Source organism: Amphibalanus amphitrite, unplaced genomic scaffold, assembly GCF_019059575.1.
Source record: "Amphibalanus amphitrite isolate SeventyFive unplaced genomic scaffold, NRLGWU_Aamphi_draft 000111F_arrow, whole genome shotgun sequence".
Classification (NCBI taxonomy): Eukaryota; Metazoa; Arthropoda; class Thecostraca; order Balanomorpha; family Balanidae; genus Amphibalanus; species Amphibalanus amphitrite.
Window position 1 is genome coordinate 333344 of NW_024881606.1, and position 140212 is coordinate 473555.

General features: G+C 50.7%; 10 protein-coding genes and 2 non-coding genes across 19 annotated transcripts; 6 read left to right on the forward strand and 6 right to left on the reverse strand.

Moving 5' to 3' along the window:
• Positions 1-3739: 3739 nt before the first annotated feature.
• Positions 3740-7773, forward strand: LOC122380992 (uncharacterized protein K02A2.6-like). The gene is made up of 3 exons (XM_043364643.1): positions 3740-4115; positions 4950-7519; positions 7753-7773. Exons 1-3 carry the CDS (start codon positions 3740-3742, stop codon positions 7771-7773), a joined length of 2967 nt encoding a protein of 988 aa, XP_043220578.1.
• Positions 7774-20893: 13120 nt separating this feature from the next.
• LOC122381013 (L-xylulose reductase-like) lies at positions 20894-23372 on the reverse strand. Its single transcript, XM_043364690.1, has 2 exons — positions 23166-23372; positions 20894-22735 (listed from the first exon to the last, which is right to left on the reverse strand). Exon 2 carries the CDS (start codon positions 22667-22669, stop codon positions 21935-21937), a length of 735 nt encoding a protein of 244 aa, XP_043220625.1. The 5' UTR covers positions 22670-22735; positions 23166-23372; the 3' UTR covers positions 20894-21934.
• Positions 23373-23536: 164 nt separating this feature from the next.
• Positions 23537-56245, forward strand: LOC122381015 (L-xylulose reductase-like). 3 transcript variants are annotated; one of them, XM_043364694.1, is made up of 2 exons: positions 23537-23647; positions 54891-56245. In XM_043364694.1, the coding sequence occupies exon 2, from the start codon at positions 54957-54959 to the stop codon at positions 55689-55691; it is 735 nt and encodes a 244-aa protein (XP_043220629.1). In that variant the 5' UTR covers positions 23537-23647; positions 54891-54956; the 3' UTR covers positions 55692-56245. The 3 variants fall into 3 exon arrangements, with proteins under 3 accessions (XP_043220629.1, XP_043220630.1, XP_043220628.1); XM_043364695.1 differs by lacking the exon at positions 23537-23647 and adding an exon at positions 42410-42429 and having other exon boundaries at positions 54933-56245; XM_043364693.1 differs by lacking the exon at positions 23537-23647 and adding an exon at positions 54082-54482.
• Positions 27908-32739, reverse strand: LOC122380993. Its single transcript, XM_043364644.1, has one exon. It carries the CDS (start codon positions 32737-32739, stop codon positions 28246-28248), a length of 4494 nt encoding a protein of 1497 aa, XP_043220579.1. The 3' UTR covers positions 27908-28245.
• Positions 39488-43732, forward strand: LOC122381014 (L-xylulose reductase-like). 2 transcript variants are annotated; one of them, XM_043364692.1, is made up of 2 exons: positions 39488-39788; positions 42389-43732. In XM_043364692.1, exon 2 carries the CDS (start codon positions 42454-42456, stop codon positions 43186-43188), a length of 735 nt encoding a protein of 244 aa, XP_043220627.1. In that variant the 5' UTR covers positions 39488-39788; positions 42389-42453; the 3' UTR covers positions 43189-43732. The 2 variants fall into 2 exon arrangements, with proteins under 2 accessions (XP_043220627.1, XP_043220626.1); XM_043364691.1 differs by lacking the exon at positions 39488-39788 and adding an exon at positions 40244-40331.
• Positions 56246-66913: 10668 nt separating the features above from the next.
• On the forward strand, positions 66914-81847 carry LOC122381018 (aquaporin-9-like). 2 transcript variants are annotated; one of them, XM_043364702.1, is made up of 7 exons: positions 66914-67191; positions 68561-68664; positions 68993-69113; positions 69729-69866; positions 73423-73526; positions 80224-80438; positions 80976-81847. In XM_043364702.1, the coding sequence occupies exons 1-7, from the start codon at positions 67044-67046 to the stop codon at positions 81181-81183; spliced, it is 1038 nt and encodes a 345-aa protein (XP_043220637.1). In that variant the 5' UTR covers positions 66914-67043; the 3' UTR covers positions 81184-81847. The 2 variants fall into 2 exon arrangements, with proteins under 2 accessions (XP_043220637.1, XP_043220638.1); XM_043364703.1 differs by having other exon boundaries at positions 66914-67155.
• A 4-nt stretch (positions 81848-81851) lies between these two features.
• On the reverse strand, positions 81852-84179 carry LOC122381017 (ceramide transfer protein-like). The gene has a single exon (XM_043364701.1). It carries the CDS (start codon positions 83793-83795, stop codon positions 82023-82025), a length of 1773 nt encoding a protein of 590 aa, XP_043220636.1. The 5' UTR covers positions 83796-84179; the 3' UTR covers positions 81852-82022.
• A 289-nt stretch (positions 84180-84468) lies between these two features.
• On the reverse strand, positions 84469-90308 carry LOC122381016. 4 transcript variants are annotated; one of them, XM_043364698.1, is made up of 9 exons: positions 90114-90308; positions 89229-89717; positions 88922-89019; positions 88229-88377; positions 87749-87890; positions 86319-86478; positions 85820-85976; positions 85403-85559; positions 84469-85129 (listed from the first exon to the last, which is right to left on the reverse strand). In XM_043364698.1, exons 1-9 carry the CDS (start codon positions 90132-90134, stop codon positions 84796-84798), a joined length of 1707 nt encoding a protein of 568 aa, XP_043220633.1. In that variant the 5' UTR covers positions 90135-90308; the 3' UTR covers positions 84469-84795. The 4 variants fall into 4 exon arrangements, with proteins under 4 accessions (XP_043220633.1, XP_043220632.1, XP_043220635.1 ...); XM_043364697.1 differs by having other exon boundaries at positions 89229-89732; positions 90114-90164; XM_043364700.1 differs by having other exon boundaries at positions 89880-90160.
• A 1700-nt stretch (positions 90309-92008) lies between these two features.
• Positions 92009-112073, reverse strand: LOC122381019 (protein fantom-like). The gene is made up of 16 exons (XM_043364704.1): positions 112030-112073; positions 111025-111232; positions 110690-110825; positions 110305-110452; positions 108112-108233; positions 107103-107292; positions 106481-106568; positions 105899-106060; positions 105269-105393; positions 104782-104892; positions 98812-99039; positions 96484-98602; positions 95696-96078; positions 95041-95266; positions 94466-94625; positions 92009-94096 (listed from the first exon to the last, which is right to left on the reverse strand). Exons 2-16 carry the CDS (start codon positions 111107-111109, stop codon positions 93934-93936), a joined length of 4446 nt encoding a protein of 1481 aa, XP_043220639.1. The 5' UTR covers positions 111110-111232; positions 112030-112073; the 3' UTR covers positions 92009-93933.
• Positions 106657-106729, forward strand: Trnaa-agc. The gene has a single exon. It is a non-coding gene; the product is annotated as a tRNA-Ala (tRNA).
• Positions 107686-107758, reverse strand: Trnaa-agc. The gene has a single exon. It is a non-coding gene; the product is annotated as a tRNA-Ala (tRNA).
• Positions 112074-112586: 513 nt separating the features above from the next.
• LOC122381020 (myosin regulatory light chain sqh) lies at positions 112587-117445 on the forward strand. The gene is made up of 4 exons (XM_043364705.1): positions 112587-112978; positions 115717-115914; positions 116196-116425; positions 116998-117445. The coding sequence occupies exons 2-4, from the start codon at positions 115725-115727 to the stop codon at positions 117100-117102; spliced, it is 525 nt and encodes a 174-aa protein (XP_043220640.1). The 5' UTR covers positions 112587-112978; positions 115717-115724; the 3' UTR covers positions 117103-117445.
• The last annotated feature ends 22767 nt before the right edge of the window (positions 117446-140212 follow it).

Below are 140212 nucleotides of genomic sequence, written 5' to 3' on the forward strand. Positions count from 1 at the left end.
GGTCAATAAAAGCCGTTTTTAGATCAAGAGGACGCGCCAAGAGTAAGCTGACCATGCCTCCTAAAAAGAGGCAGCGAGCATCACCTACCTATTCGATTTCTGGTTCAAGGAGCAATCATAGTAAGTTTAACTCTGGCATTTTGCAGTCTTCTTAAAATTTTAAATGTATGTAGACTAGAGATGTCAATCGGATACCAACTTTTTGGTATACCGATACCAAACTGATACCAACTTGGTATTTGGTATTTTGATCCTAATGTTGTTGGTATTTTGTTGGTATTACGAATCCGGCTAATGTATAAGAGGATACGAATTCGGTAAAAAGTTGGTATTTCCCTCATGTTCCCAAGTTGGTTTGGTTTCGGTATTTTCCTGGTTTTGGTTGGCATTTGGTTTGGTATCGGTATCCTGATTTTCCGTTATTGATATCACTAATGTAAACAATAGGCATACCTATAAGGTGAAATACACACGAAATACCATATCACACACGACAAACGTTAAACTATAAATGGCACAGTTGGTTGACTGTGAAAGTGACATAGGCCTTAACCCGCCCCCCCCCCCCCCAGTTGCAGGTGAAAATGGTTGCACCCCAAAACAAGTGACTGGATCTGCCCTTGGGCAGGGGAGCGGCGAAAAATTTTGCCCACCCAGTGAAAAATCCTTAGAGGAGGCCCTGAGCAGGCCTCGGCGGTTTAGGTCGTTATGGCACCGCGCAAAGCTTCGGTGAGCCACAAAAAAAGAAACTGTCACATGGCAGCATCCCACGTAATTGCCACACAAAACTGTGACGAGTGACAGTCGCTGCTGTCATCATACCTATATCACTCGGAAATGTCACTGTCAAGTGCAACACTCCACTGCTACTGATGCCACTGTCCCATGACTATCACTGTCACGTGCCACTGTCACGTATAACAGCCACATCACAGGTTCTGACGTCAGAGCGGTATGACGGTCATCACACCGGCGGCGTTGACAGGCACGTCACCTGACAACTGTCACTCGACACTCGGGCCGTCATTGCGACGCCACCGTGACAGATGGCGGCGGGATGACGTGATAAATGGCGGCGGGATGACGCCATGGCGTGGCGTGCTAATTATGACTGTCATATACAATGGAGGACGCTGCAGGCGGAGTATTTAGGGCTTAGATGTATATGTAATGGGGCGTTTGACCGCATTGGTGTGATGCTGCTGTATTTGTATTTGGTTTGCTATTTGGTTGGATATTTCAGAAATCGTCGATTGGTATTGTCGGGCTAGAAGATCTCTTTTTTATTAAGATAACAGAACCTAAGAGTCGAACTTTTAAGACGACCGTCTGAATTCGACTACCTTTTGATGAACTCGTATTCTACGCTCACCTTGCTTCTGTGTGGTTTTAAGCTTTTTTACGACGCCGCAATGTGCGTCTTAGATAAGAAGCTGTTTTCACTACAAAGTTCGATTTCAAAATCGTCTTCCCAGCTCGTTCTCTTTCAGTATCGGCGGATGCAGAAAAAACGCCTAATTGCACGGCTCACTGCCTATGGCCTGAATTCGACTGCCCTGCTGGCGCGCTGAGAGGGCAGATAACCTGAATTCCTCCAGGAAAGCTATGCAAAAGTCCCGGACAATGTAAGTGATTTAACAGTGCAGGGCATCAGTATACTTCCATTATGTAAGCATATCACGTTTACGCTGCTATCTCGGTTTCTATATGGCTTCAGTGTAAGCGAATTCACTTCCTAGTTAAGCAAAATGTAATGTCGATGTGACTGATTTTTGCAACAAATTTTGTAATTGAAGCAACAATTCAAATAAAGAACTACTCATCCCCAGAATACAAGTATCTACTGCAAGTTATCGTTAGCCGATATTTCAGTTAGATGCCTAATGATGCTGCCCAATAGGTACTTAGCATGGGTGAAACTTTGACATCACCATTGGGGTCCCAAACGTCCAAGGGGGCCTCCATTTAGTGGGGGCCTCCAAGCAATTAGGGGCCTCCAATTGCGGAAGCGGTAATTTACGAACCACGCCAGGGCCTCCTCTAAGAAATTTTCACTGGGGGACCAGAGGCTCAGAAGCCAAACCTAGGGTACCCCCAAATCCAGTTTTCTCATTGGATTTAGGCCACTTATTTTTCGTCACAGCCCGGATGCCATGATTTTTTTTAAATATTTATAAAGAAAGGGTAGGTCACCTGACCTTACTCATGGATCCAGGCCAGCAGGATGACATTGTATGTAAATATCCCCCGCGTCGACCGAAATCGACGAAAATTTCTGGCTTTTTCACTTTCGACAATAAAACAAAAAGCCTTTATTATAAAAAAGAATTTAACGGCACAGCATTGCGCAAGGAATCTAACCGACCACAGAAAGTGTGAGGGCTAACCCTCGCCCGCACCTGGGGGGAGGGTTGCCACCCCAAGTTAGTTTTTTGCTCTACACTGATCATTTTTTAAGCTAGAAATCTGATTTTTGGATAGCTGCTTTTCTATCTTTTCTCAGCGTCCATTGAAAATTTCAAGTTTCTGTGGCTTTTGGGCTTGGAGATATGATCTTGTTCTTCAGGTCATGTCATGACCTAAATGACGGATACCCAATATCCTGCGTTTGCTATGGGCCTTGTAAGCTTTTGACACCTTGATGTCGTTTTTTTGCCAATCTTACCTCCCACCTATCATTGAACATGTTGTTCTGCCGTCTGCGATGTACAGATGTCAGGGTCAGGGTACATCAGTACATACACAGACATACACAGACATACAAACACATATCATTGACCTTGACCTAACTTGACGTGAAATGACCACAGCCAGCAAATTAGTCGGATAGTGTGACAAAGAGCTGTTCTAGCTGGCTTGGCACCAATACGGCAGCGTCATCGGTATATGATGGGTTGGCCCGCTGCTTGTGTAGGCATTTTATTCGACATCACCACAATTTATTCAAGCAAAATTTTAAGCTTCGCAGTCAAGAGCAACATATTTTTTGGGAAGAGACGAATCCAATGATACCAAATTTTACCTCATCAGGCAGTCATTGACCTTCCAGGTCAGGTCAAACTAAAGAACGTTGCTGTTTGGGGTCACCGTTGCCCGTTGGAATATCACGTGCGCTGCTCATCATATACCGATGACGCTGCCGTATTGTGGTACCAAGCCAGCTAGAACCTCTTTGTCACACTATCCGACTAGGTTTTTGCTGGCTGTGGTCATTTCAGGTCAAGTAAGGTCAAGGTCAATGATATGTGTTTGTATGTCTGTGTGTGTCTGTGTGTATACTTGTTGGAGTTTGTTTGTGCGCCGAATATGTCTCAGGCGCGCCGAAGTTGTATTTATTTATTACTCTGTTTAGTGCTGGATTTCTGTGACTGTATTACGTATATTTAGTTTCTTGTTGAAGAAGCGATCCTATATCTGTAATGTCGGATCGAGTTCGTTGGGTCTCCGTAGATTTAACGTCGAGCCCTCATAAGAGACTAAGGTGTAGTAGTTGTAGTTTACGCGGTCAGTGATGGCGAGTGAGGAGGACCCCCATCACTACAGTTTGATTCTCTTCCGGAAACGTGGTATTGGGAAAATGTAAACAATCGGTTCTGTTGTGCTCTCTTGGCTTTTCCGCAATAAACCCGCACTCTGGGGTCTCCCGGGCGTGTGACGAGGTTGACAGAAGCGGGGGACACAACAAGTGGCGACGAGTATCCGAACCGTGAGTTTTTCCGCGTCATAGTCGTGTGGCGCGATGGATTTCACGGCCGCCCCGGCACCGTTTCTGCCGATCGCCGGCGCTGAGCCGACGGTTCCGTGGCCTCGCTGGATCCGTATGTTCGAACATTTTTTGTGTGCCGTTGGAGGGGATGCGTTCGCTCCGGCACGCCGCCAGGCAGTGCTTCTGACGTGCCTTGGAGCGGAGGGCCAGCGGGTCTACGAGTCCCTGCCGCCCTGTGTTAAGGAGGAGGGGGAGGACGACTTTGCTTTCACCCGTCGTCGTCTGGAGGGGCACTTTGCCCCCAGGCAGAACGTGTGCGTCGAGCGCTACCGTTTCCGTAGCCGAGCCCAGCACCAGGGAGAGACAACGGTCCAGTGGGTCTCCGTACTGCGCCAGCTGGCCAGTACCTGTGAGTACGGGGCCCACACTGATGAGTTCATAAGGGACCAGGTGATTGAAAAGACGATCTCACCTAAGTTACGACAGAGACTGCTAATGGAGGGGTCTGAGCTGTCCTTGGAAAAGACTCTGACGATTGCAGACACCCTCGAGTCTGCAGAGCGGGAGGCACGGGTGATGGAGGCTCCTGCTGCACCGGTCCCGGTGCAGGCCCTGCAGCAGCAGCGGCCTCAGCGTGGTGGGGCCAGGAGCCGCCGCTCAGGCGGGGCCCCTGCCCTGCAGCAACGCCAGCAGCCTCCACCAGGACGCCAGCAGCCTTCACCCCAGCAGCAGCGCCAGCAGCAGCAGCCACACCAGGCTGCGGGTTCCAGCCGGTGTTGGGGGTGTGGGCGTGTGGGACACCGCAGAGGTGACCAGTCGTGCCCCGCCTACAACAGGACCTGTTCCAAGTGTGGGAAGCTACACCACTTTGCCCTGCACTGTGGTGCCACTCGTGTAGTGTCCAGTGTACAAGTGCTCGCTGTCAGTGCCTCACCTTTGATAGTTGATGCTCAGGTGGAGGGACAGGAGGTGACCTTCACCGTCGACTCAGGGTCGCCTGTGTCGATCCTTCCCAGGAGTGTGGTGGGAGGGGACCTGACAGCAACTGATCAGCGCCTGTGTGCCTATGGGGGGAGTGTATTGGATGTTTTAGGGGTTAAAAGTGTACGTGTATCATGTAAGGGGAAAACTGCCAGTGTCACTGTGTATGTCGTGCCTCATGGCCGTGCATTGATGGGCCTGGACATGATGGAGGCGTTTGATGTGTGTATCGTGGGTAACCGTGTGTGTGCTGTTTCCACAGCCTCTTCCTCCCACGCTACTCCGGAACCTGCTGAGCCTCCCAGCCACCCTGCGGAGCCTGCCGACCCACCTGCCTCACCGTCCGGGATCCAGCCTGCCATCCTTGGCTACCAACACCGTGTCACCGTCAGTCCTGAGGTGGCACCTGTGCGGCAGCCTCTTCGCCGGCTGCCCCTGGCAGTGGTTGATGAGGTGAGTGCCAGACTGAAGGAGCTCGAGAGCCAGGGGGTGATCGAGAAGGTGAGTGCGTCCCCCTGGGTCTCACCCCTGGTGGTCGGAAGGAAGCGAGATGGGTCCATCCGCCTATGTGTTGATATGAGGCGGGTAAACAAGGCGGTCATCACTGATGGGTACCCTCTCCCCAGGATCGAGGATGTACTTGACCGTCTGAGTGGCTCTCAGGTGTTCTCCAGGCTAGACCTGAAGGACGCTTATCACCAGCTGGAGCTCCACCCGGACAGCCGTGACCTGACAACGTTCGTCAGTCACCTGGGGTTGTTCCGCTTTACCCGGGTGAACTTCGGGCTCGCCAGCGCTGGACCTTGTTTCCAGAAGGTGATGGCCTCCATGCTGGAGGGGATCCCAGGAGTCGAGGTGTACTTGGATGACATCCTGGTCCACGCTCGCTCTCAGGCCGGGCACGACGCTCGGCTGAAGGCTGTGCTCCAGTGTTTCGATGCCCACAGGGTTCGTGTGAACTGGAGCAAGAGCGTCACCAACCAGAGAGAGATCGGTTTTCTCGGGTACCAGATCTCCGGTGACGGTGTCCGTATCGACCCGGAGCGGCTCCGGCCTCTGCTGGACGCGCCCGAGCCCCGGGACGAGAAGAGCCTCCGCGCCTTCCTCGGAGCCGTGGGCTATCATGCCCGGTTCCTTCCGAGGTTCTCTGATGAGGTCGAGCCTCTGCGCGCTGCGCTCAGGGCAGACGCCTTTGAGTGGACGGCCGCGCTGTCGAGCGCGGTCCGCCGCGTCAAGGACGCGATCAGGCAGGCACCCGCGCTGGGGATGTTTGACGTTTCTCTCCCCACGGTGCTCTCCACCGACGCTAGTGACGTCGGCTGCGGTGCCTGCATCACGCAGGTTGACGCCTCGGGGGTGCCGAGGGTCATCACCTACGCCTCCAAGACCTTCACAGCAGCCGAGCGGAACTACTCTGTGGTAGAGAAGGAAGCTCTGGCCTGCGTGTGGGCGACGGAGAAGTTTCGGCACTACCTGTGGGGGCGCCGGTTCACCCTGCGCACCGATCACCAGGCGCTCTGCACAATCTTCGGGCCGAAGGGCTCCAACCGCGTCGGCCGGCGAGTCGCGCGGTGGGAGGCCCGCCTGCTGGAGTTCGCCTTTGATGTGGAGTATGTGCGGTCCGAGCACAACGGGGTGGCGGACGGCCTGTCCCGCCTCCCAGTAACGGACACCTGGTGGCCGGACGACGATACCATTCAGATCGCCTCGCTCGGAGTGGCGGCGGCGGCCGTCACAGAGGCAGAGTTCCGTGCTGCCTCGGACGCGGACGAGACCCTGCGAGCCGTCCGCGGGTTCGTGGCTGGGCAGTGGCCCCGCCGGAAGGAGATCGACCCGTCGTTGGCTGGTTTCTACCAGGTGCGGGAGGAGCTGTCCCAGCACGGCCAGCTGCTATTCCGCGGTGAGCGTCTCGTCGTGCCGGAGACGCTCCGTGAGCGCGTCCTCAGGAACGCCCATGAGGGCCACCAAGGGGTGGTCCGCACCAAACAGCGCCTGCGCGCGCAGTTTTGGTGGCCTCGGCTGGACCGAGAGGTGCGAGAGCAGCTGAGGGGCTGTCAGGTGTGCTCCCAGCATGACGAGCATGTTCGCAGGGAGAAGCCACCTCTGCAGCCCATTCCCCTGCCAGAGGGCCCGTGGGAGAGGCTGATGGTGGACATCATCGGGCCGATGCACGGTCCGCCGACCGAGAGGTACGGCATCGTGCTCTGCGACCTCTACAGCCGGTGGCCAGAGGTCGCGCTCTGCTCTGACGCGACGGCGAGCACGATCATCCAGTTCTTGGAGACGCTATTCGCTCGCGAGGGGCTCCCGCTCGAGCTCATTTCTGACAACGGCCCAGCGTTCAGATCGGCAGAGCTCCGAGCATTTCTGACGAAATGTGGTGTGCGGCAGACGTTTAGCTCGCCGTACTCGCCGCAGACGTGCGGACTGGTCGAGCGGTTGAACCGCACGATAAAAGGGGCCATTCAGTCGGCTCGGCTGGCGCGGGAGCCGCGCTCACCCTACCTGCGTCGGTTCCTGGGTGAGTACCGCGCCACTCCGCACCCCGCCACCGGGGAGACGCCGTTCCGCTTGATGAGGGGGCGGGAGGCGCGCACGACCCTGGACGTGCTGAAGCGGGACGCGCCCACCGGAAACAGCCGGAAACGCGCGGTACGCCGGCGGCACCGCCGCTATCAGTCGGCGTACAAGAGGAGGTACGATCGCACCGCGACCGCCGCCCCCAGGTGGGAGGCAGGAGACTGGGTACGGGTTCGTAAGCCAGTCAGCGGTCGGGTCGAAGGCCAGCCGGCGGTCCAGATCCGGGAGAGGACCGGCCCTGTGAGCTACAGGGTAAGCACGGGGGACAGAGTGCACGCCAGGCGTCTCGTGCCTGGGCGTGCCACAGAGGAGCCGGTAGTGGAGGAGCTACCGGCCAGCCTTATTCCGGATTCCTCGGTCCCATCTGGGAGCGCTGAGGGCGCTGTCAGTCCGCCCAGAGTTCGCCCTGTGTCACACGCCGCCGGGGAGCTATCCGTGCCTCGGGCGGATCCTCAGACCTCTCCTGTTTCTCCGCGCCGTGGCAGTCGCCGGCGCCGGGCTCCTGACCGGTTCACGCCGGACCGGTACCAGTAGGTAGGTCGAGGGGGCTGTCCCGAGTAGAGTGTGTTCCCTCAAAGGGAAGGGTGGTGTTGGAGTTTGTTTGTGCGCCGAATATGTCTCAGGCGCGCCGAAGTTGTATTTATTTATTACTCTTTTTTTTTGCTGGATTTCTGTGACTGTATTACGTATATTTAGTTTCTTGTTGAAGAAGCGATCCTATATCTGTAATGTCGGATCGAGTTCGTTGGGTCTCCGTAGATTTAACGTCGAGCGAGCCCTCATAAGAGACTAAGGTGTAGTAGTTGTAGTTTACGCGGTCAGTGATGGCGAGTGAGGAGGACCCCCATCACTACAGTTTGATTCTCTTCCGGAAACGTGGTATTGGGAAAATGTAAACAATCGGTTCTGTTGTGCTCTCTTGGCTTTTCCGCAATAAACCCGCACTCTGGGGTCTCCCGGGCGTGTGACGAGGTTGACAGAAGCGGGGGACACAACAATACTGATGTGTGCACCGATTATAATGTGTCCCTATAGCATGAGATCATGAACTGAGAAGCTTTTACCAAATATACAGTCAAAGAAACTTCACGAAAGTAAATTCAGCTCGCCTAAAACGCAAAATTTTTAGATGACCGAGGCTGACCTTGGCCCTGACCCTAGCGTCTCTACATCATCGAACAACATGTTCCATGATAGGTGGGAGGTAAGACTGGCAAAAAAGGCCGAAATCAAGGTGTCAAAAGCTCATAAGACCCATAGCCAACGCAAGATATTGGGTATTTGTCACTTGGGTTATGACATCACCTGAAGAATAAGGTCATATCTCCGAAACCAAAGCCACAGAAACTTGGAATTTTCAATGGACGCTAAGAAAGGATAGAGAAGCAGCTATAGCTATACCAGTGGTCGGCAGGTCATTCGGGGTCGTGCCCCCTTTTTGGGCGCCAGGCAGGGCCATTACCCTCACCTACCAGACCCCATTGCTGACACAACTATGTTTACTGAAATTCCATACTGTGCTGGAACTCTTTGGGTATTTGTGCATTTCCAATGCATCAAATTTAAAACATGACACTTCCTCCACAAAACATTTAATGCCTATATCCCAGTAGCGGCGGAACACCTTCAATTAAGGGGGAGGGGGGAGCACTGCCGACTTTTGGTCCCATTCTTTCCATGCAACGCCCATAGGGCTAATGTTAAAATACAAAAATCAAAGGGTGCACGGTTGGTGCACGGTGCCCCGGTGCCCTCCCCGTTACGCCGCCTATGCTATATCCCATTTAACCCTTGTATGTACGTATAGGGGCGGCGGGTGGTTTTTCGTTAAAAGCTCACGTAAAAGGCATTGGATCACGACCAAATTGTACCCTCGAGCCCATCATTTTTTTTTTCACCAGCCCGGAAAATATCATGACCTGAGACCAGTTTTACCAACAGAAAAATAACCGCCTGCCGGAATTTTTGCCTCAAGACCGCTTCACATACGGAGCGTAAACGCGATGGGCTCGTAAGCGGATGGGGCTTTACCGTTTACGCTCCATATGTGAAACGATCTTTAGGCAAAAATTCCGGCAGGCGGCTATTTTCTGTTGGTAAAACTGGCCTCTGGACCCATAATGACCGTTGGCTTATGAGCTTTTTCTTGAGATCATCTTGAGCCATAAAATCTCACTTCAAGAAGTTATAGCGGGTCCCGATTTTCTCGACACTTATCATTGCCCTCTTGAATGAGACGGAATGACCAAGGACCTTAAAAATGGGCAGCAGCGGCTTCCTATGGTCACGGGTAGCACGCTCGTCTTTTTTATGCACAGCTCCATATCAGAGTCCGAGAGGCCGCGGGGGTCCGATCGACTCCTCCCCCTTACGTTAGCGGCTGTTGAAACGCCAACAGACGGGCGACGGTTAAAAGTTGCAGCTGCTTTTGAACGACTGTACGGAGGGGTGAGATCTGAGATGGTGAGGCGAGCAGGTACGTGAAAATTGGTATCTAATCAATAGTGTGCTGTGCCTTTGTCCTGGGCTAATCTTTGAACCCTGGGATGCAACAGTCACGATGGCTCCATCAATGGAGCTACAAACTCTAAAAAGATAGGCTTTCTCAGAATCCCTCATTACCCCCACCGAAAGGGCTCCATTACCCCCAAAGGGGGCATGCCCCACCATTTGCCGACCCCTGAGCTATACGAAACATCCGGCTTCTAGCAATCAAAATGTTGAGTGCAGAGCAGAAAAAAAACCTGGGGGGGGGGGGGGGTGGCAACCACTACCCTCCATGTCCGGGCGAGGATTAAATAATTTGAATATCAGGAAAACAATTTATTCAAACAGGTATTCCAACAGAGTCCCGCTTTTTTATAGGTGACCTCCGATTTGTGTACCTAGCCTCTAAGTTGCCCAGGGGGCCTCTTATTTGTAGGTACATACAGTACAGAGAGCCTCCTACTTCGACTACTTGCACAGAGAGCCTCCTTTTTGTACATACAGCTAAGCTTCTACAGGTCGAGCGCCGGCCCCCTATTTGTACGTACAGAGAGCCTCCTACTGTTACAGAGGGTCTCCTATTTGTCTAGGGGGCCTCCTATAGGTTAATGGCGCCTCCTATTTGTCCAAGTGGCCTCCTATTCGTCTAGGGGGCCTCATATTTGTCCAGGAGGCCTCCTGTTTGTCCAGAAGGTCCCTATTTATCCAGGGGGCTTCTATTTTCCAGGGGACCTCCTCTTTATCCAGGGGGCCTCCTACGTGTTCAGGGGCCTCCTATTTGTCCAGGGGCCCTCCTATTTATCCAGGGGTCTTCTATTCGACCAGGGGTCTCATAATTGTGCAGGGGCCTCTTATTTGTCCAGAGGTCTCCTACTTGGGCCTCCTTTTTTGAAGGGCCTCCTTTTTGTTAAGAGAACCTTCTAATTGTTCAGGGGCCTCCTATTCGTACAGAGGGCCTCTAGCTCCTACTTGTCCATGGGGGCTCCTATTTGTTCAAGAGGCCCCTTATTTGTACAGGGGGCCTCCTATTTGTCCAGGGGGCCTCCTATTTGTCCAAGCGGCTGTTATTTTCCTAGGGGGCCTCCTATTTGCCCAAGAGCCCTCCTATTTGTCCAGCGGGCCTCCTACTTGTTCAGGGGGCCTCCTATTTGTCCAGGGGGCCTCCTATTGGTTAAAGTAGCCTCCTATTTATCCAGAGGGCTCCTATTTTTAGGGGGCCTCCTCTTTATCCAGGGGGCCTCCTTCTTGTTCAGAGGGCCTCCTATTTATCCAGGGGCCTTCTATTCGTCCAGGGGGCCTCCTATTTGTCCAGGGGGCCTCCTAATTGTCCAGGGGGCCTCCTTTTGTGAAAGGGGCCTCCTGTTTGTCCAGGGGGCTCCTAATTGGCCAGGGGGCCTCCTTTTGTGAAAGGGGCCTCCTGTTTGTCTAGGTCTAGGGCCTCTATTTGTCCAGGCCCAGGGGGCCTCCTATTCGTACAGAGGGGGCCTCCTATGTCCAATACTTGTCCATGGGGCCTCCTACTTGTTTAGGGGGCCTCCTTCTTGCTCAGGGGGCCTCCTATTTGTCCAGGGAGCCTCCCATTTGTCCAACAGGGCCTCCGAATTGTCCAAGGGCCCTCCTATTTATACAGAGAACCTTCTATATGAACATCGGACCTCCGTTTGTAAAGTAGCTGGTGCGTCTCGGGGGCCTCCACTATTGGGGTCCCAAAATGACAATTGGGGTCCCAAATGTTCGCACTGGGGTCCCACATGGGACCTCGAAAGTATACAAAGTTACACCCATGGTACTCAGATAGTTTCACTAAGCTGTTAACAGTACGACATATGCCAAATTTTCTGGGCGTATTCAGCATACTGTTTACAAGTCTAGGGTTGGCGTCTCCCCAATAGTGAAACCTGACCAGGACCAGACCCTCAGCGTGTCATGCGGAGCCGCCTGCTGCGGTGACCATACCAGCCTAGCACCCCAGACCCGGGACCAGAGCTCGGGCGCTGGTGTGCGGCGTCTGGCAGTTCTGCGTCGGGGCCTGGCACCACGCGGCCCCGTCCACCAGAGAAGCCGCGTCACCCGCCTGGCTGCCTGCGTCGGGGCCGTGACCAGGCCGGAGCAAGGGCCGGAGCACGGGTCCCGCAGAGCGCGGCCGTCCGCTCCGAGCCCGTCCTGCACGCGCTGCTCTATCGGGACGCTGCTGGGCCGGTCGGCGGCTCGGACAGCCTGTTTATTTGTGGTCATGCGGCCGCCGCCCACGGCACCGGCGCTGCACACTGTCAACTGCCGGCCGCCGAGTGACGAGTCGCCAGCGACCTCGCATTCAAGATGGCCACCGTGCACAGGACGCGGCGATGGCAGCGCCGCCGAGTGGACGTCTGCAGAGTTATTTTGGCATCCCGTCTGTAACAGCCATCACCTATAGGCACTGTTAGAGGGAGATGTCAGTAATTTAAAAATATTCTGTTTATCAAAGGTCATCAAATGTCATCAAAGGTCACTAAATGTCGCACTTCACAAGTTAAGCATTTTTTGTCGCGTGCATTTGGCGACCATTAGGTATTTCGTGATCTAATAAAGATGATAATGCAAAGGAGGCATTTGATGGCCATCGCTTCAGTCCTATAGCTGTGGGAGAGACATCTGTTTTCGGTTTTGAAAATAAGCTATAGTCAGGCATGATTGCTCCTTTACACAGGCATTTGTTTTCATGGTGAAATACATGGGCGTAGGAACGGCTGGAACATTGCGGGTGCATGGTGCAGAAATCCAGCTCCATGGCCGGTGAAGCGGGGGGGGGGGGGGTAGGGAGCGGCTCCCGAGCGGAGGCTCATTGCGAGCTTTGAGGGTGTAGAACTAGAGTAGAAGGTCCAGATAAGTGCATTTGGAAGCATGGATAATGTCAATATTGGACTACCGCATAAAGTAAAAGCGACTTTCTTAGTCATTTTTGAAGATATCGGGATAAAACTTTTGCCAGTTGGTCATCAGTAGGTATGTATTCAATCACATGTGCTTCATTTCTTCTTTTTTAACCTGAGCACAAATGTAAGTTTTGAAGACTATCACAGTAGCAAATGCTTCTAAAAATGGATAGTGGGCAAAATATCCTGAATTTGTAGTGCTGCATGGGAAGTAGTGTTGAGAAAAGGAGTTTTTGTTCCAGATTATTGCGGGTGCAGATTACATTGTCTGCACCCACTGGAAAATTATCATGGGTGCAACTGCACCCACTGCACCCATGGTTCCTACGCTTATGGTGAAATATGGACTTACATGTAGTGCATGCTTACTACCCCGCGCCGGGCCGGGGGGGGGGAGGTGTTTGAACACCCCCCCTGCGGTTTTTCGCAGATATCTTAAGAACTCGTGCGCCTCTTTTCCGCACATGTTGTTAAAATTTCAGACCCAGGTCGCCTTAGGTCAGGTCACCAGGTCACGCCAAGTTACCTCACCTCAGAAAAAATAAGAATGCTCGTCATAGCTACACCGATTGATCGATTGCCTTGAAACTTTCAGTGATTAATTAGAGTAACATTATCTATAAAATATATATATCTCGGAATTTTGATATCGGTGACCTAAGGTCAGGTAAATTTTGCGGCCTCTCCATTATAAGTCAATGGGAGAAAATTGAAAAGCGTCTGTTTTGCACGAACGCATAAGATGAACGCATGGCGGATGCTATTTTAGACCCGTGCGACAAAAATACAGAATGAGCTGCAGACGTTAACATGACATTTTTCGTGTTTTACAGCTTATTTCACCATGTTTTACAGTTCCGTTTACGGCGCTACCACGCTCGGATGCCGGACAGCGGGACCTAAAACGAACACGACTCGATGCTGTTACGGCAGACGTGATCTGGCAACCGCCGGTCTCATAGTGAGAGAGACTCGCTCTATCCAACAGAATGCGACGGTGACACCAGCTTGCCAGTAACCGAATGGAAAAGGAGCGTCCTTTTACATAAAACTAGTAGGAACCGACATCTCATCATTTTATTATCTGCATGCCTAAGGTTATTTTATTTAGAACGTGTTTCATGCAAATTGTGTAAGAAATCGCGTTTAAACCAGTGTAAGGCTGTTCATAAGGCAGTATTGAACCCTCTTTAGGTGTTATGTATACCTATATCCATAACAACATGTCCATTTTTACGCTTTTACTCTTCCAGAATAATCAACGCCTATCAACAGACCTAAACTCTTCGACGTTGAGCGTCTCAAACATAACCAGCTCGTAAGCTTTTTGCAAGTGGCATGCAATGGACAGGAGGTGGATTATTTGTAGCTATTCGCGAGAATTTTCGAAATTCGAGACTATTTCTCGTCTTCCGCACCATGTTTGCGTTAATTTTCATCAGCATTTCGTCTTGTTGCACGGTTGGTGTCGACCAAGGAATTCAATAGTGACAGCTGTGTTAAACACTGCTGGTTTGACCGATATGGCACTCGGACCGAGGCACGCTGTTACTCTGCAATGTGTCTGGCGATAAAATATATACGCAGGAGTGGCTGAAGGGGGTGTCACACAGCCTCAGTGCGGTGTGTGATTTATTTACAACATGTGATGAACCGTTAAACGGTAAAGTGAGAGCTCTGTTTTCGCCATACAGCTATGCTTGAACCTGTCAACATTTACATGCCTTGTAAACACATATCTAGGGTTGCAATCCAGAGTTCCAGTTAGAGGGCAGGGATGACCCCTCCCGCGCCCAGGCAGGAGTAACCCTTCCCACTTCCAGGCAGCGGTGGCTCCTCCTACTCCTGGCAGGGACAACCCATTCTGCTCCTCTCAAAACATCACGTGGGCCCTCTGGGTCCTCTAGGCATCCAACTATAGGTTCTCTTATAGGCGTCCAGTAGCGGCGGAACACCTTCAATTAGGGGGGGGGGGGGCACTGCCGACTTTTGGTCCCATTCTTTCTATGCAACGCCCATAGGGCTAATGTTAAAATGCTAAAATCAAGGGGGCACGGTGCCCCGCTGCCCCCCCCCCCCCCGTTCCGCCGCCTATGTAGGCATCCTACCAAAGTCATATACGGTATGCCTCGCCTTGCTAGCGTGCATCTGAGCGGAGTGTAAAAAGCGCTGTGGGCACTGGGCAATGGGCATCCTCTAGAGGCCCACCCCGCAGGGCGGGCGTCCAGTGCACAATGGGACCGGAGCGAAAATTAGCGCGACATCGGTACTTTTTCGTATTTCGTGCCCGCTTTTCACATGAAAAGGATGGTAGAATCATAAAAATGGTAATCGGTGTACTTTCTAAGCAATTTCTGATTAATTTAATTAATTAATCATTAATTAATTCATTAATTAATTGATTAATTAATCGATTGACCTGCCCTGACCTCGACTCCGCTCGGTCACGTGATAAGACGGCAGCACCTGTCAGGCCAGGTCATGACGGCACCGGAAATTCCGATAAGCAAATAATGTAGCCACCAAAACCGTGAAGATGGGAATCTGATGGCCTACATGACTATATAACAAATTTATTACGGGTCAGAAAGGTGTATCAGAAACTCCGATAGAAGGTACGGATATGTCCGGACAAAACTTTAATATAGTTGGTACTTGGCAACCATGTTCGATTCCTGAGGTTCTGTTACTCGCGGCTCCCGGCCGCGGCGACCTGGGCCTCGTTTCATAAAGCGGGTCCGTAATTTACGCCGTTTTTTTAGGCTTGTATTGCAAGCGCATGTGAAGTGATAAATTTATTTCCCCTTCTCCCTTCTGTTCTTGCTTGCAAGATAAATGAATTCAACGATTCAAACTATCGTCATCGCTTCACATGCGCTTGCAATACAAGACCAAAAACCGCCGTAAGTTACGGACTCGCTTTATGAAACGAGGCCCTGGAGTAAAAAAATGCCCCTCATTTTCGCTGCCGCAGGCTGACGCAGCTAAATTATACCTACATTTTCTGAAAGGCAATTGATTGGTAAACACCATATTGATAAAAGAACAGCGGGACCTAGCGGGACTTTTTATATCGGCATTCCAGAATATCTATAACAGTAAAATTAACTCACAATTTTTAAAGCACCAAAAAAATTTAACATTTGAAGCGTATTTTACCTATATTTATATATTCCGCTTTGAGTTTTTTCTTCCATCGTGTAGCCCATGGTCTAAACTATCAGGTTAGACGTCGAAAATATTGATAAAGCCGTCTAATAGATATATTTTTTACCTACATTAGCTGCTATTTTTCTCCGTACGAAAACGGGTCTACGATGCTTGGCACAAAACTTTGTGTTTGGGCTGATGTGGCGCGGACGCTGTACACTATGGACGAAAAATATTTGCAGATTCGTGGTCCATGGACATTTCTGAACTACGTGACACAGTTTAACTCAATTTGGGAAAGGTCGCCAAATCCACCAATGTCGCGCTAATTCCGGCCGCGGTCCTATCGTGCAGTGGACCGGTCAGTTACTCCGCGAGCCTACCGCCATCTGACGGCACGACTGTCAACCCACGGCTAGTTCCGTAGTCCGCCGCTAGGCGACTGCCAGTACGGTGCACTGCACAGTGGGGCCCGATGCGGGAAGAGGTTTGTACTATAACCTCCAATCTACTAAATGCGGTAACTACCACTGTACTCGTAGGAGCTACCACTGCATCCGTCATGAATTGATGGATGCGGAATGCGGGTTGACCGAGAGAAAGCTATGCGACTCTCTCTCTCTCTCTCTCTCTCTCTCTCTCTCTCTCTCTCTCTCTCTCTCTCTCTCTCTCTCTCTCTCTCTCTCTCTCTCTCTCTCTCTCTCTCTCTCTCTCTCTCTCTCTCTCTCTCTCTCTCTCTCTCTCTCTCTTCCCGTCACCAGTCCAGTCTACCTGCTCTCTCCGGCCAGAACATGCATAGGCGGCGGAACGGGGGGGGGCACCGGGGCACCGTGCCCCCCCTTGAATTCTGCAAGGGGGGCACCAATAGCAAGGTGCCCCCCCTTAAATTTGATGTATTAGTACCAGGGGCGGATTCGGGAAAACTCCAAGGGGAGGGTCATGAATCGAAGTGGTGCCCCTACCTATACCCAAAATTAAAACCTCAACGGATTTCGGCCACTTAATTTTGGTGGTGCCCTATTTTCATTTTTTATTTTCTTTATTTTTGGTTAGTCGTGTGATGACTGGTGCCCCTGCTAGGCCGCTGGTGCCCCTGGAAAGACTGTGGTACCTACCTACCCTGCCCCCTGACAAGCCTACGGTGGGCCCTGACATGACTTAGGTGCCCATGGGCCCTGACAGGCCCGTGGTGCCCCTGACAGGCCTGTGGTGTCCTTGCTAGGCCTGTGGTGTCCTTGCTAGGCCTGTGGTGTCCCTGGGCCTTGGCAGGTCTGTGGTGCCCCTGGCGAGCCCGTGGTGCCCTTGTTAGAACGCAGGTGCCCTTGACAGGTTTGTGGTGCCCCTGACAATCCTAAAGTGCCAGCGACAGGCTTGTGGTGCCCTTGACAGGCCCATGGTGCCCTTGCGAGGCCGGTGGTTCCCCTGCGAAGCAGATAGTGCCCCTGGCAGGCCTCTGGTGCCACTGGCAGGTCTGTGGTGCCCCTGGAAGACCTGTAGTGCTTTTGCTAGGCCGATGGTGCTCCTGACAGGCCTGTGGTGCCACTGAAAGGCCCGTGGTGCCCCTGCTAGGCCTGTGGTACCCCTGGCGGGCCTGTGGTTCCCCTTTCGGCTGTCAGGCCTGTGGTGCTCCTGGCAGGCATGTGGTGACCCCAGGCCCTAAGTCATGACCCATGTGACCTCCCCCCTGGGATTCGCCACTGATTAGTACTGCGATGGCTTCTTGGGAATTTGATACATGTAGGATAAATGGAATTTATCAAACGACAATAAGGAAGAGACAAACACATAGGTACTTGAGGAGGATCAGCTTAAAGTTAACCACACATAGCAAGGGTGTAATTTTCCTAAAATGATTGTGGGTGCCCAGCTGTAGGGGCGCCCGGCGCCAGGCCGGTTTGGGACGCGATGGATATTCTTCATGTGGGAGCCTAAATTAACACCGAATTTGATAACATTGCTAGCCGAAGGGCGCTTCAAGTGACGTGTCTGACTAAACAAATACACGCTTAAAAGTGGAAACTGACCGGAAGGACGTAAAAAAAAGATGTAGAGAGGCGCCATCCAGTAGGAGGGGCACCAAATGTGGAGGCGCCAGACGTTTCCGAGGGCGCCGTGAGACGATGAAAAGGGCGTCATTCTCTTAGGAGGGCGCCGAGTGATTGAAAACGCTATGAGGTCCAGGGGCGCTAAGAGGCCAGAAGGGCGCCGCACAGTCAGTAGTGCTACGTTGGTGGGGACGTGGGGGCGCCAGATGGTTACGAGGGCGCCATGAGATCATGAAAAGGGCGCCATTCTCGTAAAAGGGCGCCGAGCGATTGAAAACGCTATGTGGTTCAGGGGCGCTGAGAGGCCAGAAGGGCGCCGAACAGTCGAGGGATGCACGGTGAACAGAAACCTAAGGACGCGAGACGGTCAGGAGGGCGCCGTTAGACCATGAGAATGGCGCGGTGCTGTCAAAAGTGCGCCATTCTCCCAGAAGGGCGCCGAGTGATTAAAAACGCTATATTATCCAAGAACGCGAGACGGTCAGGAGGACGCCGTTAGAGCATGCGAAGGGCACCGTGCTCTCGAAAGGACGCTTGCAGCCTTGTAAGAGACTTGTGGGTGCATTTTCATCATTGTGGGGGCATAATTCAGGATTGTGGGTGCATATGCCCCCACAAAGAGATATAAAATTACACCCCTGCATACGGGGGTGAACTGCCGTTTTCGTTTAGTAAAAAAAGTAGATAAAATCATCGTGTCAGGGCTGTGACGAAAAATAAGTGGCCTAAATCCGATGAGAAAACAGGATTTGGGGGTACCCTAGGTTTGGCTCCTTGAGACATGGTGCCCCCCCTTGTCTCAAATCGTTCCGCCGCCTGAACATGTGCCTGTTGTGAGTTCTGTATTGAGAGCACTGTAGAAATAAAATAACACGCTATATATAGGCACTGGAGGGGACAGTAGCGGGCACAGAATGTGAACGTACGTACACACTGGCGGATCCAGGGGGGGGGGGCATTAGGGGCATATGCCCCCTCCGTCAGGAGCCTGGGGAGGGCATTCAGTGCAAGTATGCCCCCCCCCGTTCAGACTTACACTTCTTACGCCTATAACGAGGAACTAAATAAAAATGGATTAGGAAGCCTTCCTAGTAACTACTTTTGTGATCCGAGACGTTTTAGTAACCTCAATTTGGTTGTCATTGCTTTATTTTGTCTAAAAATATGTTGCTTCTTAGTTCTTACCACAGGGGAGTCATGCCGCTTCAACCCTTTTAACCGTTGTCTAACGATGGCACTCATATTGCGCAAACCAGGAATCGGCCGCCGCCTATGCTTGGGAATAGGGACGGTTAGAATATGGTTTAGCTGTATGGCCGCAGCCAGTGCAGCGTAACCGGTGGGGGGGGGGGGGGGCACAAGGGGTGCGTGCCGCCTCATTAGATGCATGGTGCCCTATGGGCCCGAGAGGCCCTGCAGTGCCAATTGGCCGCTCAGGTTCCAAGCGTGCCTTATTTCGACTGAGATAAGACCCGCAGGACTCGTGAGAGCACCCCACGGAGTCACGGGCTCCTGAGTCGCCACACATCACACATCTCCATAAGGGCCCCACTCCGGCTTCTGAGGGCCCTGTGCTGGCCTCTGAGTGACCTTGCTAACCTATTAAGCGTCAGCGCTAATTATGGTCCTTGCTCATACCCGCATGGAACGGCTCCACACTAGTGTCTCTGAGGGCCCATAACGGCGTCTGTGAGCCGTGAGGGTCTCACACCGGCGCCTTTGAGGGCCCAACACCGCCAATCTGAGGGACTAACACCAATGTTTCTTAAGGTCCTACATCGGCGGCGGCTCTGAGGGCCCCACACTGGCGCCTCTGAAGGTCTTACACAAGCGCATCTGACGGCTACCTACCTGCAACTCTGTGGGCCCCACACTGGTGACTCTGAGGGCTCCCAGCGACGCCTGAGAGTACCACGCCGGTCTCCAGGATCCCACAGTGCTCCTGAAGGCCTCCATCCACCCCTCGCTGGCCTCTCGAAGACCCTTTGCCCCCATGCCTGTGTCTCTGAGAAGTAAAGACTCCCACAACGATGCCTTTGAAAGTCTTCACCGGCGACTGTGAGGGCACCACACAGACACGTCTGAGGGCCCTACACCGCCACCTCTGAGACACCAGTGTCTCCTGAGGCCCCACATCGGCGACTCTGAGCGTCCCACACCGGCGCCTCTGGGGCCCCACACCAGTGTCTCTGGCAGCCAGCCACCGGTAACTCTGTAGGTCCTACACCGGTGACTCCGAGGGCCCCACCGGCGTCTGAGAGTACCATGCCGATCTCTAAGGACTCCACAGGGCTCCTGAAGATACTGCAGGCCCTCACTTGCCGGCCTGTGAAGGCCCATTGTTGGCATCATACGGCCCGTCACCGGCCTCTGAGGGCCCTTTGTCGGTCTCTGAGAGGCCCTACTGGGTTATTAAGCATTCGCATTTCGCACCAACAACTCCAAGGGCCCCACACACAGCCATCTGTGAATGGTGTGGGCTTAGCGCCACACCAGTGTCTGAGGCACCACAACGGCGTCCATGTGAGGGCCTCACACCAGCACCTAAGAGGGCCCACACCGGCTCCTTTGTGGTTTCTGCACCAGTGCCTCTGAGGGCCCCACACCACTGCCTCTGGGGAACCCACACCGATACCTTTGATGGTCCCACGCCAGTACCTCTTAAGGTTCCACACCAGCGGCCCTTGGGTCGGCTCTACACACCAGTCATTCTGAGGGCCCCACCGGCCCCACCAATTCTCGTCGATTTCTGGCGCTGCCCGGGTTTTTGTCCCAAAAGCCTCCTCCTCCTGGATCTGCCAATGGGGTCAGGTGTCCTACTATTTTTTTTTTTAAGAAAAAACTCGTGTCAGGGCTATGACGAAAAATAATTGGCCTAAATCCGATGAGAAAACAGGATTTGGGGGTACCCTAGGTTTGGCTCCGTGACCTGGTATGCCCCCCCCCCGCGCTGAAACCCTGGATCCGCCAGTGTACGTACAATGTACATTCACAGAGTGGCACAGAGATGGAGGAAAGGAGAGATCGGTTGATGGATTTTTCAGTCTATATAGTTATACGGCTGAGCGGTACCTATCTGTCGAGCAAAGTGAAAATGATCGTCACTTCGTTTCAGCTCGCCTATTTCATGTTGATGCCATGATTTAGATTTATTCACTTATAGAGGTGACTTTAACACCGTCGAACTCCAAACCTTCGCAGAATAAAACATACCAGCCATAAAGGCTACTTGTCACTGTACTTCAATTATACCATGTTTCTAAAAAAAAAACACACACACAAATCCGCTTAAACTGTACGCGTTCTTTTAGGTAAATACCTACAATATTTATTTTTATTGAATATCACACGTCTAATAACGCATGCAAACCACGGAGCATTACCGTGATGGAAAACTACGTACAAATCTTACTATATTTAATATAGTTCTCACTTCTTCTCAGCGTGCATACCAACAGTTACTCGTAAATTCAACAAATGCTGGTCAGTATACCCTGACCTTGCTGAAGCGATTTCGCTCTAGGGCATCAGTTACTGTCATCCAGTTATGTTCAGAACAAGTTCGGAAGTCTACTTTTTAGAGCCCTGCCACTGTTCATACGCTGTGCTCATACTGCCCGGTCACAAAATGTTGGCACGCCGATACATCAGCCTTGCAAAGATCCGAGTCTTATTTCAACATCACGTGTCAGAGAGACTTCGCATCCGTAAAGCTTCATTATTCAAAATCAACAAATCCAATAGATCGCCTTATGTCAGCGATCTATTGGAACATATCCGAAGGAAGTCCATAGTAGTTACATGCACCGAAACCTCGCCACTCTGTAAATCCGTACTGCACACGATTTCCCATACGAGATACAATGTTGGGATGCACCTTCTCAGTTTCCATAAAATAAGAACAAGTGCAAATATCTGAAAGACGTAATGCAACCTGTTCAACCTTTATACCTACTACTCAGTGTTTACGTTGTAGGTAGTCTGATACACCTGAAAATCGATTATGAGTCAATCAGCACTCTCAGGAGTCACCGATTACCTCTGAGATCACCCAGCAAGATCACGCTCATTTAGCGGGCGTACGCTCCTCCGTCCACGGGCAGCGACACCCCGCTGATGTGAGCAGCATTCTCACTGAGCAGGAACAAGGTCGCGTTCACCACATCCTCTATGGTGGCCAACCGCCCCATGGGGACCGCAGCCACCGCGGCCTCCGCTCTGGCCGGGTCCGACCACACGAACTTTGTCATGTCCGTCTCCACCAGTGCCGGACTGACACAGTTGACGCGAATCCCCTTGGGTCCCAGCTCGAGCGTCATGACGCGCGTCAGGTGATCCAGCGCCGCCTTCGAGGAGCAGTAGAAGGCGAATCCCGGCCTCGTCGTTTTGCCCAGCTGGGAAGACATGTTGATGATGACGCCTCCCTGGCCACGAGCTACCATTCCGCGCGCGATCACCTGCGATACGTTAAAAGTGGCTTTCAAGTTCACGTCGAAAATGATGTCGAAACTTTCCTTACGAGCCTCAAGAAAAGGTTCAACGACCATTATTCCGGCGTTGTTGACGAGACAGTCGACGGGTCCCAGAGCCTCAACTGCCGATCGCGTCGCCTCCCAGTCGCTGAGGTCGCAGGCCACCGTCTCCACCGAGGGACACTCGGCCTTCAGGGTGTCCAGGTGCTCCTGGGTCCGGGACAGGGCGATCGCGTGACCCCCGCAGGCGACCACACGGATCGCCAAGGCTCGGCCGATCCCTCGGCCGGCGCCGGTGATCAGAACACGCTTCCCAGACAGCGAGATCTCCATTGTTCAGACTGGTTTCTGTTACGATGAACGATGGTTAGACGTAGCAAGCGGGTGCTACGTATAACCCTGGAATATGGATGGATTTGTTAGAGATTTATCTTCATCATCTCCCGCACATGGGATTCTGCCAGACGAGAACAGGGTATATTGAGTTAGGGAAGAGAACGCATCAATATTTAGTAACATTTGCGCACCACAGTGGGTGTAATTGTGATTAATCTACAAGGCAAAAGAAACGCAGTTATCTACAATGTAAGCCAACGTACAAGTAAATGATCCTGAAACACTAAAGATAAAAATACTAAAGTAAATTCGGCTAATTGCACCTGGCGACTGTGAAGCAGATGGTCCAAAGCTCTTTGTGTACCTAATTAAGGAATATGATTATGCATGCATGCCATGAAGAGAAAAAAATGTCACGCATGCCAATATTAACCTAATATCACAATTTGATGATTTGATAAAATCACAATGACCAGCAATTATCATCACTTACCTGGTGTGAAGCGGATCGAGACTTTCACCGACACCAAGCGAGCGGTGGGGAGGCAGAACGCCAACTGACTTCGACAGTGAAAGCGACAGGCCAGAGTCATGCCCGGAAATCGACCTTGAATGTGCCACAGCAGTCTACCGGCTGGTTAACAGGTTTGCCGCATGGTCCGGTGAGTTCACTAACACTAATGCATGTGAAACGGGTGGGCCTTGCAGCGGTTAATGTATTATGTACATCTTATGTACATAACGATGCAGTGCAAGGCCTAATATGTCGCTTGGTACAAGTGAAAACCTCATGGAGGGTCAGTCAGATATTGAAATGCCGGACTGCCATGCAGCGGCCATAGCCCATGCACCGATTGCAGCGGTGAGTGTGGGGGCCCAGAGGACGGTCCAGACGTAGAAGTGGTGGCACAGACGGCACAGTGCGCTGGCTGGTCCCGCTCACAGGCGGTGGAACCTGTGTTGGACGGCAGAGAGGTAGGACGATTTTGATGAGGATATCTGAATCTGTCTGTAATAGTTTCTTGGGTAACTTAGAAAAACGAGGGGACCAGAATGCTTTCAAATTGAGTGAAAATGCGTTTAACAACTGAAAAATATGACTTTTTAGTAGGGTCGATGGTAATGCCTTTGATCATAAAAATATCACATGTAAAGGTTACGGTGTAAAACAACGACCTAGGTCTGAGCTGAGCCCGTTATTGGTAAGAACAGGGGGGCGACACGGCTATTCGCGCAATGTATTAATTTATGGGCCGCGCGGGGCCTCGCGATGACGCGGCTGGAGGCAACTGCTCAGCGCGCTAGGATACTTCTGGCGGGGCGGGGCGCTGAACGGTGTGCAATGAATGGGTTATGGTCGGGCCGACAGAGATGAGGTATTGAATTTGAATTGACATCAGCAATCGGGTGGGGAAGGAGAACGTTCCTAATCGAGCTTGGGTTGGGGAAAGCCGAAAATATCGCGATCGGCTCATAGCTCAGACAGGGCCGGGTGCCGTACCATGTGTTGTATACATATTTAGGCGGGCAGACAGAGATGAGTTATTGGATTTAAATTCACCTTACCATCGGTTTCTGGTGGGGTTTGAAAATGGTTTTAGTCAAGCTCGGAGTGGGGCAACCCACTGGCGGATCCAGGGGAAGGCATTTGGGGCAAATGTCTTCCCCCACATTGGCAGCGCCCGAAATCGCTTTTCGAGAATCAAAGAAAACTTCACAACTTTTCTGAGGAAATGTTGGTTTATCACACTGCACAGCAGTGCGCAAGGAATCGAAATCAGAGTTTTTTTTAATTAATTCCGAGAAACCTTTTTAGGGTAAGCCCCCGCAGTGTCCAAGACCGCTTCCTGGATCCGCCAGTTGTGAATAAGTCACGGTCGATACCGAGCTTCGGCGGGACCAGGCGCTGTATACGTTGTTCTTTCAATGAAGAGGTGGACAGACACCTAGCCCCACATCCTACTGCTATGCCCGTGCTTCTGTGGGTGAAGCACTAAAGCATCAAGGAATCCCACAGGACCTGCGAGTCGACGAGGTGGGCCGCTTTGGCCGCCGGGTACTGCAGCTCCCTGGAGTTGCCTGGGACCGATGGCAAAACAACAGCTCCGGCGGTGCCCCTATGGGCCGTAGTAATTAGCGAATTCCTGTAATGTAGAGATCATATCCTCAATAATCTCCATTACCATTTTATATTCCTAAACAGTATGACAGAACAATTATGCTTGCCTACGTTCAGGCATTACCTCTGATGGTCATACGTCCAGTACAACATGTGTTGTCTGTCAAACAACAATCGACGACGGGATCTCTTCTCATTATCTCTTAAGCCATCGGTTGTCAATTCACCCACCCCGTTTCCCTAAAAATAGACGGTCAGATTCGGCCTGGGTCCTTACGACCCCTCTAGATTCGCCAGAGACGGGATCGGATCGCCGTTATTGCACCCGTCTTAGTGTCTTTAATACTATGACAGCTTCGACCACGGACTTCGGACGGGGTGATCGTTCCACGAATGTACGAACCATCCAGGCCTAGAGTGCATCGAGGTTTAAAAGAATGCAGTCTGTAGATCAATAAACATAACAATGGTGGTATACAACCACATTAAAATATCTCCCCGGCTCCCGCAACGTTCCAACGCCCCTCCGTTATGCATTCGCCTTGTGTGTCCGCCGAGCCGGCTTGCCTCCAATGACGTCATCGGCCGGCCGGCGGCGTTCAAGGTCAAACGGCTGGTGTCCTTACCTGGAGTTCTATAGCCTTGGGTAAGAAGACATTGTTTCAAGTCCACAAACGACAAAACAGTGCAATTCAAATCTTTATATCTATATTTCGCATGTGAAATATAGATATTGCGAAATATAGATATAAAGATTTGAATTGCACTGTTTTGTCGTTTGTGGACTTGAAACTGAGCCCGTTAAAATTACCATACATTATTGTTCCACAACAACGATCTAGCCATCTCTGCATTTTAGGCAACTTGTTCTTAGACTTGGACAGCTTAAACAAATTAGACTTAGATAACTTATGCAACTTAGTCAACTTGAGGGAAAAATGCCTGGACATTAAGAGCTATCGATTATTTTTCGCGACATGCTCATCACAAGCTTTTGCAATTTTTTATCGTGTCTGTGATAACAATTTGACCTTCGAGATGACTTCTAGTGATCTACAGACTTTAATACAAACCAACTGTTGTGTCTGCAACATTAAACAAAAGTGCCGGATCTTTCTCATCAAGAAAAAACGGAAACGCAAGCAAACATTTTCATTCATTCGTCGAGCCAAAGCAATAACAATACCACAATGAACCAAGTTTTGAGCCAAATTTCAAATTCCTTTTTTTCCCGTTATCATTTTCTTCACATTCTTCATCAGTGTAACACATTTCATTTTTCATGCGCCTTTTGTCTCGCGCCATCGTTCTAATATGGACTTTGTTCGGACAGAACATCCTCCCCCCTCCACGAGCACGCGCGCGTGAGACGCCGGTATCACTGGACACCGTCAGCAGTTATCTCGCCTCCTCGAGAAGGCATATCTTGGTGGCCGGTCGGTGCACTGTACCACCACGAGCGCGCAGACGAGCTGACCTCACCCGGCCGTCAGGGACGGGCATCACTTCGATCACTCTGCCGAGGGGCCACTGACCCTGCGGCACGTTATCTTCTGCGATCAAAACCAGGTCGCCGGGCGCCAAGTTCCGCATGTCTCTTGTCCACTTGCGGCGACAGGTCAGGCTGGGGACATATTCCTTCAGCCATCTGGTCCAGAACTGGTCTGTCAGAGCTTGTGTTTGTCGCCAGATCCTCCTGCTCGCAGACTCGCCGTTGTCGAAGACGCCAGGTGGCAGACAAGTTACCCGTCGGCCGAGCAGAAGATGGTTCGGCGTAATCGCCTCCAAATCATCCACTTCTGTGGACACATGGGTCAGAGGTCGACCGTTGACCACCGCCTCAACTTCTGTCAGCACGGTCTGTAGCGCTTCGTCCGTGACAGTCAGCTGGCTCAGCACTGCTCTCAGAGCACGCTTAACGGAGGATATTAGCCGCTCCCAGGCGCCTCCCATGTGACACGCACCTGGCGGGTTAAAATGCCACTTAATGCCATCTTGTGCGAGGCGGTCACTGATGGCGTGGACGTTCCATGCTTGGATCTGCCGACGCATCTCCCTCTCTCCTGCTCGCAGATTCGTCCCGTTATCAGAGAACACCTCTTTCGGTCTGCCTCGCCTTGAGACGAATCTGCGGAACGCCATGAGGAAGCTGTCGGTGCTGAGCGAGTGGCACAGCTCGAGGTGCACTGCCCGGGTGGCGAGGCACGTCACCAACAGTCCGTACCTCTTCTCATGCCGTCCTCCCGTCTTGACGAGCATAGGACCAAAAAAATCGAGACCGACGCTGCTGAACACGTGCCGCGTGTCGAACCGCGCCTGGGGCAGATCTGCCATCTTCGGCTGGCACGGTTTTGCGCGGCGCCGGCGACACACCGGACAGCTGTGCAGGACTCTCCTCACCATTGCTCTCCCTCTGGGTATCCAGAACAGCTGTCGCAGATCGTTCAGTGTCTGCTCGACTCCGGCGTGCAGTAGCTTCTGGTGGACGTCCTTCACGATCAGAGCTGTCACGCGGCTGTCCCGCGGCAGGATGACCGGATGGCGGGCGGACTCAGGCAGAGGGGCGTTCACCAGCCGCCCACCGACTCGAAGCAGGCCGTCTTCATCAAGAACTGGAGAGAGCATAAGTAGACAGCTACTCGTGCTGATGGACCTTCCGCTTCTCAGCGCTGCAAGCTCTTGAGTGAACGCCCCACGCTGCACCTCCCGAATGACAAGATTCTGCGCGTCTTGCAGCTCATCAGCCGACAGTGGACCACTTCTCAAGTCGTTCTGGCGATCTTCGAACGAGTGAGATGCCACGAAGTTGATCAGGAATCGCTGCGTCCAGCCGACTACACGCCTGTAGCGCAGCCAGCTTGAGAATCGCTCTGGGTCAGGAATGACCGCGGTTGTCTCTCTGGCTTTGTGTTGAGTAGCTAACACCACTCTAACTTCAGGATCCTCATCAGGTAGCTTATGCTGCTCACTACCAGCCGGCCAGCAGGTTTCTGGCCTCCACAGGAAATCGGGCCCACGGATCCAACGGCTGTCCTTAGTGAGCGCAGAGGCCGTTAGCCCGCGAGAGCAGTCATCAGCTGGGTTGACCTCACCAGGAACGTGTCGCCACTGGCTGGGTGTTGTGTTTCGGTCGGTTCGAATGAAAGAGTTGTATCTAATGAGTTAAACGAGATTTATTCCGAGAACTCTTTCCTGAGTCGTTACGTTAATCACGAAGTAAACAAAACGTAATGGCGTGCGTCGTCTCTGCCTATCCGCGCCAGTCTTGTCGACCGGCGGGCCCAATCAGCTGGCGGCGGCACAGGCGCACTCAGCTACGGACCGGGGCGGGCGGCGGCGGCACGGGCGCACTCAGGACTCGGGCACGAGCCGGGGCGGCGGCACGGGTGCGCTCGTGCGCCAGAAACACACGACAACACACCATCTCCCCCCAAGACGACTGCGGTCGTCTTCACTACGGAGAATAGGTCACACCACCCCAGCGCACGGACAAGCGATCGGGGGGCTGGCGCGCACGGCTGCTCCGGCGCAGCGGGGGCGGCCGCGGTGCGGCTGCTCCGACGGTGGCGGGGACGGACTCGCCGGGCGTTGCGCCATCTGCGGCCGCGCGGGGCGGCTCAGCGGCGGGTGGCCCTCCAGTCTCAAGCAGTGGCCGGTAGGGACGGAGGAATCGCCGATTCCGCCAGAGGACTCTTCCGCTTCCCGTCTTCACCAGGTAGGTGCGGCGCTGCCCGACACCGACCACTACACCGGGGCGGTCCCAGCGGCCGGTGTCACTGTTTTGGATGTCCACACGGCTGCCGATGCGCATCTGGGACAGGGGACGGGCCGTCCCGTCATGGCGGCTCGTCGCCGCCTCCCGGTTCACAGCGGCCTTCAGCTCACACTCAGCAGCAGCGCGCTGCCACTCGGGCGCGAACGCACGGTGGTGGGTCGGCACACACGACCGGATCGGGTGTCCGAACAGCACCTGCGCCGGAGAACGTCCGTCCGCGCGCGGCGTGTTCCTTAGCTCCAGCAGTCCCCGGCTCAGCTGCTCGTCATCCAGCCGGCCGCCAGTGGACGCCGTGATGATGAGCTTTTTCACTGTTTTTACGGCCGCCTCGGCGTGGCCGTTAGACCTCGGGTAGTGTGGGGACGATATTTCGTGTCGCACCTCCCAGCGGCCCAGGAAGCGGCGCAGAGTTCCAGACGTGAACTGCGGTCCGCCGTCCGTGCGCAGAACTGTTGGTACTCCAGTCTGGGCGAACAGCGCGCGCAGCTCGCGGGTCAGATGCTCTGCCGATGCAGTCCGTGGGCAGATGGTCACGTACGGCCAGCCGGACAGTCGGTCTGCATACACCAGATACGTCCGGCCGGCGACATGAAAATAGTCCGCCGAGACCGACTCGAACACACGGCTCGGCTGGTCGTCTTCTCGCCACAGCGGCTCGTTGGCGTGGCTCGGCACCAGCTGCCGGCAGCGCGGGCAGGATGACACCACGTTGGTGACATCACGGTCGATACCCGGCCAGTACACGCAGAGGCGGGCGCGGCGCTTTGTTCTCTCGATGCCCTGGTGCGACTGGTGCAGGCGGTCGAGGATGTCTCGTCGGAGGCGGGCAGGGATCACCAGCCGGGGGCCGTACACGATCAGGCCACCGTCCAGCGCCAGCATGCCCCGCACACCCCAGTACGGTCGAACGGCGGGGGGCACCTCGTGCCGGTGCTCTGGGAATCCGTGCAGAATTGTCTCTCGCAGGGACTCGTACTCGGGGTCGCGGTCGGCGGCGGCTCGGATCCTCTCCAGGCTGGGATCTACGAGCGGCGCCAGGCGCGCACCGTCCTCGATCTGCTGCTCGGCGTGCAGGACTGCGATCACAGCCGCGTGGAGCGTGTCCTCTGCTTCCTCTGAGGCCTCGTCATCGGCGGTCGGGTCACTGGTTGGAGCGCGTGACAGCGCGTCTGGTATCTGGTGCTCGGATCCTTTCTGCCAGCTGGCAGTGAAGGAGTATGGCGTCAGCTTCTCACGCATCCTTTGCAGGCGAGGATTTTCGATCTCACTCAGCTGCTTCTGGTTCAGAATCGGTACCAGCGGCCGATGATCGACGATCAGTGTGAAGTGCGGCAGGCCGGCGAGGTAGATGTGACATTTCCGGCACGCCCACAGCACGGCGGCCAGCTCGATCTCCACCACGGCGTATCGTGACTCGGTGTCCGTGAGGAACCGGGAGCCGCAGTGCACGAGCCGCCAGTCGTCGCCGTGTCGCTGAAGCAGCGCGAAACCGAGTCCTTTGGTCCGGGCGGCGTCCGTCTGCAGCATAGTTGGCAGGCTCGGATCGAAGAACGCCATCACGGGTGGCGCGGCCAGCACTGCTTTGACTTGCAGAAAGGCCGCCTCGTGCTGAGCCGTCCAGCTCCAGAGATGGCGCGCCTTCAGTAGGTCTCGAAGCGGCTGGGCGGCGTGTGCGAGCTCCGATGACAGGCCACCGAGCTGGTTCGTCAGACCCATGAACGATCGCAGATCGGTCACGTTCTCGGGCCTCGGGAAGTCGGCGATGGCTCGAAGCTTCTCCCCATCTGAGGTGTATCCGTCCGGCGTGATACGGTAGCCGCAGTAGTTCACCTCGTGCCTGGCGAACACGAATTTCTTGGGGTTCAGAGTGATACCGCGTTCGTCACAGCGCTGCACCACGGCGATGACGTGCGCCAGATGGTCCCGGTAGGTGGCGTCGTACGCCAGCAGGTCGTCCACCACCTTCACCGTGTTCGGAATATCGCCGAGGGCCGTGTCACCGCGCCGGTTGTATTCATCCCCGGCGGACACGCACCCCTGTGGCGCTCGCAGGAATTTCATACGGCCCCAGGGCGTGATGAAACACGTCAAGTCTTGAGACGGCTCGGCGAGCGGTACCTGGAAGTACCCCATGGCAGCGTCCAGTGTCGTCATCCAGCGGCTGCCGGCCGGGATGTCGGCCACAGCGTCGTGCGGAGGCCGTACTGGGTAGGTAGGCCGCTTTACGAACCGGTTCAGCCGGGTCAGATCGACACACAGTCGCACTCCGGACGGCCGCTTGGCGACAGCGACCATCGGGTGGCACCACTCGGTGGCGTAGTCCACTGGTGCAATGACACCACGGGCCTGCAGTTCGTCCAGCTGGGCCTTGATATCCGCTCTCCAGGCGTACGGCACTGGACGGGCGGCGGTGACGGCCGTTGGAGTGGCATCTTCACGCAGCTCGATTACCATCGATCCGCCGTCCATCTCCCGCAGCGGACCGTCCGAGCTGAATACCCGGGGGTAGTGGGTCACGATCGCGGCTGCATGGGCGGCTATTATCTCGTCAGACGGGTCGCCGTCCTCCTCCCATGTCGGCAAGCACGTTGCCGGCGACGGCGCGGCGTTGCCGGCGGCAACCGCCACGGGCGCCACCGTCGGCGTGTCGGTTATCGTAGATGTCGCTACCTGTCGACCATCTGTTTTGTGCTGCGTCGCGTTCGGGATCTGGGCAGGGAAGTCCGCCGGCAGGATCCCCAGGGCGACCGAATCGAACCAGCTGAGCAGTGTCCCCGTCAGTCCGCTGATGACGTAGACGGTAGCGTCAGCGGAGCGGTCACCCAGCCTCAGCGCTGCGCCGAACGCTCCGAGACAGTCGAGCGGGCGCTGTCCAACGGCGGTGAAATTGGCCCGGTGGTCGGTCTGCAGCCGGGAGAGATCGATGCCGATCGACCGAGCCACGGCGTCGCCCATGACCGTTGCTTCAGCTCCTGTGTCCGGCGTGCATTTCAGCGTGCTGCTCCCGGCCTGGTGCATCAGCTGAATCTCGACTGTAGGCGCGGGACGAGTACAGACTCCGCTGATATGTATGTCCGCGATGACTCGCTGGATATCTCGCCCGTGCGGCCCTCGCCGGCCGCTGTGCGCCGGCGGGCCGCGGGCGGGGCCCGGCGGGGTGCCACCGGCTGGAGCAGCGACGGTGTGGTCCGACGGCACCGGGCGGCAGACCGCTGCAAAGTGTCCCAGTTCGCCGCACGCTCGACAGATGGCGCTAGCGGCGCGGCACGTGTCTGGGTCGGCGTGTGGCCGGCGGCCGCACGTCGGGCAGCGCTGGGCCGACCGCTGCCGGTCGGAGGTCGCGGCGGCGGCAGGGGCGGCACGTAGCCGGCTGCGACCCCGCCTGTAAGCTGACAGGCGCGCCACTGAGTAGCCCTCGCTGCCGCGCAGGTCTTCACATGTGCTCCGTGAATTTTCACTCGCGCGACAAATGTCCACTGCGCGTTTCAGCGTTAGCTCGGGCTCCTCAAGCATACGCCTCACAGCGTCTTCGTCACGCGCACCACAGACAATGCGATCACGAATCTGTGAGTCACTGCAATGCTCGCAGAGGTCACAAAATGAAGCGAGCTCCTTTATTTCGTACAGGAACTCGTCGAAGCGTTCGCCTGGCTCCTGCACGCGCCCGTAGAACTCTCTGCGGTCCACCAGCACATTTCTTTGCTTCCGCAGGTGACCCTCCATGGCGTTCATGACGGTGTCCGGGGTCGCGTCCTCAGTCAGGTCGAGCCCGAAACGGATTACTCGGTGCCAGTCTTCGTCTAGCAAGCTTAGCAGCGCGGCGCGCTGGCCTTTCACGTGTAGTTCACCGGCTCCGGTCAGCAGAAAATAGCCCTTCACCTTCTCCGTCCATACGGTGAACTCACGCAGTGAGGCTGAAGAGGTCAGGTACGGGGCCGGGGTCGCCGAAGCCGGCAGGCGGACGGCTGGGCGGGCGGTGGTGGAACGGCCGTCAGCGCCTCGCTCAGCCCCCGCCGCGTCGGTAGTCGTGTCCGTTCCCATCCCCGTGGAGAGCTCCCTGGACATCAGGCTCTCCATCATGCTCGTCAGGCGCTCCTCACGCTGGGCTGATAGCTCGGCCTGCCTCCGCAGCAGGGCCGATAGTGTCTGCACCTCACTCTCATTCTCACTCATGTCTATATACTTTAAAACTCAATCACTTAATAATTAAAATACCGACCGCGCCATGTTGTGTTTCGGTCGGTTCGAATGAAAGAGTTGTATCTAATGAGTTAAACGAGATTTATTCCGAGAACTCTTTCCTGAGTCGTTACGTTAATCACGAAGTAAACAAAACGTAATGGCGTGCGTCGTCTCTGCCTATCCGCGCCAGTCTTGTCGACCGGCGGGCCCAATCAGCTGGCGGCGGCACAGGCGCACTCAGCTACGGACCGGGGCGGGCGGCGGCGGCACGGGCGCACTCGGGACTCGGGCACGAGCCGGGGCGGCGGCACGGGTGCGCTCGTGCGCCAGAAACACACGACAACACACCACTGGGCTCGGTCAAGTCACGGATTTCAGCAATCCGGTTTGCCACAAATGTGTGGAATCTCTTGCTGTCGTTGGCTATGTAGCTCAAAACCACCTGGCTGTCACTCCAAAACACCACCCGGTGCACCTCTTCAGTGAGCTCTTGGACAACCGACGCTGCCAGACGCACAGCCAGCACGGCTGCCTGAGTTTCCAGGCGTACGATAGATAGTTTCTTGAGCGGTGCGACTCTGCACTTGCCCATGACAAACGCACAGTGAATGGTTCCGTCTGAGTACTCGTGACGCAGGTACGCCACGGCTCCAAAAGCCTTTTCAGATCCGTCACAGAAGACGTGGAGATCTCTTCTCAGAGGGGCTTCTTCCTGAACGCCATACCATCGTGGCAGCTTGGTGTCACTCAGCCGGGGCAGCTCCTCCATCCATGCCGCCCATCGATCAGATTCCTCTGTGGTGAGTGGGTCATCCCAGCCCTGCTGGCAAGACCAGAGTGCTTGCAGCTGCAGTTTGGCTAGAAGCACAAACGGCGAGGTGAATCCGAGTGGGTCAAAAATAGACGCCACGACGCGCAGTATTTCTCGCTTCGTTGCCGGCTGCCGCACATAAGCCAGCTCACTGGGCGCCGTGCTGCTAAGCTCATCCTGCTCGGCATCCCAGGTGACACCCAACACCTTCTCAGTTGGCAGTGTCTTCTCTAAGTCAGCTGTACTGGGAGCCCGCTCCTGCACAGGAATTCCGACGAGGACAGACTTATCATTGCTGAGCCATTTTCGCAGCCGGAACCCGCCTCTTGAAATCAGCTTTGTCACCTCGATTACGATAGTTTTCGCCTGGGCGGGGCTGTTGACTGAAGTTACCATGTCGTCCATGTACTGAAGTCTTCTACCACGATGGCTGCTGCTTTACGACCCTCGGGAGTGTCTTCAGCCCTCTCTTCTGCGGTCTTCTTCAATACGAAACTCGCTGAGGCGGGTGACGAGCGAGCTCCGAAGATGACCCGGTCCATTTGATAGGTGCTCGGGGGTCTGTCTGTCTCTAGATCCCGCCACAGGAACCGGAGTGCCGGCTGATCCTCTTCTCGGACCGCCACCTGCAGGAACATCTGCTCAATATCGGCGATAAGAGCCACTGGCTGCTGGCGGAAGCGAAGCAGCACTCCTGGGATTTGTTTCAGCAGGTCTGGGCCTGTTAGCAAATTCTCGTTGAGAGATGTGCCTGCAAACTTCGCCGCTGCGTCAAACACCACCCGGAATTTACCAGGTTTGCTCGCGCTGGTTACCGCGTGGTGCGGCAAATACCAGCACCTCTGATGATGCTTCTGTAGTTCCTCTTCGGTCAGCAGACGGGCGTAGCCTTTATCCAGATACTCTCTCATAGTGTCGCGGTAAGCTGCAGCCTTTTCTGGTGCTCGTCGGAGCGCCTTCTCCGTAGATTCGAGGCGGCGCAGGGCCATGCTACGGTCATTGGGCAGGGGGGCGCAATCAGGTTTCCACAGAAGGCCGGTTTCATACCTGTCACCTCTCCACTTGGTGGTGGACTCCATCATCTCTTCCGCCAGTCGATCTTCATGAGAGCGAGGCTGCTTCATATTGTACCTTGTTCCAAAAGCCTCGGTAGACCAGAAGTCTCTCACTAGAGCTTGCAGCTTCTCTTCGCCTTCACAGCGGTGGGCCAAATGCAGCACTTCTCGGGAGCCGACCGGTAGAAGCTGTGCCACGCTGCCCGTCAGACACCACCCAAAATACGTCCGGATGGCTGCCGGCTGGCCTGGCCCACCTACTCGGGCCTCCCGCTGGAGAATCGCCTCCAGCACATTAGCACCTAAGAGTAATTCGATCTTCCGTCCGTTGGTGTCTGGAATCGAGATGCCTTCCAGGTGTTTCCACTGAGCCCTTCTTGACCAATCGACTCTCTGCGGCCGGATATTGAGCTGGGGAACGGAGAAGACTTCGGGCACCTTTACAGGCTCACATTGCCCGTCTGCCGACAGCGGAGCCACCTGCAGTGACACCTTCATTGTAGGCCGGGTCATGCCGGTACCCTCAACGTTACCGAGCGTGAGCTTCTCCGTCGACCCAGTCACCGACAGATCCCGAAGCACGCTCTCAATGCATAATGATGTGCCCGCTCCCGAGTCGAGCAGCGCGTGCGTGTCGACGAACTTCCCAGCTGGGCCGAGTACTCTCACGGGAACCACTTGCAGCAGTGCTTTACGTGGCCCGCTCGTTGCATCCAAGGCTGTCGCCATCACACTTCTCGGCTGGTCAGCAGCTAGTGCTGGAGCATCCTGCTCCTCTGAGCGCCGACTCGAGCGATCGGGCACATGCAGCAGTGGGTGATGTTTCCCACGACAGCCGTTCTCTCCACAGATCAACTTCTTTCGACACCGGCTGGCCCAGTGTGACTCGCCGAGACAGCGATAACAGCGTCTGTTGTCACGCGCGAGCTGCAGGCGGTCGACTGGCGCCATGGCTTTGAAAACTGGACAGCAATCCAGATTGTGCGCCTCTCCATCGCAGGCCGGACATGGAGCGGGCTCTGTTGCCGTCGCTGTAGCCAGAGTGGTGCGCTGGCTGCTGCCTCTCCGTCGACCGGCTGGCTCTGCCGGAGCCACCCGCTGCGTTCTGGGCATCATCACCTCCCGCTGTCTAGAGACACTGAGCGCGCGGCGACCAGCCAGCACCAGCGGTCTCAGCCACTGGTCAACGTCTCCCAGCGTGGGACGACGTGGTGCCATCTTCAGCTCCACCTGGCCCCACTGCCAAGCCAGTGACCTTGGCAGCTTTTCTAGGACCTGGTCCAGGTTTGTTACTGCAGCGAGGTCAGCTTCGAAACCTCTGGCGGACAGAACACTGACGGCGGCGTGGAGGGCGCGAGAGAACCGCATCAGGCTCTCGACATCATTTTCCTTTATGGAGTGATGCTTGAGGACACCATCAAGGGTAGCTGTTACAACCGCGCGAGGGTCCCCAAATTGCATATCCAGCTCTTTCAGTGCCTCTTCATACATGTTGCCGTCACATAAGAGCCCACGCACTGCTTCTCTCGCTTCGCCTGTCAGACAAGACTGCAGGTAGGTCAAACGTTCGGTGTCTGAGAGAGCGCCGTTATCATGCACCAGAGCCCGGAAAAGTCCGCTCCACCGTGGCCATTCGAGTGGAGAGCCATCAAACTCGTCCAGCGTTATCTTGGGCAGTGATGAGGTCCGGCGCTGGCCGTCACCGCACGGCAGCTCACTCAGCCAGCGCTCCGTGCGCTCCCGGGCGTCAGCATTTGCATTTTGTTCAGGCAGGTGAGCTCGCTGGGGCCCTGCAGCGGACTGAGATCGTATCTGATTCACATCGGTTAACTGCTGCATCTGACCGTGTCTTGATATGACACCGGAGGGCGGCCTAGGGTCTGCCGGCGCTCCATTTCCCTCTCTGTCTCTATCTTCAAATACCAAATCGTTCGGGGACTGGGACTTCAAATCGTCGTCTTCCATGAGCCGCAATTCTAAAGCATCGATTTCGGCGGCGTCAGCAGCCCTCTGAGCCTCTGCCCGGGCCTCCTGTATCACGAGTTGGGCCTCAGCCTCAGCAGCGGCGGCGGCAGCGGTGGCCGCCCGTCTTCGTGACTCCAGCGCTCGTTCAGCTTCATCAGCCGCTCGTCTGGCCTGGAGCGCCTTCAACTGGGACACCTGAGCCTTCCTGCGCTTGGCACTGGCTGTTGAGGTGCTGGTTCCAGCCTCACTCCTCGTCTTCAGGCTGGCCTCCGACGTACTCGTATCTCCGCTCATTTTTACGTTACGAAAATATGAAACTCGTTAAAAGTCCTCAAACCTTAAAATAATAGTTCTGCATTGGTTACGTTAGTTCGTTACAGTGTTATGCGCATATGTTTCAAAATCTAAATACTGATGCAAGTTCTGAGTTCAAATGCTTAAGTGCGTTACGTTAATTCTGAATCCGGCCCGGAGGACCATAATGTTGTGTCTGCAACATTAAACAAAAGTGCCGGATCTTTCTCATCAAGAAAAAACGGAAACGCAAGCAAACATTTTCATTCATTCGTCGAGCCAAAGCAATAACAATACCACAATGAACCAAGTTTTGAGCCAAATTTCAAATTCCTTTTTTTCCCGTTATCATTTTCTTCACATTCTTCATCAGTGTAAAGCCTAAGCTACACTAGCATGAATTCCGACGTTTTTTCGGTTTCTGCGGGATTTCGGTTCGCGTCGTCAAGTTCGCCTCATAGCGAATGCATTGCGCAAGCTACACTGCCAGTCTGGCGTCCCGTGGAACGAAAACCCGCAAAAACCGACGAGTCGGAACCGAAAAAAAGTTCAGAGCTGTGAACTTTTTTTCGGTTTCTGCGGGATTTCGTTTTAGTGATGAATGATTAGAAGTGATTGTTGCTAATAATAGTGTGACGATGGAACAGTTTCAACTGTAAATAATGAAAATGGTGTAATTCATGATTAAAGAAGACAAGATGTGTTTCAAAACTCATCATTCTACTTCAAATATGATAATTGTAATTAAGCTGACAAATGATTATGATCGAAAATATATTCTTGTTAGTTGTAAAATCTTTAAAACAATTATTTAATTATGATTTTGTTAAAACACGACAACATTTAACATGAATAATTAATTAATTTGATCACTTATCCATCACTATGCTATAAACAACACCGTCCACGCGGCGGCCGCCCGGAACGAAAAAACGCAGAAACCGTAAAAACGCGAAAACCGAAATCACGCAGAAACCGAAAAAACGCTGATAGTGTAGCCTGAGCTTAACACATTTCATTTTTCATGCGCCTTTTGTCTCGCGCCATCGTTCTAATATGGACTTTGTTCGGACAGAACACCAACCATGCACATTGTAAAATCATTATTGCGGCCAAATCGGCTTGCCGCTTTGAGGCCCAGGAGTCGAGCTGTACTCAATTACCCATGCACGATGTACATTGCACATACATAGTACGTTTACGTGTGCACAAAGCAACATTAACCTCATTTCAGAGAACTAGCGCCACCGCAGCCCCACAAACATCCATTTTCAATATCATTGTCCACATATCCTGTCCACACCCCGCACACTCCTCTCGTCCCTTAGCGGCGAAAATTCGACGTTCAATTCAATTCCACCGGTCGCACGTCACTGCCAGTGACATTTCGCTCAGCGCCAAAAACCAGAACACCAGAGTCCCATCTCGCTACCGTGACCCTGAATGCGTCGGCGGCGGTCCCGACTGGATGTAGAACTCTTCCGTTATTTGTGAACACGGCGGAGAGATTCGGGGACTGTCCGCGACCGTCAGTATCGCGTTTACATCTCCCCCGCGGGCATGTAAAACAAGTACACACGTCGAGGGCTGGGGTAACTCAGAACGCCGAATAACATCAAACTCAATAAGGTGATGCTCAGTGCTCACCGTGCTGCTAAAAGTACGGCGTTAATATACCTGTCTGTCGAGCTTTTTGTCTGAATCGAAAAAAAAAATGTCATAACAGCACTCAGCAGCGCCAATATCCCTGCGCCTGAACCGCCAGTTCTGGGCCACCTCGCATCCTTTACCTCGCCTCGAGCAATACAGGACAGCGAGCGACTGGCTGGCGGATTTCCCCGTCCCCTGACCACTACCGTCTCATCCCTCCCCTCATCTAGCACCCCCCCCCCCCGTTGGCAATGTCGGACGCGACAGCCCTCGGGCGTCGCCGTGAGCGATCGGGCGCCCGAGCCGCCTCCGACCCCGCCGACAGCGTCCATCGGAATGGGACTCAGCGTCGGCACACCCCGGGGCCTTGTGTTGGAAAAGGGAGGGTGAGACGGACCGCTCTGATGAGACACAAGTCCAGTTGGAAGAGATGGTTTGATGGACTAGCGGGAAATCTGACGTGATTATCACTGGCTTTGAATCCGGGGAGAGACATCGCCAGGGTATTTTGCGTGGCGATCATATGCGTTTTGGATATACATAGGTAAGTATAGATTGTTGAATCTCTCTCTCTCTCTCTCTCTCTCTCTCTCTCTCTCTCTCTCTCTCTCTCTCTCTCTCTCTCTCTCTCTCTCTCTCTCTCTCTCTCTCTCTCTCTCTCTCTCTCTCTCTCTCTCTCTCTCTCTCTCTCTCTCTCTCTCTCTCTCTCTCTCTCTCTCTCTCTCTCTCTCTCTCTCTCTCTCTCTCTCTCTCTCTCTCTCTCTCTCTCTCTCTCTCTCTCTACTACCTTTACCCTCTCTCTCTCTCTCTCTCTCTCTCTCTCTCTCTCTCTACTACCTTTACCCTCTCTCTCTCTCTCTCTCTCTCTCTCTCTCTCTCTCTCTCTCTCTCTCTCTCTCTCTCTCTCTCTCTCTCTCTCTCTCTCTCTCTCTCTCTCTCTCCCTCTCATCCAATGAGCATCGAGACAGCCAATCTTTGTGTGAACACTAGACAGCCTTGTCTATCTCAGCCATTACTGCCATGCTCTTTTGGTTTATAAAACATCTAAAAATAAAATAAACTGTCCACGGTCCACCATAAACACCCGAGGTCATATGGGTCATGACAGAGACATGTGAAGGACAAACTACATAGTACTGCCACTATACGAGCTCTAGGCATGTACGCTTGAACTTTTAAGACAGAACCAGTGCGGCCGGACACTGCGCACGTTCCACGTTCTTGCCGAAGATTGGGAGAAACAAGACGCCAGATCGTGCATAAAGGTAGGTAATCCATTACTGAAATTGAAATATCTTTATTCATAAAATAACGATCGTTATCAATTATATTGATGAATAATATTAATTGTTAGACGTTAGTTTGTCGTTAATCGTTAATTGATCGTTAATGAATAGCGAATAAACAACACTGTACGTACTGTTTTAGTAACATCTATTTCTGGTCTACAATGTGCAATGTTACCTGCGCAACCGTAGCATAGCCCCTTAGCATATATATGGAGTGACGACTTTGTATGATGCGCTTGTAGTGCGTTTAGTTTGTGACCGACCACACGGCTCCGCGAGCCGCACCGGCCGGCGCGGCGGCTAGTGAGATCATGACCTGGCCTTGTGTTGGGAAATGTACCTGCGGCATTCGGGCGGCGGAGGACATTCTCTTTCTATACTCTCGTTCCACTCTCTTTGGGCGACTCTCTCTCTCTCTAGACGTTCGGCTCAGGGCTTCAGTGTATCGGTGGTGCGCGCGGGAAGCTGCCGCGTCGCGGCAGACGAGAGTGAACGGTGTGTTTTCTCGTCACTCAACATGTAAGGACCTTAGTTTCACATTTAGCCTTCGCCGGATCTCTTACAGGATTGGCAGCATTATGCCTAGTCGCTATCGGTCACTCAGACGAGAAAGTGAGAGGGTGTTGGCAGCCTTTCTGGTTTAAGACTCCATTTCAGTTGAATCACTGGACGAGGGCGCTTACCCCCACAACATTCCACAGTACACATGCATGCATAATCATATTGCATAAGGCTGCAGCACGGTATTTGCCTGCGTGGTTCGATTGTTTGTCTCGGCTTACTTGCATGGATTCGAATCAATCTGTTTTTGGCACTTTTGGACGTTTTGATATCATGAGCCTGTTTCGGAATGACTATTTCGGTGTTATTATTTCGCTTTTTAGTATGTTTTGCATAAATCATTTTGGCTGATTGTCTTGCTTTGCTTTAGCAAACCTCCTATATGGTGGCATTGTTCAATTCTACTCTTTGGCTTGATTTGCTTCTCTCTGGCATTGATCATTTCGGCCTTCTTTTATTTACAATACCTATATTCGGGTCATCTCTTCGAAGTTAGTTATTTCTTGTAGTTGGGACTCGTTAAAGGACAGGGAGAAGGACGTGAGGAAGTAAGCTATACATATACCCCTAGACAAAGGATATCAGTTGATGAAGACAGATAATCCCTAGACAAACGACATAGATAGGTGGATCTCCAATTAGCCCGCGCGGGGCTGGGGGGGGGGGTAAATTTTACCCCCCCTCGCGAATTTTTGCGATATCTCAAAAACGGCGGCGCGCAGCGCCGCCAAACTTTCAGTACCTTTTCTTACATCAATTTGACACGTTCCCTGCAAATTTGAGCGAAATCCGTCGGAAAATTTTTGAGAAATTGACGTTTTAGTGACGTCATGTTCGCCATTTTCGCCTCAAAAACGGCAAAAGTTCAAACGCCGCTAACATCTTCATTTTTAAAGGAATCAAGACGTAACAAAAATGTTATACGTAATTTTACTTTGTCTATCAAATGGCTATCTCGGTTTTTTGAAAATTTTGGATTTTGGCCTAATTTTTTCAAAAAACTGACTTTTTTTGGGAAAATCATTATAAAATCCAAAATTTTGAGTCTATCGAAAAAACCGGAATATATGTCAGAGAAGTGGTCTATGTGCACCTACATACCAAATTTTAGAAGAATCGGTTCAAAAATGTGGGAGTTATTCACAATTTTATGACGTCACGACACACAAAATTTTTGAAAAATGTCTTTTTTGGAAGTTCTAGACCTCGTACGGAAACAAAAATAGCACCATTCGATTCGCCGTGAAAAACTGCATCAGATAGACACATTTTTAGGCCTTAACAACCAACTTCAAAATTTGACCTCACTTGACCTGACCTTGACCTGACCTCGACCTGAAATTCATCCAGAGGTGGTCCATATCACTTATTGAGTGTGCCTGTTGAATTCTATGAGTAAAATGACCCATAAAACATGTGTCGCACATGCCCTTTTCTATATTTTGTTTTTTGGTGACCTGACCTGACCTGACCTGACCTGACCTTGACCTTGACCTCTGAATGATATTGTATGCAACGAATATTGTCTTGGTAGCCTAAGAACACGTTTTGGGCGATCAGTCTCAGTCCATGACTCCATTCTTCGGCAACTACGGTGCAAGGCCGATACTGTAGAAACTTGCAATTTGTACCCTTGACCTGACCTTGACCTTGACCTCAAACTTTAAATTAAGTACATGTTTTTAGTAGTTCGTGATGAGAGCTTTCGATTGGCGTTTGAATTTTCCAAATCGGACCATTAGTTCGGGAGATAACAGGGGGGTAAAATTTACCCCCCCCCCAGCCCCGCGCGTTCGGCTGGAGACCCCAGCCCCGCGCGGGTTAACGATACTAACGCACATCGACCAGGATATGGAGATTCCCCATTCCTGATCCCGATCACTCGCCTCATTTACATCATCCTTGCCAGCACGATATCCCCACCTTCTCCAACTATCCTTTTCCTTTCCCCACCCTAACACAAAACAAGCCCCATTGAATTTACATATCTGACAGACTTTGTTATTCTTCCGCAGCGTTGCAAAACAACCTAGACGCTACATCAAACCGGCACTCATCACAGCAGCAGTCAAACTGAGCAATGGAGATCTCGCTGTCTGGGAAGCGTGTTCTGATCACCGGCGCCGGCCGAGGGATCGGCCGAGCCTTGGCGATCCGTGTGGTCGCCTGCGGGGGTCACGCGATCGCCCTGTCCCGGACCCAGGAGCACTTGGACACCCTGAAGGCCGAGTGTCCCTCGGTGGAGACGGTAACCTGCGACCTCAGCGACTGGGAGGCGACGCGCGAAGCGGTCGAGGCTCTGGGACCCGTCGACTGTCTCGTCAACAACGCTGGTGCTTTCATTTTTGAACCATTTCTGGAGGCTCGTAAGGAAAGTCTGGACACCATATTCAACGTCAACTTCAAAGGGGCCTTCAACGTTGCACAGGTGATCGCTCGAGGAATGGTTGAGCGTGGCAAGGGAGGCGTCATCATCAACATGTCTTCGGAGCTGGGACTAAGGACAATTCAGGGCGGCGCTATCTACTGCTCCTCGAAGGCGGCGCTGGACCACCTGACGCGCGTCATGACGCTCGAGCTGGGACCCAAGGGGATCCGCGTCAACTGCGTCAACCCGACGCTGGTTGAGACGGACATGTCGAGAGCTGTATGGGAGAATCCGGACACTGCCGAGTGGATTCGCACCCGGATCCCGATGGGTCAGTTCGCTTCGCTTGATGACGTGGTGAGCGCCACACTGTTCCTGCTCAGCGACCACGCCGCTATGATCAGCGGAGTAGCGCTGCCCGTGGACGGAGGAGCCACTGCGCGCTGAGAATTCCGCCACTGCGCGCTGAGAATGAGCCACTGCGCGCTGAGCATGAGCCACTGCGGCGCCGAGAAGAGCTGAGGGAGCCACTGGAGCCAAAGGCCCATCTTCAAGCAAGACGTGCATCGGCGCACAGGCCAAGAAAAGCTCATAAATGTTTTCAGGAGACTGTGGCAAGCGTCTGTGGCAAGATCACGTGCCAGGCAACTCAGCTGACCGAAATTTAATAAAAAAATATGTTGGGAATGCCTCGTCGAAGCGAGGCGCTGTTCATGTTCCGGCCTCTAGGAGCTCACGACGCATGCCAGGTCAGTGTGGGCTAGGTTCAAGCCGGCCACGCTGCAAAACATGGCGGCTGGCATGGCGCAGCGTGTATCCGTGTGTTTGCCAATGAAATGAGTAGCACATTGAGTGGTCAAAAATATATCAAAACGCAAGTACTCCGTTTTACATGCAAATACAATGTAAGAACGAACTTATGGGACGCCCTGTACATAGTGTCGACTGTGTAAATTGTGCTTTTGGATCAAGAATAAAAATAGATATCGAAGCATGCTCGCGATCCGCAAACACTTAAGTCACATACTGTACATCAATCAGGAATAGGCATAGGGGCTAAAAATAATTTCGATTGAGCGTTGATGAACGCTAAGAAAAATACAAAAAAGGAGCGGCCGACTGGCCGGACAGCCAGGCTCCTCTCCCACCTCAACCCCCTTCCCCGCCCCTAAAAGAGAAAAGTTGACTGATATGATTGATGAGATAGCAATTGTGGATGATGACTCATTGCAATGAGTGTTAAGACATGTCTTCCTTCACATCACATCATGAAAAGCTGAGCAGCAGAATGAAAACAGCACTCTTTTTTTACGAGCGAGCGAGCGCAGCGAGCGAAGTGAGTCTTTTCAATATAACGGAAAAATCTCAGTATGAGCGGCCCGGCCCGGCCCGGCCCGGCCTGGCCTGTAACGCTTTTGAGAGGCTTATATCTCAGCAACCGCTGGACCGATTGGCCTGCGGTCTTTTTTGTTGGGTAGCCCCATCCCTTCTACCCCGTAATTGACTACTTTTGATACATCTCAGTGACCGTGTGGCACGTGCCACGTGAAAAGTCAAGGGTGTTCAAGCTGTTTTGCAAAAGTAGTGATTTTGAGAGGCTCATATCTCAGCAGCCGCTTGGGCGATTGACTTGCGGTGATTTTTGTAGGGTAGCAGCATCCCTTCTACCCAAAATAGGATACTCTCGATGTATGTGGGTCACCCCCAGTGCACGTGCAAAATACAACAATAAGAGGTGCCAAATTTGTTCCCATTTCAGTAACTCGGTAATTACTGGAGCGATTTCGCTGAAACTTGGCATACAGGTAGGCACCCACCAGGCAATGCATTCCCATGTGTTGCGGTTAGGGTGCTACTGCACGTGCGCACGTGCAGGGGGCGTTTCCAGATCTCGAGAACGGCTGGGCCGATTGCGCTCAAATTTGGTACACGGTTGGGGACCAGTTAGTAGGGTGCCGTGCAAAAGTCATTTTGGACCCCGTTTGCACGTGTGCACGTGCAGAATGCCGCTTCCAGATCTCAGGAACGGCTGGGCCGATTGCGTTCAAATTTGGCACACCGCTGGCGACCGGTTAGAAGGGTGCTTTGCACAAGCCCGTTGGAAGCACCCTCTCGCCCTTCCGCACGTGCAGGGCTCACTATCTCGCTCGCTCGTTCTTCGCCCAAAAGGCGTTTTACTGGTAATAATACGTATGGCTACCAGTTACCACCCACATTTAGGTAGGTACGTCAATTCCCAATTTCCGCTAAATATACATGTGTGTGTTCGCTAAGCAAAAAAAAAAAAAAATAGCGGAGGGCCCAGTTCCCCCTTCCACCACCACCACCAACACCACCAACAACACCACCAACACCACCACCAATACCACCCACACCGACACCAACACCAACACCACCATTACCAGCGACAGCAGCAGCTTTCAGTCAATGACGAGTTATTGCAGTCAGCCCACATTAACACCACTATTTCGTGTAACCACCCATCCCCCTGTAGCATTCGTTTAGCTCTATTATATGCTATGCATATAGCAGCAAAGACACACAAATATGGCATCCTATCATCAGTTCCAGCATCCACCTGTTGACATTCAAAATTCCCTATTCGACAGTTCCCGGTAATATCAACGGCCGTTCCGGCCTGTTTCGCTCGGAAGACGGTGAATTGATCTTGAGTCAATTGAAGTGGATTCGCATGAGAAAAGAGCCGGTCAGCTGGACGTTATTACAGTTCCGATCACAGGAAACGATTTAATGGTACTCGCAAATTATGGGTATTGCACAGGATGGGCATTGGACATCAAACAATCCTATACATAGACTGAAAAAACGTATGTTTGATAAAGAACGTAGAGCGAAATTCGCTCGAACTGGCCTGTCTTATCTCTGCCAAGACATAGCAAGAATAGCCATAAGGAGGACGCAGCACCCTCAGCCGATCTCCGCGCCACTACGTCACATGAGAAGGTTAATGGGGGTTCTCAGAACACAGGAGGCATTTGACTTTGATTTCGACAGCAGCATCGGCAGTAGGTACTGCATAATCCCTTGATAGCCCTTTCGTACTGTCAGCTGCTACTGACCATTAACTAATGCTGGTAGTAGAATAGCTCACGCTTCGCCAATCACTAGAACCAAGTCCTCAGAGGTAGCTATTGATTACTGGTAAGTTACCTAGCACATGGTCTACACCTTTTTAGGCGCAAATTAATCTAACTGAAGACGAAATTAAAACAAGTGAAATCCAATTTAAGACAAGTGAAGCCCATATTAAAACAGTTGAGATCCAAATTAATCTTTGTGAAATGCATTTTAAAACAATTGAAATGCAATTTAAAACAGTTGATGAGTTTAACATTATTGGATGTGTTGAACATTTACCTATGTGGCGATTGTTGAAGCTATGATACCTTAACCTATGCCTATGCAGGTGGGTGCACTGATGTGCCTAACGGAGGTTTACTAAAACAAGGTGCATGGTTTTGCACAGTAAAATTGCACGTGAAAAAAAAAACTAATTTTACTGACATTTTTTCTGAGCTGAAGACGACGGCTCCTTTGAGTCCTGCTTATTTCACTCACTTGAAGTAGATTGGTGTGAAAAGTTGGCTTTATAGTCTATGTAATATTCATTTCTTCTGTAAATACCAATAACTTCTGTACCATACAATTGCATTGCATCATGGAGGGTGACCTTCAGGTCTTAGAAGACACGGATCAGGAAGTTGACCAACCAGCGCCGGCAAACACGCCGAATCGACGTGGAGTCAAACCAGGAACCCGGCGTGGGCACTACGTCCGAGTCCTACGTGATGCTCGGAAGCGGATTATAGACTGCTTCAAAGCTGGCGGCGACTGGAAGCAGGCCGCCACTGCCAATGGAGTTGCCGTGAAGACTGCCTACGGCTACATTCGGCGAGGCGAGGGTGACGGTGACGGGCCACCAAGGAAGCGAGGTGGCGCAACGGTCTGCAAGGTGGACGCGGCAATGATTGACACTTTAGTGGGCTATGTGGAAGCTAGCCCTCAGCTCACTCTGAAGGAGATCGCGAACAAACTGCGCGAGGAGACTGGTGTGCAGCTGTCCACCAACACTGTTCACAAGCACCTGAGTGGTCGCATGTACACGGTTAAGAAGGTCCTGCCCGAGCCGGTAACAATGAACAGTGCGACAAATAAAGACAGAAGAGCCACCTTTGTGCGAAAGGTAATGGAAGCCACTGGTGCTGGCAAGACGATCCTGTACATGGACGAAACAAATGTAAATTTGTTTCTCCGACGTTCAGAGGGACGGTCCCGCCGCGGCCAACGGTGCTGCGTGAAGGTCGCCACAGGTAAGGGCGACAACATCCATGTCATCGGCGCCATAAGCCAAACGGGCATGGTGTACTGGGAGCGGCGGCGCGGATCGTTCCGCAAGGAGGACTGCTGCGAATGGCTCCGGCGAGCTCTTCGACACTGTCCAGAGCCGATGGAGAATGTCGTGGTGGTGTGCGACAACGCGCCAGCCCACACCGACCTGGAGGCCATCCAAGCGGAGCCAGAGTTTGAGGGCGTCCAAATCCTCCGCACCGCCCCCTACAGCGCACCCCTTAACCCCATTGAGGAGTGCTGGTCGGCGATGAAGGCGGCGATGAAGAACAGCATGACAGCCAGCTTTCAGGAGATGATGACGCCAGAGACGGGGATCTCACAGACCGAGCACCGGCTTCGATATCTCGAGCGCAACATTGATGCCGCCATGCCTCGCATCACACCCATCATGTGCATGCACGCTTGCAATCACGTCCAAAAGCACTTCGCTGGGTGTCTGGCACTCATGGACTTGGCGATGGGCGTGTGAGCGCTACACTCGTAGTGCAATGATTATCGGATTGCATGGAACGAGAACTACCGGGTGCGGCCGGGGGAGGCGGTCACGGTGCCAGGTTTTCCGCGGCCGCTCCAATGTGCCGCACCGGGGGCCAGCATCGCCCATGAATTACCGTAAGAATGTAAACAGCGCACTTGTTGTCAATGAATTACACCGACATTTATTGGTATTGAGCATGATCATTGATGTTTGTACCGTACCAATATACGATGGCATTGGACATTGGTTTCCCACAGCGATATTACCTCCTGCCCGGTCAGGATTTTTGTCTTCGTCCTGGAAAGAATACAAATAAAGACGATGTCATTTGGTATTTGATTTTACATTTTCTTCTTGAAATCATAAGCAAATTGATCACTCATTGGCAATCATTTGCGACACCAATAGCTTTCTGCAGTTCGTATATTCTGCGGTCTTTCAAGCGTTTTAAACTGCATTTCAATTGTTTTTAAATGCATTTCACAAAGATTAATTTGGATCTCAACTGTTTTAATATGGGCTTCACTTGTCTTAAATTGGATTTCACTTGTTTTAATTTGGTCTTCAGTTAGATTAATTTGCGCCTAAAAAGGTGTAGTTGAGCCTGTCTCATTTGTGGTAAGAAACGCATGGAAACTGCAACAACCCAGGAGGATTCACGATGCTGTAAATCCATTGCAATCATCAATATACGCAAAGCAATAGAGTACGTTCGTCGCCCACAACACTTCATATTGGCGGCCAATGCATTTTCAGGAGTATCTGGTTGCAGCTAATGTGAAGCTTCAAATAACGGAACTTAACTGATAACAAACGTTCGTGACTTAATCACAGTATGTTCGTTATTCATACCTATAGGTACGGATTATATACTTCCCGTAATCCATATCTATTCCTATTGAGCGCACGATTCCAATCTAAATGCTATTAACGACTCCACGGTGCCGCCACCGCCAAAGGGCACGAACATGCTTGTGGTTATTCGGTATGCATGAGCTTGTCGGATACATGCCACGCTATGCGTGGATCAATGTACTCGATGCTGACGATTCTTGTTATGTCGTATCTTAATATTTCAGGGCTCTAGGCTCCTGACAAAAACAGTTATGTTTCTTTCATTTTGCAATAACCGTATTATGGTGCTGGTGCATATTGTTCAATGCAGAATGCTCACATAGGTATGTGTAGTGTTTTCTGTAACGCTGCCCAAAGTAGACCAATTGAGAGATCCAAAACAAGACCATTTTGTGTCAGTGCATCGTAATTCACATTGAAACCTCGCCTTGTAACCCAAATCATTAACAGATAGCCACGCCACCAGGTGTTAGACTCAGCCCGCCATCACGCCCCGACATTGGAGGCTGCAACGCCCAAAACGTGGCTATTGAAGTCTGTTCAGCGGCACTTCGCCCATGTGTAAATGGTGCAGGCAACGCCAACAAAGTCGCATACCTTACGTTACATGATTTGTACGTATTTTCTCAATAAGTTGCCCAGCAGACGTCAGGGCAGCTGAATGATAATCATGACACAATCCACAGTTCACAGTCGAGGTCAAATTTGAATGGTTTTAATTTATCCGTCAAGCCAACGCTTGCACCAATTAAAAAAAGGTGTTGGCTGAGTTTTAAAGGGAGAATATGGCCTTTCTTATTTCGGTTAACCCTCGCCCGCACATGCCATTTTCCCATCCATGGAGGCCATCACGCACATGGGGGGACCCCCCACGCGCCATTTCATTCCTGTTGGAGATAGAGCTTCGCGGTAAGACCAAAAAGATTCTTTGGGAAGAGACGAATCCAATGATACCCAGTTTTACCTTCTCAGGTCAGTCATTGACCTTCCAGGTCAGGTCAAACTAAAAAAAATGTTGCTGTTTTGGGTCACCGTTGGATATCAAGTGCGCTGCTCATCATATACCGATGATGATGCCGTTTTGTGGTGCCAAGCCAGCTAGAACCTCTTTGTCACACTATCCGACAAGGTTTTTACTGCTGAGGTCATTTCAGGTCAAGTTAGGTCAAGGTCAAGGACCTGTGTTTATATGTCTGTGTGTGTCTGTGTGCATACTGATGTGTGCACCGATTGCTTATGTGTCCACATTACATGAGATCATGGAATGAGAAGGTTTTACCAAAATACAGTCAAAGAAACCTCACAAAAAGTGAATTCAGCTAGCCTAAAACGCAATGATTTTAGATGACCTAGGTTGACCTTAACCCTGACCTTGACAAATGACATCTGTACATCGTCGAACAGCATGTTCCATGATAGGTGGGAGGTATGACTGGTAAAAAAGGCCGAAATCAAGGTGTCAAAAGCTCACAAGACCCATAGCCAACGCAAGATATTGAGTATTAGGTAAGTAAGTAAGCGATGTGAGTAAAATTGTTTTAATTTACATTTTAATTTCTTGTTTTCTTTCCAAAAATGATCCTAAATCAGATTTTTGGTAATATTACTAAGTGCTCGAGCGAGGAACATATTGAATATAATTAGATAAATAAAAAAAGTTGACCTTTTCCTCGACATCAAAAATGTAAAAAGCCGAATAATATATTTTAAAAAACGGTGAGCTTTCGGCCACTGGCCTTTATCAAACCAACGTGATAACAATGTTAAAAGACGATCCTGTGAATAATCTGTCTGCCATTTTTCAAAAACCGAAGATCGTGATATTTTAGGAAAGGCGCTACTCATAAGGGCAACCTATTTGATAGACCGATTGTCTACATAGTGTCCGATGTACGTAACATACATAATATACAATTGTACACGTAGCTGTCAAACACACATCGTATGGAAGGTATGTACACTAACGCCGATGTACATCACACACATAACAAAATAATATACACATACACATATTAATCGATTGAGTTGAAAAGGCTACACGCTCACAAGATACACATGATACAGGCGCTTACATGATTGGCCACGACGAAAGATTTGAGTTTATGTGCGGGCGGTTTGCTTTTATAAGTAGGGATTCTGCGATTTTTCTGTCCGGGTGGTCTTTGGAGCGATAAAGGACGCGAACCTGAAGAGGAAGGGATGATTTGTTTAGCGGCGCGCCGGGGTGGTGCTCACGGAAGTGGTCTCCCATCGGGGTCCCTTCGGATGCGCTCAAGGCGTCTCGTAAATGTTCGTTAAATCTTAGTCGAACAGGTCGTTTTGTCTCGCCAATATATGTGCCGTCGTCACCCTTTCCTTCACACAACTTACAATTTAGCCTGTAGACGACGTTCTTCTGTGTACAATCACCTGAAAAATCTGATTTACACATGTTGCATCGTGGGCCTCCAGGGCAGATAGGTTTAGATAGTGATGATCTAACCAGTTTGTTTCGTAGCTTTTGGGGGTTCCTCCATGCTATCCTGACAGCTAAGCCAGATTTCCTAACTTTACTTTGAATTTTGCATAGCAGTTCTTCATCTATGTACGGTAAACATAAGAAGCCATCTTCGCCCTTGTCTCGACTAACTTTACCCATCCTGGATCTGGACCCTTGCTGTTTGACCTCCCACAAGAGCCTTCTAAGAACTTTCTCTGGGTACCCATTTTGAACCAACAATGTCCAAATCTTGTCTATACTCGCCCTCTCTTTAGCACTGCTCGAAGAGTTCCTGATCGCTCGCCGAAACTGACTACGGACTATGTTTTGTTTAGTAGACTTCGGGTGGGCTGATTTATAGTGCAGGATGATCCCTGAGTTCGTAGGTTTTATGTAAAGTTCCGTTTCAATCTTCGTAACCTGGCCCTGGGTCACTACTGTCACTAAGGTATCTAGGAAGGCCACACCCGACTTTGTACCGGAATGCTCCATGGTAAAGCGGAGTGTCGGATGAAGCGAGTTTAAATGCGACAGAAAATCTACTAAAGCCTGCTCTCCATAGGTCCACACGCCTGCGTAATCGTCAATGTACCGAACCAAAAAGGACGGTTTCTGATCCAGGTTTTCTAACGCTTTGCGCTCAAAACGATCCAGAAAGAGAATGGCTATGGGAGGGGCACATGGATTGCCCATAGCGATCCCTAGTGTTTGTCGGTAAAATTTATCATCAAACCTAAATACGTTCTTGGTGAGACAATGCTGAAGGAGATGTTTAATATCATCCTGGGAGAGACCGAAGGTATCCACCTCATCCTGGTGAGCCTCTAACTTCTCCATCACCGCATCGATAGCCTCAGGGATGGGGATGCTTCCATACAAATTCACAACATCTATGCTGAAGAATATAGATCCCTCGGCGAGCCCCTGTCCCTCTGAGTGAGCTGCTAACCGCTTTAGGAAATCACTAGTGTCCCACAAGTGCGTTTCCACAAAGTTCAATAGCTGCTTTCAAAACTTTCCTGTAGACGTCGTCTACAGGCTAAATTGTAAGTTGTGTGAAGGAAAGGGTGACGACGGCACATATATTGGCGAGACAAAACGACCTGTTCGACTAAGATTTAACGAACATTTACGAGACGCCTTGAGCGCATCCGAAGGGACCCCGATGGGAGACCACTTCCGTGAGCACCACCCCGGCGCGCCGCTAAACAAATCATCCCTTCCTCTTCAGGTTCGCGTCCTTTATCGCTCCAAAGACCACCCGGACAGAAAAATCGCAGAATCCCTACTTATAAAAGCAAACCGCCCGCACATAAACTCAAATCTTTCGTCGTGGCCAATCATGTAAGCGCCTGTATCATGTGTATCTTGTGAGCGTGTAGCCTTTTCAACTCAATCGATTAATATGTGTATGTGTATATTATTTTGTTATGTGTGTGATGTACATCGGCGTTAGTGTACATACCTTCCATACGATGTGTGTTTGACAGCTACGTGTACAATTGTATATTATGTATGTTACGTACATCGGACACTATGTAGACAATCGGTCTATCAAATAGTTTGCCCTTATGAGTAGCGCCTTTCCTAAAATATCACGATCTTCGGTTTTTGAAAAATGGCAGACAGATTATTCACAGGATCGTCTTTTAACATTGTTATCACGTTGGTTTGATAAAGGCCAGTGGCCGAAAGCTCACCGTTTTTTAAAATATATTATTCGGCTTTTTACATTTTTGATGTCGAGGAAAAGGTCAACTTTTTTTATTTTTTTATTTATCTAATTATATTAAATCAGATTTTGTGGGAAAAGGTTATGTTCGTCCTTTAAGCACACATATTCTGTGTTCTCATAATTGATCTGATGACAGAGAAAAGTCACGACCATGTTATGTCAACGGAATTTGTCTTCTTTAACCCTCGCATGTGTAGGGGGCCCATGGTTTTTCGCAAATAACTCGCGTAAAAAGCGACTGATCACGATGAAACTTTCAGTACCCTCGCATTGATCAATTTTACACCTACCCTGAAAATTTCATGACCCTGACCCAAACGATCTTTGACCTGTGACCTCTTTTCCGAGACCATGTTTGGCCGGAATCGCGATTCCGCGTATGTCGGCTCGCATTAGCCGCGCGTTTGCAAGCTTTTCGTGGTTTCAAACGTTCAAACATGTGATTTGATGTTGCTCCCATGCATAAGGGTGGATATCAAGGTCACCTGAAGGTCAGGTCAGGTCACTGACCTTTGACCTCGGTCAGTGACCTCGGTTCACTTTTCGAGTTTTACCTGTTTCTAGGCTAGTTTTTTAGCTGAATTCGAATTTAGCAACCATTTGAACATTTACGAAGCAGTTTTGGTGACTTCGTAACATGTTACGAAGCTGTCAGAGGCGGTTGACACGTACTACGAATACCCATCACGACGCTTACTGGTTGACCTGACGTGACCTGACCCGACCTAGTCTAAATACTTAAAGACATCATCTGTGATCAAAATTAACACGACATTCGTGATCAGCACCCCGAAAACCCCTTAACAGCCACACTTTACGACTTTCTAACAGGTCCCGATTTTCCCGACTTTGGGTCATTGACCTGACCTGGAAGGTCAACCAATGACCTAGGACCTTAAAATTGGATATCATCGGCTTCCTCTCGTCACGCGCAACACGCTCGTTTTTTTCCGCGAAGCTCTAGCTCGATCAGGGGCCAAGCGGCAAGGGGGGTCCAACCGACCCCCCCCCCTACACATTAGAAGCTGGCAAACGCCGCACACATGCGAGGGTTAATAGCTAGGATTGTGTAAATATTGAAGTAAATCACTCTGTTCATCAGTGACGGCGGAACACCTTCAATTAAGGGGGGGGGGGGGGCACTGGCGACTTTTGGTCCCATTCTTTCCATGCAACGCCATAGGGCTAATGTTAAAATGCCAAAATCAAAGGGATGCACGGTGCCCCGGTGCCCCCCCCCCCTCGTTCCACCGCCTATGCTGTTCATCGTTTCTTTTTTTGCTGTTGAGCCTAAGTAAGAATAAATAAGTGACTGGATTTTTGTGACATTGGCGTCAACCAAGTTCATTTGGATTCAAGTGATGCTTTTTCATATAGCTTGTCATACAATAAAGGCAGACTACCTAATCTATCGTCTGGGCATCGCCCAGGCGCCTGGGCCTGGTTACCGTCCTCTTCCCCCACCCTTGCCGTCTGCGTTGTGGGGAACAAGGGATTGGACACTCAAGGCAACACATTTCAATAAAGCTATCGCAATTTTATACTGAAAAAGGTTTAAATTACATATTACGTTTAGTTATCACTAGCCAGGAATATGATTAGGAGATCAATCAGAGTTCGGTATCAAACTGTAATTGCATGCCATGTTACGCTTGTTCGATACAGTACTGCGATGCACGGGCGTGGATACCGAATGGGCGGTGAAGCGATCGACCTCCTGGGTATAAAAGCGCATACCTGTGTCCAGGACACCGACATTGACCATCAGACGGCCGACCTTAGCGCACAGCACCTGCGATCGTCTTTCGCTACTGAACCATCATGTAAGTTCCGGCATCGACTGTTCATTGTTCGAGGCCGTAACCCAGCAGATTTCCTGATACAGGCACAAGCCGGAACATAGCTGTCCCTGTTCTTCTTTATTTTGTCTGATGATAAGAGCATTGGGTTTTTGACAACGCATCGAACAAGGAACATCACTTCATTATTTCGTTTCATTCAGTATTATTTCACTTGCCGTGTAGCGTGTTGTCAGTATACTAAAGAATAGTGTTTTAACTATTGACAACAAACCTTCGGTTATCTTATTTCAAAGGAGCGTCTTTCAAGTATGCTTCGGAACGCAAAACGGAGAGCTTGTATCAGCATAGCAGCTTCTTAGAAACATAAAGAGCTTGTGTTCAGGTGGGATTTACGATTGATATCTGAGTCTCTTTTATTTTTCTTCTCAGAACTATTGAGCTATCAAAACACTGCATTAAACAGCTCTGCACTCACAGCAACAGTCAGCCTAAGCAATGGAGATCTCGCTGTCTGGGAAGCGCGTTCTGATCACCGGCGCCGGCCGAGGGATCGGCCGAGCCTTGGCGATCCGTGTGGTCGCCTGCGGGGGTCACGTTATCGCCCTGTCCCGGACCGAAGAACACCTGGACACCCTGAAAGATGAGTGCCCCTCGGTGGAGACGGTAACCTGTGACCTCAGTGACTGGGAGGCGACGCGCGAAGCGGTCGAGGCTATCGAGCCCGTGGACTGTCTCGTCAACAACGCGGGCATTCTTATCCTGGAGCCCTTTCTGGAGGCTACAAAGGAAGCTCTGGACACCATGTTTGACGTGAACGTGAAAGGGGCCTTCAACGTTGCACAGGTGATCGCTCGAGGAATGGTTGAGCGTGGCCAGGGAGGCGTCATCATCAACATGTCTTCTGAGCTGGGACTAAGGACAGTTCAGGGCGGCTCTCTCTACTGCGCCTCGAAGGCGGCGCTGGACCACCTGACGCGCGTCATGACGCTCGAGCTGGGACCCAAGGGGATCCGCGTCAACTGCGTCAACCCGACAGTGGTGGAGACGGACATGACGAAGTCCGTGCGGGAAGACCAGGCCATGGCCGACTGGATCCTCACCCGGATTCCGATGGGTCGGTTCGCCACCACAGAAGACGTGGTGAGCGCCACAATGTTCCTGCTCAGCGACCACGCCGCCCTAATCACTGGCGCCTCACTGCCCGTGGACGGAGGCGCCCTGGCGCGCTGAGAAGAGATGCAGAGGAAACTAATCGAGAAGAGCTTCTGCGCCGGCTGAGCAAAGGTGGATGGGAGGGACACTGGATTCAGTTCAGAGGAGCTAACGCAAGCTGAGCCGAGGAGTAGTCACCCATCATGACGGCTGAGGATGATGGCTAGCGTTGTAAAAATATAATTGTGTTCTACAAACATTCATGCTTTGCCCTTTCAGTTCCCAGTGAACGTGGTAGAAATGATGATTTGAGACATGTTTGTGTTATCTATAGCACGTAGACTTTTACATGTCACTAAAGGACCCGCACTTACCCATCTGCTCGTCCTTAGTCCAAGTGAAAAAATTACGTGTGTCAGAATGGTGCCTGTTACTGGAATTCTATAAATAAAAAAAAATGTAATACGCTCGCAAGCATCGACTGGCGACCGCCCTTTCCCCAGCCCGCCCCCCCCCCCCCTGGCTGTAGCTGTGGCGGCCTGCGCCGTGTATTCACCCGGTCTGGTGCACACAACATTCCTGTGGCATGTCCTTTTTTGTGAAAAAGTGGAAATATACAATATACATGCTCCTATTTGTACCTACCACTGAGGAAAGACCACGCCCGAATATATAACTGTTTTTTTCTTTAATTTTCATGGATATCAGCGAGAAGCTATTCTCGTCCTTTTAATAATCTTATTAACCAGTATAGCGCCTTATGGGGCGACTAACGGAGCGAGCGAGAGGGTGGGCCTTGCACGTGCGAAATTGCGAGGGGGTACCTCCAACTGACTTGTGCACGGCACCCTACTAACCGGTCTCTAGCGATGTGCCGAATTTGAGCACAATCGGCCCAGCCGTTCTCGTGATCTGGAAGCGGCACCCTGCACGTGCGCACGTGCAAAATGGGTCCCAACTGACTTGTGCACGGCACCCTACTAACTGCTCCGTAACCGTGTACCAAATTTGAGCGCAATCGGTCCAGCCGTTCTCGAGATCTGGAATCGACCCCTGCACGTGCGCACGTGCAGCAGCACCCCAACTCTGGCACATGGATATGCATTGCCTAGTGGCTGCCTACCTACATGCCAACTTTCAGCGCAATCGGCCAAGTAGTTACCAAGATATTGCAACAATTACAAAAGTGACACCTCTTCGTTTTGCACGTGGCACGTGCATAAGGGGTCACCTACATGCATCGGGAATAGTCCAATACTTGGTAGAAGGAATGAAGCTACCCTACAAAAAGTACCGCGTGTAAATCGGTCAAGTGGTTGCTGAGATATAAGCGTCGCAAAACCGTGACCACGGCCGGCCGGCCGGCCGCTCATACTCAGAAATTTCCGTTAATCTAAGGAAAGACTCCGCTCGCTTCGCTCGCTCCGTAACAATGCCCCACAAAACGTATAAATAGTTACCTAATAAAAGCAGGCACCTTTTGTGTTTTCCACCTTCATTTAACACTGAGCCTGAATAAATATTGGTAATGCGTGTGATTTATCTAGTAACTGAGCATCTGTCAAAAATAACAACGAAGTAAGACATCCGTCAATATTATAACTACTCAGAGCACGCACACTTGCTATATTCGTCCAGAAAATACACCCACATCTAATCATCATTCCGTAACACGTATCCTATCGATGCTATTCACATTCAGTGCCACCTCTCGCACCCTGTGGCAGTGCTTTATTTTAGATCCAATTATGCGAAATTATGGAACGTTAATGTAATTATGCGTTTCAATCCCACGCCACTTGCGGAGAGCTCTATCCTCTATCGTTTACCAGCTCTCAAAACTTCTCTCTCTCTCTCTCTCTCTCTCTCTCTCTCTCTCTCTCTCTCTCTCTCTCTCTCTCTCTCTCTCTCTCTCTCTCTCTCTCTCTCTCTCTCTCTCTCTCTCTCTCTCTCTCTCTCTCTCTCTCTCCCTCTCCCTCTCCCTCTCTCTCTCTCTCTCTCTCTCTCTCTCTCTCTCTCTCTCGCCCCACGCCGTCTGGCCCCGACCCACGTCTGCCCGCACCCTGGCCTCGTATATCCGGCCAGGGCCGCACGGACAGCGCCAACCATCAACAAACACGTGTTAAGTGGCCTGTAGACTGTCGCTGCCGACTGCAGTCTGCCCCGGCCGCTGCAAACGACACGCCGTCTCACTGGCCGCGCCGCCAAGGATCAAGGGACACCACGCGGTGCGTGCCGGCTAAATATTTGCGTTACGGACGACGTGAGAGGTGGTGCTATCGATGAACCGCGCGACGGACGAGAGAGACGCGGCAGAGGGGTGGAGAGACGCGGCAGAGCGGGGAGGAGGGGCTGCAGGGTAGAGGGGAGGGGTGGAGAGAGGTCCCAGGTGGTGTGGACACGGCGCTCTCGGCGGCCAATGTGTCCGCAGATTGAAGACAGAAGGGCAGAGGTGGACAGAGCTGGAGGAGTCCAGCCGCTGTGACGGCAAACCGCCGGCGGAGAGGGTAGAATCACTTTCAAACAATCGTATCTGGGGCGAAACACCGTGATCACATTTCCCCCGTGTTGTCTGCACTGGGCTGGCCCAAAATCACGGATTTAGTCACCTATCGCGACAACATTCGTGTTTTCAGAGCGCTGAAGGACCCGCTCGCTCCCGCGGCATTACGCACTTTGTTCACAACACGGGCGGCTGTGTCTGCGCGCGCCACACGCTCCACGCTGTCGACCTAGCCCGTCCCCCCCCCCACACACACACGTATACGTGTGTGTGTGGGGGGGGGGGACGGGCTAGGTGTACCATGTCTTTTGTGTGTGTGATCGAATCAAATACTAAACCATGCAATGGAATGATTCGAAATACATTGAACTGAACTGAACGCTAGAATGATAGTTTGAACCTGAAGCTGACCATTAAACGTGAGATAACATGGTTGGAAATCTTTTGTTACCAACACAACTTGGCTCTAACTACTTTTATAGGTGACATCACGAACAGTCTGCCTAGTTTCAAGCTGGGTGACTTGCATGTTGATTCTCTTCTGAATAATCGCTTGGAAACAGCATGGCAAAAACGTTCATGCTGCTTCAAAGGCTGCCACTATTTTATTTGCAGATCACCTCGCATAAATTAAAATCTGAAGACCTCCACACCTTGTTCCACACTGAATCTGACAAAAGTTGTTGTAGCAATCTTGTTTTTTTTTTTTTGTTGCTTTTCTGGATTCACACGTTTGAACGTCGCCAGCAATTTCCAGTCTCATGGTTTGGGCGCGGGCAGAAGCTTCAGTGTCATGATGGTTTGAACGGCGCCGGGAGCTCCAGTCCCTTGGTTTGACTGCTGCACCGACAGCTCCATTATTGCGGCTTGACCGCCATTCGCAGCTTCAGTATTACCACTTGACCACCGTCAGCAGCTGCAGTCCATGCTTTGACCACCGGAGTCCAGTCTCATCATAGTCTGACCGCCGCCGGCAGTTCAAATATCACAGTTAAACACCGGTCGCAGCTCCAATACCACGGTTCGACCGCCTTCCGGCAGGCCAGTCCTCTGAGGCCGGCGCCGAGAGCTGATTGTGGCCGCCGCGCCGCCGGCCGCCGCGCCCGGCCCGGGACAGCTGACCGATCCCCTGCCGCGGCAAATAGATGACCGGCCATGGCCGTCCTCCGTCACATTCGTGTTTAATCAGACGTGACTGGAACAGCTGATAAGGTGCAGCTGGGTGTGCAGGGGAGGACCAGTGTGTGCGCAAGCGGAGAGGCCATGGGACGACACTAGCGCCGTGAACGAAAGATGTGGCCTATTTCTCACCCAAGCATATCGTAAGTCAATACTCACTAACGTGCGCAAGATGGTAAACAAAACGAATATCACGAAACAATGCCAACAGATGGAACACAAGTCTTTTTCGAGTGCGGACATTTTCCAAACTCGGGGTCACTAGGCTATCCCACTATGATGTAGGCCCTAAACTATATTTGAGGTCGCTGGACGACCAGGGTCGGCTGGAAATGCGTGCCGCGTGCCTCAGCCCATGAATCCAGCCCGGGAGCGCAATATTGTCCAGATTGTGGCAGAGCGTGTCGATAGCGGCCACTCCGGCGGCCCAACAGGCAATAAGGAGTCGACGCTGGCAGAGCTCGCCAAACGTCTAGATGATGCCGAGCTATCAAGAGCGGCGAGCTGACCAAGTTGGTTATGAGCGGCAGCTGGGGTTCCAGCAGTCAGTAGTCAGTTCCTACTGTGACATGCCGCGATAGAACCAGCAAGTGAGATGCCTTATTCATTTTCTTCGAGACTTGCCATAAGAGAATATTGTATGTGTACAGCCTACTGAATATGAAAAGTAAATTCGATAGTAATTAAATTTAAGTTGTAAGTCCATTTTTAGCTTTCAAGTCAAAAACATATCCGAATTGTCACGCCACTAATTGCAAGTAAATTTTTAGTTTTTAGGTTTAAAAAGGATTTATTTTCTTTTGATACAAATAGCTGTCAGAAACATTTACAAAAACACGATCTTTGTACTACAGGCAGGTCCAAGCAGTTATGCTTGAAATCAACATAAGAATGAAATCAGTTAAGATAAACCATGTGCTTCCGTTGTTGGAACATATCTGATACCCAAATGGTAGCTCTCCCAAGAATTATCGCATCTGACCAAAACCATCTCCCTTCACCCCCTCTCCTGAGTGACAAACACTGACGCCGCCCATGGATTCCCGACCGATGTGGACTTCAGTGAACCTAAAGAACCATCGCCTTATCGCCAACTACTGAAGGCCCGATGCGATTACGAGTAAGCCGTGTGGCGTTGCAGCCATGCAGTTCCGACGGCTTGCACTCGGCCGTAGAAACGTATATCTCCAACTGAAGCTGCCCAGCCGTCTGCCAAAGATCGGTGTAAGGCGTTGGCGTAACTGACGCATGCAACTGAGCTGTAAACGCTTCACGCTACCATCGTCAAGATATCAGATAGAAATGGTGAGATTTCTTGGGTGCGGCTTGTGTTTTATCGCATGCTTCTGGTTCGAATCACCTAGAAATATCGGACGGCTGTATGGGTCAGCTGCCATTACCTTTTCGGTGAAAAGGATACATTTTTGCACCGAATTTTCGGGCCGACAGCCAGTCAGACCACTTAAACCGAAGTTTATCTTCCACCATTATCCACGTCTGTGCCGCAGTGACCTATAGGTCACCATGCAAAGAGACTGTCACATGTAAGTCCCTAGTCGCATCGCCCACGTCCCGCACACTCGAAGCCCACGCCTCGGGTCGCCGGCCGGCTGCGACGCGTCAATGCTCGTCCCACATGACATCCCCCATCGGCGACACCCCCGTGACGCTTCCGTCGCGCGCGGCCCGTCGTTTTTGCGGCGCCGACGCGCGACAATAGCCGGCTGTGCGTTTCCGGCCGCGTGGGACCGGGCGCGTCGATCGCGCGCCGATCCAGCCGGTGCCGGATGTGAACCCTGACGCCGGAAGCGCCGCGTGGAGAGAAGAAAAGGCACCCGGGTGGCACCGAGCGGAGGACGAGACACAGCGGGTAGAGCTCGTGGGGCGAGTTTTTCCGACACGAGTCCCAGCTGTGGGACCTCGGCGCTGACTGCTCAAAGGATGCGATAGATAAATGTTTGGAGGGGCTTGAGGACGGACTGTTAGCGAGACTGAGCTTGGCGACAATTACATGTAGCCCGTATAGGACTGCCTGATGGCATGTTACTATATGTGACGTCATCGCTAATCAGCTGATATTTCTGAATTAATTTTACGTGTTTCTCATTAAAACGACTATTCCATGGACTGTAAGTTTCTGGGCAATGGACCATCAACTGACTAGCGGTCACTCCAAAGGTCATGATAGGTCATCAGGGCAGCCACTAGCAGTTTTTCGACGACTACTCTTAGGGAAGAGTGCAATAAAAGAACCTACAATGTGTTCATCTTAACAATGTAGATCTTAACTGATGTGTAGTATGACCTTTTCCGGTCAGGTTGTGTTCTTTACCTACACTAACCGCAAGTATACAGCCCTGATCGTCTCACTGCGTGGTAGGTATTCTTCTCTTCTTTTTCTCGATAAAACCGAGAACATGTTTAAGCAAATCGAAGATCAGTGTTATCGAAAGTTCTTAGTTTGTTACATAAACCTGCTTCATTTCTCGCCATTGGGTTAACAAAAAGATAAGTATCATGAAGCACATGTGGAAAAACCTGAAACCTCGTTGTGATCTCTTTGTCTCACCAAGGGTTCGATCAGATACTATGAAGGGTCTATTTACGATTCTATTCGATAGAATTGCGACTCATAAATTTGGACAGAGGGTGTATTTTCTTTTCTTAGATTCATTCACATGTCTGCAAGTTGATACTCCAGCGTGATTGGCGTTATCCTTACCGACAGCCGGTTGTCGGTACCTACGGGCTGCGGGCTGCATGCAATGCATGAGAAGCCGAAGTCCTCCCGCAGCCGTGCCAGCTTCGGGCGGACTCCTCCGCTGGCAGCGACATCTACAAAGAGCTGTAGCTCCCGAGAACTCCGTCCGTGGCGCTAGTGGAGCATCCGATCGCAGGCTTGAGAGGGCTCGGAGAGTAGAGGTCGGGAAATTTGGGCAGAATATTTCCGTTTTTCAAATTAAAGCATGACAGCTCTTTCATCATCCCTGCGTGAGACTATCAATTGCAAACGAATGTCTCTTAATTCGTATTTCTTGGTCTATATTGATAAAGGCATGTAGAGAACATTGTGTTTTGCTTGGTAAGACTCAACCCAGCAACGCTTTTACCGTAATGACGGTGCACATCGGCTACGTTCGAAGTTAATTTATAAACAGTCAAACAACAGTCTATAAATAAAGCCATCCAGAGCTCGTCAATTATCTGCTCTTAGAGGTTATCTTACGCAATAAGCGTCAATCATCTCCAATACATGTATCATTTTGTTACATATTTGGTTACAACGACCCTCAAGCTATGTCTCGTTTTTATCATCGACATTATAACGATTCCCCATACATCGGGCGTTTGTATAATAAAAAGATGACGTCCGGACAGAATAAACTAGCAAAAGGTAAATTGCATCAGTGACGCAACGGAACATATTAATACATATAGTAGTGACATGATTGTTGAAACTTGACAACGCCCGACCGCATTTGTCTCACGCCACGCGCGAGGAGATCGCGTGACAGGGCTGAATATCATGCCCCAGCCGCCCTACAGTCCGGACCTGGCTCCTTCAGATTTTCACCTCTTTGGTCCCCTAAAGGATGGCCTCCATGGTGAACACTTCGAGACCGACGCTGAAGTCATGTGCGCCGTCATGAACTGGGTGAAAAAGACGGAAAACACGTTTTTCCGGGCGGAATTCCGGCGTTGGCCGGAACGCTGGGAGAAGTGTGTGCAGGCGGGCGGCGACTGGTTTGAGACATAGGCTGCATTCAGAAATGTCTGGTCTATGATCTGTGACCAGATCATAGACCAGACATTTCTGTCTGGTCTATGATCTAACAAGTTTGAAAGTGTTAAATAAAGAAATAAAGAAGTTATGACCGATTGTTCGTTACTTATTGAACGACCTAATATAATAGTGGATAATGCTCCTAACAGAAATTAATGGATAGGATAGGTATAATTAATTTGAAAATCTTACATTTTTAGCTCACTACCAGAAGAATGTTGTCAACTTTTTTGTTTCGTTGGGCTATGCCATTCGGTCTATCGAAGCCCCTCCACGGCTCTGCAATGAGAGGATAGGGGAGACATTTGACCAAGTCGGTAAACGGCTGATGCGCCGCCGTGGTTTAGCCCGTACAGTTGGAGCGAGGGTGTCTGGTGGCAGTCACCACACAGTCACTCAAACGATCACCCCGTAGAGGTGTGTTTAGGTACTCTGGAGTTAGCCTCACCACATCGGTTGTCTGCTAGGCTGATCTGATGATCAGAAACAACAACGTAGTTATAATGTGAGCAAGGATACGGGCGGTCTGTCATGAAGTCAACCCTCGCCGGCCGAGGGGGGGGGGCGGCGGGTGCCGCCCCCCCCCCATAGGGTTTTTTTCGCGATAGCTCCGAACACGCTGGCGATAGAGAGCTGAAACTTGGCATACCTGACCTTTGATCCAAGCCGCATCTTTTGACACCAACAGCATTTTTGGGTCAGGTCAGGTCACTGACCTATGACGTCATAAGTGAACCTCTGCACGGTCTTCAGATGTCGCAACTTCGCAACGCCCTCACTGCCAGAGGAGATGTCACAGGGAAATGAAACTTGCAGGATCTAGTATCCATTATGAGTCCCACAACTTGTATATCTCGGATTTTTCCTAAAGGTCATATGAGGTCAGGTCATTTTCGTGACCTCACCATTATAAGTCAATGGGGAAAAATTAAAACTGCTATTCTGGCGCCGGGAACGATCTCCAACTATCTCAAGCACACAGAATAGTGATTTTATGCACTCCTTGCAAGGTTAGATGCGTCACTTTTGTAATGTTGACCTTGCGTGACGTCATTTATGACGTCATCAAGGTCATATTAGTTTTTCGTCAATAACTCTTGATTAAATTGAGCTAGCGAGTCGGGAAAGCCACCAATGGACTCAGGAAGACCTGCCGAATCGAATGATATGCGACATGACCTCTTTCGACCAACTTCGTGACCTGGGGGTGCTGACCTGACCTTGACCTGAGGTCAACACCCCAAGTTGACCTGACCCGGACAAAAAGTATATCATTCGACGCGCCTGAGCAAGACGAACACGATGCTGCCAAAATCGGCGCTCTGCGGCCGTTTTTTGCGAAGTTATTCACCAAAAACTGAACCGTACCTTGGGGCACTTGACCTGACCTCAAAGGTCACCGGTTGACCTAGGACCTTAAAATCGGGTACCAATCTCTGCGTCTCGTAACGGCGCACACGCTCGTTTTTCCGCGACGCGCTAGCTCCACCAGGGGCGAAACGGCGAGGGGGGGGTCGTACCCGCCCCCCCCCCCCTCGGCCGGCGCGTATGTAGAAAACCAATAGGTCCGGCGAGGGTTAAGGAGGATAATTACCATTTAATGTGTTGTTTGATCAATGTTTTTTTTCTGTCATTAATGTGAGTGCAATTTGAGTACAAACAAGAGGTTATGCAAATACATTACATTGATCGGTGTTTAATGACTATTGACTTTCTGAGTACGGTTTAGAGAAACAGTCCAACGACAAATTGTAAGCGATTGAACTGTGGCGAGCCAGTTGTGGTGACTGGTGAGCTGCTCATTACCCTTCGCCCGGATGGGGGAGGGCGTTTTTGGCTACACTCTTACCTTTTGCGCGCATAAAGAAAACCACGAAACTTGGTATAGCTTATCTTGCATCAATATTGCATCGTTTGTAAAATATTTGACCCCAGATTTAACCCTCGCCCTGGCAGGGCATTTTTCATAACACGGCCTGGCAGGGGGGGGGGGGGGGGGGTCGATGTGACCCCCGCCTCGCGATTGGCTCCTATGGCACCTAGAAACACCAAATTCGGTAGGTAGGTGGGCCCCCTGGAGTTCTCGCCCCTGTGCAAATTTGGTTGCTCTAGGTCAATATTTAGGGGGGTTTTGGGGGGTATAAATGTAAAAATTTCGATAAAAACAGGTCAAAAGTTTTTTCGCTTATAACTTTTGATCTAATTAAGATAAAGCAAAAAGAAAAGCACCAGTGAACTCAGCACGTCAAGGCGCGTCGAATGATATACTTTTTATCTTGCTGAAGTGTACATAAAGTTTTTCTTAAATTTTAAGTAAACTTAAATTAATAAATTAAGTTAAAGTTAACCAAATTGCATCATATCGCATATCATTCGATTCGGCTGATCACCAGGAACACAATGGTACCATTTTTTAAGCTCTAGCGTCATTATGTGCCAAGTTATTGGCAAAAACGTCATTTGACCTCAGTTGACCTCATTTGACCTGACCCATGGATAAGTACACCAAACAAAGAAGCACCAAGTGACCTGCTGTTGAGTACTGTGGTTTCAAAGCACAAAAGTGATAGAACGAAGCGGATATCTCCAGTATTTTCCGAATTTAGTATTTTCCCATAGGCTTAACATTACGACGTAATGACCTCTAACTGACCTCAGGTCAGTGACCTCAAAAAACCCGAACTATATGTTATACAACTCGGTGAACTTAGCACATCCTGAAAGTTTGAAGGAAATCAGTGCAAAACTGTGAGTTGGACAGGTGCAAAAAGAAATTTGAAATTTGACCATGACCTTGTACCGGTTTTTCTGACCTGGTGACCTGACCTAAGGTCACCCGGACCTGAAATTTTCAGGTCATATGTAAAAAGGTTGCCCCATAGGCTGTGCCAAATTTGGCGGCGCTGCGCGCCGCCGTTTTTACGCTATCTTCGAAAAACCTTAGGGGGGGGGGTCGCATCGACCCCCCCCCCCCCTGCCAGGGCGAGGGTTAAGGTCAGGACATCAGGTCAGATTCAGCAATCACGGCTCTAAAAAAATTGCAATCCTGGGATTTGATGGGGACATAGAAAAACAATGAAGCCCCTTGGCATGTGTTCAGGTATGGTTCAGGTTATCAATACTGATCGATTGATTTGCAGCATGACCGTTTCCAGTCAGTTCATGACCATGACCATTGGTCAAATTTTGAAGTTGACATTTTCAGGTCAAATTATAATTCATTTGATGCAACTCAACGAGAGAAACACGACAGTGATAAAATACATATCATCCAATTATTCACGTCAAAGTTATTGCAAAAATAGTTGGAAAAGTTGCTTCGGCAAAGTAAGTCTATTTTGGTGTTTTCGCCCCCTGAGAACCAAACGGTTGGCCTGATGACCAATATGAGGTCATGTTAGCGAAAGAGTCTTGAAACAGCAATCAAATGCGTGTTTCCGAGACTCTCTAGCTCATTTGGTTCACAAGTTACACGCCAATTTGTGAAAGACTGTCACAATCGGGAAGAAGTTCGTGTGATAATTCTATCGTTGGTGACTCCGGTAGTGACAACGATGCCCTGATCGAAAAATGACCTTTATAAGTCCAAAAGATCTTGTGGCGAGCTATCTAGCTCCCTTTTTCTGTATCTTTTCCGCGTCTTTCGAGCTTCCTCAGTTTTTCGGATGAAAAACTGAGGAAAAACCCCCCACCCATGGCGAAGTTGGTTGAGACCCTCTCATCACAAACTTCTGAGGCGGAAAGCAATGGTTAATTCTAGGCTGTCATTGAAGCAATTGATCAATCAAATGTCACCCCATCATGACACGTTTCCCCATGCACTCTGACAGTCGTTATCGATCGCAATGGACTGAAGAGCACTTCCAGCCGAGTCACTGTTAATTTAATCCGTCCTCTTCGGACAAAGCTCATCCGCAATCGGGGGTCGTTCAAAAATCATCAGCACGATGGGCGTCGGCATGGGATGGAGGCACCGGACGGCATGTGGCAGCCGACTGCGGCCATCAGATCGGTCATACGGAGCTCAGCAGCCCCGCCGGACTGTCGTGCAACAGCGCTGCGCCGACCGACCACAGGTAAACGGCGACCACGACCACTGCTTTGGTTTACAGGTAAGCTTGATTTTTAGACCCGGTCTTAGACAAGACGATTTGCAACTCATATTCTTTTACATACATGATTTTTTTCCGTTCCTGTCATAAATCAATAGTCGAAACTCGATATGTTTTATAGTTTGATCTGAGCTTCCTTATAAGATAGTTCAGTGTTTAACTCTCGCCCGTAAACGGTGTTTTGCCACCTTCGCCCATGCAGGGGGGGGGGGGTTGGTGCGAACCCCCCTGGCGTTTGAAAACGGAGCGTCGTAGAGCTTAGCGGAAAAGACCAACGGATTGCTCTCAATGAGATCTCGCGATTGGTGGTATATTTTTTTGGTCCTAGGTCAATATTTGACCTACTTATGACCGGTCAAAGGTCAAATTTTCGGAAAAATCTAACTTTTTCATATTTCCGCGCCGATTGCGGCAAAACGGTAAGAGATGTCGACTTGAAACCTTCACTATCGTGATCCTTGATCAATTCTCTATCGTTTGGTGTGTATTTCGATGTCATAACTCTAAAAATGATGCGTTGGGAGCATCGGAAGTCTGCAAGGTCATTTGTGCATTGGGTCACGTCAGGCGTGTGACGTCACTGACCTGACCCTGACCCAAAATGGACTACAAGAAACAACCGACGATGCCTGAAATGGATAGCAAATTCGAATTCAGGGCATCAAAATACCCCGAAAAGGCATACAAGTGCAAGAAGTCATTACAGGTCAACCGAGGTCACTGACCTGACCTTGACCTTTAGTAAACTTGAAAAGGTCAACGGACATTGTGCCAATGTCAAATCAGCCAGTTATGATTCTAAAACAATCCATCAGTGTGTCAGGTCAGTCGGCATTTATACCAATGTGAAGCAATCTCCAATTTAGCGTAAATCTGGCCGGAGGTTGTTCCCTTTATGACGTCATAACTCCGTGACCTGACATGACCTTGACAAAAAAAATACCAAAAGTTGCGCAAAGGATGTCCTATAGGGTACTGAAAATTTGAGCAGGCTATCTGAAACGGTTCGGCGTGTAGCTAAGAAAAACCTCAGGGGGGGGGGTTGCACCAACCCCCCCTACATGGGCGAGGGTTAAATTAAATTAATCGTCAACATTTTCTGTTGTTTCGAATATGATGCGAATATTCTTGCTCTGCCAACTGCTTTGCTAGCTCGCAGTGTTAATGCCTTGCAAAAATAAAGTTGGTTTCACCGCTCTTATACCTACTTCTGGTAACAGCAAACACATCACGTCCTATCTGCCTAACTATGTATGCCGGTTTCGGCTATTCTACGACCGAAACGTGCCGTTACCTGATCCGTGACGTGTCTGAGACGTGACGTGACGTTACCCCTGCCTCTGCCGGTCTGTTCTCTGGCCGATCTCAGTCACGATGCTGCTCCGTCTGCGCCGCCTGCGAAGCGTCTGTCGCCTTCGTCACCCGCTGCTGAGGGAGACGCTGGCGGAACTGCTAGGAACCGCCGTACTGGTGGTGAGTGGGAGCTGGTGCTGGTGATTGGTGCTCGTGTAGAGTGGCCTGGCAGATAGTAATGGTGAGTAGGGAATGGTGCTGCCGCTGGTGCTTTGTGCTGGTGGCGAGAGTGGACTAGTGCTAGTTGCTAGGATTCAGCTAAAATTCGGTTGTAAAAAACATGGTTAGAGTTACTTCCGCTATATACTTGTAACGCAGACGGTTCGCGGCCAGCGACTACTTGATCTCACGGTAAATGGCAACGCTTAGAACTGATCATTTGTGTGCCATAAGAAACAAGTTGTGTGTACCAGTTTGTTGACAAAGTGTGAAACCCTTCCCGTCACAGTTTATCGGCAACTCTACGATAGCGAACAACGTGCGGAATCCGCTGGTGGCGGCCGTCAACGTCCCGCTGGGTTACGTCGCCGCCGTGATGATCGCCGTGTTCGCCACGGGTGGTGTGTCCGGTCAGTGTTATATGTAATGTCAGGCTGAGTGATGAGTATGCAAAATGCATTATGCATTTGTTATTGTTTGAGTTTATAATTCTTCATCAAGACTGATAAACATCTTCAGGGCACTTGCATTAGTTTTTTAACCTAGGTGCACCATAAATTTTATATTTTTCCTTACATGCTGCTCGTCTCTCTCTCTCTCTCTCTCTCTCTCTCTCTCTCTCTCTCTCTCTCTCTCTCTCTCTCTCTCTCTCTCTCTCTCTCTCTCTCTCTCTCTCTCTCTCTCTCCCTCTCTCTCTCTGACTCTCTCCCCCCTCTCTCTCTGACTCTCTCCCCCTCTCCCTCTCTCTCTCTCTCTCTCTCTCTCTCTCTCTGAATCTCTCTCTCTCTCTCTCTGACTCTCTCCCTCTCTCTCTCTCTCTCTCTCTCTCTCTCTCTCTCTCTCTCTCTCTCTCTCTCTCTCTCTTTCTCTCGTTTAGTTTCAGTCTTTAGCAAATCTTGCACGTTTTCTTAGGTTCTCCGAATCAGCCAAATCTGAATTAATTTATCCTTACACAAATAACTCTGCTCAAACCCAGTTGATCCGGACTATGACCTGTCGTGAACTCAGCTGACCGATATTTCCAGGCGGCCACATTAACCCAGCCGTGACCCTGGCGCTCTGCCTGTCGGGCCGATGTGACCTGACCCGTCTGCTACCCTTCACCGGTGCCCAGTACATTGGCGGCTTCATCGGCGCGCTCCTGACGCACATTCTATTCTTTGGTAAGCTTGACACATGGCCATGGCCATGATAAGCCAACATGAGATTTAACGTATGTGTCCATCAGCCCTAATGAGACGAGTAAATATTTCTTCAAGCGCCTAAATTTAAGAAAGTAATCGTTGACCTTTTGTGCTTAGGTACTATTTATTACGTACCCAAATCATACCAGTGACATTTATAGTCATTTCTTGCCAAAAAAGAGAATTGTTTTCTTTTAAATGTATTTTTTTCTGATGAAGGTAGGGGAGAGCGGGGCCAATTGAACCACTTTTTATATATTGACATGCACAGCGAGATCTAGTTGTCATATCGAAAAGTGCACAATGCCATGGAAAAATATGCTCTTTTGGCTTTATTTTAAGATATGTAAAATTATGTTTCAAACATATTTTGCTGCCAAACGCATGCTTATAAAACAGCTCTACGCCCGTTTCAATTGACCCCGATGCGAGGGTCAATTGAACCAGCCCATGGGGTCAATTGCACCTATCCTTAACAATGGGATGGTTTCCTCTTTAAGGCCACTTTCTTAAGGAGATATTTTGTCCGGTTTACTTTTCCAAATGCTACATTCAATAGGTCGTTGGAAAGCTAAAAGTGCAAAGTTCCTCATAATAGGTGACATAAAGTACATAGACTATGGTAAAATGGGCGGATGAAAAAAATGAGAAATATATCAGGCTATAGTGCGCTTTCAAGCAAAAGGCTGAAGAAAAAGGGGTCAAAAATTGAGCTCTAGTAAACTACTATTTCAGTTTAAAAGCTCATTTCAAAGGTGGACTATTTCCTTAAATGTTTACAGCCGTTGAACAATAACCATTGCAAAGGTCACCGGGGTCCATTGAAACGGCCTGTGGCCCTGTTTCAACTGACCCTCAGAGAAGCGTTTCAATTGACCCCATCCGCTCCCGCCATCTCGCATGCGCCGTAAAGCACATGTCAAACGAGCTGGAGGGACGGCATCATGCTGAATGAAGGGCCAAATAAGGTGTTATTCCGGAGCCAGGAGTTCTTCTTTCAACAAACAAAGGTATATGAGATATCACAAAATATTCATAAAAACGATTTCTCCCAAACGCCCCTCAAAAACACAAAAAACAAGTGTCATATCAAAATTAACGTCCGTTTGCCGCCCAAACGCCGTTGACAAAGGAAGTGGTCGAGCGCGGATGCGCAGTGGTGTCGGCAACGCCATATGTTGCATACTGTTGAAAATAAAGCCATGTTTCATCTGACCCCGTGTTTCAACTGGCCCCGCTCTCCCCTATTCATGATAGGCATTTTACAATTCTTATACATTTTGTTGCTTGAGTTGCTCAATTTGATATTGCGTTCTTAACCCGCGCCCCACTGGGGTCTGCGTATAACACGCCCTACTGGGGGGGGGGGGGGGGCTATTCATAGCCCCCCTCCTAACTCCGAAACTACTGGGCCGATCGTTAAAATTCAAACGGCGTCTGATAGCCCCGGAAAAACTGTCGAACGAAACCTAATTTCATTGACCTCGAGGTCACCGATGACGTCACAGGTCAGGTCAAAGTAAAATTTATTAACATTTTGGCTTGTTCACGTTTTGGGCTCTGGCCGCCGTCTTACAAGTCAGATCAGGCTCATTTTTGGATCACACACTCGTGAACAGATGCTCTAGATACCCTGAGGGTACCAAACTTGTACTTTGATTTTCAGGTCAAGGTCAGGTCATCACAGGTCACGAAAATATTACACCAGTAAAACGCCTTTTGGGCGAAGAACGAGCGAGCGAGATAGTGAACCCTGCAGGCTGCACGTGCGGAAGGGCGAGAGGGTACTTCCAACGGGCTTGCGCAAAGCACCCTTCTAACCGGTCGCTAACGGTGTACCAAATTTGAACGCAATCGGCCCAGCCGTTCCTGAGATCTGGAAGCGGCATTCTGCACGTGCGCACGTGCAAACGGGGTCCAATCTGACTTTTGCACGGCACCCTACTAACTGGTCCCCAACCGTGTACCAAATTTGAGCGCAATCAGCCAAGCCGTTCTCGAGATCTGGAAGCGCCCCCTGCACGTGCGCACGTGCAGTAGCACCTTAACCGCAACACATGGGAATGCATTGCCTGGTGGGTGCCTACCTGTATGCCAAGTTTCAGCGAAATCGCCCCAGTAATTGCCGAGTTATTAAAATGGGAACAAATTTGACACCTCTTATTGTTGTATTTTGCACGTGCACTGGGGGTGACCCACATGCATCGAGAGTATCCTATTTTTGGTAGAAGGGATGCTGCTACCCTACAAAAATTACCGCAAGTCAATCGCCCAAGCGGCTGCTGAGATATGAGCCTCTAAAAATCACTACTTTTGCAAAACAGCTTGAACACCCTTGACTTTTCACGTGGCACGTGCCATGACGGTCACTGAGATGTATCAAAAGTAGTCAATTACGGGGTAGAAGGGATGGGGCTACCCCGCAAAAAAGACCGCAGGCCAATCGGTGCAGCGGTTGCTGAGATATAAGCCTCTCAAAAGCGTTACAGGCCGGGCCGGGCCGACCCGGGCCGGGCCGCTCATACTGAGATTTTTCCGTTAGGTATATTGAAAAGACTCGCTTCGCTCGCTGCGCTCGCTCGCTCGTAATCATGAGTCGGTCACGTGACACATGTTTTATGGTCCATTTAGGTCTGAGATTTCGAATTTGATGTCGTCTGTGTCATTGGAGGTCATTTGAGTCGAATTTAGCTTAGGTCAGGTCACTTTCAGGTCAAAAAAGGTCAAATTTTGAAATTGAAATTTTTCAACAAAAAATGTGCCTATTGGATGCAGTTTGAGCTCAGGAACACGATGGTGCTATTTATATTGGCGTACGATGTCAAATACGTGCTGAAAATCGATTTGAAAAATTAATAATTGTGAATTTTTTTGCAATAATGCGTAAAACTTGACCATTTTTGAAGATATTTAGCTAAAACTTGCTAGAGTTAGTCATAATAATGCGTTCTATCACATATATTCCGGTTTTTTCGAAAAGTCAAAAACTTTTTGAAAAAAATGTAAAAATATAAATTTTGGATTTTATTATATTAAATTTTCCAAATTTTCAAAATTTCGAAAATCCGAGATATCAGTTTGATAGCGCAGTCTATTCTGAGTCCTCTCATGCAAAGAAATTGGATCTAGCTTAAAAACTGAGCTCTTGGGAGCGATTGCCGTGGTTCAATGTTTTGCGTCGAAATCGGCCGAACATGACGTCACTCTGACGTCATTTCCGGCCGACCTATAGTATATACGAAGTTCAAATTTTGACACAAGGTGTCAAATTGATGCAGCCTAAGGTACTGAAAGTTTGGCGTCGATACGTCAAGCGATTTGGATGTTATTGCAGACAAACGGGAGGGGGGGGGCTATAAATAGCCCCCCCCCCCCAGTGGGGCGCGGGTTAACAGGTTTTTAATCAGTTTGCTGCTTTTTCACAATTTTAGAACGAAAACGTTTCATCGACACGATAAATGTGATCGACGATTTGTGATTGTCGATAACAGTACCTACTCCGTACCGATCACTCGGCTGTGCCATTCTGCGACAGATTTGATTCAGTCCGACACCGATCGACTCAACCCGACAATATATGGAATATTCTCCACCTATCCGAACAACAGCATATCAATCGGAGGAGCCTTCTTTGACCAGGTAAATCGGTTGGTAATTAACAATAAATTTATCCAGTGAACTGCTGTGTATACGGTAGATGATGCATTTACGTCCATTTATTGTGTTGACACATGGCTACATCACAAAGCTGCATATCAAGAAATTAATTTGAATTAATATTGATGGAGTTAAGTGCTTGTGCGAGGAGCATTGTAATAGTTATTTGAATATATATAAGCATGACCTTTCCTCGATATTGAATAAAAAAGTGCCGAAAAATGTACTTTATTGATAGAAAATATGTGATATTTCGGCCACTGGCCTTTGTCGAACATATATAATCAAGATAAACAATAGTTTCGTTTCGCCGCATCGCGGTCCAACTGCCTGTACACAATTACGTACATCAGTTCGTGACAAAATCGATATCCTGTAACAAAGTATTATAATTCCGTTGAAAGGTGAAAACTCTATCTATGAGTACCTACCTACACAGGTTTAGATACACCTACCGGCCAATAACAATACCTATAATCAGGTTTAGATACCTTCATAAAGCTAGAAAAACATGACAAAGGCTTTAGACCGAACGAAAGTATTATTATTATTATTATTATTATGGCAAACATCCACCAACCACAGAACAGTGGGCATTACGGTGGCATAGCACAAACAGACGCACACATGCATACAATTTCAACACTTAATCGACTAACACAATATTCGGCGCAGTGTGAAGCAATCCATACGCGAAGATATAAATAACCATGTGTCCCATGTATGACAATTAAACTGTGTGCTCCTTTGTTTGAAGATATTTAATCAATTCCTTTTTAGATGCACTTCTTATCTGTGTCGGCAAACTGTTCCACAATTTTGAACCCTGGTATGATAAGGAGCGTTTTAAGAAGTCAGTTTTAGGAGCAATAAGATCAAGGTTACAAGCCTGTCTCGTATTACGTTCCGATTTCCTGGTCCTAAAGAGGGATGAAAGTAACGGCGACATGGTTTCTGGATAGAGTAGGCACTGGCGAACAACGGTGAGGACAGCAATGTTGCATTCCAACTCGAGGTCACCGCGCCATGCAATATTTTGATGTTCTCTACCTGCGATGCGCCGCGCAAATTTGACAATTTTTGATATTCTCTTCCTCTGAGCCAGACCACATGTGCCCCAAAGAGACACACAGAAGCGAAGATGAGGAAGAACTAGAGCATTTATTAATAATACGATGGTTTTGGGAGGTAACACATGACGAAGGTGACTTAGGCGGATTAACATGCCTATACATCGGCCTACGACGCTGTCAATATGACTGCTCCAGGTGAAACAACTGTCTATTGTCACGCCTAGACTCACCAATGTACTTTTGACGGGTATCACAGCATCAAAGATAGTAATGCTCCGCAAGTTGATTCGCCTCAAAATAGTTTTAGAGCCAAAAACAGCTACTTGTGATTTACTGACATTGATCGTCAGGCGATTTCGAGAGAACCATACACGAAGCCTGTTCAGCAATGTTTGAAGACGATTTATAATGTCATCAATGTCTTGAGGTTTACCTGAAACAATTATCTGAGTATCATCTGCGTATTGGACTAGGGAGCCCAAGTTATTGGCAACAGAAGTCATATCATTGACAAACAAATTGAACAACATTGGGCCCAAGACACTGCCTTGCGGAACACCTGATGAGACCTTGCCTCTAAAATCATCACAGCCTCGAACATACTGACATCTCTCAGCAAGGTAGCTCTCAAACCAGGGGTGTTCAATTCCGTAATGAGAAAGTTTTTGAAGCAATATACTGTGATCAACAGAATCAAAGGCTCTGCTCAGATCTAATGACACCAAGATACATATTTTGCCGCTATCGATGGTGGACCGAATTGACTCTGTCAACGCAATGAGAGCATGGTTTACGGAATGACCAGGTCGGAATCCAAACTGCTCGTCCGATAGCAGACAACAGTCTTCTAAATATGTCTTAAGCTGAAGTGAAACAACTCTTTCAAGAATCTTAGACACAACGTTTAACAGAGAAATCGGTCTGTAATTAGTCGCATCCCTGGGGTCACCTTTACCCTTAAAAATAGGGACAACTTCTGCAGTTTTCCAACACAGTGGTATGGTACCGCTGTTGATGGAGGCATTCAAAATACGCAAAAGCGGCAGAAGCTGCCTGCCTGAGAAAGACTTAAATAAAAATGTAGGCAGCTTATCGGGACCAGCTGATGAATGCATTTTGAGCGAACGCACTACAGAACGAAGTTCGGCCAGTGTTGCTGGACGAAGATCAAATTTGGTGGATAAAACTCTAGTTGGACCAGAAACAACGTCAGTGTCATTCCTATTCCCAACAACATTAGCACTGGTGGATGAATTAGACCCTAACGAACAGAAGAAGTCATTAAATGACTGTGCTGTATGCTTATCTAGGACCTGAGTGGCCTTTGACCTACCCAAGGTCGAATTTATCAGATCCCACGTATCTCTGCTGGATGAATGAGTTGTGATACTGGACTCAAATTTTAAACGTCGCTCTGAGGAGATGGCACTCCTTACCTGCCGGCGCATGCGCTTATAAAGAGCAATGTCAGCTGGGGAACCAGAGACACGAGACACACGCAGCTGAATAGTTGCTGAACGGATAAGCTGTCTTGTTTCAGCGGAAATACCAAAACCAGATTTATGTTTAAGTGAAATAGTAATGAATGGAGCATGACGATCGATGACAGGAGTTACAGAGTCTGTCCACCCTTTCCAAGCCTCATCAAGAGAAGTATCATCACCTATTTGTGACCAGGAAATCGTCCGTAAATCTCTAGAAAATGACTCAAAATCGATATTTTTCCAGTTGCGGAATGTTATTGCTTTGGGTTTCACTTTAGTTCTCCTTACTTTAATTTTTGCTATAACTAAGTTATGATCGGATGCAATACAGTCTAGCGAAGAGCATTCTGTCACAATAGAAGAATCACTAACAAGAACTATGTCAATGAGGGTGGAACTAGAGCTTGTAATGCGGGTCGGGTGGCTGACGCACTGTTGCAGTCCAGTATTGCCGATGACAGAAAGCAGTGATCGAACGTGGGGAAGGTTTGGTTGAAGCAGATCACAGTTTAAGTCGCCACACAATACAACACATTTACCTGCCGATAAGAGCTTTTGAATCGATAGCTCTAGCGCCTCAAAATCTAATTTAATGCCATCGTACTTGGGCGGTCTATAGACACAACCTATGGCCAGTGCTCGGTTATGGCCACACTGTACATTTATCCAAGTTAACTCAAGCCGGCTGGAGCCATGAAGAGCCGGGCTAGAGAGTTTCGAGAACGTAAGGTCATTGCGGCAGTAGATGGCTACACCGCCGCCCTTCTTCCTCGACCTATCGACTCTACTGGCCAACTTCATACTGGCAATGGGTACATCAGGCTCACCCCTCCTTAGCCAAGTCTCTGTAAGGCACAACACATCAATGTGGTGACGCTTAACATAATCTGACACAATATCTGATGAGGGTGTCAAAGATCTTACGTTCAGGTTACCTACTGATAAGACGTATTTTGATGACGGCACGCGACTATGGCTGATGCTGGTATCCAGCACTCTACATGGACTCGAGACCAAGGCAGCGGCTACTGATGGCAAGGAAGGCGAGGTACGAGACGCGGGGACTGGGGAACCTGACGATTCCTTGGCTGGCTCATTAACTACACTATGTTTGGGTCTTCGGTGCTCAGACCCTATAAAAAAGTATTTCCTGTCAACTGTAAGATCGATCTGAGGGTCTGCGTGGCACCCTCCCTATTGTAGTGAACTGCGTCTCTCGCTAATCCGCTGAATCTACAGCTGTGCAGTGCCTGCCGCAAGTCAATAAATTTGATGTCAGGACTCTGTGAGCAAAGAGTGCGCAGCCTATTGTTGACGCTCTCAGATCTGCTGTAGATGAAGGATCCGGTGTCCTTTCTTGGGATTATACTACATATAAACACATCGCTTACACCATCCCTACGCTTAGTTTGGTCAGCTAAACTGAATATGTCCTTTGCGACCAGTTCGGATCCTTTGCGAGTTACGTCATTAGTCCCAGCATGTATAACAACCCGTTTAGCACCACATTTGCGTATGGCCTGGCTGATGTCCTGTCTCACGTGCTCGGTAGTGGCACCTGAGATGGAGTGAAAAGCGGGTTTACTGGGGCCGCGTTCACTCATTCCCTCGAGGCGCCTCACGTTGGAGTCACCGATCACCAGCAAAGACGTCCCTGCATTAGCGGGCTGGCGACCGGCGTGCCGTTCTCCAGCGGTCGTCCGGTGTTGGCGAGATAAGTCCTCAGCTGTCAGTAGCTGCTGTGTGTCAGCCTCTGCTGGGTACTGGGCATGACACGCTGAAGAGCGTTCAGGTTGACAGCCGTTCTGCTGCTGCAATGAATGAACCAGCTGCCTCACCTGACTGATGTCTTCAGCCATCCTGTCCATTTTAAGCTGTGTCAGTCGCACTGCCTCCATCACATCCATCAGAGTGACCGCCAGGAATGATGGTCCAGGCACAGGCTCAGATGGCTCAGTCGGTGGCGACCGATTGTGTGACAGTGGCTTCTCGGACGGCGGCTGGGAAGGCACAGATAGCGGCTGTGGCAGCTCTGATGGCGGCTGCTGCCTCTCAGGAGGCGGCTGCTGCTGCTCGGGTGGCGGCTGCTGCCTCTCAGGTGGCGGCTGCTGCCTCTCAGGAGGCGGCTGCTGCCTCTCAGGTGGCGACTGCTGCCTCTCGGGTGGCGGCTGCTGCCTCTCAGGTGGCGGCGGCTGCTGCTGCTCGGATGGCAGCTGCCGCCTCTCGGGTGGCGGCTGCTGCCTCTCAGGTGACGGCTGCTGCTGCTCGGGTGGCGGCTGCCACTGCTCGGGTGGCGGCTGCCACTGCTCGGGTGGCGGCTGCTGCTGCCTCTCAGGTGGCGGCTGCTGCCTCTCAGGTGGCGGCTGCTGCCTCTCAGATGGCGGCTGCTGCTGCTCAGGTGGCGGCTGCTGCCTCTCGGGTGGCGGCTGCTGCCTCCCAGGTGGCAGCTGCTGCTGCTCGGGTGGCGGCTGCTGCCTCTCGGGTGGCGGCTGCTGCCTCTCAGGAGGCGGCTGCTGGTGCTCGGTTGGCAGCTGCTGCTGCTCGGGTGGCGGCTGCTGCCTCTCGGGTGGCGGCTGCTGCCTCTCAGGAGGCGGCTGCTGCCTCTCTGGTGGCGGCTGCTGGTGCTCGGTTGGCAGCTGCTGCTGCTCGGGTGGCGGCTGCTGCTGCTCGGATGGTGAGCCTATGTGGTTACGGAGGGCGCGTGCGGAGCCATCACCACGATCACCACCTGTAGGCTGTAATGGTGAGCCTTGTAGATGTGACTGGTGATTGTCACAGTCCTGAGAATGAATAGGACATATCCATTCTGTGACAAGTTCACCGATCCTCTGTTCCTCACAGCGACTGTGAACGAAACTGCAGCAGTCAGCAAATGTGCACTTGATCACTGCATTTGCTCTAGTGCGGGACCGCAACACGAGTCGATCGGAGGCTTTGTTACACACCATGCATGTTGAAGACTCGTCAGTTCTTTGAGCACTGCATGCGCGTTCAATATCAGTGTCGTTCACAGCATGCGTTGGGCCAGGGTTGAGCTCCACGTCACCAGCTAATAGTAGTAAGAGGACAAGATACAAACGTCTATTGTCATACTTGCGGTGGTGTCGCTTGCAGGGAGCTGGGCGTGGGAGTATGACGGTCAGCTGAGCAGGGACCCTGCAGCTAGACCAGGGTGAGTACTCCACGGTATCTTGCCTTTGACTTACAGCGGTCAAAATCACAGCTGTAAGCAGTACGTATGTGTAGACCCTTCCGAACATGGTTCAGACTCCGTTTAGTTCAAGACGAATAACTTGCTAGTGAACATATATGTCACTATGTAGTGTCACATTCAAAGTTGGTGACTACTCGAAGAAGACGTCTTGCAACAACGTCACGTGCTTGGTCAAATCAGGGTCTTGCAAGGGTTTTAGGAATTTATTCAGGCCAAAATTCCACAAAACACACCAAAATTGGAGAACGATATTGAAAATAATTCTCACCTTTAGGACTTATCTTCGCGGCCCATAACAGATAAAGCTTGAGCGAATCTATGTACATTCAAGACAGCTTGTAGTCAAACGTCATATCTTCATACGAAGAGTTCAAAAACCAGCGCCAAATCATGCCACAGGTGCGCCGAAGACATCGTGGAGGTAAGACAGTCCTTTTTAATAATTATACGAACTTAATTGCGACGAAACACTATGCAACTTGTCTTATGCAACAGAGAAAGACGTTCGCAATAGGAGATGCCCAATAACACTGCTAAAACCAAGGCTATAGAACTCCGCTAAAACCTTCAGCAAATATTCGATTTCTATCAGAGCTTTTTTTGTAAGTAAGGATAAGTAAGGACATAATAAGTAATAAGTAAGGACAGTTTAAGACGAAATTATCCTAACATCTGTGAAGACCGCGTGTGGAAGGTGAGTCTATACAAATCAAATGAAAACAAGCACATAAATAAACAATCCAAATTAATATTCGTAATGCGTGTCTATCTTTGCATCTTGCATGTTTAGAATTGGTGTATTTAGGTACATGTTACCCCTTCTCTGCCACCACCGTCTTCGAGCAGGCCAGGTCATGCGCTCGAAGTCAGATCCCAAGCTCACCATACTTCTCCCCTTCCTCTGATAGGTGCTCGGAACTGCCATCCTGGTGTTCGGCATCATGGCTATATCCGACAAACAGAATATGAACGTGCCGAAGCCGCTGCTGCCCGTGGGCGTGGGTATCGTTCTGTACGGAGCCATCGCCTCGTCGTGCTCCAACACGGGCGCGGCGCTGAACCCCGCCAGGGACCTGGGGCCGAGGATCTACTCCTTTGTCATCGGCTACCGACAGGTGTTCAGGTGGGAAGGTCCTTCGGAGGCAAGGGGCACAGGCAAGTGGGACAGCCTTTCAGGGACGGAAGTCAAAGATAGTTGGGGACCGCCTTCAGGGTCTGGTAGCATAGACATTTGGGAAGGCTCTTCAGGGTAAAACACCAGGACACCTGTGAGAAGACTCATCAGGGACATGGGCAATGGGCATATCCATTATCCACTATACAGCTAGGGGTGACCTTCAGGGACTTGGGACTGAAGAAGGAAGGGCACCGTTCATGACCGGGCACACGGACACTGGACAGGTGGGAGCGCCCTCCAGGAACAGGGACACAAGCCGGTGGCATCCACGTCCTTCGGGAACCGGGGACAGAGAGCCAAGGATAGAAGGCTGGTGTCTAACGCGCATGACTACTTTTATTCGCTCCTTCCAGTGTGAGTCATTTCTTGTGGATTCCGTTGGTCGTGACACGTGACTCCCTTTTTATTCTCTTTCTATAAGGGTGAGGCATCAGTTTTGATAGATTCCGGGTGGTCGTGACCCCTCTCTTTCCCCCTCCCCAGTGTGGGTCACCAGTTCTGGTGGATCCCGGTGGTGGCCGGCTACATTGGCGGCCTTCTCGGTGCCTTCGTCTACCTGTTCTGCATTGAGCTGCACCACCCGACGGCAGAGGGCGACGAGCAGAGGGAGGGGGCGCCACCAGCGGCCTCACGGGGATGTGAGAAGGACGGCTGGGAGAACGGGGCCCTGCAGGTGGAGGGGTGCCTGTGACCCCGCCGGAGCAGACGAGGCACAGGGGGTGCCTGTGACCCCACCGGAGCAGATGAGGCACAGGTGTGGATGGGTGTTGGGTGCTGACTGCTGGTGACCCTCCTCAGACGAAGGACAGGTGTGGAGGGAGAATAGAGATGGAGTGTCGGCGAAGTGTCCCAAATGCAGGACATTGCGAGACATTTCCTATGAACCTATCAAGAAGAGATAGGAAGTTTACGGTGTAATTGCTTTTTGCGCTAACCGATGGCCCCTGTGAGAAAACATAGGTACGTTAGTGATCGTTTGAAGCGTGTCACATTTACGTCTTATAGATGAGGCATACCCGTAAGCCATTTGCTGAGCTTGACATATGCATATACGGTATTTGCATGTCATTGCATTATTCAATGTTGGTTGCAAGCTGAAAATTTAAATGGCTGTGGTACATTCATGATTGTTTTGGACAATCCCTTGAGCACCGCCTTCAACTTGACGCTACCTATCCCGGGATGCGACCTAGAAAAGCAGCGTGAAAAGGCCTTCCGTGATCCATCAACTGTGCACCTTTATGAAGGTTAACTATCACATCATGAATGCCACCTGATATGATACTTGACTGTACGAGTATCAGTACATCTTTCATCTCGAATATAACTGGCCAGTGGTCACAGACATTACTGGATATCCGCACTTGTATATGTTTGTATTTCATTTCTAGGAACAATTATCAGCTCGATTACATGTTGGCTATGTTCAAATAACACTTCATTCAACACCACTATCGATCATCCATCCATATCACACTTGGTTCACCCCTCCTTCGCTGCCGCAAGCCCCACTCAATCTCCCATTCCCTATCACGGTTCCACTGGCTTTCCGCGGCTCTTCTGCGTCACATATGTAGTGAACCGCTGTAGGAAGCGCGGGTACTCGCGCTTGTAGACCAGCCGCAGGCCGGTGGTGGGCGCCCAGCCGCCGGGGTTCACGTGCGAGCTGTACGCGACGTGGCAGCGCAGCCGGCGCCGGTCTCCGCTCACCTCCTGTTCGTCCATTCCGGCCAGGGTGGCGGTCATGGTTGCACGCACAGCTCCGGCCGGCGCCGGCGGCTCGTCCGGGTGACCGGAGATCGAGTGGTTGACCGTGATGGACCACTCACGGTCGCCGATACGCCGCCGGCACAGGTGTGACCAGAACACGGTGTCGCGCTGCTGGGCGGGCCAGATGCGTCGGTGCAGCTGGTGGCAGATGACCGTGCTCGGGTCAGGCCGCGCCAGCACAGTCACACGGTCGACGGTGGTCTCCCAGTCGAGACGCACCGTCGGCTCCCAGTAGGCGCGGCACAGCTCGCGCGCTGTCACTCCGTCCGCCTTGGAGACGGCCTTCAGCGGGTCGACCGACTTGTTGTCAGCCGGTAGCTCCATTCGGTACATGCGCATGTCGCCCTGCTGCGCGAACAGCGTCCAGCCGTCCGAGACATCTGACGACACCAGTCCCAGTTGCTCGGTGACCACTCGCTCAATCTCGGCAGCCAGAGGATGGCCCAGCTGAGAACAGTTGCCCGAACAGCCCCCGCGCGGCGCGGCCGCCGGCGGCACCGGCACCGGCACACTGACACCGCCAGAGTCGACAGTGTCCGGCTCTCTTGATAGAGACCGCTGCGGCTTCGCTGGTCCTTTCACAGCGTTAGTGGGTGGCTGAGTTTCGGTTTTCGAGGATTCGTCCTTACTTTCTTCGCCCTGTTGTTCGCCGTTGCTGTCCTTTCTGGCTGTGTCCTTAGACTGATCGACATTCTCTTTCTCTTTGGCTCCATCCTGGGTGTTTTCGCCATTTTCCTGCTTCGTCTCCTTGGCAGCATCTTCATCTTCCTGTTCCTTCTGTCGTCTGAGCTGTTCCTCCTTCATCTCTGCACTCTTCTTCCTCCTGAGCTCGTCCCTCTTTCCAGTCTCCTGCTCCAGATGCAGCAGGCTGACGGCCAGCGCGTCATGAAACTCCTCGTCGCTGAGCACACAGTCGGGCCCCTCCTCCAGCGACACGGAGCTGGTGACGAGAGACTTGGTGCCCGGCTGGTACGAGTTGGCTCGCGGCAGTCGGCGCGGCGCTACCACACCCCTGCTTACCCTAGCCTCCAGACTGTGCACCAGCTCCTTCAGACTGGCCAGCTCGGCCCTCACCTCACTGACCTGAGTCGCCAGCTGCTGCACTGCGACCGAGTCTGCACTGCTCGCAGCCGCACCGCCAGCGCCAGTGACCGTGCCATTCGGAACTGCCGCGCACTCGGCTCTGTTTGACCTCGGACCAGAGCCAGAAACGTCACAACATTGTGCTCCGCTAGCACCACTGCCGCCAGCACTGACGACACCACTCCCCTCACCACTGCCGCCGCTTCTCGCCTGTCCGTCGACCGCGCTCGGCCCGACTGTTTCCGGCGCAGTTTTAGCGCCGCTCGCTGCCGGCGCCGCTGGGGGCGGGACTGGTTTCACTCCACTGCTGAGACGGGACGGCGACGATGTGGTGGACGCGCGCGAGGCGGCCGGTGCTGATTTTACGGACGTGCTGGCTACAGAAGATTTGCCGGCGTCAGAGCGTTTGGGAGCTCTGAAGGAGCGTCGCAGCCTCTGCATCAGCCCCATGGTGACACAATGAGGAGTGGCAGCGGACTCCGGAGGCTATCGGAGCTCCGCGCGGCCCGCCCGGGCGCCGATAACCTATCGGGTCCGAGCCGCAGTGGCGGAGCCAGAGACGAGACGGCACCCGTAGCCTTGATGTCTGAACGAATTGATACGAAAATTAGCGTGTTTTGTTATTTAAATAAGTACCATAACGAACCACCCATTCACTGTCAAGGTTCAGTGAAGGTCCTTGACAGTACGCCGACGAGTCACGTGCACCACATGCCTGCCCCGCTCAATGTATACAGTTTACGTACGGTCGGTGCCGGTGTCGGGGGCGTGTCTGCTCACAGAGTATACATGTGACACGTCAGAATGCCGTGGCCATCCTGTGACAGTGTCGAGTGCTCGCCGGCTCCGCCACACGACACTTAACGCCCGCTCTGATAGCGCAGCAGCCCTGTGACTGGGCACAAGCTACATACACCGGGCTATGTCAGATAAGACGATCGGCTATAGATATCCAAACGATAGAACAAACACCTTCAGACACGGCGTCTTTCATCGTGAATTCGTCACTATCGTAGACGTTGTTGGCTGAGAGGATGTGTTTATTTAAGCTTTCTCCCAACCGATACCGTGGGTGTTTGTAGGAATGTTTCGGAACAATACCTATCAGGAAGAGAAATTGGGCGGAATGTCATTCGTTGTATTCTTGGAGCATATCGTCACTGAACTGTGATTCGTACAAGCTCGTTTACATCACTACTTACTTCAGTAATCACTTTCTCTACACATATTATCTTACTAGCATAATCAAACAATGGTCATCAACATATAAAAATCATGATACTCAAATATTTTAAAGTTATTTCTGGGAATATGATTATTTTCACTATTTTTGCATCACCCGCCTCCCCATGCCTCCGCTTTTCTATCCATCTCTCCTCTCCACCTGTCCAGTATATATGTGTCCACTGTCCAGTGTCCACCCCGCCTCTCCCCCTCCCCCCGGCAGCCCTCAGCGTCCCGTATTACGCCACAGCGGCGGCTGACTGCCGTACGTCTCAGTGGTGGGTTTGATTTTCTCGGCGCGATGATCAGCTGCCACCACCTCCTCCACAGTGGCCTGACTCGGGTGCCAGGGCGCGCTCTCGTAGGGCGCCGTTAGCTCTCCGTGCGCGGACGGGGGTGCGCTCGAACGCTCTCCGGCGCCACAGGGTAGCTCGGGATCGATGATGGCCCGCAGCACGGACCAGCGAGCGAACAGTTTAGCCACGACAGCAGGCACGTCGTCCGGCAGACCCGAGTCGAGCCAGACCGGCAGCGCCGAGCCGAAGTTGAATATCTTGACGCTGGCAGGCGGAGCAGAGGAGGTGCGGGCAGGGTAGAGGATACGGCGTGGGATCAGGAACAGTGAACAGGAGAACGAACCAAAGTGAACGGATGATAGCGGGAATGTAATTTAAATAGGCCGCGAGTAATGAGGAATGTTTTAGGAATAAAAGGAACATGAACGATAAAAGCGCGGACATGGACCCCTATGATAAAAAGCGTTCTTCCCTTTCATAGGACGTCTATCAAACGCACGAAGATCCCTGTTAAACCATCTAGCCGGCCCCACCTACCTGGGGAGGATGGTGTCCTTCTGCAGTCTCTCTCTGGTAAAGTTGAAGAGCACCGACACCCTGCAGAATCTCTCCGGGCCGTCGGCCTGGTCCATGGGCACCCGAGACAGGTGGTTGGCCGTGCCCAGGTAGGAGTTCAGCAGTGTGGAGACGTCCGCTGCCGGGTGAATGCATAAACACGTGGTACAGTCTCAGGAAACACAAATGGCAGCATGGACATCCATCCTTTGCAGACGATACAAAGAGACCGTGAAAATGTCACAGGGAACATAGGCATCCATTCGTTGCCGACGGCATACATAAGCGACGGTAATAATAGGTACCACAGAGAACTTGGGCACAATCAACGACCGTCAGTTTAAAACCACACAGCATACACTCACACACACAAACACTCAGCGTCCAGACTTAACTGACCTGCCGGTGACGTGAGCGCCATCTTGGCCAGCTTGCCGAAGGTGGCGTTGGACGGTTTGGCGCTGAACATGGTGACATCGAGGGAGGGCGATCCCAGTGCCTGGACAGCGGCGAAGTCGGCGCCGGTATGAAACAACGTGTCGGCGCATCGGATCGCCTGGGCGGGACATATGCGGCACAAGTAGGTTAGGTCTCAGGGTTCCATGGATTAGATATCAGGGCCCCAGTATGGTTACCTGTCAGGGACACTGGAGGGTACTAAGCTCTCAGGGCCCCAGCGGGTCAACCCATAGGGACCCAGGGGATTAGCTCGCAGGATTTCCGTTGGGTCAGGTCATATGGGCCGCTAACAGGTCAGCTCGTAGGGTCCCGGTAGGTCAGGCCAGCTTGCAGGGTGGTTCACATTACAGACGGCTCACTAGTCCAGCTAACTCTCCGAGCACACCAACCTATATCCTCTATACCGAGCAGCGTTGTGCAGCGTTCACTCCCTCCTCACCAGGCAGTGGTTGCTGACGAAGACGCAGCGCCAGCGCGGCAGCTTCCAGAGCAGCAGCAGTGCCAGCTGCGGACGGCTGGTTAGCAGCGGGGCCAGCGCCGTCTGTTCGGCCAGCTGGCGCGCCACCAGGATCTCGTCCATGTGCAGCTGCAGCAACAGCCTGCCGCGACGGCAGAGACGGCGTCAGTGCGCTGACCACGTCACCACTGACCACTCCATATGACCGCATCCATATAATAAAATGACCAAAGCCTCACTACCACGCGATAAAATGCGAGCATTATCTTGTCCGCAACCTAGTGCTTTAGTCTGTTGACAGCTGGCAATTAACCCTCGCCCGCACATGCCATTTTCCCATCCTAGAACGCACATGGGGGGGGGGGGGTTGCCACCCCCCCCGCGCCATTTCGTTCCTGTTGGAGATAGAGCTTAGCGGTAAAGACCAAAAAGATTCTTTGGGAAGAGACGAATCCAATGATACCCAGTTTTACCTTCTCAGGTCAGTCATTGACCTTCCAGGTCAGGTCAAACTAAAAAATGTTGCTGTTTTGGGTCACCGTTGGATATCAAGTGCGCTGCTTATCAAATACCGATGACGATGCTGTTTTCTGGTGCCAAGCCAACTAGAACCTCTTTGTCACACTACCCGACCAGAATTTTGCTGCTGAGGTCATTTCAGGTCAAGTTAGGTCAAGGTCAATTATATGTGTTTGTATGTCTGTGTGTGTCTGTGTGTATACTGATGTGTGCACCGATTGTTTTTGGGTTCATATGACATGAAATCATGATCTGAGAAGCTTTTACCAAAAATGAAGTCAAAAAATTCACAAAAAGTCAATTCAGCTTGCCTACAACGCTATTATCTTTAATGACCTAGGTTGACCTTGACCCTGACCTTGACCCCTGTACATCGTCGAACAACATGTTCCATGATAGGTGGGAGGTAAGACTGGCAAAAAAGGCCGAAATCAGGGTGTCAAAAGCTCACAAGGCCCATGGCAAACGCAAGATATTGAGAATTGGCCATTTGGGTCATGACATGACCTGAAAAACAAGGTCATATCTCCGAAACCAAAAATCACAGAAACTTGAAATTTTCAGTGGACATCAAGAAAGGATAGAGGAGCAGCTATACGAAAAATCAGCCTTCTAGCCTTCTAGCTCTAAAAATGTTGAGTGCAGAGCAGAAAGACTACCTGGGGGGGGGTGGCAACCCCCCCCCCATGTGCGGGCGAGGGTTAAAAAAGTCAGTCAAAAACATTTTGGAATGAATGAGTGGCCAATAAGTCATGCACCTACGGAAAAACGTAAATCATGTGCCACTGAATGATATTGCTTGTGAATGAATAAATTTATATTTCTTACACCCGAATTACCTACTGAGTACGTAATCAGCAACAGCTCCATGCCTCGAATCCACCTAATCTGACCTTCTCTGAGACGACAGCTCGGTGGGTAGCGCCACTATACAAGCGATGGAGGCGGTTGTGCCTTCTTTCCTCAGACTCAGGGCGGTAGTGCAGGCGAGAGGTATTTCCTCGTCCGAGGTACACAGCAGCACAAACGAAAAGTCTGCAACCGGCATAGCACGTCACGGATCAGCTGAGGCCACAAGTCACAACACACTACGCCTTCAGTTTGTTTTACGCTTTTCCGTATAGGTAGGTACCGAATATAAACACTTGAGTAGGTATCCTAAATCTAAAATGAGTACCTTAATCTCGAGCAGCCAGCGGAAAGTTCGTTTACTCCAGATTAGGGAAAACGAAAATATCTGCCTTCTGTCATGAGTTAGCATTCAGTTCAGTAAATATTTCAGATATTTGCAATAGGTATTTGCATTCGTCGTGCCAATTAACTTCAATGTGCACAAACAACGACATCGGCCAAAAGAAGGCCCACTAACTGACCTGACTTGCACGAGTCGATGGGACGGACATCGACGCCGAATTTTTGCTGGCGTTTGAAGGTGATGGCTTTGCGCCGCTGGGGCGGCCGCCAGCGAGAGGTCTGGCGTTTACCGGTACTGGTGGCCGACGGAGGTGATACCAGCGCGCCGCTGGGGTCAGAGGGCCGGAGGTCAGAGAACAGGGAGGGGTCAAAGGGCAGAGGTCAGAGGAGAGGGGTCAGAGATCAGAGGTCGAAACTCAGAGGCAGGGGGCAGAGGTCAAGTCAGAGTCCAACATTCAGAGGTCACAAAGAGGTAAGATGTTACAGGACAGAGGACAGGGGTCAGAGAAAAGAGGTCAGATATCATTGGGTCACAGGCGAAAAGTTACCGGTCAGAGGTTAGTGGTGAAATGTTAAAGCTCAGAGTTCAGAGGGCAAGGGCAGCTGAGGTATAAATGGATGTCGAAGCTCTCCGATTGATACTGTACGGGCGAATGAATCGCCAAGTGTTTTAAAATGTTGGCTTGGCCCTCCCGAGTGTGAAAAAATTGCTAAAAATATGAAAAAGTACCGAACTACGTTTTCAGAGCGTTTTGGGTTGCCTACCATGTCAGACGTAGTTCATGAGCTGTTAGGGATTCAGGAAAAAAGCATTTTCACTCGGCATTTACAAAAAGCAAAAAAGCATTTACACTCGGCATGTGTAAACTCACAGATCGGTGTCGTCACTGGGGTCCTGCGGTCCGCTTCTGAACAGGCCTTGTCCAAAGGTGTACGCGAAAAATTGCGTCTCGTCTGTTTCATCCACTCCCTAAAATGTCCAAAGGGAGCATTTCGTCACCTCCTCGACGTGTCAACTCAACAATTTACACAACACAGCGCAGTAATTCCTATCCACCATAGCGTAATAATCACCCACGTTTGCGTCTTTGTCACTTAGCTGTTTAAAAAAAAGACGGTGACCCATCAGCTTTGGATTTATCCTCCCTTTTAATTTGCTCCCGTTCTCGTCCTCCTTACCTTTGAGTGATCCAGCACTGGATGGATGATTGCCGACGGATCATGATCAATCAGCTCCCGACTGGTTTTGGGCGACAGTTGACGGCGAGGCGGCGCCGACCAGGCACGCGATGACGCTCTCTGGGTGCGTCCTCTCTCCCGAGAAGAGTCCGAGGACAGGCTGGTCACCGACTGAGCCATGTCGCCCCCGGCCGGCTCGGCGGCGACGGCGCCGACGGCGGCGGCGGGGCGGGAGGGGGTGGCGGCGTCTGCACCGCCGCCGGCGACGGTGCGTGAGGAGGCAGCGTCGGTGGCGACGGTGGTGGCTGAGGGGGAGGGGGCGGAGGGGCCGGGGGCGGAGGACGCGGAGACGGTCGCTCCGGGAAGGTTGACCAGCAGCGAAGAGTCTGAACTGAGCCGCTGACGGTACTCGATCTCCGTGGACAGAGACCTCCGTCGTCTTGTCAGAACAGTATCCGAGTGTGCAAAACGCACCCGCTGGCGCGATCTCTGAAAACAAGACGCCTGTGAGACGTTATTACTGAATGCTGGTGCTGCACAAGAGCACAGAAAATTCGGCAAAATTGCTGCTCGCAATGTCATTGGCGCATATTGTTGTCTGCAGGCTAAATGAACGTAAAAAGTAAAGTTGAGAGAACCGTCTACATTTACCTCGGACTCTCGCCCTTGGACGGTTCCTGCGGAGAGCGCGCGTTCTTTATCGTTTCGTTGTTTCGCTCGATATGCATTCCAAGCCAAAAAAGAGGCGCCGAGAAAAAGTGAGACGCCGGCAGCGTGTTGAGGGGTCATGATACATGCGTAAAAAAGTAAGTAAACTAAAACAATGCTTTTACATCAATACAATTTGTCAATACGTGGGTAACTGACATTTGAAAGTAAACTCACCACAGCTGGCCGAATAAACATTCCACGTCGTTCCTGCCGCGCAATAAATGTAGCAAGTCGATTGCTGAAATAATGAGCGTCAGCACGCGCATTCCTTTCTTAGATGTTTCAATGTTGAAATTTGTCAGTATGCATGCCGATCAAAGGAACAGCAAACCGAGCAAACCCAACTTTTTTGATCGTATGAAAAATACCGTGAGTTCCCGAAAAAATAGGCGAATTTAACCTTTGCTTTTCCAGCCGGGAACGTATAAGAGGGGCCGGGGGGGGGTCCGTTGGACCCCCTGGGAAAAAGCGAGCGTGTTGCCCGTGACGAGAGGAAGCCGATGACACCCATTTTTAAGGTCCTAGGTCATTGGTTGACCTTCCAGGCCAGGTCAATGACCCAAAAGTCGGGAAAATCGGGACCTGTTAGAACGTCGTAAAGTATGGTTACTACTACGGCCTTGGTTACTATGGACTTTTCGGGGTGCTGATCACGAATATCATGTTAGTTTTGATAACAGACGATGTCTTCAAGCATTTAGGGCAGGTCGGGTCAGGTCAGATCAGGTCATCCAGTAGGGGTCCTGCCGGGTATTCGTAGTAGGTGTACCGCCTCTGACAGCTTCGTAACATGTTACGAAGGCACCAAAACAACTTCGTAAATGTTCATATGGTTGCTAAATTCGAATTCATGTCCAAAACTGGCCTAGAAACATGTAAAACTCGAAAAAGTGAACCGAGGTCATCAAAGGTCATTGACCTGACCTGAGCTTCAGGTGACCTTGACACCCACCCTAATTCATGGTGGCAACATCATATCACATATTTGAACGCTTGGAACCACGAAAAGACTGCAAAAGCGCGGCTAATGCGAGCAGACAAGCGCCGAATCGCGATTCCGGCCAAACATGGTCTCGGAAAAAAGGTAACAGGTCAGAGGTCATTTGGGTCAGGGTCATGAAATTTTCAGAGTAGGTGTAATATTGGTCAACTTGAGGGTACTGAAAGTTTCGTCGCGATCGGTCGCTTTTTACGCGAGTTATTCGCGAAAAACTGAGCGGGGTCCGTTCGACCCCCCCCCCCCCCCTATAGGGCATGGGTTCCTGTTTTTTTTTTTTTTTTACGAATAACATCGCAAACACCCAAAAAATAGACACATTGTAGCTGCATACAAATTAGTATTTATTAGCAAATTCATCTCGCAATGTTACGACATGACCTAAGGTCATTAGCGCTTAACAGTAACCAATTGCTCACAACAAAGTGTAATCGAGTGGCGTGCATAGGCGGCGGAACGGGGAGGGCACCGGGGCACCGTTCCCCTTTGATTTTGACATTTTAATATTAGCCCTATGAGCGTTGCATGGAAAGAATGGGATCAAAAGTCGGCAGTGCCCCCCCCCCCCCTTAATTGAAGGTGTTCCGCCGCCACTGGTGGCGAGTTCCATTCCCCAAACATAAAACAGAAATTATAAACTGCGTACGATTTGCATTACGTATACTGCCGCAGTCTGCGGCGCAGTCTATCTTTAGGCGTTTAGTCCTTTCGCCACCTAGCGGCCGAAACGTAAACGTCAATTTCGCTAGATGGTAGCATCAGCAGCATTTGCTAAGTGGCGGCGCTGCATCGCCGTTTTTAAATCGACGACGGACGACAGAAGAAATGAGTCAATCATGTTGATGAGGCATCTACATTCTCGCTAGCAACACTTTCCTGTCCCCGAGAAACCTTTGTGCTTTCCAGGTTGCATCCACTGTTGTCAGTTTCGAACTCCGCAACAGCCAGTCTCCATATCAAACAGCTCGGCACATTGCGCCAGACCATCCGGCCATGTTTGCATTGTCCTGTCTTGTCCCTTGCTACACCAACACTACCACCCGATCGTTGCACCATCTCACCAAACAAACCATGTCATCCAACTTGACTGTATTCAACTCTGCACTTTGACTCGCAGAAGCAAAACAGCACTGGACGGAGTCATTTCGTACTCGAGCAACAGCAATGGACGGAATGGCAGCCACAGCGACGTTGGTGGGATTGGGAAGAAAGGGACGACGTGGGACGGGACGGAAAGAATTGGAATACATGAAGACGGGACAAAACAGACGGAAGTAAGATGGATTATGACGAAACGGGACGGGACGACTTAGACGAGATGGGCTAGGAAGGGAAGGTTAGGACGGGATGCGACAACGGACAAGGGTAGGATGGGATTAGGACAAGACGGGACGGGTAGGACGGGTTAGGACAGGACGGACGGTATACAGCAAGGGCTGGCACAGGCGGGGGAGGCCTCGACCGTCCCCCTGCCCCGGGATCACAGACCCGGTACAGGGATCACAATCCCGGTACAGGGATCACACACCCGGTACAGTGCTTAGTGCGGACCAAGATAAGGACATGTGACCTGACTCGATGTCAAAATGGGATCGACCCTCTGTCCTGAAGTCAGGGATGCGCAGCCGTTTGAGGCTTTACGTAATCCCACACCGAACGGTGCTAATCGATCCTTTAACTTGGCATCGTGCAAGTTAACCGGATATCAGCACGTTGCCTATCTTTTTAGGCTTAGATGACAACAATGAACAAGTTAAACCGAGATAGACCAGTGTCCAGTGGTTCATTCCATACACACACTCTCGCAAGCTGGTATAAAAATACAAACGCGAAAAGTGGGGCGGAACGGCGGCCCGTGGGTTAACACACCACACACAGAGGTCCTGTGTTAATTCGACAGGAGAACGTATGGAACAGGGAATGGCGCAGACACAGCTAACGCAACTTGCGGGAGCGTGAGATCTCAATAATACGACACCGTGGTGCGTAATCAGTGCAGAATAATCACACGTGTATGATCTCCAAAGACTAGAAGTTAGCGTGTCACGATAAGTTCTAATGTGAGATTGCTTATAAGTCACACTGGTGAAAACAACAAGTTTTGCTGTCACACATATTGCAGAGTGCTGTTCTCCTTCAAGTCCGGAAGGACGGATACGTTTGTACTACTAAATTGTACAACAGCAGACAAAATTTGGGAAGCACGTAACATAGAAATATCGCAACTTGTGCCGATAAATGACAGCCGCACCAGCGAAGAAATGAGAAATGGTAAAGCACGAAACAATATATGGGTATTTACAATATTGACATGATAAAAATGACTAACATGGGTGACTGACTAGCGACGTTGCATGAATTGCCGTTCCCGGTGACAGGAGCGGAAAATGCACACCATTTTGTCGAGATTTCAGGTGTCCATGATTGCATGAGATCAAATAAAGTACTGCGTCCCGTAAATATTGCAGGCAAACTCGACATTGAATTATACATACATGATAAACACAAATTATGACCCTGAACGACGCAAATTACCTGGATTCGCCGCATAGTCACTTTCTCAGTAGTTCAATGGCATGTTTTTAGACCAAGCATAGCCTTCAGTTATACACACATTTCCTGCAGTCGGCACACTAGGTCTCTTTTATCTCATTTTCGGTTCAAAACCAGTCTTCAGCCCATGACCGCAGGCCGGGCCAGAGCGCCACCTCGCGACTAGAACCATATCACACTATTTCACAAATTACCGCCATCACAACTAGCGACCCGTGGTCACCGTTGCATGTGACTAGACTCTACCCCACTTCGAAGGCCAATACTGGAGGAATCATATCCTCTCATGGCGAGCAGCAGGCCAAGAAATCCCAGCCTCAGGTAGTTCGCACTCTCCTGACATAAGCCCACTCTCTCCCAAAGCACGTTCCGATATAGCTGCTCGTACTCTATCATCCAGCTCTCCCCTCCCGGGACGGACGCTACCTGGGAGGGTCTCCCCTGCTACTCCGGCTGGCCAGACGCGGCGGCCCGGAGCGCCTGCTGCGCCTGTAGGCTGACACTCAGGTGACCGGCCGGCTGGCCGTCGGCCGTACGGAGCGGCAGGCGATTCTGGTTTAGATCACGACCAGAGGATAGCACCTCGGGCAGACTGAGCTGCGCGTACCTGGGGGTACAGAGCACCGGTCAGAGAGGGTACACAGAACACAGAACAGTACAGTATGACAGACCCAGCTGAGCGTACCTGGGGTACCTATTCCCGATCAGAAAGAGTACATACTATACAGTGCTGGTTGGACACAGTACCGGTCAAACGGGTACACGGTACCGGCAGCATGAGCAGGTTCTGCCTCTTGGGTGTTCACAAGGAATCCACAGATAAGTTCCCAAATACTGACTACCCAGTGACAGTGAAGATCGGCCAATCAACTCCTCGCTTTAGCATGCATTATTCCTATAAAAAACCACCTCTCATCGAAAGCCTATATCTATGGCCAGTCCCCCCCCCCCCCCCCCGGGCCGGACCAGCACCCACCCGACATCAGCACACTCGGCCTCTTCATCCTCTGAGTCCTCTGGCTCTGCCACCACGGTGAACGTCATGACGTTCTGGTCGGTGGTGGCGGAGGCTGGCTCCAGCTGGGAGGTCAGCAGCCGGCGGCGGGCGCTCAGCTGGCGACCGGCCACCGGAATCACTGAGGAATAGCGGGGATGGGGGTTATTGTGGGACGGCAGGGTAGGTGACGGGTCACAACTGAACAGGGAAGGACGGATACGACCGTGACGGTCATTGCGGCACGCACAGGAGATTTGGTTATAAAGAATTGAATAGGAAAATTAGGCGTATAAATCCGCAACCAGAGATCGTAGGGCTCAGTTATCAAATGATGGCCGATAGAATTTCTATGTAGATACGGCATAAAAGCGGTTTCATTATCCAAACACAGGTCACGCAAAATACAAAAAGTGATATCTTTACTCCAATCTCCCACAAAATAATAGCTTCACCCACCAGCTTCACCCAACACTTGACAATATGAGACCCTAACCTGGCAAGCGTTTCCTCTCTGGCCCCACCTCCACCAATCTAGTAGCTTCCCTCGCGCTCACCCTTCCTGAAGTTGAAGACGAGCGGCTCTCCGGGCTCGGGCAGCGGTAGCGAGTGTGGCGACTCCAGCTGCTCGGGCGGCACATCCAGGAACCGGTACTCGACAAACAGCCGCGGTCGATCGCCCGGGGTACCGGTGGCAGTACTGGTACCGCGCCGGTACACCTCGGCGGATGGGGAGAGGGTGACCTCGTGTACGGTGATGGTGACCGCCTCTGACGCAGACGGCTGACCGGAGAGGGGCGATGTACACTCAGCGGGGCTTACAATGAACGGGGTTGCATTCAGTGCCACTCAGTGGTGGTTATACTCAATAAGGGGGGGGGGGGGGGTCACAACGGGTTTCATTCATTGGTGCGTCACCTAGCGAGGATTACATCCAACTGTGGGGCGGCACAGAGTTATACTTGAAACGGTGGCCGGAAGGGAAGCGGGGGTCACACCCGGGAACACATGCATTTAGTAAATGTCTAATGGGAAACTTACACACAAATTACCTCGTGACGGTTAAAAAAAATGGTTACGATGGTCTCGATACCAGAGTCTTAACAGAGATAGCTACTACATAACTTACATGACAAACAATTGGTTACCCCGCCACAGAGACTCTGCATCTTCCCCGGTCGCTCCACCCCTCTCGCCCCCTTCCCGTCGTACCGTCTCGGCCGCCGCCCGGTGCAGCACCACGCCGTCGCTGTCGGTACCGGTCCCCGTCGAGGGCGTCACGGAGCTCTCCGAGCCACGCCGATGGACATCGGCCGCCACCCGCATCCCTCCTCCGGCCGCCACCACCGTCCTCTCCTGGGAGCGGTCCGAGTCCGACCCTCCTCCTCCTCCCCAGGCTCCCGGAGAGGAGGGTGAACTGCCACCAGCCCGCTCCCTCCGCCGGGGCCGCGGGTGGTCGGGGGAGGGCGGCGAGCGACCGGCGGTCAGCGGAGACCGATCGGGAGCCCCCGGGCCGTCAGCGGCTGAGGAAAGGGAGCTGCCGCCGCCGCTCTGTGGACCGCCGGCCGAGCCGCCGCTGTCCGAGGAGCCGCCCACTGCAGGCGCGGAGAGGGGAGGGGGAGGTCAGAGACGGCGGGAGAGAAACGGAATGGCGGCGAGTCTGGAGAAAGGGAATGACGGAGTACGCTGAAAAAACAATACACAGCTCTTCATTTTAAAATAAGTAAGTGGTGATCAATAAACGAGAATATATAACATAATCTAAGGCACATATAACAGTAGTCCCACTGTTATCCGTGTCTAAGAGAATACAAAAACGTCTACCTGAAATGCCCAAGTGACTGATGTTTAGTACCAATTGTTCTCAATGAAATATTCCAAGCCGGGCTATCGGCAATACACATTACAAAGCATAAACATATCGCACAGTTATAGCGGTACACAGCCCGCACCGAAAACAACCTAACAAGATTTGGCTTAGCACATTATTAAAAGCCTACCTTTCAGCGTTGTGCCACGAGTCAGCTGTTGTTTCTCGGGACGTTTCTGTTGTCGTTTCTCGGGCTGTGGCTGCTGCCGCTGCTGCTGTGGCTCTCGTTCGGCCCGGTCCTGGCCCCGTTTTTCCTCCCGTTCGGCCCGGTCCTGGCCCCGCTGCTCGCGCCGTGGCGGCGTCTCGGGCCTCCCCAGCTCCTCCAGACTACTCGCCTCGCTCGCGGAGGACTCAGTGTACGTCGCGTAGCCAGTGGAGCGCGGTGGCGGCCGCGGCGCCTGCTGCGGCCCCCGCTGGGCCTCCTCAGCCTCCGACGGGCGGGCCGGGCCCGACTGTATCACCCGGGCCCCCACCGGCCGGGGCTCCGCGGACGGTCTGGTCTGGCCCGAAACGCGAGGTTCTTTGACGTCCCGAGTTGGCACCTGATGGTCCGTCTCTGCTCTGATAGACCGCCGGCGATCTGTCTCTCTAACAGATTGCCGACGATCTGTCTCCCTGACCGTCCCGACGTCTCTGTCCCGATGTCCGATGTCCGATGTGATGTCCCGACGCTCTGTCTCTCTAAAAGATTTTCGACGCTCTATGCTGTCTGTAACAGACTCTCGACGATGTGTGTCTCCCCTGACTGACTCTCGACGTTGTGCTTCTCTGACTGACTGCCGACGCTCAGCATGCCCTCTGACGGACTCTCGACGTCCCACCACGCCACCAGACTCCCTCCTCTCCTTCCTGGACGGGCGTCGTGGCGTCTCCGTCTCCTCCCTCACGTCACTCTCTCGCCGCCGCTGCTGTCCCCTGCTCTGGGCTGGGGCGGCACGACGCGGCGGCGACGCATCCCCGCCGCCCCCGCCGCCGCCGCGGGCGGCAGGCTGGCGTCGGGCGGCCGGCCGCGGAGGCACCCGACCCATATCGGCCTCACTGCGGGCCCGGCTGGCAGGTGGTCCGCGTGGGGTGCGCTCCGGGCTATACTCATACTCTGTGACCTCTGTGTCAGAAGCAGTCACGACGCGAGGGGACGGCCGCTTCGACCGTCGGCCCCCTCCACCAGGCGGGGCCAGCAGGGCGGGGTCGGCGCGAGTGGCCAGCCGCCGCCGGACGGGGGTGGACACCGCCGCGGGTCCTTTGCCCTGCTTCACCGCCGCCGAGGGCTCACAGATATCCGGTGAACCGGCCATGATGGTCTGGTCGCCAGCTCCGGAGTCCGCTCTATCCTCTGCGCTCCGTTCCAGTCCTCTCTCCATCCCATCTCCCCGCGTTTGTAGGTAGTGTTCCAGCGCGCCCCCGTCAGAGCGAAACCAGTAGGCCAGTGTACCGAGGCCGTCGACCTCAGCCGTCCCGTGCAGACGGTTACGGGGATACTCGAGCAGTTCCCGGCAGCTGATGGTCGTCGAGCCGAGCTGGTGGCACTCGGAGCCACCTTCTGTACCCTGAACTTCAATCGTCACTAAGTCCTGGCTCAGGTAATGGATTAGCGCAGAGTCCAACAACACCTTGTACAGCGACGAGCAGGCGAAGCGCAGCTCCGATCCGCCGCGGTCAGCGTGTACTACAGGTGTGAAGTGCATATCCTGGTTGTAGAATATCCATGTGAGGAAGACGCCTTCGTGTCCGACCCGGGCGCGGCCGGCGACATCCAGAGCCAGTCTCTCCACGTGTAGTTCCAACAGGCAGGTACCCGGTTCCAGCTGCATGGAAGCGTCCAGCGGCGCCAGCCGCGGCGGCCCCGGCTGACCGGGCGCGCGGTACGCCAGCTCGCGGAGACGGGTCTCCAACTGGAGAACTCTCCCGGTGCGTGCCTGCAGAGCGGCACGCAGCTCGGCCTCGGCCCGCTCTCGCTCAGCTCCCAGCTCCTTCACCCGGGTGCTGAGCAGCGCCAGCTCCTGGCGCTGGCCGGCGTTGATCTGTTTCTGGACGTCGAGCAGCGTGCGCGCCTTCTCGAGCTCCTGAGCCGTCTCCACATAGCGGCAGTGGAGCGCGGCCAGCTGGCGCGGCAGCGGTTCGCCCGTGTCGATTCGGCTGAGCAGTTCTGCAGTCGGGGTGTCGGGCGGAGCCGGAGGGGGAGACGACTCCGGCTCCGGCTCCGGCTGCGGCTCCCGCTCCGGATCCGGCAGGGGAGAGGTGCACACCGCCTGCGGAGGTGGAAAATGGTGAGACACCAAATTATAGAGCAGAGACTGAACAGATTGGTCACGAGAATGGGAAGGAACGTATAGCACACGTTTCGGAGGGAAAAGTATGATACAGTTATCAATATTATCGCCCAATAACTTGCAAGGAAAGCCGATAATCAATGCTGAAGCTTTTACAGAAGTTCGACAGGCAGCGGGCGGGGACCCACCTTATCACGTGTCTCCGGCCTGGGCGGTGCCGGCAGCTCCGCCGTCAGAGCTCGAGAGGGTACCGGCGGAGGCACCGGCTGCATCGTCATGGCCCGCAGTAGCTGGGTCTGCAGGTCGCGAGCCTCCGCCTGCAGCCGCCAGGAGCGCTGCTGTTCGGCCGTCAGCTGATCGGACAGCTGACGGCGCCGCGCCTGCTCCGCGCGCAGGCTCGACTCCGAGCTGGACAACTGAGAAAGGACGGTCACAGCCGCATAAATGTAGGAAGCAGGGGTGCAGTGGGTGCAGCTGCAACCACAATAAGCTTCCAATGGGTGCAGGCAGTGTATTCTGCACCCACACTAGCCTGGTACAAAAGTCCCTTTTCACATCAACACTACCTACCTCCTATGCAGTATGCAGTTTGACGAATGCAGGATATTTTGCCCTCTATCCATCTTTCGAAGCATTTGCTACCCTGATGGTCTTCAAAATGTTTGTGATCAGGTAAAAAACACAAACAAAACACATGTGACAGGACTGAGGAGTGAGGACACACACTCATGACCCACTCTAGACAATTTTAGCCCGATGTCTTCAAAAATGGCCAAGGCAACTGCTTCTTTTGCGTGAATTATTGACATAAGCAATACTTCAAAACGCAATTTTCAGTAGGTACCTTTTCGACATCGTACGCCCCCTCGATGATCGCAATAAGCCTCCCCCTGAAACCGTTTTCTGATATCAGTGGCGATCCATACCAAAGTCGAGAGAGAACACGATACCCGGTGCCGCTCCTCCAGCCCCCCACTCCACCGGCTATGGCTGGATTTTTGCACCCATGCACCTACAATGTTCCAGCCGTTCCTACGCCCATGCTTCTAAGTTGGGTGGTTTGGGTATAACTAAATGCCCAGAACACATGGATGCAGATTGCAGATAGCTCCAATTATTACTTATCATCTAAATTTGAGGGTAAAAAAACTTACAGGGAAGTCGCTGTATCATTTTTTTTCTTTCACCAAAAACACTTAAATGCTGCTATAGAATGAATTGGAGCTGAATCGATATGCAGTCCAAAACTACATCTGCATGTTAAATACTGCGGTGTAGGTATGTCATTGCTTAGACAGCGTTGTCAACCAGCGCGGCACTGACCGACCGACGCTGTATATACGTGTACACTGTGACCGACGCTGTGTTCAGACAGTGATAAGATAGGCCGGACGTTTCGGCAGCAGTGGTGCAAACAGTCTGATCTCGGGTCTTGTTACATCTGCTGACATAAACAAAGTTTGACGTGCGTGAGATTAAAATATCACAAAATACACGGGAATCGTAATTTTTCAGCATTACCCAATGCAAACACAGCGAGCTAGAATTAGATATGAAAGAGTGTTGGGTCACAGACTGCGTGTGGCCACAATGACTCGAAATGTGCACCTCTTTTCGATAGTTCCGGAACAAGGGTCTGGCCGACGGGCGCGGCGCGGTTGAGTCGTGTGCCACCGCAGGTGTGAAGAGGGACAGTGTCGTGCGAAGCAGAAACTTGTAACAAATACAAGCACTCAACATTGAGCAAGCAGCAGTGCCAGGTAGAAGAAGACATGCGCGGCCAAGCGGACAGGGTATCGTGGTGCATTGCCATCTTAACCTGATCAGCACTGAAACTGGTTTGTGTTAACCAGTGGCATCGATGACAAGATAAACAACGAAACGGGAGTGAATCTTGTCACAACGAAGGAGCAGCTGCTAGATGATCTTCTATATATAGAGCGGAACATCAATAACGAAAACCAGGATGCAACTGCAATGAACGTCGAAGCCTTTTACCGTGAACAAACAGTCGTGAGCGTCTTGCAAGAAAAAGGCCGTAGAAACTTGGCGGGACTTTGAACAACCATGTCCAGACGACGTCAGCCTACAGCGGAGGGGACCGGGCAGACACCTGCACCGCTGAGAGACCCTCGCACCATTCAGTTTTTGCAGGCGTGTGGAGAGCACATCGGCCTTGCTGTGGAACATTTTGTCAAAGCGAACCTTGATTATGATGTAGGCTACAAAATATTGAGGCTAAAAACAGAACAACTATCAAATATACTTCTCTGTTCACAATATCAACCGTTACAGCGAGTACTAATGGAGCGTCATGCAACCTGCCAATGTTCTCCATTCAACTCCATGGAAATTATGAACCGTGTCACTTCTGGTAGTGCAGCGGAAGGACTTGCTACTCCTCCACGACCGCCGTACAGACAAACGACATCAGACGCGGACGTCATGTACGAGCTGGGTCCTGTGGACTGGTTGTTTCCCAATGCTGAGATGTCAGGTGCGACGGTGAGCACTCCTTCTGTACCCGCGCCAATCCCCGATAAAGGAAGCAAGAGCGGCGACCCGCGGCCGCAGCATCAGCTGATGATCACTGAGACTGAGAACCCCGGCTTCGTCCTGCTCCTACAGGAGCGGAGAAGTGACTGCTCTCACAAAGAGAGGCTGCCGTTCAAGGCGGAAGAGGTCTCCAAGTTTTTCTCTGAATACACACTCCTCACTTCGGCAGAGGACATCACGAGCCGCAGCGCCAATGGGCCAGCCTGTTCCTATTCCATGCAAGGAGATGAACCATTCTTCATAAGGGATCGAGATGACGTGCCCTGTCTGCATGTGCCGGTGTGGTGCATCTCAGATGAGTTTTTCACTCGTCACCGCCAGTACAACTGGCCACCAGAGGATGTGATGGAAAATATCAGGCAATTTGGCCTTCATCTGGTTCCGGTAGGTGCCCCAGGAAGCAAAACGGAAACGATCGAGTGGAGACTATCCTTTTCCAGGGCAGAACTCTTGATCGTGTGTCTCCTGAAGGGCATTCAGCGAATCGCAGCTATTGCCTTCAAGATGTGCAAGACGGCCCTCGGTGAAGAGGGCAAGACGCTCAAGTCATACTACGTGAAAACAGCGCTGCTGTGGCTTTGTGAACAGGGCGAGGAATGGACGAGCGTTCACCAGGGCATTCTGAAGTTGGTAGACTTCCTGGATGAAGCTGTTAGGAAGGGCAACCTCCCGTGCTTCTTCTGGAGCAAAATCAACTTGCTTCGATTCACCAAGCACGCCGAAAGAAAGGCTATGAAGAAAACGCTCGGAATCATCAAGAAGTGCTTCATGAAGCTTATCACTCACGAGATGTGTGTTTTCCATCCAGAGCTACCTATGATAGTGGCGGCCGAAGTAAAAAGAGGGAAGCCTCTAACCGAGCGCCAGGTTCGTACCTGTCTGGCTCGCCACCACATCATTGTGTGCGAGACAGACAGCATACGAATGTACATTACGATGACGACCGCGCAAAGCCTGAACAGGCTTTTCCCTGTGCTGCTGCGGTCCTTTTCACCAGCTGAAGTGACTCGCCTCTTCAGAAGATTAGCGCACTGGCGCGTGATGCAGAATGCCCTGTTTCACGCTTTTCTTTTGGCGCCAGATGACGTAGCTTCCCAGGTTGGGCTTACTTCCAGCCAAGACGGCGGGTTCGTCCTGGACGCGGCCCCGCTGCTGGCTCTTCTCACCGAAAACGATCTGAGGGTGGCGCTGGGAGATCCCAGGGAAGCACGGTCTTGGCTGAAGCGTCAGCAGCGGCTGCCCGAGGCGCAGCGACCGGCGGCAGCGCCTGCCGACCTGACGTCACCAAGGGATCTCTGTGACTTACTGCTGAACACCCCGCTGCTGTGCCGGGCGCTCAGGGAAAGTGTTCCCTCATTTTGGGACATTCAAGAGAGGAGTGAAAAGGAGAATCCCATGTCTTTGAAGTCGTTTCTTCCGCCTCAAATGATGCTATGCGGAGCTGCGATGATGGCCAACTACAAACTTCTGACGCTATATTGGGAGCTCCAAACGAAGTTGGGCATGGACCGTCAGGAAGCTGGAGAAACTTTCTGCAGGGTCGCACAGGAGATGGAAAAGACGAGAGACAACCCCGAGGTAGTCGCTCAGCTCCAGAGGATCTATCGCTCTTTCCCAGACTAGTTACTGGAATCTGTGGCACTTCGTACTTGCTCGAATCTAGCTGAAGGCAAGCCTGATAGCAAGAACGGTCTCGATATGCAAAAAGCATGATGGAAAATCAAATGCATGGATGTGTGTTTGGTGTTTTTTTTTCTCAGTGTGATTATCTGCACTTGAATATAGTCATGGTAGAATGTGAGTTGACATGCGACCTCGGTTGCAGTTGGCCTCTCGAGTCACGGTTACCAGACTGCATCATCATTCTACCGTGTCGCATTCCGAATCAACTCTAAGCTACGTTCTGTGCGAAATTTACCAGTGTGAGCTGTATAGTTTTAGGGTATCGGTTGAAGCATGTTGCACTTGATATAATTGCTCGTCGTGCAAGTGTTCGCAAGCACACGTTTTTTTCCGAATACGATGTTTATGTGCATTGTGCAGTTGCGTTATACAATGATTTGAATTTTGAGTCCTTCGTTAGCCTGTCGTATATGACCGCCTCTTATTCTGCGTACGCAGGTTTGAGCTGCTCTGTTACACGTACTTGTCAATGGAACAGTGATCTGCATCGACGTTATTATAGTGACTGTTCGTGTGATTCGTGGTTGTTCACTCTGACCCAGCACGGCAGACCAAAGTGTTCGTGCAATCGTCCAGTTCACTAAGAATTGCGTAGCTGATCGTGTCGTTTCATTAACCGGAGGACCAAAAGAGTTCTTAGATGAATGTCTATTTCTGGATTACTCGTCACACGCTGCACGTCAATCGAATCGTACGACGCCGGCGCCGTTGCGCCGGCGGAGCCGCGACGTCGTCGTCGTTTCGCCGCGAACTGCCGAGCCGGCCGGCGGCGGCCGGCCCGGCGCGTTGGGGCCGGTCAGCACACATGTGCTCCAGATGACCCCCCAGGCCCTGCAGAGGACCACGTGGACGGCGGGGCTCGGTCGTGCCCGCCGCGCGCTGCCGTCGCTGTGCGGCACGGTACGTTTTCTCTCGAACAGTGATAGTAAGGTAACGCTAGCGGTTAGTAATTAGGTTAGTGGTACGATTAGTGGTAGCAAGGTGAAGACAGGTAATGTGCACTATGCTTGGACTGGTCGTGGAGTGTTAACCAACAACGGGACGATGTGGACTATCAATCCTGGGCTGAATTTGTCACGCTGGAGTAAACACACACCCGTGATATCCATGAAGCAGTTATAAAACTGTACCTTTCTTGAGAGAATTTGTGAGAATAGATACACATATGTGCTATGGATCTGCTTTTTGCAAACGTGTTGATCTGAAGTCTTATCCATTATGATCGCCCACAGGCGGGCTGGTAACAGAGACTTATCTGTCAGCTATGGACTAACTAGTCGCCAGCTAACTATGTAGTTCAAGGCTAAGCCGATCCTTTTAGTTATGTTGGGTTAGACTTTCGGTTTAACGAGACCATTTCAGAGCTGGAAGAATGATAGGAGGTAGAAGGAGACATTGGTCTGGGCGGGCACCCTGGTAACCTGTCGGGTCTGAGCCCATCACGTGGACAGGCCACCCAGCCCCTTACAGCCACTGCACCCGGCTACGGGCCTGCTCCTAAGCGAGCTACCCGCATGGGATGAAGTTCCCCGTACAGCCCGGAACAGGAGTTTGAGCCGTGTGGTTAAATGAACGCCTTGAGGATGGAATCGACGGAACGGAAGGACCGATCCATGAACAAAGACGAATGAGTAGCGTGCAGGTACCCAAGCAAATTCAAACCCCTCCAATGGCACCTCGGGGCGTATTTGCTGTAAACTGCATCAAGTCCATGCCAGAGTCACACCCCCGAGCCCTCAGCCGTCCCACTCTTACGCCCTCAACTAGCCGCCTCTGTCAGCGTCCCACCTGACGTCCCCCTCAGCCGTCCCTGTCAGCGCGCGGTGCGTGCAAACCAGCACCCTCAGCAGCCGTCCCCTCGGCGTTCCACCTCTGCGTCCTCAGGCAGCTGCCTCTGTCAGCACGTGCTAAGTACGAACCTGCGCCCTCAGCTGGGCCACGTCGGCCTGCTGCTCCCGTTGCTGCCAGCCGACGTCCGAGCCGATCTCGGAGAGCTTCTCGTTGGCCGCTCGCAGGAGCTCGTTCTCACGCTGTGTGGCGTAGAGGGAGAGCCAGATGAATGTCAGAGCACTAAACAGGTATACCTTCCTGAGGAAGGGGCGTTGGGAGAGATGAGACACAGCCTGAACTCTGAAGGCATTCCCACTGCAAGGTGATGACTGTTGAGTCGGTTCTCTCAGAGTGAAAAGATGATACATATTCGCAAATTCAATCTCCGATTCATTTACGAGGAGAAAAAGTTTCGTAAATTCAATCTCCGAGAAACCGAAGTGACATCTCACAATAAACGGTCCTGTGTTTTCATTTCAATGCCCTCCCGCTATACGGTCCTGTGTTTTCATTTCAATACCCTCCCGCTGTCCTTCCTCCCACCTCCCTTTCCTCACATCGACAAGTTCGCCTCACCTGCGCATCCCTGAGCGCCATCTCGACTTCTTCCAGTTTTTGTTTGGCCAGCGTGGCGGCCGAGGCGTCTCGTTGCAGCTGCTGCACGCGCGCCTGCTCCTCGTCGTAGAGACGCTTCAGCTCCACTGCAGACGGAGAGATACCGGAAAAGATAGGGATATATTCGGGGACCTCTAATGGCACCTGTCCGTGCTTCTATCCTCAGGATATTGAAATCCTTTTCCTCCACGCCACAACCCCCTTCCGGGCTGGGCAGGCAACTTTATCTCATGCGGGCTGCTCCCTTGGAGCGGCACCGCTGCTCCCGAGGGAGCGCACCCCGTAGCCGGGTGCAGTGAGTGCCTTGGGGCTGGGTGGCCTGTCCTCTGGACGGGCTCAGCCCCGGCGACTCACTAGGTTGCCTGCCCAGACCAATGTCTCCCCCTAATTCCTATCATCCTTCCGGCTCTGCAATGGTCTTGTCGACCGAAAGGGCCTAACCCAACAAAACAAAAACAAACAATCTAATGGCACATACCATATGCAGCATCGAACGAAGCTGATGTAAAACAAGCATTGACACCTCATTCCCTAGGCACACACCTTCCTCGGCAGTCCTTCCCCCCATCGCCCAGCCATCGCTCTGCTTACCCATTTCGCGCGAGGCCCGCTCGTAGGCGGGCCGCTCGGTGCGTAGCGTCTCCTCCAATGAGTTGGCGTGAGTTTGCAGGGCCGCCAGCCGGCTGGTCGTCTGTTTGAGCTCACGCTGTAGCTTTATCATCTCGACGTTCTCGGCTAGCTTGGTGCGGTTGGCTGTTGGTGTCACGGACAAGCGCGGAGTCAGTGTGTTGTGGCCGGGAGTCAACAATGAGAGATGCTGGTACACAGTGTAGACTGATGGATACTTAGATGATGGGTAGAGTTCAGGCATAGAGATGTAAAGACTAAAGAGCATGCTTGACGTTGGACAGCTTAACACACGGTATTGAGGGAGTGTATTCCCAGCGAGGCAAACATCCATCTAGCACGATAAAGAATCCCTCAGTTAACACAAGCCTGCCAATGTGCAGCCGGGTACAATCCGGTCACCCTGACCTCAGACGCTTCTCTATCAATCAGACCGCATTCTGACACTCAGCCGCAAATACTCTGTCGTTCCTGCCGCACAGCTCAGGGGGAAGTCTGCCGCGATGGCGTGTACCTGAGAAATGATTAGCGCACTTGTGCACTTACCCTGGTTGGCCTGTCCTCTGAGGGTCTGCAGCTCCTCCTCGTGCTCCAGATCCTTGACACGACTCTGTTCCTTCAGCATCTCCAGCTCCTGATGTCAGAGCAGGAGACGGGAGTCAGCAGAAGCACCAGGGAGATCCAACCCGCCGCTCGAAACAGGCGAGTTCTCGCCGCCATCAGGGGCTGTAGCTCAAGTGGTAGAGCGCTCGCTTAGCATGTGAGAGGTACGGGGATCGATACCCCGCAGCTCCAACCGTTTTAAATTATTCACAGGACCACCGAAATCGTTCAGCCGAGCATGCAGGAGTAAGACACTCGCTTATTGACATAAACACCAATGATTGCTCACGATTTCGATAAGAAAAACGAGACCGATTTGGATAAATAAGACGATACAAGCGGGAGCGGCCTTCATTCAAAACTAAAAAGACGCAGCCACATAAATAATCATAGTCAAGGCAAGGAGCCTAACACATCGGTCAAAATCGGCGATCGCATCCCCATCTGGAGTAACGAGCTGAGGCCCAATTTACAGCGATGAGGATGCCCAAGTGCATCACCAAAACACATCACCAAAAGCTGCGGATGATCTTTGATGACAAACCCACCTGTGACTGAAACTCACCTGTTCGTACATGTTGCACTGTTCACGCAGTGTCGAGAATGTCTCGTCCAGCTCGCGATTCCGCTGGGCCAGGGCAGCTGACTGTTGCTGCAGCCGGGCAGCTGCCTCGCGCGCCTCGACCAGCAGCTGCTCGGCGTACGGCGGCAGCTGCTGGTCGACAGAGCCGGCCGGCTGCCGCCGCTGCGAGCCGCTGCCGGGACAGGGAGTGGGGAGAGTGAGAGAAGGTGTCATCAGAGGGAGCCGGGAGGGTGGGAGAGGGGGTGTCCGGGGGAGCCAGCAAGGATGGCCATAAGATATAGCAGATGACAGTAGCAGTTCAGCCGGCAACCATGAATGCATGGCATGACTCTCATGACGGGAATATTCGTAAGAGCGCCTGTCGCGACTCGCGAGATCCTTGTAACAAACCACTAATTGGTGCAAGTTGCAGATATCAGCCAAAATAAAAATGATAATATATATTGCGTGGGGATAGTCTTTGGTATATCACATCAAATTTTGACACATCATGTAGTATGTACGGTGATATCGGTAAAACGGACGCTGCCTGCCGCAACAACCGCGGCTCACGACGGCAAACATTTGGAGCTGCGGGGTATCGATCCCCGTACCTCTCACATGCTAAGCGAGCGCTCTACCACTTGAGCTACAGCCCCGAATAAGAATTACAGGCACGCAAGATGTCCTGAACCAACGGACAGTGATTTGCTGTAACGAAACCACCATGGCCTTGGAGCATTGTCACAGAGACAGTGCATGGCACTGTTAACACAATCTAACATTTAAACAGTTATTTAATACGTCATTGTAATTTGCAACCCTAAAACGCATCGCCAAATCGGTGACAGCGTCGGCACTCTCACATATTACAGTCCGTAACATAACATCGTGAGTCATAAGTAAACGCATGAAACACTCGCGAAGGCCCTCACATCTCACGGATCCACCCGCTTCGACCGGCTAGTCTCGTAGCTAAGGTTACCGCCCATCCCTGCGGCCAAGAACGCACCTGGTCTTGGAGCTGGGTCGGGACGAGGGTCGCCGTAGTGTGTCCGCCTTGGGTGCCAGCGGTCGGCCCGGTCTGCTGCCCTGGCTGGTGGTGACCTGCTGACGCGCCACCAGCAGCTTGTCCTGTACAGGGTGTAACGAAATTATCCGGACATCTATTTTTTCGCCATATCTGCTCGCACAGTTTCTCTTTTAATGTCAGAAGCTGGAAAATTGGATGAATGCATACCTCTGGTATCTGCTCTCAACTCAGCAGTGACCTGACCTTGCGAAATGACTCTTGCTCTGAGTAAGAATCGAGTCGCCGACGGGTTCATTTGATAGTTTTCGTTTAAGGCAGTGGAGAGAAAGGAGTACAGTCTCTCGTTTCGTAGTAAGGCTACGTGTTGGTGGCATGGTGGCATGAGCCAGACGCTGGTCTGTCAGCAGCTGGACATCAGCAGCAGCCAGTAGGACATCTGCCTGAGGCGTAATAAGCTGGGACTTGGTGGCAGACTCAGCCCGGCCTCGATCGCAAAAGGCGCCCTTTGCCAAGTGGTGAGGAGAGTTGTCAAGATAGCGACAAGGAAACGGCACCAATTAATCCGCATACTGACTCGAATTCTTACCAAGGCAGATAATAAGAGGTCCCACATCATGATTCACCGTTACCCGCCCTTTAGCTTGGTTTTACTGCCCTTCAAACTGGAAAAGACAATGAAATTGACGGGAAAACAACCAGTCCACCATATTTGGCTTCAGGCCAGGGCGTGTCCACTGGTCGAAGGAAGACACGAATGAGGTGACCTGGTCGGATGGGAAGCTGTTCGAGCTGCGATACCCGTTGAACCGTCAAATCGGCCATGTGTGGGCTGCCAGCAGCTCGAATGTGCCGGCCGTCGCCGGCGTCAAACATCCGGCCAAAATCCAGACCTGGAGCATGTTCAGCTGCTGTGTAATATTAAAGCTGTTCATGACGACACAGAAAACCACTATCAGTGACGAGTATTACCGGCGCAACATCCTGGCTAGCGATTGGTTGGAGCCACTCAACCAGACGGCACAGGATGGCTCGGTTTCTGAACGTGTACCGATGCCTGATTCAAGCCGCGCAGTCTTCATACGGGGCGGCGCACCACCTTCAAGTCCCTAGCAGAATGAGAAGTGATGCCGAGAGGACCTTTTTGTTCTTCAGGGCTAAAGGGCTATGGCTTGGAAATAGTTCCCATGCAATTCCATCGATATATTATGGACTATTGTCCATCAGGAGATGAATGAGGGGACACCCACCACCAGCGCCGCCCAACTGCGGGCACAGGTTAGTAAGGCGCTACTCTATATGAAACCCACTGTGCTGGAAAATCCAGTGGCTGGAATGCTCCAAAAATGTGTACCTGCGCCCATATGAAAGGTGGCTATATAATAATTCAAAAGGGAAAATATCAGAATGTCTTGCTTCTTAATTACAGCGCGAAGAAAGATGTCCGGATAATTTCGTTACACCCTGTATGTCAGAGACTGGGGTCAGTGGGGGAGACAGAGGTTCATCGGCGGGGAGGAGTGGGGCGGCCAGCGGCCGGTGGGGATAGAAAAAAACGGCCTCAGACCACATCATGACATCACCATAAAGATATCGGAATCAGGGCCACGGAGTCGGAATGGAAGTTGATCGGAGTAGACAATTCTGTTGTCACTTCTGCCCGTAGTCGGAGTTGATTTTTGGAAGCCAGAGCCCGAGTCGGAGTCACCGAAAATCATCGACTCCGCAGCGATGCTCAGAATTGAACGCAGCATTTATTTGTCATCGCCCAAAATCGTTTAAAGGAGATAATTCACTTTTAACACGGAGTTAACTGGAATAGCAGTTTATAGCTTGAGCTGAGACCTGCACAAATCAGCTTAAGCTTTTATGGCCCAACGATGACCCTATGCAAAGATATTTCATTTATATGTGAAGTGAACTATTCCCTTTAACTAAATGCGGCTCCTTTGGTTTTTCTTATCTCCGATGCACACATCGAACGGCGATCGGCGATCGTCAACTGGAATGCAAACAGCTCGTCTCCAACACGTCTTAGGCTGTACCGGATACCCCTCACCAGCTCTGTTCCCTGCTTCCACCCTGTCCTATCCTACGAGCCCGCTGTGTTCCCTGTGCTGTATATTCTGAGTAAATCGATCCCCTCCCCTCCCGTGGCTCCACCGCACCGCCTACCTTGAGCTGTGTGATCTGCCGCCCCATCTGCCGGATCTGGTCCTGCTGGGACTGAATCAGCTCGGCCGTCTCCGGGTCGCGCTGCACGCCGGCCGCCTCACCCGACTTCTTGCGGTCCTGTACCAGCCGCAGCAGTTTGGTGGCCAGCCTGTGGTGATGACAAATGTCATTGGTGCACTACAATGGCTGGCTTTGGGTGCAGCTATGGATGTTAATACTTTGTGTACATAATGAAACAATCTGTTGCATTGAATCACATGTTCATTGATGGACTAGGCATGTTAAACTAAAAGGCATACCTATGTATCAGAGGTTCAAATGAAAGGCATTAAATTATAAATAGCAAATTGTGATTTCATATTTTTTAATCAAGGGGAAAAGATACCTTTTGATTTTGTCCTCCTGTTTGTGGCAGTGTTTCTTGAGGATCTGGTTCTCCTCCAGCAGCCGCAGGTGCCGGTCCTCCAGCTCCTCCCGCGAAAGCTTGGAGATGCCAGCCCGCTCCTGCACCAGCGATGAGTCTGTGGGACGGAGCAGGGCATGCAATGCCTTCAAACATGGCAGAGGTGTAGCAGCAGCTTGTTGTAAGGGGTTGGATGGCAGGATCTTTTTAATTGTCAATCACAATTACATAACATTTTGTGTGGATAGTCAACAGAGGATACATTTGAACAAGTAGCCAAGAACAATTATGAGCCCATTGCTCATTTTCACTTATACCTTTGTCATGATACAAGCCTCGGGTGTGCTTATCCTTCTCTGACATGTCTTTCACTGGTATCATGTCATTTTCATCTCCATCCATCTCACAAGGCTAATTACTTAGCCCTTCCCTTCATTAGCAGCTCATGAGCAGTTGTATCTTGATCTTGATGTGTTTCATTCAAATCTTGAATGTCAATGTGAATGTGCAAAAATCCACATTTCACTGAAACACAGAATCTGTCTCATCAGCTTGTCTGGGGGCTATGCAGGAAGGTAAGGTTGAGGCCATCAACCTTCCTGCAACACCCTCAACTTGAGGGCATTGAGGCACAATCAGGCAATAAAGCTGTCATAAGAAACAGCTAGGTAATGCCCAAGCTATATTATGCAATTTTCCGTGCAATTTTGTGATAATGCAATAATGTGATGCCCTTGGTGATGCTCGAAATTGCTTATTCAGTGCAAACGGATGTGCTGAGCCACTCCACTGAAATATAACATTATTCCAAGCCATGACGCATAAATCACAATATCGCAAAATCGCACAGAAGAATCACGTAGTAGAGCCTAGGCTTAAGAGTTAAAACACAAGTGACCTCAACCTATAACAATAAAGTCACTCTCAAGCTATTGCATTGTATTGTATTTACATTTAAGAGCGATCCACATACAAAGTGCATAGCGATTACTAGCCAAACTCCAAATTCCGCCTCACCTAAAGAATAACTCAACATACTTTACTGCAACTAGGTACCGTAAAGTGGGGCTATTTGAGACAGTGGGGCTCTTTGAGACAGTATTTAAAATTGCTATAAAATAAGAACCATTTGAAATTTATGCTCAATTTTTGGCCAGGCGATTTACTGCTCGATTCCACACATCCCTGAAGAAAAACATCACAAAAGAATCAAACGATCTTCATTTTATAGCGATTTCAAATACTGTCTCAAATAGCCGCACTTTACGGTACCATCTTTTTTCATTCCTCAGTTAAGTTATTATGACATAAATCATATATACATATAGCACGTGAGAAATATCTGAAAATGCGACCCAAAAACGACCTATGGGCCTGTTCCAGCGCCTCCAGAAACCTCCAGAAAGCTCCAGAAAGCTCTAGAATTCTCCAGAGAGCGTTCCAGCGCCTCCAGAAAGCTCCAGAAAGCTCTCGCCAAAGCTCCAGAAACCTCCAGTAGCCTCCAGAGAGTTGAGAGGTCCAAATTTCTCTGGAGGCTCTGGTCTACAATTATGGCGCACATGTGACAATCACGAATGTAAACAAAGGACATTTGACTGATAATTTTACAACTTGAATGTAAAGAAAATTACATTGCTATAATTTTATTTATCTTTTTAACTAAAATTGAAAACAAATTTTGCGTTTCAAGAGAGAACAATCGTCATTCTTTTGGTATCTATGACACCAATCTCCAGAAATCTCCAGATTGCGTTCCAGCGCCTCCAGTAAAACCTCTGGTAGAGCCTCCAGTCAAGAATTTATTCTGGAGGCGCTGGAACAGGCCCCTTGTCAAACTCCGCACCTATAGATGGCCTTGTTACGCACGTTTCTGCTTGAGTACCAAAACAAATATGTTAGCAAGGCCTAGTGGTGGATACATACAGTGAGAAACAGCAGAGTACGAGTACTTTACCGATATTTGTAATAATTTGTATCAGTAAGGACTTTGAAGAATACACTCGCTTCGTTTCAAAGTAATGTTTTTACTGGATTTGAACAGTTTTCGAATGAGAGCAACTAAAAATAGTAGGTTATCAGTGCATTATCGATAATATCGATAGCTTCATTGAATAGAGAACCATGATTACGAAACTGGCGCTGCTTTTTCAGCTGGCGCGCTGTCAACAGTAACACAAAAAGCCATTAGATTTCCCATTGTGGTTTGTGTGGGGCGTGTCGCTGTTCCTTGGGCGTTCCTTTTTATATTTATTGGAGTTGCATCGCAATAAGGTAAGTGAGGTTGCTCGGGGCTCTGGAAAGTGGAATGGGACTTACATGCTTTTATAAAGGAATGGGGTCTGGGTGGATACCGTAAACCGGGGTGACAATGATACCCGGGGTGACTTTGATCATAGACCAATTTCGGGCCTCAAATGAGCATTTAGCTGCTGTGAACTGTATTTGCTATGCCAATGATTAAATAAAGCAATGAAGCATTATAGCAGACACTTTGGGTCCCAGTTAGAATAATCATGTTGATGTCACGGCTTGTTTTTTTGTTGTCATTGGCATGAAGTATAAATTTGCTAGCATCTCCAGCAATAATAATGGTAAAGATGAGAAAGACCCAGATAAAGAAAGATAAAGGAAAGGCTTCGATACTGATGATGGAGGATGAGCATTGAGCTGCTCTACTCAGTGGTAATTGGAGCGTCAATGGGAAGTGAAAAAGACAATCGACTGGGAGGGGCATGAGCAGTGTGGCAAGCAGTCCCACAGCCACCAGCAGACAAAGTGTGATGTAGAACAGGTAGCCTGTGGCTTAGGACATCTGTGACTGCTACTTAATCTTGAAGTCAGAGGTTAAAGTAGCCAATTTTGCTACTTATAGCTCTGTAATGTGAGTTTAGACCCAGAGCATGCAGCTTTATTTTAATACCTCAATGATTCATAGTTTTGCTGTAAAATGTTTCAGTTGTCAAGCAAAGCCTTTGCTTTTATTTAAAACATGTAAGTTTATCACACAAACCCCTTCTGAGGGCTCCTCCTATGGCACATATAACGTGATTTTAATGTAGTGATCATAGTCACCCCGACCTCTGGGTGAGAATGATAATTTTTTTTGTTAAAAAATAAAATATTTATGATAAATTTCAAGACATTTATTGCACTCAGTTAGATAGAGAATTGTCCAATTGGTATGATGAAACAGTTTCCAGAGCGAAATCTCAAGTGATATAGGAGATATTGTACCATACTGGTCAAAAGTGATACAAAGTCACCCCGGTTTACGGTACTGGACCATTGTATTAGGCTGTTTGATCAGTGATTCGTCGTCACTGGTATCACCGTAGCCGTAGGTATCTTTCTTTTCATTGCAATACGGCCTGTCCCTACTTGTGCTGCTACTGATGTTATGGTTTTCTTAGCTTGAAGTTAATCTAACTAGAAAATGTTGATACCTAGCGATCTTATCCGCATGCCTACTCGACGATTCGTGCTACTCAGTACGCTGCCTTACCAATTAATTGGTAATACCAAAATGTTCACATCTATATTGGGTAAGATGACATAATGATGGGAAATTATGAGTATAAGGGTGCAGGCGCGTAACCACCACTGGGGACACTGGGGACCGGTCCCCAGTAACTTTTGGGTTACTGGGGACCGTCCCCAGTAAAACCGACGACCTCAATTTGCTTGAATAGCCAAATATTGTCTCTAAATCGACGTGAAGAGCAATATGTCAACGGAAAACAAAACTGGATGTTTTGTTTAGCCAGCGCGCGTGTGGGCCTCTCAACCAACTTAGCCATGGTGGGGGGGGGGGCTTTTTGGCCACACCAGATTACCTAAGCAAGCTAGAAAGACGCGGTAAGAAGCAGCAGATAGCTCGCTACAGTATCTTTCAGAATTACCTATGTCATTTTTGATCAAGTCATCGCTCAGGTCACTGGAGGTCACCAAAGGTAAAATTTTCACAAACTTTTATTCCCAATTTCGACAACTTTTCACAAATCGGCGCATACGTCAGGAACCAATAGAGCTGCAGTGCTGCGGGAAAGCGCATTCGATAGCTTTTTCAAAGACCTTTCTGAGCAATGTTCTCAGTTTTGACCTAAGGTCAACGGTTTAGCTTCCAGGTTGGCGTTTTGCGGGAAAGGTTTTTGTATCATAACTTTTGACTCAAAAATAGCATGGCGCTGATTTTACCGGCATCGCGTTGGTCTCGTCGAGACGCATGGAAGAAAAAGGTCATGTTGCATGTCATGCGATTGGCATTGTTGAGTTGAACACATCCATGGTGTTTGCGCTCTAACATGTTTCTACCTAAAGTAATGGTAAAAAAAACTGTTGGAGATGTTTCATGACCTGAGATGATCTCAGAGGCATAGAAGGCATAGGCACAGGTGCAATTTTCCGGTTCAGTGTGTCATGTTTACCTGTGTCTGTGCGCGCCGCGGTTGTGCTTACACGCGCAACAAAAAAAAATGGCAGGTGTGTCCAAAAACGCCCCCCACTATCTCACCCCACGGCCCACACACTCGGACGAAGGCTGATCCTGAAATATTATATTTGGTCTTCGCGGCCTTCCATGTGGTCCCCAGTAACTTCAGACTCATGGTTACGCGCCTGTAAGGGTGGAGACCGGACAGTGAAAACAAGGTGCTGGAGGGCATGAAATATGGCACACTGCCATATTTAGTCATGTGTGTTCTGGGCTGTATCAATTTTGTGGGATGGCTAAATGATATGGTGATTGTATGTGATATTGGTTTGAGGACTTGTATCTTTCAAATTGACAGCCTTTGTGTGACAGAAGGTGAGATGGCAGCCAGCAGTGGGGCGACCGGCGAGTAATGCATTCGCTTTGTGGTGAATGTGACATGCAAACACTCAGGCCAAAACCAAAAACTTGGAAACCTTAAGGATTTCACACTAGTGCAGCTTAGTATGCACTTATGCGGCCTAGCATTCTCTCAATTCCTAACAGCCTGCCTCACCAAATGTCTGTTTTCCGCCAACAGAAGCAGCCATGTCGTCGCGCCGTGCCGCCACCCGCCGCGGGGTCACCAAGAAGCGCGCCCAGCGCGCCACCTCCAATGTGTTCGCCATGTTCGGTCAGGCACAGATCCAGGAGTTCAAAGAGGCCTTCAACATGATCGACCAGAACCGTGACGGATTCATCGACAAGGAGGACCTGCACGACATGCTGGCCTCGCTTGGTTAGTTGGCTCGGTCAGGGAGGCGGCATTGGTTAAATGTGCTATTTTAGGCGACATCGTTAGCTGGAGCACCGCTGACGAGCTCACGATTGAAGTTGTGTCGATCATACGGAGGCTCATCGACTGTCAAAAATGCATGGATTGTGAACTCGCAAAGTCGATAGTTGTAAGGTTTTTATCGGTGATGCATCCGTGGAGCAAATACATACTTCAGTGCCGTTACTCACGTAAACAATGTCACGCCCGATCTCTATTGTCACGTTTCTCTTCTTCCTCTGCAGGCAAGGACCCGACCGACGAGTACCTGGAGGGTATGATGGGCGAGGCGCCGGGTCCCATTAACTTCACTATGTTCCTGACGCTGTTCGGCGAGCGTCTGCAGGGCACCGACCCCGAGGAGGTCATCAAGAACGCCTTCGGCTGCTTCGACGAGGAGAACACGGGCCTCATCTCCGAGGACCGGCTGCGCGAGCTGCTCACCACCATGGGAGACCGATTCACAGACGACGAGGTGAGATCGGTGGTCTCGCACGCAAACGTAGTTTAGAGTGTTGGGTAATTATTTTTTTGTGTTTTTTTTTTGCACCAGCCAGTTCCATTTTTATCCTGTGAATGTTGTATTAGCTTCTTTTATGTTGATCGCGAGCAAAATAAAGCAAGGTGTGATGCTACTTTTGTTTGCCGTCATGTATTGATCGAAATCGCATGTTTCATACATTTTTCGATTGCTCGTACTTCGTAAACATTTTTTTCAGCCTTTTGTGTGCATTTCCGCTTGTGTCCTTCACTCATCAATCGTCAATTTTTATTGTAACACGCGGGTGATAAAGAATATTTGGTGACATTTGACAGCAGACGCTATGGCCGGCATCCAGTTTTAGTTATTTATAGTCACCGTGGTTTTGGCGACGGGAAGGGAAGCATTTTCCGGCGTCGCAGTACTCCAAGCGGCACATTCGCTTCCCTTCACCTGACCTTCATTTGTCGGCATTACCGCTTACCACGCTGCCAGGCCCGGCGCTGCGTCTTCCCGTGACCCGTGACCCCGTGACTCGCTGACCTGTTGCTCTGTTTTTCTCTCAGGTTGAAGATATGTACAAGGAGGCGCCGATCAAAAACGGCATGTTCGACTACTTGGAGTTCACCCGGATCCTGAAGCACGGAGCCAAGGACAAGGATGAGCAGTGAACATTCCTGAAAACATTCCGTGGCGCGTCACCAACTATATGTTGAGCTCCGTGAACTGAGAACGTTCCACACATCGCAGCTATGCCGCATGTTAGGTTCAACATTAGGTGACAATATATTGAGATTTGTATTTTTGGCGCTTTATTTAGGCCTAAGCTGCGAGTGTCAGAGGCTGATTGTAGGTATAGCAGATTGCCATTCCAATTATTTGATGTTGCATTCCCGCTACGGCAGTATATAAACTGGAAGAGTTACGCGCATATGTCTGTGTCCGCATCGTCTAACAATTGTGAATATAGATGCTTAGATCACATGGTATCTATTTAATACAAGTTTTCTTATATGTCGTCTTTATATCAGACAGCTGCTGGGCTACACGACGGGGAACACTAAGAGAACAGCTATGCCCGATTTGGTTTGGACCTGTTCCCGAAGCGCTACGTCCGCTCGAAGTGAACTAGTCACGAATCTCCCTACGAAAGTCGCTGACGCACGGGAATGCGAACAGTGCCGCCCCGGCAGCACATCCGGGCTGGGGCAGGATGCGGGCGCCGGGCCCCGTGCCTGACCTTATACGACACCGCTCCCCTGAGGTCGCGTCGCCCAAACTCTCATCTCCATATAAGGCGATGGGATCGAGCCCGAGGTTCGACGGCGTACAGTCGTGCACTCAGCACTGTACAGTCTCGAAAACAATATCGGTATCTTGCGGGAACGTAGTGGTGCTGGTCACAGTAAACATCGATAGGCAGCTTACCTTCGGAAGGACGAACGTCAACGAATTACGAAGTAAGTAAGTAGTTTTTGCTTGAAAACAGCGGGAGTGATTTCGTGTAGCCGTATCTACCAATTATAATTACTTTAAACCATTCAATTCGATTTACAAAATTACGGAGTACTTAAGGAGAACAATTCACTTTCCAGTACTTGTTTGTCCATCTCTTCGTAATTAGTAGACGATCATGACGCGTTTGACTCGATATTGGTGTGCTGTGTTTTTGAATGTTTACAAACAGCAAACAGGTGCATAGCGTTGCATCGAATGAATAAAAAAACTGAGCAATTTTTTGAATTGTGTCACAAACACAGGAATGACTGAATGAAGAGGACCCATAATCGAGGAACCCCACTGACCTGGTCAATTGGACAAACCAATCCCTATTACCTTCACATCAATTCATAGCCTACGATTCAACGATACGATAGCCTGTGCCTGTCCACCGTCAAGGCTGAGGGTCGGTCACTACTCTCCAGAGACAGAGGGCAGCTGACAGCTCCCATAAAACAGTCCAGATTATTTGTGAAATCCAAGGCCGTGAAATCGGAAAATGCATCTCTCAATTTGTTCTCAATCTTCTTGTACTGGCACTACATCTTCTGATATGGACGATAGATCAGATGCCACTACTGCTGCCAAACGCCATGGATTAGAGAACTATCCATGCAAATGCCAACCTTTGCGCCATGGTTTTCTGGCGGCTGATTCCGTACTAATGCTTACAAACCTGCCGAGTGCCGATAGGTGGCCTCTGAAGGTCCTCTTTCTCTTGTCCTCGTCATTCTCACGACCGCGATCTGATGCTTCCGGCACTGGCATCCGTAGCGGGATGGGGGATACCTATATCCACTGGCGGATCCAGAAAGGCGGTCTTGGACGCTGCGGGGGCATACCCCCAAAAATCTCATTTATAAAAACTCGTCGGATTTCGATTCGTTATGCACTCCTATGCAGTTTAGGTAACTTTTAAGACAAACTTCTTTTTAAAAGTTGCTTTGCAGGGACGTAGCTTGGGGGGGGGGGTGCACGGGGCCGCCCCCCCCCCCAAAGGCAAAAAATAAAATAAAATTTAATAAAAAGAAAGATAAAAACAACAGCTGCATCACACCCCAAAAAAATAGTGGGCCAAATCCGATTAGTTCTCCTTTTTGGAAGGGGTACGACATGCGAGGCCGCGACCTGTGGCCCCTCCCTGAGCAAAATCCTGGCTACGTTCCTGCTGCTTTGTTTACTTTTTTCGAAAAACCGCGTAGGATATGCGTCGATTTCAGGCGGCGGGGGGGGGGCGGCATTTGCCCTAAGTGCCTCCCCTCCCTGGATCTGTCGGTGGATAGGTACATGCCAAGACACAATTTTTATACTACTGTTATTGCATTGCTTTGTAAGAAATTATCATACCGGGTGTCATATCGGGTGTACATTACCTAGGCGTTATCCGACCAGCCATAACGGCGTGATGCCCAGGCGCGGATCCAGGGGGGGGACGGGGGCGGCCGCCCCCCCCCCCCCCGCCATCCGAAAAAGGCGCCCATATCCCGCGGCAGAGAGGGCGCCCCGAGCAGAAGAGCGGCGACACAGCAAAGGCTCAGCAGAAATAGGGCGCCTCCAGCAGAAGTTGGGCTTACCAAGCAGGAGAGTGACGCCCAATTGCCTATTCACAGCAGATGAGAGTCGCCCCAGCAGCAGATGGGCGCCCCCAGCAGAAGAGGGCGTCTCGTTACAAGAATATAAAATACCTTCTGTTCAAGAGGGGCGCCCCTGGCAGCGGAAGGGCACCCTTAGCAGGAGACGTGTCCCCCTGAAGAGGAGCGACGCCCCAGCAAAAGGAGAGAGGCGCCCCCATTCCGAGAAGAGGGGCGCCCTGACAGCAGCTGGGCGCCCCAGCAAAAAGGAGCCCCATAATAAGAAAATGGGTGCCACTGGCAGAAGAGGGGCGCCCCAGCAGAAGAGAGGGGTCTCCAGCAGGAGACGGGCGCCCCAAGCAGAAGAGGGGCGCCCCAGCAGAAGAGAGGCGCCACAGCAAAAGTTAATCAGAAATGTGGAGCCTCCAGCAGAGTTTGGGCCCGCTAAACAGGATATGGGTGCCCCATTGACAATATCCGGCAGAAGACAGACGCCCCAGCAGCAGATGGGCACCCCCGGTAGAAGAGGGGCGCCCCATTACAAAAAAGAAAAGGAGTATATTCTACCAAGAGGGGCGCCCCTGACGACAGCGGAAGGGCAACCTCAGCAGAGGGGCGGTGCCCCAGTAAAAGGAGAGGCGTGCCCCGTTCCGAGCAGCAGAGGGTCGCCTCGCCCCAGAAAAAAAAAACAGGAGCCCCATAAGAAGAAAAGGGGTGCCTCTGGCAGAAGAGAGACGTTCCCCGCAGTGGAAGGGCGTCCCCACAAGCAGGGCTGCGGAGTCGGAGTCGGAGTCGGAGTCGGAGTCGGTCGGAGTCGACAGTTGTGACCGAAGTCGGAGTCGGAGTCGGAGTCGATTTTAGAAACCCGAGCCGGAGTCGGAGTCGGAATCACCAAAAATCTGTCGACTCCGCAGCCCCTGCTAGGTCTGCGGAGTCGGAGTCGGGAGTTGGAGTCGGTCGGAGTCGACAATTCTGCCCGGAGTCGGAGTCGGAGTCAGAGCTGGTTTTTAAAAGCCGGAGTCGGAGTCGGAGTCGCCGAAAATCCATCGACTCCGCAGCCCTGCCCACAAGAGTGGCGTCTCCAGCAAAAGAGAAGTGCCCCCTGCAAGAGAGGGGCACCCCAAAAGTTGGGCAGAAGTGGGGCGCCTCCAGCAGAATTTGGGGTCGCCCAACAGGAGAGGGCCGCCCTATTCACAGTAGAAAAAAGACTCCTCAGCAGCAAAGGGGCGCCCTAACAGAAAAGGTGCACTCGTAGTAGAAGTGGGACGCATCAGGAAGAAAAGGGGCACTTCTAGCAGAAGATGGGCGTCCCACATAAGTGGGCCGCCTACAGCAAATTGGTCGTTCTTAGAAGGAAGAAATGAGGCGACTTAAGCAAAGTGGGTCTCTCCATAATGGATTAGGCGATCCAAGCAGAGATTGGGCGCCCCCGGGAAGTGAGGCATACCAGCATAAGTGAGACGCTTCCAGAAAAAGGAGGGGGCATCACCGGGAGAAGAAGGACTGCACCAGTAAATGGAGGCCACCTTTTTGCTAATATCTTTTGCTAGGGTAGCGGTGCCCATCTACGACTTTTAACCCGTGCCGTGCTGGTGGTCTGAGTTTTCCGTGTCCTGCTGGGGAGGGGGGGGGGGGGGCACACTCCCTCGTCTAACTCGGCTCCTGGGCCGCGTAGTTACACGCGATAAGCGGCATTCGGAAGATCGCCAAAAAACAGGACGAAAACAAAACGGTCATTTTTTTAGGTCAGGTCGAATGTCAGGTCACCAGAGGTCATCAAAGGTAAAATGTTGCCTGTTTCAAAAAAATTTCCGTTTTCGAAGCAGCGGCACATAACTCGGAAACCAATAGAGCTATAGCGCCGCAGAAAAGCGCATTCGATAGCCCTTTTAAAGGTGTTTCTGCAAGCTGCGCTCAGATTTGACCTCAGGTCAACGGTTTAGCCTTCAGAGGGCAAAAGACTCTAAAAATAGCCTTTTTACGAACAATGTTTTCCTGCAATAACTTTTGACTCAAGGGAGTCTTGACATTATGTTTGCCAGCATTGCGTTTCTGTCGTCGAGACACGTCGAACAAACTAAAGGTTGACCTTATGAAAGGTAATTTTGAGAATTTGACCTCAGGTCAAGGTCATGACCTGACCGGGAAAGGTCATGCTGCATAGCAGTCGATGCGTATCGTCGAGCTGAACACAGCTGAGGTGTTTTTATCTCTCTAGCTTGAATCTATCAAAAGTTATTTTTAAAAAAACTGCTGCGGACATTTCATGACATGGGATGACCTCTGGGATATAATGAGTGGTCACACTAGGTGCAATGTTCTTATTCAGTGTGTTAATTTTATATGTAGGTATCCCAATGCTTGATATTGTCTAGAATGGCGCTCGTCCAAAAGAGATGCCTTTCAGTTTTCTCTCAAAGACTTAATTATACCTACCTACCTAATGGAGACGTCACACAACTGACCTGACCTGATATCGAAATTCCGAGATATACGTTTCATGAATAGTGTTGCTTTCATCAATCGCTAAAAGGTTCAAAGCAATCATTCATTCGGTATAGCAATGGTAAGCATTTGAACTTTTTCTTAGGCTAGGTCACTTGGCATAACCTGGCATGGGCGCCGCCACCGGGGGGGACGGGGGGGACGCGTCCCCCCCCCCCCACTCTCAGAATGGAAGGGGGACGTCCCCCCCCCCAAACTCATTACGGAGCGAGCGAAGCGAGCGTAGTCTTTCGTAGGTGAACGGAAATTTCTGAGTATGCCGATGGTCACGCTTTTGCTAGGCGTGACCGGTCAAGTGGTCTCAGCAACCACTTGACCGATTTACATGCGGTAATTTTTGTAGGGTAGCACTAGATTCATTCCTTCTAACGAGCATCGGACTATTCCCGATGCATATGAGTGACCCCATATGCACGTGCCACGTGAAAAACGAAGAGGTGTCAGTTTTGTAACAATTTCAATATCTTGGCAACTACTGGGCCGATTGCGCTGAAAGTTGGCATGTAGGTAGGTATACCCACTAGGCAATGCATATCCATCGTTAGGGACCGGTTAGAAGGGTGCAGCGCACAAGCTAGTTGTAGATATCCCCTCGCAATTTCGCACGTGCAAAGCCCACCCCACCCTCTCGCTCGCTCCGTTGGTCGCCCCAAAAGGCGTTTTACTGGTTGTTATCCTACTCAAAATTTGATTAGGCCCTTCGGTCCAATGAGACCATTTCAGAGCCGCAAGTATGAAAGAATTAGTGGGAGACATTGGTCGGGGCAGCCACCCCAGTGAGCCACTTGGGATGAACCCGACCAATTGAACAGGCAGCCCAGCCCACTGGCACTCACTGCACCCGGCAAAGGACTATAGCTCCAGTGGAGCCACTCCCGCATGGGATAGAGTTGCCCGTCCAGCCCGGAGCAGGGGGTTGCGGCGTGGAGGAGAAGGATTTGACTGTCCTGAGGATGGAAGAGATGGAACGGCCGGTGCCGAATCTGAGAGGGCCCAGGAGGTTTAGATACTCAGTATATGGGGTGTGGGCCTACATGCATTGGTCTAACCCCTGCCACCTCGGCCAACAAAATCTCCAGCTCTTATCCGACCTGTCATCGCGGAACTGCCGATTTTTGATATCGTGATCAACGTGTGTCGTATAACACGACTGGCCGAACACGGGCCTAATATATTTCGTCTAACCAGCCAAGAACATGACTTTACACCAATCCGACCTCGAAGTCAAAATCCGAACATTTTCGAAGACTTCAACTCCGACTCTGGCCAAAACTGGCCAAAACAGTCAACTCCGACTGATTCCGGCTCCGACCCCACACTTCTGCAGTCACGCTACACTAAATTTCCAGCTTCTAAGAAATAAGCTAGGGGAGAGTGGGGTGGGTTGTATCAGTTTTTACTCCGAGACCCATAAACTCGTAACTATCCGTGATAAACTCATTATTTCCATACTGTCCCCTTCCTTGATTCTTCTGCTTTTTTTGTGCAAAGTAACTTTTCCGCTACCTCTACCAGTTTTTCTTCTACGGTCTGCCGAAAAGAACAATGTTTTTGATACAACTTGCCCCATGGCTTGGGTGAGTTGTATCACATGGTGGGGTAATTTGTATCACTATTTCACGTTTCAGGGAGTGTGCTTGCTACTGGTTTTGAACATAACAGCAACATTAAATGGGGTTAATACAATGTATAGGTATGCTCAAAGGCTTCACTTTATTAGACCAAACTTAGGTCAATGCAATCCGAACGAAACATCAACAGATAGACGCAAAAGTGGCCCGTTAAGAGCAAAGAAGCCAACACATTGTGCCGAAATGGAACGAGCATTGACTAGCTACCTACAAACGCGAGCCAGGGCTTAGCTTTCGCGATCAAAAGCAACATACCCATACATACATACATACATACATGTTACAACATACCCCACCCGGCTCTGATACAACATGTACCTAGCCGCCATCTTGGAAAAACATCCTCGTGCTAAAAAAACAGCGGACAGCTGGAGAAATCCGTTTTCACTCACGCAGCCTTAGAACCTACCCTCACCACCGCTACGGAGATCTTTCAAATTCGTGCACATCTAAATGCCCAAAACACACATTTTCTTGCAACTTATTTTTTTAGAATGACATTAAAAAAAACATAAAATCGGCTCTCACCTCGAGACGCGTCCACTCAGCCACAAGACAGAACAGGGAAAGATGGCGCCCGGAAAACCTCGTCGGCTGGTCGTGTCGCGAGCGCCATCCATTGGATAAGTTTGGCACAATTCGCCCTGATACAACTTGGACATGATACAACTCTCCCCGCTCTCCCCTATACGGTTGACAGGACCACAAAACTTTGAGGCGACTTGACTACTTGACTTGGTTTTCCTGACCTAAGGTTTTCTGGTATTAAGCTTGTTGCACGGGCTGCAAAATTCGTATTTTGGAGCAGTTTTACCTAATGTTTTTTTTTGCCAATTTTCGCGGCGCTTCGCGCCGATTCGTGCACAAACCAAAAGGAGAGATTTGTGACTATACAACGCCCCCTCCCCCACGCGAGTACCTATGCAATATGCATTACCTATGCAATATGCATTATCGATCATATTAGTGGCATACATCAGCAATTATACCGTGATAGAACACGAGGCTTTGCCTTGTCAAACTGAATCGGACATCAGATGTGTATATAAGTAGGTACTCTGTGGGAATGCGGTCTATAGCAATTACTTTTAGGAAATACCTAACCTAAACTGCTTTCCTCAAACCAGTTGTTTTGCCACAGTTCTATGAGTTTTTAAACTTAAAATGGTCAGGAAATAATGAATATTTGCAAAAGGATTTTATATTTATTTTTACATCACTATTTTCCATCTTTCGTAGAGGCTACTTACCTATAGGTATTGCACAGGGGTGTCGATTTCTCAAAATGGTTGGGGGTGCTCAACCCCTGCACCGGGTGAAAGATTGCAGCTTTGCCATGGACACAACCGTACAAGGCATGGTTGGGTATCCCCATAAGGTACTGATAATCCCGGGATTTCCACTAATATTTCCCAAAGGTTGAACGTTCTTCAAAATCATTCTGCTCGTCCTAGTACTTGACTACCTCATTACATAAACATCTTTCCGAAAAAAGTCGTACATTTGCCGGCAGCTCGGTAGCAGCCCCAGCACCTCTGTAATAAGGTGACAGAAACCGATGACCGCGGTTAGCACCGGTGCAGCAGCCCCTGCGGTCCACAGGGGCGGACATTGCGCGGGAGGCAACGGTATAGCTACGAGGCTCTGGCGTTAATCAGACGATCACAATAATCGCTAAAAAAATGACAGGTGATCGCATTTCGATATTTATGGGTTTACGATTTTCCTCAGTGGCGTAGCCAGGTGGGCCCGTGAGGCACATGCCCCCCCCCCCATTAGGTTCAGGGGCCCATCGGGTTATTCGGGCCTGAGGGGCACTGCGGCGCCAATTGGCCGCTGAGGGTCCAGGTTGGCTATATTTGGACTCAGAAGGGCCCCACAAGGCTCGTAAGAACACCTCATGGGCCCACAAGTACCAACATTAAGATCTTCATAAGGGCCCAAACCAGCCTCTGAGGGCCACTTGCCGGCCTCTGTGGGTCTTAACCGGCCTATAGGGGGCCAGCTCTAGGAGCTGCACACCCGCCTGTAATGGCCCCACACCCATTTCTCTGAGGGCCCCTATAACGGCGACTGTGAGGGCCCTCACCGGCACCCCTGAGCGCCACACCGGCGTCTCTGAGGGCCCCACACCCTTAACTCTGAGGCCCTACACCAATTCCTTTAAAAACTCTACATGGGCGGTTCTGAGGGCCCTTGTCAGTTACCAGCGACCCTGACGGCCCCACACAGGTGACTCGGAGGATCCCAGCGGCGTCTGAGCGCACCATGCCAGTCTCTGAGAACCACACAAGGCTCCTGAAGGCACCGGTGACCTCTTGATATCTTCTTGTCGGCCTATGAAGGGTCCGTTCCGTAACAGCAGTTCTGAGGGCCCCACGCGCGCCTGTGATGGCCCTAAACCAGTGTCTCTGAGAGCCCCCACAACGGCGCCTGTGAGGGCCGTCACCGGCGACTGTGAAGCCCCCACACCGGCGCCTCCAGTCCGAGGGCCCCACATTGCCATATCTGAGGGTCCCACACTAGTGCCTCTTAAGGCCCTATATCGGTGGCTCTGAGGGCCCAACATCGTAGCTTCTGAAGGCCCCACAAGTGCGCATGTGACGGCCACCCTGCCACCGGTGACATTTGAAGGCCCCACACCGGCGACTGAGGGCTCCATCGGCGTCTAAGTCCGTTCCGGTCTCTAAAGACGACCCCACAGGGTTTCTGAAGGTACCACCGGCCTCTGATGGCCCTTAGCCGGCCTCTGAGGGCCCGTCGCCGGTCTCTGGAGCCCCCTGCTGGCTTGTAAAGGGTATGCGCCAGCAGCTCTAAGGGTCCGACACCCGTGTACGACGGACCCACACCAGTGTCTTTACAACTTAACGTCTTTTTTCGCTCTTCTTCTTAAAACTAACTTTTCTGGCTTTACATCTTTATTTCATGCCTTGTAAATTGCGTAATTGTTTTATTTTTATTAGTGAAAGACTGCAGAACAATTATTTTCCTCAAGAAGTTAGTGGGAGTTATTGAGGGACAAAATCATTGGGGGTGCCCGGAAAACCATTGGGGGTGCTCATTTGAGCATTGGGGGTGCTGCAGCACCCCCAAAGGTATACAAATCGACACCCATGGTATTGCAGCGGAAGCTGATTACGCGCTGACCAAGCATAGTACGTAGTTCAAACCAGCTGAATGCTGATTGGCTAGCATTTTTCCGTAAGGGAATGGATTCCTCGGTAAGATAATGACAAAATGTAATCTATGGGAATGACTTCAGTCTTCAAACCTAAAATCGATACCGATGTATTTGGCTAGGGTGGTCGTTGGGCCATAAAAGCTCCTGATTTGTTCTCGTCTCAGCTCAAGCTACCTGCTACAACACTGTTACTTCAGTTCAAACCTTATGTTAAAAGTGGCATATTTGCTTTAAACGTTGAATGCATCCGAAAAGCCACGGTAAGAATGTCTACTTTTGGGTTTTCAGTCGGTCAGTCCGTCCCCCCCAGTCAAAAATCCGTGGCGGCGCCCCTGTAACCTGGTGACCTGACCTTCCATCACCCGCGTCAGACATTTTTACAACATGTGCAAAAAAGATGCATGATAAGGTATGCTGAAAATGGCGGCGCTGCGCGCAGCCGTTTTTCAGATATTTGCGAAAACCTGAGGGGGAGCGCGATAACGCCCCCTAGCACGGCGCGGGCTTTTAGCTCCCGATTTTGACGGTTTGGCGCCCCCTTTGTATGGAGCGCCCCCGGATTGCCAGGTCGCCCCTATTTCGACTTGCCGCCCCCCCCCCCTCCCGAAAATTCCTGGATCCGCCCCTGGTGATGCCTAATGCCTATAGGTAATGCTTTAGAGTTTAGCGACTTCTCCCCCATCCTCTGGCTCTACCCATGCTCCCCCTCCCCCTCCCCATCCCTTAGACTAGGTTGGAAGTGGAAGTGTCAGCCTGTCAGGCTGTCAGGGACCTTCGGATATAGTGTAACAGTTATGAGCGATATAAGTCGAAGTGAAAACTGAAAAGCATCAGGAAACTAAAAAGTTCAAACGTCCGTATCCTGCTTTAGCTGCCCTCGTCCATCTCATGTTGGGACTTTCAGTTGGATTGACTTGATTCCTATTTCCTAGTGCATAATGAAATTACGAACTTATTTTATCCGGTGGGCTACAGCACATTCCCACCCACTTCCTTAGCACTGGGGTCTGGGGAACACCCGGTAACAGGTCTGGTAATGCCCCGCGGTCAGCGGCGCCAGTCCCTATAGAACAAAATGGAGGCCAGTGCGGGGCAGTAGCGGACGGCATCAGCCCGGGTCGCCGACCTCTGCGTGAAGGGACCGTTGACCCGCGGTAACAAGCCCCGACAGATGGACGGGCCAGGCGCGCGTCGGCCGCCGCCCCTGAGAACACACGGTGCCGCGATTGGAACCCTCCCCGTTCCGGCGCGCTCGACGACCTTGCCACCACGTGGCTGAGGCAGGGGTGCATGGCAACAATGGCACGTGCCTTTGGTTTCTGTAGCTCGGGTCTGTTTCTAGCGCGCGCAAGTGTACCGTCTGGACTCTGGGAGACGAATAATGCCCAGAGAAGGTAGGCATAAGAAAACAACTTTGGCGGCCCGCTCGAATGTTCGATGATATATGATTCCACTAAAGGCCGTGCAGGCAGAGATTTTGTTCCGTCCGTTCACCGCTGGGCGTGGGAATCTTCGGCGCGGGTAGTGGGTACCGGAGACGTCCCCTGTCCTTCAGCCCTCTTCTTTCCCTTTTCCCCTCCGCGCTGTCTGGTCAATATCGAAATGACATCAAACTATAGCCCAGTTGTGCGGAAAGGCGCCCAGCGGCAGACCAAAAAAGTGGAAACGACAGTCGTTTGCACCTGAAGTCATGAAAGGGGAAACGTGGCAGAGGTGATTATTGTCGTGATTTGGGTAGGGATAACAGGTTATAGGGCGCCGACGATAGGCCCTAATTTCTATGTAAGGCTACTCTGTGACGCATGCAGCATGGTTGGTTGAATTAAGTAAATGTGAACTCACGAGGGCTCATCACAAAGGTTCATCACGATGGTCAAAAAGAACGTAACGCATTATCAACGCATTATTCAAAGGCCCCGAAAGAGTTTTTGGTCGGCCGTCCTGCATAGGAAACCTACAGAGATCGCTCGCTTCCGCAATTTCATGCTTAGCTGTAGTTGCCACTCGTTTTGCTTTCGAAGATTTCAGAAGGTAGGCATAAGCTAACACGCTGGCATCTCACCGCAGCACTGAATTACAACAACATGATCTATATTCTAGAACATAAAGTTTCCAGCATACCAACACCCAAGCCAGTATAGGTCTAAGGCTGCAGTGCGGCTCCCGCAGGTCAGCCCAGGTCAGTGCGCCGGGCGCAGGTCGCATACAGGACAGGGGATGCTGACCCTGTCGGAATGCGGCCTTGGCGGCGCAGTGGCCCGGGCGCAGCTGGGGTGAACGCCCCTCCCCACGGACGCCCTTTGGCCGTTAGCCGCCCGCCAGATTCAAATTCGGGGAGAAGCTGTCCAAATTACGCGCGCCGCCGCCGCCGCCGCCCGCCGCCGCCGGGCGGTCCCTCACGTTTCCAGGGCCGATATTTTGCCATGGAATGCCCCGCAGTCCGTTACTAACCGGAATGTCAAAGTGGGTCACCGGCGTGCGTAAACGGTCCACCTTTGGCAGAAATGAGCGGACAGAGACCGGCGGAAAAGGGAGACAATGCGTCTGATGGCGTCAGAGTATCTGGTGTCGCCGTGGGCCTGTTGCCACCCGTGGTTCGGTCTGGAGGCCACACATGGGGTAGAGATGGCGGCACACTGTCAGAGATGCTCCCGGGTGATGTGATCTCATTGTGTGTCGAACGGCATGGACAGACAGAGAAATTTAGAGGAAAATTGAGAGAGAGAGAGAGAGAGAGAGAGAGAGAGAGAGAGAGAGAGAGAGAGAGAGAGAGAGAGAGAGAGAGAGAGAGAGAGAGAGAGAAAGAGAGAGAGAGAGAGAGAGAGAGAGAGAGAGAGAGAGAGAGAGAGAGAGAGAGAGAGAGAGAGAGAGAGAGAGAGAGAGAGAGAGAGAGAGAGGAGAAATTCGGGACTTTCTGTAAAACAGTTGTACATAGACTGTCTTGAAATCAGCAAATTAAAATGCCCCATTGCAGCATTACGATTCACTATGCAATTTTGTAACCATAGGCCAAACAGCGAGTAACTGGTGGCAAGTTTTTGTGTCGGTATAGAATTAGCGTTAGAATAACATCCTACAATGCTGGAATGAAATGAGATGCTATACTTTGGGATATCCAGGTATTATAACGACTTTGCGCCGTTCACGCATGTTAAAAAAGTATGGTTAAATCTTGATAGCACGAGTAATTTTTGCAGCATCGGAGGGCTGTCTCTAAACGCGCGCGTGATTTCAGTTTTTTAAGTAAAACGTCGGCATAACAGAAATTAATCCCGGGAATAATATTGTTAATCAGACTTTTTCTTTCCGTGGTGGAGCCCGAATGGTTTCACAAGAAGCTGCTCGCTGAAAAAATGAATATTGGCCTGCATTGAGATTGAATGTTAAGTGCACCGAAGGCAACACAGAGCTAAATCAAATTCATAGAGAGCTTTGAGACGCCTTCTTAATTTTTTTTTTAAATCTGATAGGCCCACTGCTTTGTCCGATCACCAAAGGTGATGCTCATAATGCAGAAAATGGATACGAATAGTACAGACAGCGAGAAAAAACTGCAGTTTGCTCTCCCAAGAGCTGGCGAATAGAGAAGTAGAAGGTGTTCCAACCAACACAAGGAAGACCTAGAATGGGCTACAGCCACTTATCGTGATAGGAGCAGCGCAGGCCAAGTGTCTGGTAGGTATACCCAGGCACACATGATACAGAGATGATGGAATAGATCAGAGCTTGTAAATACGCGTTTTCAGTATAAGGTTCTCACAGAAGGCGGCCCTGGGTGCATAAGTTCTTTACAAGTGCTGCAAGAGGGCCTGCATATGAATATAAGAGACTGACCGAGACATTGCACAGTCCACTTATTCCACTATTGCATTTCCTAATTGGCGCTATTAATTTGATTAATTGGTACACACTTCGTTATTAACAAATGTTCCCCGAAAACAAAACCAAGCCCCGTTTCTTTTCCCAATCCCTCAATGTAGCCCTTTTAAACAGACGAGCTGAGCGACGAACGGCGCAAAGTCGTTATAATAAATGTAATCGGACCGCCTCCTTGGTACACCAGGCATTATTCGGTGTGCCTTGCCAAGGGTGTTTATATTTAATGCACTCGCAGGCTCGCGCATTAAATACAAAAATAACACTCATTTCATTCGTGTTATTTTTGAAAATATTAACCTCACTTCGTTCGGTTAATATTTTAGGAAAAATAATGCCCTCACTCCGTTCGGGCATTATTTAAAACACCCTTGGCTAGGCACACCGAATAATACCTGGTATACCGAGGAGGCGGTCCGATTAAATATATATTATAGGTAACTGTCAGCAAGAAAGACGTAAATATTTGCACAAATGCCTATTACGCTGTCTTCCAGAAGTTATTTTGTAAAAGATGACGTAAAAATAATATCATTGGGCGTGCAATAAGAAACAAAGCTTTCAGTATTTATCCGTCTACCGAAATAGTAATTCACCAAGCAAGTATGTATATGAATCACAAAGCCGGTTATGGGCACACGATATTTAATTGTTGTTCATTATGCCTGATGGATATTATCCACACTAGAGATGTCAATCAGATACCAACTTTTTGGTATACCGATACCAAACCGATACCAACTTGGTATTTGGTATTTCAAGGCCAATGTTTTTGGTATTTTGTCGGTATTGTGAATGGTCGCTAATGTAAAAGAGGCTGTGAATTTGGTAAAAAGTTGGTATTTCCCTCATTTTCCCCAAGTCAGTTTGGTTTTGGTATTTTCTTGCGGTTATTGTTGGTATTGGGTTTGGTATCGGTATTACAATTTTCCGTAATTGACATCATTTATCCACACAACATCACAGAGGCGGATCCAGCTCAGAGGTTTGGGGGGGGGGGCAAACCATAAAAATTTATCGATTCTTTCCATGCATCGTCCATAGGCGTAATGTTAAAATCATGCCGTTTGGGGGGGGGGCAAATGCCCATTTTGCCCCCCCCCCCTGGATCCGCCACTGCAGCATCATCAGACGGGTTTCAGGTCTGTCCAACTGGTATTGCCAGAAAGGACCGCCGCCATGTTGACTCACTTTGAGAGTTTTGGGGAAAACGATTACCCAGCTTCTGTTTATCACTCAGATAAATGGTTCCGCCATCGTGGTTTATGTCACCAGCTCCGGTGTAAATTAACCCTTAAGGCCGGCCCCTGGCGTCCCAAATTAACCTGCGATAGGTATTTCACTTGCAGGTAGTCATTAATTCCCGGCTGTCAAACCAGAGTGCAGCCGCCCAAAGCGCGCGGGCCGCGGCGGAGGCACTCAGAAACACCGCCTGTGGTGAGGCGACACGCCCCGAGGGGCAGCCGGGGATGGGGCGTCACCGTGGGGACCAGCAAGGGCTGGGGCTGTGGAAACTATAGGATTCAGCTTCTTTTTTGTTCTTGCTGAAATGCTTGCAGCATTGCTGCCGATGTGTAACGACAATTCCACTGAAATGATTGCGGTATACACTCAACTCAATGGTTACACCGCGATATCCTTGCAAATTTAATGTCTGTTCATGAAAGTACAGCACATATAGGCATGCACTTTGAAGCAGATGCAGTTAAGCCCAACGCACATTTGATGAGTGCGAGCAACGTGCTAAATGTTGATCGCCAATAACAGATGTTATAAGCTCGAAAAAAAATGTATGAAGTTCAGAGTCATTTTAGCTGCACCATCCAGCGCCCACGGATGAAAGGGGCAAAGGCTTGGGCACAGTGCCGACAACACGGCTTCGATTCATATAGCTTGGAGCAGCCATATAACCTATCTGGTCTGAAAAAGTCAGGCAGCTCTAGCCCAGCCCCAGTAAACGCGTTTTTGCTATCTGCATGATCAAATGTGAAGGCACATTAGCAAGAAAAAAGTTTCATGATGCCTAGTGCTTCAGTATTATTTTGGGACGCAGTAGCCCTACTTAGTTCACGAGCTATGAGTCGATTTGCCAAAAATGTCCTAACTGGGTAAGTTTCACGTTCCGTGATCTCTGATGATCTAGTTATTGCCCTGAACCAAAAATTATATGAAGCATGCCTTTCTCGTGTTTTCGATGACCTCTTGAGCGCCGCCGCGCCGCTTACTGGTTGTCAGTACGCGCAACCCTGGAGCGAGTCAGAGGGGGCTAAGAACGTTACCTGCCCGCCTCATAATGTGGCGTGGCGAGATTTCCAACTGCAGCATGTTGCCGTTGAAGTACACTGTTCGGATTTCGGATTACGGTTCGGGTTTTATCGAAGACAAGTATTGAACTTTAAAGGGCGGTAAACAAATGGGAATGCGTCTTCTCAAACTATCCATCAACGATGCTACGCGAGCCATGCGCGTTTCACGACCGAAATGTTAACATGCCGTTCATACGTTTGTGCAGTGCTAAGTACTTAATATTTTGGCTTGGAATCTTAAGAAGCAGTATTTTGATTTTTAAGAATGTGCTAAACATCGGCATCCTTGTGACGAACTCAATTATCCCGCTGTCTGACAGGACGGTGTAGGTAACTATGTTTAGTTATGTTTTATGTCCCCTTACCATGGCGTTTCGCCTTGCACTTACAAGCACAGAATTTACCGAAGGCGAAATTTTGAATTAATAGTTAATCGAACGATGTCATAACGACTATCATACCAAGAGGACTAAACGTTTAATTCACTTCATTTGAAGCATTGACTTCAGGCCGTTCTGGCCGATCGCTATGACTAACAGCCGGCCCCAGTGCCAGCTCACAACTCTTCTCCCCTCCTGGCTGGCTCCTTATTCTACTCGGAGACATCTATGACATGGCAGGGCAGGTGGTGGCAACCGACCGTGCCATGGCCGCCACGGGCCGCCATTTTGTTGCAGCCGTGCCCACGTCTCGCTCCAGTGTCCCTCCCCGGCCGGCGGGCGAGCGCTCCTCCTCTCTGCCTCCCCCTCTCTCGGGGGGGGGGGCGTGTCTTCTGTCTCCGGGGGTCGGTGGTGCCCGCGGCTATTTACAGGGCAGGGTCAGTCAGAGGTCAGGTCAGAGGTGACCTCCGGAGCTCCCAGAAACCGTCCGTGTCGGAGGATTTGTTGGTTTCTTGGCTCCTGTTTATCCCACGAGTGTTTTACAATCGTTTTGATGCCACCTTTGTGCAACAGTTGAATGTTCGGGCAGCCAACCATGCAAAAATTGGACGGCTGTTGATTTCACAAAATCTCCGAACACTGCTTTTAGAACTAAATGCGTTGCGGCTAACAAACTTTCTAAAGAACGGTGCTATAGGTAAACATAAATCCTGTAATGTTGCAATTAAAAAATTCCATTATCCTAAAATCTATTGCGAATGGATTTTGGTGTCTTGCTTGCTTATACATATACTGAGTGATAATAATGAAAAAGCAGGAGGATTTTCAAGAGAAAGGTGGATAACCCTTTATCAATTCAAAACATCTCGTATTATTTACCTTCAGCCGATGATGGCCTGGCAGCCACCAATCAGCTCAAAGCTAGCCGACTGTTGATTGGCTTATTCCGTCACCGATAAACCGTCGTCATTTTTATCTCATCTAGAGCCAAGCATATTTGTTTATAACGTTTGATGAAGCAGTAAAAGCTGTACATAGAGCTCAGTCCAACGCCGCCGTTCCTCAGCACGATCCTTTACATGGCCAGACGGCTAGCTTCTGTTATTCATGTTGAACGTGCCATGTGATTGCTGCATCGGACAGCTACAGAACAGGACGCCGATGCTGGTGGCAGAACACCAGTCGCTGCCCCTCTGGGCCGTCACAACAGCGACGGACACAACATCAACACCTGCGCTGGTTAGTTGTGGTGCAGCGTCTGTCACGAGGCACCACGCGCCAACTGGCACCACGTAGCAACGGAGAGGGTGCGAGAAAGAGCCTGGGACTATCTTTAGAAGAACTTGAGAGAGAGAGAGAGAGAGAGAGAGAGAGAGAGAGAGAGAGAGAGAGAGAGAGAGAGAGAGAGAGAGAGAGAGAGAGAGAGAGAGAGAGAGAGAGAGAGAGAGAGAAAGAGAGAGAGCACACAAAAGAGATCGATAGTGATTTCCTTACAGGTATAGGGCTCGAATAGTCGATAAGCGAACTTGGTAAAGGGGTGGCGGGCCTCGAAGAAAGTTTAATACAAAACTCGAGAGAGAGCTTGTGGATGCTGAATGAAATGGCTTCCCTTATAAGAGACAGGTCCTGTAACTGGTTAAAACGATTCACCGTGGTGATTGTTTTATGGAAACGTGAAGCTCTTGGTCCTGCGGCGCATATGAGAGCCATGAGGCATTCGGTAGTATCTTAGTTATTTTTGCAAGTTATTTTTTGGAAGACTGAGGGAAGCGTTTTTCCTTTTTTAGTTTAGAACATTACTTAGCTTAAATATTCTCTGCACAAACTTCAGTAATCCATGAATGTCATATAACACCTAAACAACGAGCAGTGGACAATCAGCATACGAGATGCTTCCAGATGGCCCTCAAAGAAGTTAGAAGAGCAATATTTGGACGTCCTTTGCCTTTATCACAATTCACAGTGTTCATGTCCTTGATCATTGACCAAATGCTCATCCCGTTTCATACCACTCACAATCCGCCGGCATTCTGCACATCTTTGTCTTCCCTGACCTGTCTATATCCTGCTGACCCGCCCCAGGCAGCTGTGTGACTCTGCACGGGCCCTCCGAGCCTCCGGGCGCGCTGCCAGTGCCCTCCTGCCGATGAAGACGCCTCCCGTCGGCGCGAGCTCCGCGCGCAGGATCTGACTCATTTCCGGGCGCCGTTTCCGGGTAGACGAGACTGCAGACGACTTCCGACACACGCTGGCAAATGCCCCGCGGCGGCGCGGCGGCCTGGCAACCAACCAGGCGTAGGTACGGCGCCCCCGAACTACGCACCGCGCTGGTGAGATGGTGAGATGAGAGTCGCAATGTGGCTTCTGGAAGGCATGGTGACCGCGACAGACCGGTCGGCTGTGCGTCTGGCGTAGATTCTGCCCCTGCCCCGTACGCATCTGCTAGTTGACTATTGAGGAAAACGGTTGTTTCGCTGTTCTCCTTAGCTCATTAGCCATCTCATTATGGTTTTCCATCTCATTATTGTACGCATCTTTACACTTGTTTATTAAGTGTTTTCACATTCTCATTCCTCTTCTATCCTGCGACCAGGGCCTTGCTCTTCACCATCAAGGTGCATTTCCCTGCTTTCCAGATCTACTGTTTCCGCTTCCGACATTTAACCCGCGCCCAAGGCTATATAAACCAGGTAGAACGCTCCGGGAAAAAAGTTGGAAACAATAAATTAGTTGCAGCATTCCCTGATGACGCGAATGTGGGTCAGCGGCCGGCGGCCGGCGGCCGCTAACACTGTATGAGGATGAGTGCACGGAACTTTTGCTTGTTGGAGATTGCGCTAGGCAGTTAAATGTTAATGTTAGGATATGTTTCGAAAGTAAATTGAACGACGCTTCGAACGCCGTCAATGAATTTGCGATGCGACGCGTATTTGTTTAGTTAGAGCCGGCGAACTTTTACCTTCGACCGCGCGGATTGGCGATATGGTGCCACACTGACGGTTTTTACGATAGCTCAAAATTCTTTTGAGCTAAAGAGCTGAAATTTGACTCGTCCAATCTTTTGATCAAGCTGGATCTTCTGGTACAGGTCGCATATTTAAGGTGCGTCAGGTTGTTGACCTATGTTGTCGCTCGTGAGCCTCTGCACAGTCCAAAAACAATGCAATTTCTAACACTCAGTGCCAAGAAATCCTTCACAGAAAGATGACACTTGGCAGAAAGAAGAGCTGTCGGTTTCTTATCGTTCGTATGTGTCGAGTTTTCACAAGAGTTTAGTAAGGTCAGGTCCGTCACGTGACCTCCCCTCATAACTCAATAGGTTTACTTTCATATAGAAGCGTTTATCAATCGCCGGGAATCTTAGCCAATCCCATTGGACACTGGATCCATACCCACATGGGGCCCTCCTGACTGGCCACTCCCTCTGAAATCCACAATAACATTGGGCTGCAGCCACGGTTATGTATTAATGCTTTTCACTGACAGAAATACAACAACTTCAACCACCACAGTGCACGCCGCCACAACAGTCCGACCCACGTCCCTGATATCGACTAGCACCCGGCCGGATGCACATACGCGGAGCCAATCAGTCCGAATGTGACCTGAAGCTTACAATTGCTGTGTCGCATGGCGCATGGCACAGGGCGATTCCTAGCAGCTGTCGACTGGAGTGGAGAAACAGCACGTTGCGACACACCGCGCCGGCGACAGAGCTCAGCAGGGCTGGTTTGAGGCTAAAGCCGGAGGTAAGGGCGGACACAGGCACATACATTGCAGGACAAATAACAGGATGTCAGTTAGGGATATAGTTCAAGACGAATGATTCAAGACGGACTGAAATGATGCACATTCTGCTCACTTAAATACCAACTTCAAACTTGACATTTATAGCACCACGGAAACAATTGGCACACAGGAAAGAAACAAAAGATGAGGTGTTTTTAACTCAAGGAGGTAAAAAGAGGTTGCATATGATGGAACAGCCCGAAGTGCAGACAAGCACCTATTTTTTTGTAATAGCTATCAGCTGTCCTACTTCTCTTCTCCCTTCACCAACTACTGGACACATTTGAAGCATCATATTAGCACCAATGTCCATAACAAAAGCTTGCAAGTAGTTTTATGAAGCCAAGGGAAATATGCCTACATCATGCATGTAAGCTCCAAATGCATTACAAAGGAAGGTTATCTAAAAAGAATAGTGGGCAAAAGCATTTCATAGTTAAATTATTCAAAACTGCACACAGGGCAAACATAAAAAGCAGCAAGTGTAGTGTTCTGTTATGCTTAAAAATAGTCCAAAACAAAATACAATCTTTTCTTGTTTGAATTGATTGTTCTTCTATGCCACTTCATCCATATCTTGATTACAGATGGGCTGTTACTGTAGGCTGATGAAGTGACACTTGATTGCCTTTGTGCGAGTTTCAGTTGCAGCCTCCTAGGTACCTACTGCACTGGAAAGCAGATTGAATTGAATGCCTCTGAAAGATAGGAATATAGGCAAAGTTAGCTGTAGTAGTGTCAATGATAATAGACATGACATATTTTTTGTCTTTTGACATACATTTGTTGAAGTACAAAAAGGTACAAAATAAATTGGTTTGTTTCAAGACACGCACACTGCACAAAGCCGCACAGACATTACACAAGCATATGAAATTGGTACACATAAAACTTGATGATTAAAAAGGTCAAAACTAGCAACAATAATTAATTGAAGTAAAAGTTACAATCACAATCATTTGATTTAAAATGACTTGACAAAGTCACAAGACGCAACGCTCCTAGTCACTTAAGAAAAGTTTTATGCTTTCATTATCCTCCACATATCAACCAGCTTGATACCAGGCTGTGCAATAGTGGGTACATAACCCCATGTTTCCATTTTATTAGAGCAAGTGGGGTTACAACAACAATGCTAATGTCAAACCCACATCGGCAACCCGTTCTGAAGTTTCAATCACCTTACAAGAACACCTTCTGGCAGTTTGATGGGCAGCATGGTCATAACTACTTTCTCCTCATATTCAACACAAATTATCTCTTATACAGATACAGTTTAGACTTGGTTATGGCAAGCATTTTCGAGAAAAGATATGATAAAAGTCCAAGACAAAGCTCGAGAGAAACAACACCAACATAAAACACCGACTATGTAGCTTTAATACTATCAAATTCATAAAAATATATACATGAGTCGATCAGCAATTCACTGTAGATTTCGAAAATGGTGTCAAATACCACTCAAATACCCCCATTCGCATGTACGAAGCAATATAACACTGACCTTCAGTTCCGCGTCCCATTCTCCATAGGCCACTGTGTATTAAATAACGCGTTCACTGATCGCAAAAAAATGAGACCCACATATGACGCGTTTGCTACCAGCCAATCAGCACTCGAGATGCCGGGCGCTGATTGGTGGAGAGGGCCGTAGTCAGCAGTCCATTACATGTTGTTTTCCTTGAACATATACGTGAGCAGCTGATGCTGCTCACGGGTTGTTTCCATTTTTCGTAATGCTGAAGGCACGGGAGCGAACCCCCCTGCCCGCGCCCCACTGGGGTCTGTGTATAACACGCCCTACTGGGGGGGGGGGGGGCTATTCATAGCCCCCCCTCCTAACTCCGAAACTACTGGGCCGATCGTCAAAATTCAAACGGCGTCTGATAGCCCCGGAAAAACTGTCGAGCGAAACCTAATTTCATTGACCTCGAGGTCACCGATGACGTCACAGGTTAGGTCAAAGTAAAAATTATTAGCACTTTGGCTTGTTCACATTTTGGGCTCTGGCCGCCGTCTAACAAGTCAGATCAGGCTCATTTTTGGTTTCCACACTCGTGAACAGATGCTCTAGATACCTTGAGGGTACCAAACTTGTACCTTGATTTTCAGGTCAGGGTCAGGTCATCACAGGTCACGAAAATATTATATCATGCGTCGGTCACGTGACACATGTTTTATGGTCCATTTAGGCCATATATTTCGAATTTGATGTCGTCTGTGTCATTCGAGGTCGATTTGAGTCGAATTTAGCTTAGGTCAGGTCACTTTCAGGTCAAAAAAGGTCAAATTTTGAAATTAAAATTTTTCAACAAAAAAGGTGTCTATTGGATGCAGTTTGAGCTCAGGAACACGATGGTGCCATTTATATTGGTGTACGATGTCAAATACGTACTGAAAAATTGATTTGAAAAATTAATAATTGTGAATTTTTTGCAATAATGCGTATAACTTGGCCATTTTTGAAGATATTTAGCTAAAACTTGCTAGAGTTAGTCATAATCATGCGTTCTGTCACATATATTCCGGGTTTTTCGAAAACTCAAAAACTTTTTGAAACAAGTATAAAATATAAATTTTGAATATTATTATATAAAATTTTCGAAATTTTCAAAATTTTGAAAATCCGAGATAGCAGTTTGATAGCGCGGTCAATTCTGAGTCCTTTCATGCAAAGAAATTGGATCTAGCTTAAAAACTGAGCTCTTGGGAGCGATGGCCGTGGTTCAATGTTTTTCGTCGAAATCGGACGAACATGACGTCACTCTGACGTCATTTCCGGCCGACCTATGGTAGCTACGAAGTTCAAATTTTGACACAAGGTGTCAAATTGATGCAGCCGAAGGTGCTGAAAGTTTGGCGTCGATCCGTCAAGCGGTTTGGAAGTTATTGCAGAAAAACGGGAGGGGGGGCTATAAATAGCCCCCCCCCCCAGTGGGGCGCGGGTTAAATTGCTGTTCATGCTTGGAGCTTTCTTCCATGTCCTGGCCCGATCATTTGTTAGATTAAGTTTCTCTTGTATGTAAGGTGCTCTTAAGCTTT

Excerpts from the sequence above, each read along its gene's own strand:
- LOC122380992 (XM_043364643.1), top strand. The coding sequence starts at position 3,740 with ATGGATTTCACGGCCGCCCCGGCACCGTTTCTGCCGATCGCCGGCGCT. Across the intron at positions 4,116-4,949 it reads GCGCCAGCTGGCCAGTACCT|CCTCTTCCTCCCACGCTACT; the intron begins GTGAGTACGGGG and ends CTGTTTCCACAG. Across the intron at positions 7,520-7,752 it reads CCGGCCCTGTGAGCTACAGG|TCGCCGGCGCCGGGCTCCTG; the intron begins GTAAGCACGGGG and ends GCGCCGTGGCAG.
- LOC122381015 (XM_043364694.1), top strand. The coding sequence starts at position 54,957 with ATGGAGATCTCGCTGTCTGGGAAGCGCGTTCTGATCACCGGCGCCGGC.
- LOC122380993 (XM_043364644.1), bottom strand. The coding sequence starts at position 32,739 with ATGAGTGAGAATGAGAGTGAGGTGCAGACACTATCGGCCCTGCTGCGG.
- LOC122381014 (XM_043364692.1), top strand. The coding sequence starts at position 42,454 with ATGGAGATCTCGCTGTCTGGGAAGCGTGTTCTGATCACCGGCGCCGGC.
- LOC122381018 (XM_043364702.1), top strand. The coding sequence starts at position 67,044 with ATGGAGGCACCGGACGGCATGTGGCAGCCGACTGCGGCCATCAGATCG. Across the intron at positions 69,867-73,422 it reads GACGCACATTCTATTCTTTG|ATTTGATTCAGTCCGACACC; the intron begins GTAAGCTTGACA and ends ATTCTGCGACAG. Across the intron at positions 80,439-80,975 it reads GGCTACCGACAGGTGTTCAG|TGTGGGTCACCAGTTCTGGT; the intron begins GTGGGAAGGTCC and ends CCCCCTCCCCAG.
- LOC122381020 (XM_043364705.1), top strand. The coding sequence starts at position 115,725 with ATGTCGTCGCGCCGTGCCGCCACCCGCCGCGGGGTCACCAAGAAGCGC. Across the intron at positions 115,915-116,195 it reads CGACATGCTGGCCTCGCTTG|GCAAGGACCCGACCGACGAG; the intron begins GTTAGTTGGCTC and ends CTTCCTCTGCAG. Across the intron at positions 116,426-116,997 it reads ACCGATTCACAGACGACGAG|GTTGAAGATATGTACAAGGA; the intron begins GTGAGATCGGTG and ends TTTTTCTCTCAG.
- LOC122381019 (XM_043364704.1), bottom strand. The coding sequence starts at position 111,109 with ATGGATGGAGATGAAAATGACATGATACCAGTGAAAGACATGTCAGAG. Across the intron at positions 107,293-108,111 it reads CGACCCAGCTCCAAGACCAG|CGGCTCGCAGCGGCGGCAGC; the intron begins GTGCGTTCTTGG and ends CTGTCCCGGCAG. Across the intron at positions 105,394-105,898 it reads GCGGGCCTCGCGCGAAATGG|TGGAGCTGAAGCGTCTCTAC; the intron begins GTAAGCAGAGCG and ends CTCCGTCTGCAG.
- LOC122381016 (XM_043364696.1), bottom strand. The coding sequence starts at position 90,017 with ATGACCCCTCAACACGCTGCCGGCGTCTCACTTTTTCTCGGCGCCTCT. Across the intron at positions 89,020-89,228 it reads CAGTGCTGGATCACTCAAAG|GGAGTGGATGAAACAGACGA; the intron begins GTAAGGAGGACG and ends TGGACATTTTAG. Across the intron at positions 85,977-86,318 it reads TCGTCAGCAACCACTGCCTG|GCGATCCGATGCGCCGACAC; the intron begins GTGAGGAGGGAG and ends TGTCCCGCCCAG.
- LOC122381017 (XM_043364701.1), bottom strand. The coding sequence starts at position 83,795 with ATGGGGCTGATGCAGAGGCTGCGACGCTCCTTCAGAGCTCCCAAACGC.
- LOC122381013 (XM_043364690.1), bottom strand. The coding sequence starts at position 22,669 with ATGGAGATCTCGCTGTCTGGGAAGCGTGTTCTGATCACCGGCGCCGGC.